The following is a 144,179-nucleotide window of genomic DNA, read 5'->3' as shown; positions in this document are numbered from 1 at the left end:
TTAGATCTTTCAGTGCTCTGTCAAATTCTTCACGCAGTATCATATCTGCCATTTCATCTTAATCTACGTCCTCTTCCAAAGCCATAATATTACCCTGAAGTACGTCGCCCTTGTATAGATCCTCTATCCTTTCTGCTTTCCCTTTTTTGCTTAGAAACGGTTTTCCACATGAGCTCTTGATATTCATGCACGTAGTTCTCTTTCCTCCAAAGGTCCTTTTAATTTATCTGTAGGCTATATCTCTCTTACCCCTAGTGATATATGCCTCTACATCCTTACATTTTTCTTCTAGCCATCCCTGCTTAGCCATTTTGCACTTCCTGTCGATCTCATTTTTGAGACTTTTGTATTCCTTTGCGCCTACTTCATTTACTGTATTTTTATATTTTCTTTTTTCATCAATTAAATTCAATATAAATTCTGTTACCAAAGGATTTCTACTAGCCCTTTTCTTGGTGCGCTGTTGCCTACACTATTTCATCTCTCAAAGGTACCCATTCTTCTTCTACTGTATTTCTTTCCTCCGTTCTTGTCAATCGTTCCCTAACGCTCTCCCTGAAATTCTCTACACGCTCTGGTTCTTTCAGTTTATCCACGTCCCATCTCCTTAAAATGCCACCTTTTTTCGTTTCTTCAGTTTTAATCTACAGTTCATAACCAATAGATTGTGGTCAGAGTCCACATCTGCCCCTGGATTTGTCTTACAATTTAAAATGTGGTTCCTAAATCTTTGTCCAACCATTATATAATATATCTGAAAACTTCCATTGTATCCAGGCCTCTTCCACGTTTACAACCTTCTTTCATGATTCTTAAACCAAGTGTTAGGTGTGATTAAGTTATGCTGTGTGCAAAATTCTACCAGGCAGCTTCCTCTTTCATTACTTACCCCCATTTCATGTTCACCTACTACTTTTCCTTTTCTTCCTTTTCCTACTATCGAATTCCAGTCCCCCATGACTATTAAATTTTCGTCTCCCTTCACTGTCTGGATAATTTCTAATATCTCACCATACATTTCTTCAATATCTTCCTCATTTGCGGAGCTAGTTGGCATATAAACTTGTACTGCTGTGGTAGGCGTGTATCTTGGCTGCAATAATTAGTTTACTATGCCATTCGTAGTAGCTTACCCACGCTCCTATTTTTTATTCATTATTAAACCTACTCCTGTATTACCCCTATTCAGTTTTGTATAATCCTGTATTCACCTGACCAAAATTCTTGTTCCTCCTGCCACCGAACTTCACTAATTCCCACCATATCTAACCTATCCATTTCCCTTTTTAAATTTTCTCATCTACCTGCCCAATTAAGGGATCTGACATTCTACTCTCCGATCCGTAGAACGCCAGTTTTCTTTCTCCTGATAACGACATCCTCCTGAGTAGTACCCACCTAGAGATCCAAATGGGGGACTGATTTACATCCGGAATATTTTACCCAAGAGGATGACATCATCATTTAATCTTATTGTAAAACTGCATGCCCTCGGGAAGAATTATGGCTGTAGTTTCCCCTTGCTTTCAGCTGTTCGCAGTACCAGCACAGCAAGGCCGTTTTGGTTAATGTTACAAGGCCAGATCAGTCAATCATCCAGACTGTCGCCCCTGCAACTACTGAAAAGGCTGCTGTCCCTCTAGAGGAACCACATGTTAGTCTGGCCTCCCAACCGATACCCCTCCGTTGTGGTTGCACCTACGGTATGGCTATCTGAATCGCTGAGGCACGCAAGCCCTCCCACCAACGGCAAGGCTCATGGTTCATGGGGGGAAAAATTGGTTTCGTATTGAAAAAGTTAAACATAATTTTTAAAAAGGAGTTAATTCTCACTCACTCTGTAGTTTATGCAAGAGATAAGTGGACATTGTTCCTTTTCTGTTGCCGAATAACTGCATTCGACACTGTTCAAAAGACAAGAAGCGAATGAAATTTGATGCTCCTCCTACGACTTCTTGTGATAATTCTGCGCCAACTGGAAAATTATTGCAATGTCCACCGTCAGTGATCCGCTGGCGCCACTAAGAGGCGTTAGCCGGCTGTCACATAAGCCTGGCTGCCGATGTCAAGCCGGCTGTAACACCGAATGGAGCTACTCTAAAGTCTTTACAACGTCATGAGTGTTTGATAGCTGAGGAATGCCTGGAATTAATTTCTAAAAAAGAAAAAATAGGACACAATAAAAATGGATGGACCATTTGATATAAGTTAACAATAAAACAAAGGAAGTATTGTAGGATTAAATTAACCAGAACTGCTATAAAAGACTGTAAAGACGAAACAGTAATCATCTAGATAGACAATACTGTGTAAAGCCAGATTTCAAATTAAAAATATAGAATATTAAGCAAGATCATCTAGAATAAGCTAGACCAGTAGCTGAACAATGATCAGAAATTAATTGAGCTTATAATTTTGCACTGCAATGACCAGTACCTCAACCATTGCTCACAGCAGCACAAAATCAAGTCGTAAGGGACGGCATGTGTAAGGCGTCCACATTTTTCCCACCTTACATGAGCTCCATAATTACAATACAGAATAAAATCCCAAGAAAATAACATTATATTGTTAACAGGAAGCAATTGCAATAATCTCGTGTACCGAATAACAAAACAATATTTAACCCTATAACGAGAGGGGCACGCGTAAATGAGATAAAGTGTATGCAGGTGGCTAATGGCATTCGGAAACCCCAATCAGCGTTAACAAAAGAAGGCCCAGCTGCAGCACAGAAAGAAATAAGGCGAGAACAATATAATACCGTTTAAGTAAACATAGCCAAGACCGTGGGTAAGTGGCTAGACAGCATTGACAAGGCGACCCGGCAAGAAAAATAAAACCTCACCTATAATGAGGAAGCAGTTGGCTGAAGCCGTACTGTGTAACGTAGAGGAGACACGGTGGGGAGAGTCATGTCATATAAAAGCTTTTTTTGAGAACTAAACTAACAGAGCTCTCTCGTCTTGCAGTGGACCACACCTGTGTGTGGAAAAGTAGCGCCGGCCGGTGTGACCGAGCGGTCCTAGGAGCTACAGTCTGGAACCGCGCGACCGCTACAGTCGCAGGTTCTAACCCTGCCTCGGGCATGGATGTGTGTGATGTCCTTAGGTTAGTTAGGTTTAAGTAGTTCTAAGTTCTAGGGGACTGATGACCTCAGAAGTTAAGTCCCATAGTGCTCAGAGCCATATGAACCACTTTTTGGAAAAATAGCGAAGACGTTGAGACCTTTACGTCTGCGAAGTGAGGGCCGTACGCTTCACGTATTGTGGCAACAGATGTAAGGCGGTAGTTCGTATTGCTGTGGGAATTTTTGTGGGCAGAGCATTGTGCACATCGCTCCATCCCTTAGCAAGTGTGCAATAGCCATTATTTTGACTAGGGAAAATTTAACGTTCTACAGAACGCAGTAAAGTTGAGACTGAGTGATTCAGTCAAGGTCAGAGTGGGGAATTAGCGTTGCAGATCCAGCACAGAGACAACGCCGCCGCAGTTCCCACTTGGTAATGTGCCAATGCGCATTAGGCGACACTAAATGTTGAGTCGAGTGTTTGCTCACTCCAACTTGCGTACACTCTGAATAGAGAATTTCAAGAGTTGATCGCTAACATACCCTCCATTGAGTACATGAGAGTTTGATAAGTTTAAATGATAAAATTTCATTCTCCACCAACTTAGTCCATTGAACAGCTATGACAACGCAGATGTAAATTTCACTAATGAAGATTTACTTGTTTTGCTAGTTATAACGTTCACATAATTATATAGAGATAAAGATTTAATAATCACATATTTAATGTCGAAATGTTAATTATTTTGATGAGAATTGAAACTAATTGAACTTGCTTGTTATGTATCACTTGAACCCTGAAAGCAGTGATAAATGTAGACTGAAAAATGGAGAGGCTGTGTTGTCATTTTAGAAAAAATCCCAAAGTTTCATTTATATCAATTTGTGCAGTCTTGTTATGTCACAACAGAATTGTAATTAATTTGCGACGATCCGCACCTATCATTAGCGGTATTACACGTCCAAAATTAATAGCTATGTAGAATGTCTGTTTACCACCCTGGGCTTGAGAAGACAGTAAGATACGGTATCCACTTGCGCGCGATCACAAAATAGCTGTATCCACCAGCACATTACATAAAATGAATACACGTTACAGGTTCGCTCGCTGACACTTATTGATGGCCCAGCACTGAAATCTGCAGACATTTGCGGAAGAGTTGCTCTTCTGCCACGTTAAACGATTCTCTGCAGTCATCGTTAGTCCTGTTCTTGCAGGATCTTTTTTCTGCTGCATCCATGTCGAAGATTTGATATTTTACCAGAGTTCTGACATTCACGGCACACTCATGAAACAGTCGTACTGTAAAATTCCCACTTCATACCTACTTCAGAGATGCTGTGTCGCATCACTCGTGCATCGACTATAACACCACATTCAGACTCACTTAAATCTTGATAACCTACCATTGTAGCAGCAGTAACCGATCTAACAACTGCGCCACACGCTTGTCTTCTATAGGCGTTCCTGACTGCAGCGCCCTATTCTGCCTATTTACATATCTCTGGCTGGCTCTGAGCACTATGGGACTTAACATCTTAGGTCATCAGTCCCCTAGAACTTAGAACTACTTAAACCTAACTAACCTAAGGACATCACACACACCCATGCCCGAGGCAGGATTCAAACCTGCGACCGTAGCGGTCCCGCGGTTCCGGACTGCAGCGCCAGAACCGCTAGACCACCGCGGTACATATCTCTGTATTTGAATACACATATCTGTACCAGTTTATTTGCCGCTTCATCATATGTTTGTTTGTGAGGCTGTACTCAGCAACTGCCTATTTCTCCAGTTATTGACTTTTAATATCCCGTTAATGTTCTGCACAGAGGTCGGAAATGGAGCGTATGGACTGACCGATGTAATTGCTTCTGCACTCACAAGGATGTTGTAAATCCCAGGGATCCTGAAGCCGACGTCCTTAACAGGGCGTAGCGTCTCCTTTATTTTCTTAAGAGGACGGAAAAAAGATCTTATACCTCGTCTTGCCAGGATTCAGCCTATTTTGCTGAATGTAGCGCCGCAGAAAAGAATGGAATCGGTGGCTCATCACGTGGATGTTCAACATTTTCACATTCCCTTTTGTTGGAGTACGCTGACTTCATGTCACGTGATCCATAGCATTTCTTTAAGGACACGTACTTCAGACGACTAAGTTCGGAATTCAAGTGGGCTTCATCAGAAACAGTTTTTGGTCTGTGTACTAGTATATTTAAAACTGCTCTCTTCTGGACTGGATGCTAAAAACTCTAGGCGCTAAGATATAAATCAGTGTGCGTGGTTTGCAGTATTCTGAGTGGCTGAGACGCCCACCCGTCTTTCGTTGCACCAAAACATCTAAAAATGGCAGCCTTCCCTCTTTCTCCGTGTCGATAGTAAGCTGGATGTTTGGGTGCATACTTTTCATGGAAGTGATCAAGACCTTCTATGTCATGTGGCCAGACCTTATACTTGTCGCCAACATAACGATAAAATGAAGATGGCCGAGAGCACACAAAATTTAATGCCCATTCCTCAAAAAGTTCCATAAAAAGGTGGTTATTGCTGGAGTCAACGGAGAACTCATAATCATTTCGGCCGTCATTTTACTGAAATTTACCGCCATGGGAGACATAAGTAGTCGTCGTAACATGTCGGAAGAACTTTATTGTTCCAGGAAGAGAACGCACTGCCAACGGTATTAATGTATCCTCCACAGGAGTTTTGTAAATAGTGAGACCACATCTAGGGTGACTAAAATATCGTTTGAGGTATTTCTAATCTGTTTACTTTTCGCAATGAACATCTGAGAGCTTTTGATGTGATGTTCACAGTCGTAAACTATCGGAGCCACCAACTTAAATAGAGAGAGAGAGAGAGAGAGAGAGAGAGAGAGAGAGAGAGAGAGAGCGGAGCAACAGTAGCGCTAAAAATAAATTGATTGATGTTAATGAAATACCTTGCTCGTGGGCTTTAGGTAATACGTACAGCCTAGCGGGTATGGGAGGTCGTGCTCTAAGATTTTTGATGAGATCCTCTGGTAGACCGCAATTCTTCAGGAGCTCCACCGTTTTTCTGCTGTATAACAGAGTTGGGTCCTTTTTTAGGCATTTTTGCATGCTGTCTTCCAACAACGATGCTACTTTACTGTCTTCTTCAGTGATATTAAGAAAAAGTGGTATTTTCCTTGTCATCTGGAAGTACCACAAGATCTTTATCTTTCCGCAATGCACAGAGCTCCTGGCGTACTGGCAGTCTGATTATTGGTGGCGACTTTATCTGAGTCCTCCATGCCAAGGAACAAGGACCAACGCCCAAATCTGATGACCTTGGTATCTGGCCTCCACCTTCAAAACACTCGGAAAATTCTGAAAGAAAATACTACACTTGCTGAAAGATGTGATCTTGTTCTTCACTCCTTTCACAATTTATTTCAGGCTTTTAATCTCTCGATGGCATGATCTTATTGCTCTTAATTTGCGACGTTAAAATCATCGTGATCCTTGAGGGTGGATGGGAGCAACACATTTTGCCTTTATTTTTCCTTAAATGCAGCAGTCTCTCTCATGTATCCATAATAGTTTGCTTTTGCCGGCTTGACCGTTTATTTGAAAGCAGGGTGAGTGGTCTGAATGCTTTGTAGAAACAATTACTTATTCTCCCTAGTTGCTGTACCAACAGTCAGAACTTCTCTGTTCACGTATTTTTGGTGTCGCAAAGAGATCTCCCTAACCAAATTTAGCGAATCAGGGGCCTTTCAGCCTCGTTCGAGCCGTCTGCTAAAACAGCAGGAAGTTCCAGCGCCTCTTCTGCCCATCCTCATTGGCCAGCTACCTCTCAAAAAAAAATTCGGTTCTGTGTTGCGGCGTCGTGTTCTAGCGCTCGGTCGGTAAGCACTTGTCTTCCTAGTGGACTCGGAATTCGAGTAAGTCGCGATGTGTTTGAGTTAGGATATTAGTAAACTTGAAAGCATCAGCTCTTTCTTGTTCCCTGGCAAGTTTTTTTGCATAATTCCTGCTTACTGCGTGTGAAATTCACATAGTTTTGAGGCGCTTTGGACTTGTTGGTTTTTGCTCGAACTTGAGACCATGTGGAAAGCGTCTAATCTGTTGTTATAGTGCAGTTCATGATACGTATCTGTGTTCGCGATAGCAGTAGTAATTTTGCTCGCCAATAATCCGAGGATTGTGAGAAGAATTTTTCCAAAAGTTACGTTCCTTTAACATCCTGTAGCGAGTTTTCCAATCCAAGTAGTCTGCTTACTTATTATTTCTAGTTCTTTGCAAGCAGTATGGTAAGTTTCTTTCAGCAACGGTTAAGGTCCCACACATACTCTCCTTTCTCGCCTAATCATTTCACATTAGTCCTTATCAAGACAGATACTGCTGTGGATATGATAGCCAGACAGATCGGCTTAAGAGGTGATATAACGAATTGCAGTAACTGGCTTTTCTTTTCATTTGCACCCAAAAGCATGACTATTTATGTTATAAATTTGATGTTTGCCTCTGAAATTTTCTATTTTAATCATAATACCCCGCCTCCCCTAGCCCCTCCCCACGAGACAGTTAACGTACGAGAATTTGCAAAAACTAGTTCTTAATTTCATATTACTTGTAAAGAACACAGTTAAAACTGAACTGTGTTGTCGTACGGTCGGTCGGGCCTTGGGTTACAGCTGCGTATTCTCTGATGAACTACACACGTCAAAAAACGTTTTGTAATACCCTGGTTCCCAGAACTCCTGAAGATAGACGTTGACTGTGGATATTGTATCACAGACACAGTCCCTTTGACTGTTCAGAGATGTCACTAAACCCGCCCAAAGATGTAAACAACCATTCATGAGCAGCGCCTATTAGACCGAGGGGGTCGGACAGCCGATCAATTGTAGTAATTCTACCAGGAAGGAGGGACATGGCTCGTGTTGTCTATAGTTCAACCTTGCCTAGACCGTCAATACCGCGATTCGATCGCGTCCGCATTGTTACTTTGTGTCAGGAAGGGCTCTCAACGAGGGAAATGTCCAGGCATCACGGAGTGAACCAAAGCGATGTTGTTCGGACATCGAGGAGATACAGAGAAAGAGGAACTGTCGATGACATGCCTCGCTCAGGCTGCCCAAGGGCTCCTGCTGCGGTGGATGACCGCTACCTATGGATTATGGCTCGGAGGAATCCTGACAGCAACGCCACCATGTTGAATAATGCTTTTCGTGCAGCCACAGGACGTCGTGTTATGACTAAAACTGTGCATGATGCGCAATTTCATTCCCGACGTCCATGGCGAGGTCCATCTTTGCAACCACAACACCATGCATAGATGGGCCCAACAACATGCCGAATGGACCGCTCAGGATTGCCATCACGTTCTCTTCACCGACAAGTGTCGCACATGCCTTCAATTAGAAAATCGTCAGAGATGTGTTTGGAGGCAACCCGGTCAGGCTGACGCCTTAGACACACTGTCCAGCGAGTGCAGCAAGGTAGAGGTTCCCTGCTGTTTTGGGGTGGCATTATGTGGAGCCGACGTACGCCGTTGGTGTTGATGGAAGGCGCCGTAACGGCTGTACGATACGTGAATGCCATCATCCGACCGATAGTGCAACCATATCGGCAGCATATTGGCGAGTCATTCGTCTTCATGGACGACAATTCGCGCCCCCATCGTGCACATCTTATGAATGACTTCCTTCAGGATAACGACGTCGCTCGACGAGAGTGGCCAGCATGTTTTCCAGACTTGAACCCTATCGAACATGTCTGGGATGGATTGGAAATGGCTGTTTATGGACGATATGACCCACCAACCACTTTGAGGGATCTAAGCCGAATCGCCGTTGAGGAGTGGGACAATCTGGACCAATAGTGCTTTGATGGACTTGTGGATAGTATGCCACGACGGATACAGGCATGCATCAATGCAAGAGGACGTGTTACTGCGTATTAGAGAGGTACTGGTGTGTACAGCAATCTGGAACACCACCTCTGAAGGTCTCGCTGTATGGTGGTACAACATGCAATGTGTGGTTTTCTTCAGCAATAAAAAGGGCGCAAATGATGTTTCTGTTGATCTCTATTCCAATTTTCTGTACAGTTCTGGAACTCACGGAACCGAGGTAACGCAAAACTTGTTTTGATGTGTATAGATTCATGACAGGGTTTTATTTCTTCTCCGATCTGACACGATCGTTGCACAAGCAACAGACACTTAAAAATGAACTATTTGTCATTCTTACTCACAGAAAAATTATGTGTCTCGTTAGTTTACACAACAAAATCCTCTTGATGTGGTGAAAGTGAGTTCGTTTTTAGGGGAAGTATTCTGAGAGATACTAATTAGGCAGGTATTGTATCCCACACTTAAAAATTCATAGACCTTCTTGATTGATCAACTTCACCTAATGAAAGTAAACTGTTCTAGAAACCTATAATGCTACTCCTCGCTACCAGGCATCTCGTTTAATATTCCTCCCACTGCACTACCAGTCGTTTGATCGAATATATGCATACGATACTATTAGAATTTCTATAATAAACTGGGACACTGTTCCGGTGGCTCTCTTCGATCATTGCGAATATTGAAGGTAAAATCTTCTGAGTTATTAGGCCGCGTCATGTTTCTTCTAAAATGTTCGACGTTTCGACCCCTCTGCTGGCATCTTCCTCTGGATCTTTCGGTGTCCACTACTGCTAGAACACTGTCAGATACGAGTGTCGCGTCCACTTATAAAGGGGGAATTTGCTGGCGTTCGTGCTGGAGAAGTGATAGTATTGGTTAAAATACATGTGGCTACCATTGGTGGGCCGTAGTCATAGGCTAATACAGAAGAAGGAGCGTCGATAGCTCATCTCCTGTGGATACCATTGGCGGTCATCGTCATTAGGTAGAAAGGCACTGTTCCAAACTTATGCTGGAGAAGGGTTATTGGTTGAAATGCCTGCCACCGCTATTGGTTGGTCGTCATCAGTGGCTAGATTCGGAACGGACAGAGCAAGAGAGGGGGAATGTTTACCCAAAATATTATTGTCCGCCGAGGTGACTTGCAGCGCGTTGTTAATGCCGTTCACACACTTCCTTGATGGCGGGGAGCCACGAAGCCGGAAGCCTATAGCCGTCCTCTCTATTGAAATTAGATGCATTCTTAGAAATTTCAACCGCTTCTCGGACCTTTCTTCTATAAATGTTTGTTTCTTTAGCCAGTGCACGTACGTTATTAAAATCGATGTCAGAGCCACAGTTCTCGTGATGTTTCGCTACTGCCGATTTTGCACTTTGATTTAGCCGCATGTGCCGTCCGTGTTCCTTAATGCGTTCTTTAAGAGTTCTTCCCGTTTCGCCTATATACACTTTGCCACAGCCACATGACACTTGATAGACGCCTGCATTGTGGAGGTAATCAGGTGCATCCGTTTTCCGTCAGAAAAGTCTTTTATTTTGTTTTGGCTAAAGAAAGATGTCTGAATACCATTTTTCTCTAAAATTCTGCTTATGCGGTCATTGACCCCAGAAACGAACGGTAACCTGACGTAGTGAGAAGGCGGTTCCTCTCATTCTTATTAGCGGTATAAATATTCCGCCTAAAAGCCCTGTCGATTGAATAGTCTTCTTGCTGGCTCCGCTACGTGGACGATACATTTGTCATATGGCCACACGGCGAAGAAGAACTTCATGCATTCCACAATTTCTTAAATGGAATTCACCCCAAAATCAAAATTCACCTTGGAGGGTGAGAGTGAGGTCGGTCTCCCGTTCCTAGATGTGTTGGTATACATAAGATCTGATAACACTCTAGGTCACAGAGTGTACAGAAAGCTGACTAACACAAACAGGTATTCAGATGCCACTTCGCACCACCACCCAGCCCAGAAGCAGGCAGTACTCAACACTCTGTCTTCACGTGCCTTCCGTATCAGCGATGACGACAACCTAGAATCGGAGTTGAATTTTTTAAAGAGGACATTGAAGGCAGATAGGTATGATAGGTATTCAATCGACAGGGCTTTTAGGCGGAATATTTATACCGCTAATAAGAATGACGAGGAACCGCCTTCTCTCTATGTCAGGTTACCGTTCGTTTCTGGGGTCACTGACCGCATAAGCAGAATTTTAAAGAAAAATGGTATTCAGACATCTTTCTTTAGCCAAAACAAAATAAAAGACTTTTCTGACGGAAAACGGATGCACCTGATTACCTCCACAATGCAGGCGTCTATCAAGTGTCATGTGGCTGTGGCAAAGTGTATATAGGCGAAACGGGAAGAACTCTTAAAGAACGCATTAAGGAACACGGACGGCACATGCGGCTAAATCAAAGTGCAAAATCGGCAGTAGCGAAACATCACGAGAACTGTGGCTCTGACATCGATTTTAATAACGTACGTGCACTGGCTAAAGAAACAAACATTTATAGAAGAAAGGTCCGAGAAGCGGTTGAAATTTCTAAGAATGCATCTAATTTCAATAGAGAGGACGGCTATAGGCTTCCGGCTTCGTGGCTCCCCGCCATCAAGGAAGTGTGTGAACGGCATTAACAACGCGCTGCAAGTCACCTCGGCGGACAATAATATTTTGGGTAAACATTCCCCCTCTCTTGCTCTGTCCGTTCCGAATCTAGCCACTGATGACGACCAACCAATAGCGGTGGCAGGCATTTCAACCAATAACCCTTCTCCAGCATAAGTTTGGAACAGTGCCTTTCTACCTAATGACGATGACCGCCAATGGTATCCACAGGAGATGAGCTATCGACGCTCCTTCTTCTGTATTAGCCTATGACTACGGCCCACCAATGGTAGCCACATGTATTTTAACCAATACTATCACTTCTCCAGCACGAACGCCAGCAAATTCTCCCTTTATAAGTGGACGCGACACTCGTATCTGACAGTGTTCTAGCAGTAGTGGACACCAAAAGATCCTGAGGAAAATCCCAACAGAGGGGTCGAAACGTCGAACATTTTAGAAGAAACATGACGCGGCCTAATAACTTAGAAGATTTTAACTTCAGTGACAACGGCCACGAAAGCCTGCAGACTTACATATTGCGCATTTTCTTGCTCTGTCAGCCTACAACCGCAACAAGCTAAGCGCTGAAGAGGATACTGGAATTTGAACTCTTCTCTTTTACAGAACTGTTATCTCGCTGAAGTAATATGTCGACAAGAGATGCAAATACTTACTCACGAGCGACGATGCACCAACGTTCTGCAATTGGGGATTCATTATGCTCAACCGAGACTGAAAATGATTGTCTGCAAACATTTTAAAGACGTACGTTTATGGCAGCACCGTACGATAGAGTTTTATTACAATTGCCTCAGAGATATCTATCAAAGGAATACCGTTCACGACAATGCCACACTCACCAAAATAGAACGCTTAAAGTAAAATACCCGAGATTCAGGGGAAGCAACTGGACGCCTTCGTAGCGCAATCGGAACCGAGCATGCGACCGTTTTTCATCTTCTACGTCTTGCTCGCTGTAGCAAATCAATGTTGTTCACGGAGTTTCCTGTTGCAATAGGCAGACCAGTCTAGTCACAGCAAGCTGTTACAGACATGTTCATGACGTCATCAGCGAACGTTATAAGCTACGCGCACCGACAGCTTCAAAATTGTACAAGCTTTCTAAAGAACCAGCATACCAAGTACAGTGGAAACAAAGGAATTCTCTCGAAACACCGTTGAATGGAGGACAATTCAAAACTGCAGCTTTCATGGACGCGAAAGGGAAATCTCCAGGCCCTCGATGTTTTGTCAAACTTATTGACACATTCTGAAAGAAACTTTGCAGGGGATATCCAAAGAAGTATGGACCAAAGCTACAGTGCTACCTGAATTCAAAGAGGGACTCATGGTCCCTGTCATGAAGAAAGGGGGCGGCTAACAGCTTCAAAACTGCGACACATCACATTCCTTAAAGCCGACCTCGAGACAGTAACGAGAGCGCTTAGGATCCGCAAGGAGCCTCTGCCACAGAAAGTGCTGCGGATCTATCAACACCGTGCCGGACCCCGTCGCAGCGTGCTATCTGCCGTGTCTAACCTCGGAGACCTTATCTGAACTTGTTTTCATCGATTTTTTAAAGGCCTTCGATATGACAGATCACGAATACCTGCTAGAAAAGCCATGCCAGATGGCCTTTGGGGAACGATTATCAACATCTTACACAAACCTACATCGGGAGGACTACCCAGGATACAGTGGAATCTCGCATAGCGAGCATAATTCTTTCCAAAATCTTAATAGTAGTGCGAAACAATCGTTAAGCGAAACAATTTATCCCAAACAAATCAATGTAAAATATCGTAATGCGTTCCATTCAGAAGAAGTACTAAAAGTTTTGTCTTATTCACCCCATTCACTCAAAGAAAATTACACATAGAGTATTATGTACGTTAGTTATTATTCACAATGCATAACTAATTGTTTTCTGTCGACTCTCCAATACTTGGCGAAAATGCGACACAGCATTACCGTCACACAGATTTGCAGCGTGCGTTGCCATTGCTTTATTGGGGCGATGATTTTCAATGTACGATGCAACCGATTCCCATGCTTTCAGCATTTCTCGTATTGCGCCAGAAGATTGCTGCTTTGCTGTTACTGTCTCATCCTCCTGCTTTGGATAACTCCTCTCCACAACTTCCTGCTAGGAAACACACAGCAACTCTATAAGCTCTTCGGTGGTCATTTCTTGGCTGTGATCTTCCACAATCTCATCGATATCATTGTTATCCCCTTCTAGTCTCGTGTCCTTGGCCAAAGGCACAATCTGGTTGACTACAGGCTCAAAAAGTATTGACTCAAATGCCTCAGAGCCAGATTTGACAACGCACTCTGGTCAAAGTTTTTTCCAAGTAGAAGTGAGTGTTCGCTTGGTAACCCCTTCCCACACCTTTTCGATCATACTGACGCAGGCAACGATGTTGAAGTAATATTTCCAAAACTCTCTGAGAGTGCGATTAGTAGGTTCAGTCAACTCAAAGCAATGCTCAACGAGTGTTTTAGTGTAGAGCTTCTTTAAGTTAGAAATAAAATGCTGGTCCATATTCTGGAGTAACGGAGTGGTGTTGGGAGGCAGAAATTGCATCTTGATGAATTGAAATTTTTCAAGGAGGTAGTCTTGTAGGCCTGGAGAATGGACAGAGACATTGTCCATAACAAGCAAGACGTGGAGTGGTAGAGATTCATCTCAAGCAAATATTTTTTCACCAAAGGACCAAACGATTCATTGATCTAATGACAAAAGAGATCACGTGTCACCCAAGCCTTGTTGTTGGACCTCCACATCACATTTAACCTGCTCTTCTGGATTTTACACTTCTTGAAGGCTAGTGGAGTTTCTGAATGGTAAAGAAGCAGCGGTTTAATTTTCAAATCGCCACTTGCATTGGCACAGAATAGCAGTGCGAGACAGTCTTTCTTTGGTTTGTGGCTGGGCGATGCATTCTCCCCTGCTGTTATAAATGCGTGCTTTGGTATCTTTTTCCAGAATAGACCCGTGTCGTCACAATTAAAAACCTATTGCGGCAGATAACTATCAGAGTCAAAGAGCATCTTGACGTGGCTGATCAAGTTCTCTTCTGCCTTTGTGTTGGAGCTGGCTACTTTGTCGTGCCTGCAACGCTGTAGATACCAGTTCTCCCCTTAAACTTCTCGAACCACCCACGGCTTCCCTCAAACACTTCTTCGGGCGCTTATGGTCCTGGCGTCTTCTTAACGAGGTTGGAGGAAATCATCGTCGCCTTCTCACAAATGATGTTCTCATTAATAGTGCCGCCTTACAATTGCTTTTCATTTCACCATATAAGAAGCAAGCTTTCGACGTTGTCCGGACTAGGAAACCGTTGTTTAGATACTTTTGTCACTCCCTTTAAAGCATCTGTCTTCATAATCTTGTCCTTGTTTTAGAGGATAGTGCAAATAGTTGATGTAGACATCTTGTGTGTGCTTGCTATATCAGCAACGCTCACACCACGTTGGCGGTTTTCAGTGATTTTATGTTTCATTTCTAAGATCATTTTCTTTTTCTTGTGGTTGTCTTCTTGCGACTTTATCTTTGGTGACGTTTCTACGAAGGTTATTGAAATTTGCACACAAAAAACCACTGTGTGGCCAGCCGGTGTGGCCAAGCGGTTCTAGGCGCTTCAGTCTGGAATCGCGCTGCCACTACGGTCGCAGGTTCGAATCCTGCCTGGGGCATAGATGTGTGTGATGTCCTTAGGTTAGTTAAGTTTCAGTAGTTCTAAGTCCTAGTGGCTGATGACCTCAGATGCTGAGTGCCATAGTGCCCAGAGCCATTTGAACCACTGTGTGAACACAAGTTTAGAAAAGTGTGTTATCACAAGCTGCATTAACATGGTAGCAGAAATATCGCTAAACCCAGACTGCAGTACGGACTAAAGACATTGTTCATTTGCCGCTGCCAACAGTGAAACGTGTTCATATTGTTGAACGTTTCTCCCGCCGCGCGCAAACGGATGATGATGTCACAAAAAATCGTCGTTACTCGTTTTCCGAAACATCGTTCGTTACGCTAGTCATTTTTTTACAATTTGTTTTGCTCCTTTTGCGACTTGCGCGGTTGGCGATGTTCCACTGTAATATTAAATGATCGTCTTACGAAAGAGCTTGCCATTGGCCGATCAGTACTATACGATTGCCTCTAAGCAACTACTGTGGAACTACTCCTGGTTAAAACTGAACAATCGGTGACTGGTGCGTCGATGGCAAGTGTTCGGCTCTGCTGCACTGCATACGCCGATGACCTGTGCGTTTCATTTTCGAGCACACAGGATCTCAGGTAACTGGGGGAGAAAGTAAAGGAATATACTACTACTATTGGTGCTCATATCAATAAGGAAAAAACAACACTGTTCCACACTGGAAGAGACCTAGGAGACACATTTCACATCACTGGTGCCAGACTGGACAGTTCCGTCGCTCTCTTGGCGTGCTATGGAAGGCTAAACCGACGGCATGATTGCTAAGAACCGTGTAGACTTACACTGCTGGATTCGAGCCGCATTGCAAATGCGTAATACTAGAGGTCTGAGCCTTCTACAAATGATTCAATAATACAAATAACTAGTAAGATGCAATACCTGGCTCAAATCGTATCAATATCAGACAGTGAGCATTTAAAAGGTATTCAGCTGGTTCGTTCTCCATGCACACATCTTCAAGATCAGCTTTAAAACTGTCACTTTAGCATCTACACATTATGGTGCCTTCCTAGTGTGCAATGCACAATCACAGAGACAGGGATCCTAGCTTGTCCAACATGTAAGCCAGACTGCACCGATCAACATTGCTGGAATCCCAGGGGCATATAGACGTAGCCCCAATACCTTTTTGGACCTCAGCTATGTGCATACTAACCCAGAGCGGCCGAATCGACTATGCACCAAAAATATTTATGCGCTCTTGGTGGTGACAACTGCATGTAATCCCACTGAGATAAAGGAACCGCACGCTGTGTTCCCTTCACCTAGGACGCAATTTACAAAGACCCTTTTTACTAACGGACATAAGCTTTCTGTGGTATCTTCTCATCAATGACAACAGCTCGTCAATGAGAAATTACAAAAGTTTCACCTCAGTGCGACTGCAGCGTGTGACTTTCTTGTTGAAGAACGAACTCCCTGATTCACAAATACATATGTGATAGTGCGATGGAGATACTGACGTATCTCAGGTGGAAACCAGCACTCCCTGGCAGGACAACCAGCAGTTATATATCCGCTCGAGAACTAATTCGACCAGACAAACTTAGATTTCCACTGGCGAAAAACAACACTGCCATATTGATGACTGGACATACAACAACTCATATATTAGAAAACAGATAAGCCAATATTAATGACTACGTTGCTGCTATCGTAAAAAAAAAAAAAAAATTTGGGAGATCGCGAAGGACCCTAACCACAGGAAGATCTTTCGGAATATGCTAATAGTACTCATATTAAGTTTGCCCAACACACCTGATAATTGTAGACAATGCAGATCGTGAGATGATGTACACCTGTAACTGGTACGTGGCCCCTTTAATATGATCTTGCACAATCCATACCACAACTATTATCAGGACGGGAAACGGGATGGCGAATCATGGTTGGTAGTCGTATTTTGATTACACATACTTAATTTATTAACATAAGTTTCCTGCAGATCATTCCCCACAATCTTCACTACAAGCAGCAATTACATAGTATCAGTTCTTATTGAAACAAAACAAGTATAACCATGAAATGCATGTAAAAAACAGTTCAGAAACAACCAGCAACCACAGTATTGGCGTGGATTTGCCACACTTAACAAAAGCTTACAACTAACAGTACAGTTCCTATCAGCGTGAGCAAGCCACTTAATTGCATTTAAATACTACACAGTCCAAACAACACTTACATCTCACGTGGTTAACCACAATTCGCTAGAACATAGATATGTAACAGAAGCAAGAAATATTGCCAAGAAACAAACCCTGATTACACTTAGTTGCAGGTCTATCTTTATATAACCTCAAAAACATTTGTTAAAACATCAGAAAATCATACATTACAAAACACATTTTACCCGCCTTGGCGGAAGGAAAAGATATATTAATCTTATGTATGAAGTCTTCGCCCAAAGCAGTCCAGCCGTGTGGTAGGGTTACATAAACACAGCAGGGCCTAGGCTGCGGGTGACACCTCACTCCCCGCCAAGGCGTTGGCACTTACAGCAGCTTTTGACAAACACAGGACAATTGCAACTCTCTGAAAGACACACAAAATACAGGGCGGAATCCTTGCATCAGACATACGTGCATTAGTCTACAAAATGTTCCGTTCTCAACAACCACTGCCCTTTAAATTTAAACCATTTAAGGAGAGTTCACCAGTAATAATAATATCACTTAGGTGCAGTTTTTAATCACTTGATACAGTTATAACTAAGACTTCACTGCGAAGTCAACATTTAACCAGCTTACACGGAGCTCATCCACATACACTACTGACCATTAAAATTGCTACACCACGAAGATGACGTGCTACAGACGCGAAATTTAACCGAGAGGAAGAAGATGTCGTGATATGCAAATGATTAGCTTTTCAGAGCATTCACACAAAGTTGGCGCCGGTGGCGACACCTACAACGTGCTGACATGCGGAAAGTTTCCAACAGATTGCTCACACACAAACAACAGTTGACCGACGTTGCCTGGTGACACGTTGTTGTGATGCCTCGTGTAAGGAAGAGAAATGCGTACCACCACGTTTCCGACTTTGATAAAGGTCGGATTGTAAGTTATCGCCATTGCGGTTTATCGTATTACGACATTGCTGCTCGCGTTGGTCGAGATCCAGTGACTATTAGCAGAATATGGAATTGGTAGGTTCAGGAAGGTAATACGGAACGCTGTACTGGATCGCAACGGCCTCGTATCGCTAGCAGTCGAGATGACAGGCATCTTATCTGCATGGCTGTAACGGATCGTGCAGCCTGAGTCAACAGATGGGGACGTTTCCAAGACAACAGTCCGCTGCTCGTGGTCGTGCGGTAGCGTTCTCGCTTCCTGCGCCCGGGTTCCCGGGTTCGATTCCCGGCGGGGTCAGGGATATTCTCTGCCTCGTGATGACTGGGTGTTATGTGCTGTCCTTAGGTTAGTTAAGTTTAAGTAGTTCTAAGTTCTAGGGGACTGATGACCATAGATGTTACGTCCCATAGTACTCAGAGCCATTTTTGCAAGACAACAACCATCTGCACGAAGAGTTCGACGACGTGTGCACCAGCATTGTCTATCAGCTTGGAGACCATGGCTGCGGTTACCACTGACACTGCATCACAGACAGGAGCGCCTGCGATGGTGTACTCAACGACGAACCTGGGTGCACGAATGGCAAAACGTCATTTTTTCGGATAAATCCAGGTTCTGTTTACAGCATCGTGATGGTCGCATCCGTATTTGGCGGCATCGCGGTGAACGCACATTGTAAGCGTGTATTCGTCATCGCCATACTGGCGTATCACACAGCGTGATGGTATGGAGTGCCATTCGTTACACGTCTCGGTCACCTCTTGTTCGCATGGACAGCACTTTGAACAGTGGACGTTACATTTGAGATGTGTTACGACCCGTGGCTCTACCCTTCATTCGATCCCTGCAAAACCCTACATTTCAGCAGGTTAATGCACGACCGCATGTTGCAGGTCCTGTACGGGCCTTTCTGGATACAGAAAATATTCGACTGCTGCCCTGGCCAGCACATTCTCCAGATCTCTCATCAACTGAAATCGTCTGGTCAATGGTGACCGAGCAACTGGCTCGTCACAATACGCCGGTCACTACTCTTGATGAACTGTGGTATCGTGTTGAAGCTGCATGGGCAGCTGTACCTGTACACGCCATCCAAGCTCTGTTTGACTCAATGCCCAGGCATATCAAGGCCGTTATTACGGGCAGAGGTGGTTGTTCTGGATACTGATTTCTCGGGATCTATGCACCCAAATTGTGTGAAAACGTAACGTAACGTGTCAGTTCTAGAATAATATATTTGTCCAATGAATACCCGTTTATCATTTGCATTTCTTCTTGGTGTAGCAATTTTAATGGCCATTAGTATAGTTTTCGATTAACAGCTGCGTAAAATCCACAATCATCTAGCGAGTAAAACGCCTCTCAATGCGTCGCTGAGACACATACACTAACGGCCAACTTACTTGATGTTTGCACACAGCACAACTCAGCGGCTCAAACAGCTTAACCACATTTCTTCAGGGACCTTTCCCATGATAGAAATCACGAATCTTGGATCTCCGAGCTGCCCAAAAACCAATACAATTGCCGAGCAATACAATTGCGCGGTATATCACGCTGATAGGGTACACCCGGTCGCAGTCAATTTTTTTTTTTTTTTTAAAGCTAACGGCCGACTCTTGAAGCCTGCCAACCCGGAAGAAAGCCACACGATGTGCAAAAATCTTATATGCCCCCCAAAATCGATCGCAACGATATAACTAGTGTACCTTGTGCCGGCGCCAGTCCGCCACGGCTCAGTAACAATTAGGAATTTTGATTACGTTAGAGTAATAACTACGAGAGAGTATACAACGATCGTCAGTCAGACAGATATAAACTGACGGAAAAGAATCGCAATACCAAAAAATAATTAACGTAAAGTAATGAAATTTCAAGAATGCTTTTATCTAGGTAACATATGCAAGTGATTAAATATACAAGATCACAGGCTGATGTGAGCACGAGATGAGCCACTGTAAATGTGAAATGCTGGTACATTAATAATCGATGTAATCTCCAGAATGTTGAATGCAAGCATGCAAACTACTTGCACTGTGTTGTACAGGCGCCGCTTATCGGTTTGTGGGATAGAGTTCTATGTCTGTTGCACTTGGTCAGGCAATACAGAGGCGGTTAACGCTGTTTGTGGATGACGCTGGCATTGGTGTCAGATGACGTCCCATACGTTTTCGATTGGAAGCAAATCTGGTGATCGACCAGGCAAAGGCAACATGTCGACATTCTGAAGAGCATGTTGAATTACAACAGCAGTATGTGGGCGAGCATTATCCTGTTGAATAATATCCCACAGAATGCTGTTCATGATTGTTAGCACAACAGGTCCAGTCAGCGGATTGACGTACACATTTGCAGTCAGGATGCGTGGAATAACCATGAGAGTGCTCCTGATGTTGTACAAAGTCGCACCCCAGAACATAGCTCCTGGTGTAGGTCCAGTGTGTGTACCACGCAAACAGGTTAACTGTAGGCCCTCAAATGGCCTTCTCCTAACCAACATACGTCCATCATTGGCACCAAGCCAGAACCAGCTTTCATGAGAAAACACAACAGGCCACCACACTGCCCTCCAATGAGCTCTCGCTTGACACCATTGAAGCCACAGACGGCGGTGGTGTAGGGTCAGTGAAGTGCATGGTACAGGTCGTCTGGCTCGGAGTTGCCTTTGAAGTAACTGACTTGTAGCATCTCATTGTGTCACTGTGGTGCTAACTGCTGCTCAGATTGCTGCCGCAGATTTAGTACGATCGCCAAAGCAACATCTTTATAGACAGGGGGTGCTGGCCTGAGCCCTACGACGAACATGATGGTCTTCCCTTTCTGTACTGTCATGTGGGTGTGTGGAGCCTGGTCTCCTTGCGACTGTACATTCTCGTGACCACCGCTGCCAGCAGTAGAGTGGCAACATATCTGCTAAATCTTTCTAGAATATCGTAGAAGGAACATTCAGCATCTCATAGCCCAATTACACGACCATGTTCAAGCTCAGTGGATGTGTCGATAACGGCATCTTTGTAGCTTTTAAGGCGTTCTTGAGTAACATGAATTCTCGGCATCCAGTCTCAAAGATAACTAACGCTGACCACCGTTCCAGCATGTATTTAAAGCAAGCCTGCTTTGGAAGGAAGGAAGAAAGGAAGGAAGAAAGAAAGATTGGGTTTAATGTCCCATTGACATCGTGTTTGGTTGTGACTTGGCAAAGCCAGGGGTGAATGTGAACGCAAAAATTGTCTGAAGTTCTGAAAAGTCGAGTTATTCTGTGTGTTATGCTGTAAGGCATCCGCATTTTCGGACCTTACATGAGCTTCATAATTACGATACAGAATAAAATCCCCAGAAAATAACTCTATATTGTTAACAGGAGGCAATTGCAATAATCTCATGTACCGAATAACAAAACAATATCTACCCTTATAACGACAGGGACATGCGTAAATTAGATAAAGTGAATGCAGTTTGGAGGCTGACTGTGCACGTGGGTATTGGCATTGGGGATTCTCAATTAGCATTAACAAAAGAAGACCCAGCTGCAGCACAGAATGAAATACGGTGAGAACAACATAATACCTTTTAAGTAAACACAGCCGAGATGGTGGGTAAGTGGCTAGACAGCATTAACAAGGCTAGCGGCGACCCGGCAAGAAAAATAAAAATTCACCTATAACGAGGAAGTGGTTGGCTGAAACCATCCTGTGACTCGTAGAAGACACATGGTGGGGAGAGTCACGTCATATAAAAGCGTTCTTGAGAACTAAACTAACAGAGCTCTCTCATCTCGCAGCGGGCCACACCAATGTGTGGAAAAATAGCGAAGGCATTGAAACCTTTGCGTCTGCAAAGTGAGGGCGGTACGCTTCACGTATCGTGGCGACAGATATAAAGTGGTAGTTCGTATTCCTGCTTGAATTTTTGCGGGCAGAGCATTATGAACGTCGCTCCATACCTTAGCGAGTGTGCAATAGCCATTATTTCGACTAGGGAAAATTTAACATTCTACAGAATGGAGGAAAGTTAAGGCTGAGTGATTCAGTCAAGGCCAGAGTAGGGAATTAGGGTTTCAGATCCAGCATGGAGACAACGCCGCCACAGTCCCAGTTGGTAATGTACCAACGCGCATTAGGCGACATTAAATGTTGAGTCGAGAGTTTGCTCACTCCAATCTGCGTACACTTTGCACATAGAATTTCAAGAGTTGAATACTAACATACCCTCCATTGAGTACATGAGAATTTGATTAGCTTAAAAGATAAAATTTCATTCTCCACCACCTTAGTCCATTGAACAGCTATGACAACGTAGATGTAACTTTCACTAATGAAGATTTAATTGTTTTGCTAGTTATAACATTCCCACATATAGAGATAAAGATTTAAAATCATATATTCAATGTCTAAATGTTAATTATTTTGTTGGGAGTTGAAAGTAATTGAACTTGCTTGTTATGTATCACTTGAACGCTGAAAGCAGTGATAAATTAAATTGTAGAATGAAAAAGGGAGAGGTTGTGTTGTCATTTTAGAAAAAAAACCCAAACTCTAATTTATATCAATTAATGCATTCTTGTTATGCCACAGCAGAATTTATAATTGATTTGAGACGATCTGCACCTAACATTAGCGGTATTACAAGGCCAAAATTAATAGCTATGAAGAAAGTCTGTTTACCATCCTGGGCTTGAGAAGACATTAAGATAAGTTATCCACAGGCACGCAATCACAAAATAGCTTTACCCAACAGCACTTCACACATTACAAATGGCGCTTACCCTGTCAGGATTCTGAATTAACAGCATTTTGATAGTCTGACAGGATAGAAATGTGATAGATTGAGGGTAAACAAAAAGCTGACGCAAATTCGAGAAAAATAATTTTTGTAAAAGTAAAGCTGACTCAACTCTGTAGAAGAGGAAACAGATTGAGTGTAGGGTTGCGTGAATGATATTTTGGGGTAGAGTCAAGTCTTATAATCTGATGTTAATGCGTAGTCAAGTTCGAAAATTTCACGAACGGCAACGCTTGAAGGAACGCTCAAAAATGACAGAAAACAATAGGGCAAGGCAGAGAGAAGTAAGGGCAGATCTTGATAGGATCAGCATGAACAGCTGATCAGCATGAACAACACGAAACAGAGGACGCAGAAATAACGAATGAGACAGAAATTGCAAAACGTGGTGTTCAATCTGGTCAAAAGAATGGACAAGAGAACAGCATTGCAAATGATTCAGATGTAGAATCCGTTGCCAGTGATTTACAGTACGTAGAACAGAACGTGATCATATTAAATCAGACAGGTTGGCAATCACATGAAAGAACGAGTGTTCGTGCTCCTAGACTATGTTCGGAAGAGAAGGAAACGATTCGCGAAAAACGAGATAGGGAACGGTTACATCAGACGTAAACAATTGATAATGGTATAGGTGTAGAAAAAAACGAACATATTAGGAATGTTGCAGCGGTTATCACAACAATCTCAGGAATCAGAAAAGCGTTTTGAACGACAATCTCAGTAATCAGAAAAGCGTTTAGAAGACCGCATAACACAAGGGCAAAAAGAATTAACATTGGGGGTGGGAGAAACTAATAGGGAAATACAAAAAACACCTGATAATATACAAGGACAATTAGATCAAATCCGAAGTGAAGCTCAAGAAGCACAAATTACGCTTCAAACGCTTGTTACATGACACACACAAATGAGGACAGACATTGACAGTGTCCAAGCAGACATGAATACGTTACGCGAAGTTACGGAACAAAGTGTCAAAAAAGTTAAACAACAGATCGAAGTTTTTGCCATTAGAGCGTCGACGAAAGCGAGACATGTAAATTTTGAGACGATGTCTCACATAAGAGCAACCAAAGCTGCATTAAAGAAATTCGATGGTCGTATTTTAAAAATACAAGCGAAAAACGAACATCAATTTCAGCGGCTCAGATCGGAAGTTTTGCGTTCAATAGAAAGTCGAGGAGACGCAGAAAGCATTAGTAAGGAATCGCAAACGACGACAGAATCCACGTTAATGTCGGTAGATAATACTGTGAACACGGCAAAATCAACAGTCGCCAATAACACGACAGAAAGACAGCGCGAAAGTATGTGTGACGCAAGATGGAAAGGCACATGTGAATGTCAGTCCGAAACCGCAAACAGAGAGCAGGAAATTAGTCCAATACAGCATATCCCAGAACAGTACGGTAACAATAGGGAACAGAGTGGATTACGACCACTTGTTCACGAAACAATAACAGGTCAGCTGTGAATACGCGTATGTGGGGTTTTCAGCAAGATTCCACATGTCAAGCACAAAGCGTCACATACGCAGATCAAGCTACAGCGACACATTGCGCAACATTACAACATATAGGACGAAACCGACGGGTTACAATACGGTATCTAACGAGCCAGAGTTGCTTACATGACAAGATACAGAGCCGGTAGCGGGTGTTACGCGCTCATATTGCGCAATGAAACCTGCAAGTGATTCTGCGGCACAAATGTCACAGAATGAGCCAAATTATACGCGTTTGTGTAAATTTGATGAAACCCTAGGACAGAATTCCAGTTTCCAAAACACAGAACGTATATCACAGAGCGAAGCGAGCAATATTGATGGTAACCACTTTCTGACAGAGCGCAAATACCAGCACTATAAGGAGGATGCAAATAGTGTTCATCCTTGCACATTTATTGATAAATTCAAAATGGGTATACCAGCATATTGGCCTTTGAAACATAAATTAGATTTCATTTGTGCACACATGGAAGAAAGTATTGCTGAAACGATGCAGAAGAGGCTAGCAAGGTGGATTTTAATCTTGCAAGAGTATGATTTCTGTGTAAAACATATTCCAGCCACAGCTAACAACTTAGCAGATTTTCTTTCACGATGTCCACATGGTGCAACCCCAGGTTACGTTAAATCAGTAAGTGGCTCGAAACAGCATATCCAAACACTCTGGGATGATGATGGCATTGAAACAGAGGATGACACGCGTAAAGATGAAATACTAAACACCTTTTTCCAAAGTTGTTTCACAGAGGAAGATCGCACTGCAGTTCCTTCTCTAAATCCTCGCACAAACGAAAAAATGGCTGACATCGAAATAAGTGCCCAAGGAATAGAACAGCAACTGAAATCACTCAACAGAGGAAAGTCCACTGGACCTGACGGGATACCAATTCGATTCTACACAGAGTACGCGAAAGAACTTGCGCCCCTACTAACAGCCGTGTACCGCAAGTCTCTAGAGGAACGGAAGGTTACAAATGATTGGAAAAGAGCACAGGTTGGCTGGCTCTGAGCACTATGGGACTTAACATCTGTGGTCATCAGTCCCCTAGAACTTAGAAAACTACTTAAACCTAACTAACCTAAGGACATCACACACATCCATGCCCGAGGCAGGATTCGAACCTGCGACCGTAGTAGTCGCGCGGTTCCGGACTGAGCGCCTGAACCGCTAGACCACCGCGGCCGGCAAGCACAGGTAGTCCCAGTGTTCATGAAGGGTCGTCGAGCAGATGCGCAAAACTATAGACCTATATCTCTGACATCGATCTGTTGTAGAATTTTAGAACATGTTTTTTTTTGCTCGCGTATCACGTCATTTCTGTAAACCTAGAATCTACTCTGTAGGAATCAACATGGATTCCGGAAACAGCGATTGTGTGAGACCCAACTCGCTTTATTTGTTCATGAGACCCAGAAAATATTAGATACAGGCTCCCAGGTACATGCTATTTTCCTTGACTTCCGGAAGGCGTTCGATACAGTTCCGCACTGTCGCCTGATAAACAAAGTAAGAGCCTACGGAATATCAGACCGGCTGTGTGGCTAGATTGAAGAGTTTCTAGCAAACAGAGCACAGCATGTTGTTCTCAATGGAGAGGCGTCTACAGACGTTAAAGTAACCTCTGGCGTGCCACAGGGGAGTGTTATGGGACCATTGCTTTTCACAATATATATAAATGACCTAGTTACATGCGGCTTTTCGCGGATGATGCTGTAGTATACAGAGAAGTTGCAGCATTAGGAAACTGCAACGAAATGCAGGATGATCTACAGCGCATAGGCACTTGGTGCAGGGTGTGGCAACTGACCCTTAACGTAGACAAATGTGATGTATTGCGAATACATACAAAGAAGGATCCTTTATTGTATGGTTATATGATAGCGGAACAAACACTGTAAAATATCTGGGAGTATGCGTGAGGAACGATTTGAAGTGGAATGATCATATAAAATTAATTGTTGGTAAGGCGGGTGCCAGGTTGAGATTCATTGGGAAAATCCTTAGAAAATGTAGCCCATCAACAAAGGAGTTGGCTTACAAAACACTCGTTAGACCTATACTTGAGTATTGCTCATCAGTGTGGAATCCGTACCAGGTCGGGTTGACAGAGGAGATAGAGAAGATCCAAAGAAGAGCGGCTCTGCATCGCGGTGTAGCTTGCTGTCCAGGTTTCGAGAGGGTGCGTTTCTGGATGAGGTATCGAATATATTGCTTCCCCCTTCTTATACCTCTCGAGGAGATCACGAATGTAAAATTAGAGAGATTCGAAAGCACACGGAGGCTTTCTGGCAGTCGTTCTTCCCACGAACCAGACGCAACTGGAACAGAAAAGAGAGGTAATGACAGTGGCACGTAAAGTGCCCTCCGTCACACACCGTTGGGTGGCTTGCGGAGTATAAATGTAGATGTAGATGTAAGTTCGATACAGATCAAGACCAAGTTGTCAAATATTATTTAAGAGGAGTTCCTTTTGAGAATTACATCGCAAGTGCCTTTTCAAACATTGCGAACAAACAGAACAAAGATCCAGCAGTGTTAATGGTCAAACATAAATGGAAAGGTAAGAACTCGGTTGACATTCGTCAGGATTATTTGCTGAAGAATGATGTGCTGTTCGACAGACGAGACCCAAGCACTAGTTTGTGGATGGTATGTGTTCCTGATGAATTAATAAACAAGTATGTATGGTACACTCATTTAAGTAATGGACACTTTGGGCAAAGAAATGTTTTATGAAACTTAAAGAGACTACACATTTCCCCAACATGGAAAGACGAATTCGTCAGATACTTAAAAAATGCATAGATTGCCAACGAGCCAAACATGTTACATTTCAGACTAGACCACCATTATCACGTATAATACCGAAAAAACTAAAACATCTGGCAGCAAGAGATTTGATGGGACCGTTACCACGGACACGGAATGGGAATATTTTTATTTTCGTGGTTGTAAAGTTCACATCAAAGTATGTCACATTGACACCATTAAAACGTGCAATGGGTGTTACAATCAGAAAGCACTTCAACGTGAGTTCCTCAAACAAGTAGGACATGTAGAAAGGTAGATTTCAGATAATGGGCCCCAATATAGATCTAAACCTTGTTGGCAACTTTAAAAAGACATAAAATTAAACCCATCTTCATATCCAGATACAAACCAAGCTCCAATAGTGCAGAATGAACAATGAAAGATATTGGGACATGGTGACGGTTGTTTACGACACACTGCATGGGATACAAATTTACATCAGTTACAAACTATCATTAGTGAAATACCACACAGTACTACTCTCTTACCGCCAGTCACTGTACTCAAGAATAAAAGACCAGTGGATAGGGTAAGAGAAGTGCTACAGTTCCCCCCATCTAGAAGACTATCACACTAGCAGATAATAAAAGTAGCACTTGGAAACATCGAACGAGCAGCGGAAAAACGGAAGCTCAAAGCTGACAGAGGTGCGTCCACACGAGTATTCACGGTGGGACGGTTGGTTCTTGATAGAACTCACTTGTTATCGAATAAAGGGAAACAGGTTTGTCATAAATTTTATCCTGTGTATAAAGGACCTATGGTAATTAATAATGTAGTTCACGCCAATGCAGTGTAATTGGTGAACCCAAGAACGGGAAAGAGTATAGATCTACACCACGTCAGCCACCTTAAAGCTTATAAAGAATAAAATTTATTCCAGTTATCATATGGCAATTAGCATGGAAACTAAAAATAAATGGATCACAGATAATAAAGAAAAACTGTAGATGTGTTTCAGGAAACAGCAGAAATCAAGAGGCAGATAAGAAGAGCTACAAACAAGTAATTATTCAAAATTAAGTACCATAATACTAATCAATTAAATCATTAAAGTAGATTTATATCAATTTGTTCATTCTTGTTATCTTACAGCAGAATTTCTAATTGATTTGAGATGATCCGCACCTAACATTAGCGGTATTACAGGCCAAAATTAATAGCTACGTAGAATGTCTGTTTACCACCCTGGGCTTGAGAAGACAGTAAGATACGGTATCTACCTGCGCGCGATCACAAAATAGCTTTACCCACCAGCGCTTTACACAAAATAACTTCACGTTACAATGCATGGTACGCGATCTGATAGCATGACAGTGAGCTGTCGATTACGAGTACGTTATTGCAAAAGTATCCGTTTCCGTAGCGGGGGTCGCTGATGCACGCCTGTGCGGTGGCACTCGACTCGGAGGTAAGCCTGTTCGAGTTCTGATGATGGGAAACTTTCACTGCCAGTATTTCGTTGCCAAAAGGAGGAGAGGTGGTGGCGTGAAGTTCCCGGTCGTCAGGCTTCGCGCCAATATCCTGATTTAAATTCCAAATCTCTCTGCAGTGTCTCATGAAGGGATGCTATGCGGCAATGTTGATGGTGATGCATCTGTTGGATCCAGAGGTTATGCTCGGCGTCCTCCTTGGTATTAACGATAGGAGCAGGCTATGTGTCAGCACCAGGTTTCATCCTCTCACTTCCCTTTACCCTTAACAACACAAACCCAATACTAAACTGTACAAACACCGATCTCATTCATCTGCACGACGTACGCAGACACCTGACACTTCTTAACAAGTCGAAGAAAATTCCACAAGATTTCGGGATTGCAGCCGGATCTCATCGACTTCTTTCCACGATATTTCGGCTGACAACCTTACAGCCATCTTCAGGCGAGTGTTTGACACTGGAGATTGCTAGTACAAGTCGCTCTATTTATACGTAAAAGTACCGCAGGCGAGCATGCGCAAGTTACCGTAGCATGCGCGCCACCTGTCGATTCCAAGGCCTTCTACAATATTACTGCATCTATGGAGCGCGAACGAATGCGTGAAACAAGTAAAACATGCACGCAGACGTGTCCAAAACAATAAAATGCAAAATTTCAATATTAAAATTAAAATTACTTGTAGCTCGACATGTCAGAAGCCATAAAAAGTTTTCTTTTGGTTGAAATTAAAGAAATCAACGGGTCCCAGGCCTTATTCAATAAAAAGCCGCCATCACGATTAATGAGATTTTCCGCTAAACGTATTTCCACGGATTCCTTCACCACTGAATCCCAGAAGGATCTCGATGGGGCCAAGATTTTCGTGGCCGAATAATCCATAATATGTCCTGTGGAAATACAATGTTCGGCTATGGCCGACTTACTGGGCTGTAAAAGTCGAGTGTGGCGCTCATGTTCGACGCAGCGGTCGTGTACTGTGCGTGTGGTTTGACCAATGTAGGCTTTCCCACACTCGCAAGGTATTTTATAAATTCCAGCCTTCCGTAATCCCAGATCATCCTTGGCTGAGCCCAGAAGAGCACGAGTCTTTGTAGGTGGTCGGAAGATTGCTTTCACACGATGTTTCTTTAAAATTCTGCCTACTTTCGATGAAATGTTCCCGACATATGGGAGAAATGCTCTGGACTTAAACACCTCCTTATCCTCTTGATCTTGTGGGTGGTCACGTTTTTTCCTGCTTAAAGCAGTACTGACCTGATGTGCAGAATATCCGTTATGTTGAAATACCGATTTCAAGTGCTCTAATTCGTCTGCAAGGCTGTCTTTATCAGACACGACATGTGCCCTATGCACCAACGTTCGAAGGACGTCCATAGTTTGTGACGGGTGATGACAGCTTGACGCCTGCAGGTACAGATCCGTATGCGTGGGTTTTCGATAGACAGAATGCCCCAATGACCCGTCCACCCTGCGTTTAACCATGACGTCCAGAAATAGTAGGCAACCATCCTTCTCAACTTCCATCGTAAACTGAATGTTTGTGGGATGGAATTCAGATGTTGCAAAAACCGTGAAAGCTCTTCTTCACCGTGAGGCCACACTACAAAGGTATCGTCCACGTACCACCAGAAGACTGTTGGTTTCAACATCACCGAATCGAGAGCCCTCTCCTCAAAGTCTTCCATATAAAAGTTTGCTACCAGAGGGCACAGAGGACTGCCCATGGCAACACCGTCAAGTTGCTCAAAATATTCATTATTAAATAGAAAGTAAGGCCTGGGACCCGTTGATTACTTTAATTTCAACCAAAAGAAAACTTTTTATGGCTTCTGACATGTCGAGCTACAAGTAATTTTAATTTTAATATTGAAATTTTGCATTTTATTGTTTTGGACACGTCTGCGTGCATGTTTTACTTTTTTCACGCATTCGTTTGCGCTCCATAGATGCAGTAATATTGTAGAGGGCCTTGGAATCGACAGGTGGCGCGCATGCTATGGTAACTTGTGCATGCGCGCCTGCGGCACTTTTACGTATAAATAGAGCGACTTGCACTAGCAATCTCCAGTGTCAAACACTCGCCTGAAGATGGCTGTAAGGTTGTCAGCCGAAATATCGTGAAAGAAGTCGATGAGATCCGGCTGCAGTCTCGAAATCTTGTGGAATATTCGATACGCCGGGAAAATTTCAAGAGTCAAGTCGAAGAAAGTCAACTGCGAACCATCTTCACTAGAAAGTTGTCTAGATCGGTGATGCAAGATTTCTGCATCGGCTCACCTACTCTCAGTCTGTGAGTATTCGACTATTTTGATTGAATGGAAAGAGTATTCGTGCCACCGTTGCTCCAAACGACCACTGTGGCTTTATGCGAGGTGGCTCTTACGCCTTCGTCAGTGTGTTCTCACGCTGAGTTTCTGCCACGCGGAATTATGTGGAAATAAAGTAAGAAACTTTACCTTTTGCCAGAGCGTGACACCAACGATCGAGTTCGTCGCCCGTTGGCGTCGTCCTTTACTGATGCCTGAGTGGTAACCTGTATAGTTTCTTTGAGGCTTTTCCGAGCTTACGTTCCTTACTACACTTTACTTTCATACGTTTAATGACGTGTCCAACAGATAACACTGCTGAAAGAGATCTGTTACCGCAGAAGGGATACCTTTCCAAGACAAACCTGTGGAATGAAAAAGAGGCCAGCAGTATTTATCGCCCCAGGGTGTACTCGTGCTTCCCAGGACGCATTATGGGAGGGAAGCTATGTGGTATGCTTCCCTCCCGCTTTTATTCTTTCTGGGCTCTCTAAAAGGCTTCAGCGCACTAAAATAATTACCTTCGGCCCTTTCTTCAATCGCCTTACTGTGTCATATTGGATAATGAAACTTGGTTAGTTAATACGTGCGTAAACTGTCTCTATTTTACCTTCCAAAATGGGTTTCTGTGCAATGATACTTGCTAAAATTTACAGTAGGATACATACTATACTTATCTGTTTAGATGCATATTGATGTTTGAGCCAGATCGCTGGTCGATCATCAGCGATCGGCTTGTTACCTTTGGCGCGTCCCCGGGCATGTGCATCTTTGCGTTTTCGGCTGGGGGCGCGGGTCGGCGAGAGGCAGTTGGTTTGGGGCGGCCGGTGAGACTGTCGGAGTTGTGGCTCGGGCGTAAGCACATGTGTGACGTCTGTTACACTGGGGCTGTTTGCGAATCGTGAAACTCCTGCGACGGTTACTGGTTGCGTGGAAGGCATTTCGGAAGAACTGTGCCAAGCCTCGCTGTGAGAGGGGATTCCGGAGTTGGTGTTGGCCTAGATGTTTGTACAAATTGAGGTGCCTGTGTGAGAAGCACGGCGTGGGCCTGTTGGTTGCTTCGTCCTTCTGGCAGCCACCGCAAGCGGATGTTGGGCCGGAATGTCTACAGTTTGTGGTGAGCATAGTGTGAACAAGTTCTCGTAGGATGTGCTCCCGGCCTGACTCTTAGCCTGGGTGCCGACCCCTTGTCTGTTCCGCGTGTCCTGTAAGATTTCACAGCAAAACTGTGTTTTTGTGGCATTCTGTGTTTCTGGCTAAGCCTCCGCCTAGAAAAGGGAAAGATCTGGAATTCCTTAATGCTGTAATTTAAACATATAAAAAATTGTTTTATTTTATTTATTCCTGTTTAATGTCAGACTGATTCAAATTTAGTATACCTGGTTATTGGCTTAACTCGCGCTTCACTCACTAAATCAGCTGATATTGAAATTGTTTTTTATTTATTCCTGTTTAATGTCAGACAGATTCAAATTTAGTTTACCTGGTTATTGGCTTAACTCGCGCTTCACGCACTAAATCAGCTGATATTGAAATTGTTTTGTATTGTTTAATGTCAGACAGATTCAAATGTAACTTCATTTATGTATTTGAAATAAATGTGTTGGATTGACCTTAATGAATTATGTACAATCGAAGTAAGGGACCCAGTCCTTCATTAGTGCTTAACAGTGGCGTGTGGTTCAGGTTGTGAGCTCCGTGCTCGAGCCAATGTTACTAAACAGGCACCCACATGTGTGTTTGTCACAATCTGCCACCAGGAACAGGCGCAGAGTGGTTCGACATTCGATAAGGAATAAAATATTACCTCACCTTAAAAGGAGAAAAGACTTAAAAGGGAAAATAGTGGAAAATACTTACAACATATATTACTTAGAATGTTCGATGTAGGAGTTAACGGGAGATTAATAGCTTTGTGCAGAAGAGAAGGAAACGAAAGAGACTATTACAGTAAAAGAAAAAGTATCATCCCTCCAAATATTCCTAACACTGAACGAATAACAAACAGAAAAATTTCTTTGCACATCACCATTAGCTAAGACATCGCGTTCGCCAGTTCTGCTTACAATAATCGTCTGCTGAGTTGAGAGCTCCAAGTGTTAACCGTAGATAAGAAAGACATGGTCACTAAGACGTTTATCTGATGTACGTATATAGGAGTGCGGACTGTTGAACTCCGGATTGTGTGTCGAGAGCCGTGTGGACAAGAGGCCGGAATGCGTCGCTTTCCCCTGCAGATCATCGCCGCCGTAACAGGTGGGTCTACCTTTTCCACGTGCATTTCTTGGGTCTACGTTTTCCACGCGCATTTCTTCCGTGGTGTAACTACAGTCATACTCGACTGCACGATGAATGACAGATGATACGTGCGTGGAAAACATATTGTTTCTTGTTTTGGGTGGTGCATGATTGACTAACATTACTTTTATATCCGATAGCCCATTGTCCAATGATAAAAGGATAATAATGAATGTAGGGCTTATTCAACTTACGTAAGGACTATGTAAAAGCTTTACAACTGTTTTTTATGTCCAAACCGCTGATAGTGAATGAAATGCTTAACGCGTGTTCGATTATTGGGAAGCTTACGTAAGGACTATGTAAAAGCTTTACAACTGTTTTTTATGTCCAAACCGCTGATAGTGAATGAAATGCTTAGCGCGTGTTCGATTATTGGGAAATAAATATGATATCATTCACAAGTTTTATGACCATGACTTCTATTAAACACATCCAAGCTGCTGAGGAACAGTTCCTTAAACAGTAGTAAAAGACACATATTTCAGAATGCACCCATTCTGTTGATTTTGGAACTTTTCTACCATCAACCCTGAAACTAAATATGCTGACCATACGCCAGCATAGAGTATATTTCGAAACTGAGTAGGTAAGAGTGTTGAACCTAGAAACCGTTTTCAGACACAAGTTTAATGTATTTTCTTATTTCATTTTTAAATGAAGGCATTCACTTTTTATGTGCTGCAGTCTTTTTTATGAAACTACAAAAATTACTCCACAAAATCATGGTTTTTACAAATGTAAAAACGTGGTCCAAGGCACATCATGTACTTAGGAACAAATTCTCTTCTGAAATTTAAAAGCGTTGCATTAGAGAAAATCTTGTCAGTGTTGTATTTAGTGCATAAATGGAAACAAGTGTTCGGTACAACACGCGGAAGCACACCATTAATCAAACGCGCCGAGAAAACCAGAGAAATTACACCACTGCATTTTGTCGTCTACCTCTCACATTATTACTCTACTACACGCTGATAATCAGTAAGAGAAATCAAATTAAGTGGAAGTACTATCAAAAAGCAGTTAAAAGTTAAATAAATTTTGGAATTAAAGCTATTGGAAACTAACTCAATTTCAAGATGGCTGTAACGTTAAGACATTACAGAAACTCAGTTAATTTGCAAATATCACACATTTCACGATAAAAGACCTTCAGTTTCAAGGTACGAGATAGTGAACGACAGGAGAAGTATGTCTTAACCTCCAACTCGTTATATAACTAATTTTAAAACCATTCTGAATTTTTCAGAATGAAATTTTCACTCCGAAGCGGAGTGTGCACTGAAATGAAACTTCTTGGCAGATTAAAACTGTGGGCCGCCCCGAGAATCGAACTCAGGACCTTTGCTTTTCGCGGGCAAGTGCTGTACCGTCCTTTTTTTCTGCTGATCTCATTTTGTTCGTTATTGTTCGTTGCATGTGTTCGACGCGGACGTCCCATGACACCTGTTCAAGCTCATCGTTGATCCTTCACTCAGTTTTTTATTACAGACGGCAGCTAAGCCTCTGACCGAACACGCTGAGCTACCGTGCCGGCAACCTATCTGAGCTACCCAACCACTACTCGCGACCCGTCATCACAGCTGTCATTCCGCCAGTACCTCGTCTCTTTCGTTCCAGGAGCGCTAGTTCTCCAAGGTTTGCAGGAGAGCATCTGTGAAGTTGGAAGGCAGGAGCGGAGGTATTGGCGGAATTAATGCTGTGAGGACGGGTCGTGAGTCGTGCTTGGCTAGGTCAGATGTTAGAGCACTTGCTCCCGAGAGGCAAAAATCCCGAGTTCGAGTCTCGGTCTGGCACACAATTTTAATCTGCCAGGAAAAAAAATGGTTCAAATGGCTCTGAGCACTATGGGACTCAACTGCTGAGGTCATTAGTCCCCTAGAACTTAGAGCTAGTTAAACCTAACTAACCTAAGGACATCACAAACATCCATGCCCGAGGCAGGATTCGAACCTGCGACCGTAGCGGTCTTGCGGTTCCAGACTGCAGCGCCTTTAACCGCACGGCCACTTCGGCCGGCCAATCTGCCAGGAAGTTTCATACGGAATTTTACTGACCATAAAATTGTGTAACTGCAGGATCTCTATACACAGGGTGTCTCACCTAACTCTGCCACCTCAAATATCTCTGGAACAACAAAAGATATTAAAAAACGGTTTTCATCAGCATGAACGTACGGCAGGGGCTTAGGAAACCAAATACTATATGAAATTTTAAAACGTAAACAAATGCTATTTTCAACACAAACTTGTGTATTTTTAAATGAACACTCCAATTATTTCGTATGAAATCAGTTGCACGAAAAATCACAAAAATAATGGCGTTGGTTGCATCTCAATGCGTCAATTACATCCCGAGAAATTGCGAAGCGAAGTTGACGCTTGAAATATATGAAGCGCACAGCTAGCGCACGTCCTGAGACTGAAGTGTGCACCTCACGCTGCCTGTCTCAGGAGCTCACACAATGGGAAGGTATGAACAAGCCACAAATATAAACAAGCAACACGTCCAACGCAAAGTTACGTTTTTCAAATTGTAAATGTATGTTTATTCTAGCGAAATGACAAGTAGGGTTACAATTAGAGATAACATACTTGAATTCACTTTGCTAAACACATTTACTAGTGCCCTGTCGTCCACAGAAACTGTATTGTTGTGTATTACATCAATGAAACTGACCAATGAAACTGTGTCACGTCAACGTATGTTCGAAATGCCCTCCGTTTGCATCAGTACACGTTTGCAGGCGGGTAACGAGAGAGTGTTGCACAGATTGTAGAGTTTCTACAGATAATGCCGCACACTCCGCAGTAATACGATGTTGCATATCCTCTACTGTCGTTGGGGGTTCTTGATACACTCTGTCTCTCAGTGCGCCCCAGAGAAAGAAGTCTAATGGCGTCAAGTCGGGGGACTGTGCTGGCCATCGCCCAGTACCTCCCCGCCCCATCCACCTATCTGGAAATGTCGCATCTAGAACGTCTCTGGCAAATTTTGCATTGTGTGCGGGACATCCATCATGTTGCAACTACACTGATAGACGAGTTTCCAATCCTAGATCCTCCATGAGGAGCGCTAGTCTGCGTTGAAGAAATGATGCATATCACTGTCCATTCAACGTTCCACTGTAAAAATAGGGACCTACAATACAGTTAGCAATGATACTGCACCAAACACTGACACTCCACTGTCGTTGATTAGCAGCTTGGTGAATCCAGTGGGGATTTTGCACGGACCAGTAGTGCATGTTCTGCAGATTCACATTACCATGATCTGTAAATGAAGCCTCGTCCGTAAATAACGTGTTGCTTAGGAATACTGGATTACCTTGCAACTGATGAAGTGCAAAACGACAGAATGCAATTGCGGAATTCAAAGTCATTCCCATACAGTTCTTGGTGCAATTAGATATGGAACGGATGAAGCCGATGCCGATGCGAGATTTTGTACGCACTACTGTGGCTTATTCCTACACCTCGTGCGATTTCTCGTACGCCCACCTGAGGATTGTGCGCTACAGCAGCCAGAACAGCTATTTCGTTTCCATTGCCAGTCACTGGCGCTATACGTCGACGTTTTGTGGGAGCCCAGCTTCCTGTTTCCGTGAGTATCTTGCAGGTGTTGCCAGTGGTTCGACGTGACGGACACTGCCGATCTGGTTAGCGTTCAGCATATAGCGTCACAGCTGCGGTTACATTTCAGTGACATTCGCCATAAAGTAATATCTATTTTTTTTACATTACTGAAGACCAACATATCGACTTGATGATGGCAAATGTAACAAGCCACAAGAAAACAGGTTTTAATGTGGCAACGTACGTAAATTACGTTACGGTATGAGAGTTGTTAAGCAGACCAGATTAGGAGACACTTGTACACTGAAGGTAGAGCGTGCAATGGTGACACTGGTATGTTTACGGCAGGATACAGGCGCCAGTGCAGTCAACCCCTGCACTGAGCACAGTACTACATGGGATGCATTAGTCAGAAACTGTGACGCCGTTGCTATCCTTTACAAGCCACATATTTCAGAACTTACGAGGTTTAGAAACGTTAAACCAAGTGTATTGCCACTAATTGTGCCTCTAGTTGTCATTTCGCAAAAATTAACATTATGCGCGGGACATCCATAATTCTGATACAGCATTATTTGACACATTAAAAGAGGTGGACCGGTTCAAGTAAGGTACAGCTCAAGAAGGGGCTAAACTATCCCTCTTTATGAGTGCCATCGATGAAATATGGGCCACTGATGTTTTGTCATACAATACCACACCATACATTAACACTCCACTGACGCAGTACGTCAATCACATCACGATTACCGGCAGCGTGAGGTGCACGCTTGAGCCTCAGGACGTGCGCTAGCTGTGCTCTTCGTTTATTTCAAGCGTCAACTTCGCTTCGCCATTATTTTTGTGACTTTTCATGCTATTGATTGCATACAAAATAATAGGGGTGTCCATTTAAAAATATATATGCTTGTGTTTAAAATAGTATTTGTTTACGTTTCAAAATTTCGCATAGTATTTAGTTTCCTAAGCCTATGTCGTACGTTCATGCTCGTGTAAACCATTTTTGAATGTCTATTGTTGTTCTAGATGTATTTGAGGTGGCAGAGTTAGGTGAGACACCCTGTATAAAAGGCAGTGTTCCGAGTGACTGACTCACTCACTCACTGCCTCATCATCCCAGCCCAAACTGCTAAGGAAAAAACTTGAAATATGGAGATGGTGTTGACATTATACTGTAAGCGCCATTTAAGAAGGAATTTTTCAAAGCTACACCCCAAAGGGGGTGAAATTATAGATGAAAGGTCTTTTGAAAATACACTACTGGCCATTAAAATTGCTACACCAAGAAGAAATGCAGATGATAAACGAGTATTCATTGGACAAATATATTATGCTAGAACTGACATGTGATTACATTTCCACGCAATTTGGGTGCATAGATCCTGAGAAATCAGTACCCAGAACAACCACCTCTGGCCGTAATAACGGCCTTGATACGCCTGGGCATTGAGTCAAACAGAGCTTAGATGGCATGTACAGGTACACTTGCCCATGCAGCTTCAACACGATACCACAGTACATCGAGAGTAGTGACTGGCGTATCGTGACGAGCCAGTTGCTCGGCCACCATTGACCAACCGTTTTCAATTGGTGAGAGATCTGGAGAATGTGCTGGCCAGGGCAGCAGTCGAACATTTTCTGTATCCAGAAAGGCCCGTACAGGATCTGCAACATGCAGTCGTGCATTATCCTGCGGAAGTGTAGGGTTTCGCAGGGATCGAATGAAGGGTAGAGCCATGGGTCGTAACACATCTGAAATGTAACGTCCAAAGTGCCATCAATGCGAACAAGAGGTGACGGAGACGTGTAACCAATGGCACCCCATACCATCACGCCGGGTGATACGCCAGTATGGCGACGACGAATACACGTTTCCAATGTGCGTTCACCGCGATGTCGCCAAACACGGATGCGACCATCATGATGCTGTAAACAGAACCTGGATTCATCCGAAAAAATGACGTTTTGCCATTCGTGCACCCAGGTTCGTCGTTGAGTACACCATCGCAGGCGCTCCTGTCTGTGATGTAGCGTCAAGGGTAACCGCAGCCACGGTCTCCGAGCTGATAGTCCATGCTGCTGCAAACGTCGTCGAACTGTTCGTGCAGATGGTTTTTGTCTTGGAAACGTCCCCATCTGTTGACTCAGGGATGGAGATCCGTTACAGCCATGCGGATAAGATGCGTGTCATCTCGACTGCTAGTGATACGGGGCCGTTGGGATCAAGCACGGCCTTCCGTAGTACCCTCCTGAACCCACCGATTCCATATTCTGCTAACAGTCATTGGATCTCGACCAACGCGAGCAGCAATGTCGCGATACGATAAACCGCAATCGCGATAGGCTAGAATCCGACTTTTATCAAAGTTGGAAACTTGATGGTACGCATTTCTTCTCCTTACACAAGGCATCACAACAATGTTTCACCCGGCAACGCCGGTCAACTGCTCTTTGTGTATGTGAAATCGGTTGGAAACCTTCCTCATGTCAGCACATTGTAGGTGTCTCCACCGGCGCCAACCTTACGTGAATGCTCTGAAAAGCTAATCATTTGCATATCACAGCATCTTCTTCCTGTCGGTTATATTTCGCGTCTGTAGCACGTCATCTTCGTGGTGTAGCAATGTTAATGGCCAGTAGTGAATGTCTGTATTAAGGCGATTTTGAAGTTTCAACTACGAAAACTGGAATTTGGTTCCTCAATCAGAAATAAAAAAAAACAGGTGTTTCAGTGTTTTTGGAAATTCAACCACTAAGTGGGCAAAAAATGAGTGAAAGCTTTTTTGGAAATAAATCATTGTTAAAGACAATGCTATAGGATTTCTGAAGCTATATCTATAAAAACTGGTATTTGACTTCCCAGTTACAAACGAAAATATATGTTTCAGTGTTTTTGGAAATTCAACCCCTAAGGTATTTAAATAATGGATTAAACGTTTCATGAGAAGATTTCATTATGAAAGCGTTTTTATGGCTAAATCCATGAAAATTTGAATTTCGATTCTCAGCTAAGAATAAATCGTTTTACTGTTTTTGAAAAGTTAACTCATATGAGGGTTGATATAGAGGATGCAAGTTTTTATGGAAATAATTCATTATGAAATCATTTTTGAAGCTACATCTACAAAATTTGTATTTGACTTCTCTGTTACAAAGGAGAAAAATACGCATTTCGCTACTTTTGGAAATTCAACCCCTAAGGGAGAGAAACGTTTTATGAAAATATTTCATTGTGAAAGCTAAAATGCTTGAAAATTAGTGTTTGGATTCTCGGTTGGAAATGAAAAATACTTGTTTCATTGGTTTTGGAAATTCAACCCATAAGGCGGTGAAACAGGGCCACTGAATCATCATCCCCACCAGCCGAAACCGCTAAAGATAAAATCTTGAAATTGGGAGAGGGTGTGCAGATTATACTGTGGCGTCATTTAAAAGGAGATTCGTCGAAATCAGACTCCTGAGTGAGTGAAACAGGGGATAAAAAATTGTATGAAAATATTTATTTATAAAAAAAATTATAGCTAAATCTCTGAAAATTGGTATTTCAGTTCTCGGTTAGATATAAAGAAATATGTGTACGGGAATGAAAGTTTCTACTACGCAAATATCTCCACTAGAACGCGAATGGTATAATGAACAAAACTTTGGACTCCACCTACTAGAACTGCTTTTTGGTCAGAAGTACATTCGGAAAAGGCCATGCTTCTATAGTCTTAAAGAGCGTGGAAAATTCAGATGTTGCAATTTGTGAACAACATAAAAAATTCGATTAAAGAAAGGAAAAAATACTGTATAGGCTATACAGTATACAATATTATAAATGGCTTCAGTATATCGTACAGCACTTAAAAATATTGCGCTCGAAATACACTCCTGGAAATTGAAATAAGAACACCGTGAATTCATTGTCCCAGGAAGGGGAAACTTTATTGACACATTCCTGGGGTCAGATACATCACATGATCACACTGACAGAACCACAGGCACATAGACACAGGCAACAGAGCATGCACAATGTCGGCACTAGGTCAGTGTATATCCACCTTTCGCAGCAATGCAGGCTGCTATTCTCCCATGGAGACGATCGTAGAGATGCTGGATGTAGTCCTGTGGAACGGCTTGCCATGCCATTTCCACCTGGCGCCTCAGTTGGACCAGCGTTCGTGCTGGACGTGCAGACCGCGTGAGACGACGTTTCATCCAGTCCCAAACATGCTCAATGGGGGACAGATCCGGAGATCTTGCTGGCCAGGGTAGTTGACTTACACCTTCTAGAGCACGTTGGGTGGCACGAGATACATGCGGACGTGCATTGTCCTGTTGGAACAGCAAGTTCCCTTGCCGGTCTAGGAATGGTAGAACGATGGGTTCGATGACGGTTTGGATGTACCGTGCACTATTCAGTGTCCCCTCGACGATCACCAGTGGTGTACGGCCAGTGTAGGAGATCGCTCCCCACACCATGATGCCAGGTGTTGGCCCTGTGTGCCTCGGTCGTATGCAGTCCTGATTGTGGCGCTCACCTGCACGGCGCCAAACACGCATACGACCATCATTGGCACCAAGGCAGAAGCGACTCTCATCGCTGAAGACGACACGTCTCCATTCGTCCCTCCATTCACGCCTGTCGCGACACCACTGGAGGCGGGCTGCACGATGTTGGGGCGTGAGCGGAAGACGGCCTAACGGTGTGCGGGACCGTAGCCCAGCTCCATGCAGACGGTTGAGAATGGTCCTCGCCGATACCCCAGGAGCAACAGTGTCCCTAATTTGCTGGGAAGTGGCGGTGCGGTCCCCTACGGCACTGCGTAGGATCCTACGGTCTTGGCGTGCATCCGTGCGTCGCTGCGGTCCGGTCCCAGGTCGACGGGGACGTGCACCTTCCGCTGACCACTGGCGACAACATCGATGTACTGTGGAGACCTCACGCCCCACGTGTTGAGCAATTCGGCGGTACGTCCACCCGGCCTCCCGCATGCCCACTATACGTCCTCGCTCAAAGTCCGTCAACTGCACATACGGTTCACGTCCACGCAGTGGCGGCATGCTACCAGTGTTAAAGACTGCGATGGAGCTCCGTATGCCACGGCAAACTGGCTGACACTGACGGCGGCGGTGCACAAATGCTGCGCAGCTAGCGCCATTCGACGGCCAACACCGCGGTTCCTGGTGTGTCCGCTGTGCCGTGCGTGTGATCATTGCTTGTACAGCCCTCTCGCAGTGTCCGGAGCAAGTATGGTGGGTCTGACACACCGGTGTCAATGTGTTCTTTTTTCCATTTCCAGGAGTGTATTTACAAATGCTGCACAAAACACAATCTCATGTCAAGCAGCAACAAAAACTGTAGAAAATGGAGGAAACTGCAAACACTGAACAGAAAACGTCATAGGTTCCTCTGTACACTACCCTCTAGGAACAGCACTCTCCCCTACATGAAACCAAAGTTCATCATCTGCGCAGAGATGTGTCGATAGCTGCCTAAAACGAGAAATTGTCCGGTCGTTGCACCGATGGTGGCTCCTTTTGAGATTCAAGATTTGAGCCATGCAGCTGTAACTGTTTTACCTTTAGATAGTCATTAAGATTATCGCATCTACAATCTTGTCCGAGAGATTAGATCTATGCTCTAAACCGTCGCCTCTTAAGTCGGTAGATATACTTGCTAACTTCCGACTCCTTCAGTCTGTAGCTGACAAAATACTCTAACCGATCATTATCGTAAACCGTTATCAGCTACTGTCCTCCCGATAACACTTCTAACCGCACTCCCGTCAACTGATCAACTTATTGTCAAGAGGAATGGTTATCACAGATTTGCTCCCGACATACAATGTGGTAATACCCAGTTGTGAAATACAAAGGTCACAGTGTTATCGCAGCTGTCATAGTTAACTATACTGAACTCTTTTATCAGGGGACAAATATGAACCTGACAAATACGGCCTGCAGATTTAGTGAGACGGAGAACAGAATACATTTACGTCGAAAAACAAGTAGAACTTTCACTATGAGTTGCCGTCTCTGATTCGTAACTACAGAATCTAAGAATGAAAAAGGAAGAAAAAATGAATTCGAACCTTTTACTGACGGCAAGTACGTACAGTGTTAAAATGTGGATGACTATTTCAACTAGTTACGTATGCTGAAACAAAACTTGTCGGAAGGTATATAAAATATTATTGCAACATGTCAAACATGCTAATATTTATCTTCAACTAAGTTGGGAATCATGATTTCCGACGGCTGCCACACGCAACTGGTGAAGATGGTTCTTTCACCTAACCCCTCCTCCCCCCCCCCCCCCACACACACACGTCAGTTGTTACATCTTGTATACAATCAAGAACCAGCGAAATACACCTGTGTTAAGCGTATTACAACAAAATCGTAGGCTGTTTATAAGGTGCCGGCCGGAGTGGCCGTGCGGTTCTAGGCACTACAGTCTGGGGCCAAGCGACCGCTACGGTCGCAGGTTCGAATCCTGCCTGGGGCATGGATTTTTGTGATGTCCTTAGGTTAGTTAGGTTTAATTATTTCTAAGTTCTAGGCGACTGATGACCTCAGAAGTTAAGTCACATAGTGCTCAGAGCCATTTGAACCATTTGAGATAAGGTATCCAGTTACGAAAGAGAGTGAAAGTTCGTCAATTGCCTTTTTTTCCGGATTTTTGTTCTTATTTCCGATACGTATTTGAGAGTAAAGGCTTCATCATGAGGGTTCGCAAGATTCGCTTGTGGTTTACTGTCATAACCTGGTGAAACGATCGCAACTGCAGGGTGTTACGTTGTTATGCAAAGGAAAGCCTTGAGGAAAATTAGAAAACCCTGATTTGGAGCTTTCGGGAATAAAAATCTAAAAATCTAAAATATAGTCAGTTGAGCGAATTCTTTACATAATATACAGGATGATTCAGTGACAGTTTTACAAACTTTCAGGGATGATGGAGAACGGTAAGTGTATTAGTTTGATGTACGCGACCGTTGTGCGGGAACGATCTAGTCGAACGTTATAAGCGAAAATCGGTCCCATACCTTTGGCAGTGGGAAGATACGCATTTTAGAACCCGTGGTTACTAGAAAATTTTCTCTTATCTTCGTCCATACTGCCTCCTCCAAAAATATGGGAAACAAAGAGCTTGCAGTAGAAGAGGTTCACTGAAGAAGGTATGAGAACGATATTCGTTTATAATTTTCGACTCGGTCGTGTCCAGACCAGGGTCGCTCGCCGCAAATTGATAAATTTACCCTTCTCCATCATCCCTGGAAGTTTGTAAAATCATCATGTACTCACTCTGTTTGTGCCACGGGAAGGCACTGCGCATTTGTCAAAAAGAAAATAAGGGAAGAGGTTTCTGGAACTTGGTTAACATTTCATCAGGAGCTGAAATGTGCTTCGCCGGCCAGAGTGGCCGAGCGGTTCTAGGCGCTACAGTCTGGAACCGCGCGACCACGACGGTCACAGGTTCGAATCCTGCCTCGGGCATGGATGTGTGTGATGTCCTTAGGTTAGTTAGGTTTAAGTAGGTCTAAGTTCTAGGGGACTTATGACCTCAGCAGTTGAGTCCCATAGTGCTCAGAGCCATTTTTTGAAATGTGCTTCCAGTAAGAGTTTGCGTCTGCTGTTTTGTAGCTCTACAGTCTTGACAGGTTTCGCAAATTGATCTAACACAAAAAAGATATTATTCTTTAGAAAGAGATGTTGTGTTTTTTATGCTGAAACGAAATCATTGGACACTGTTGGTTTGATTGTTCAGACACTCCTGATCGCATTTATTAAACAACACGTAGATAATTTTGTTGTTGTTCATTTGAAGTATGACATCAGAAATAGCCTTTCACGGTTTCTTCCATTTCCGCTATTGACCCAACATAGACTTCCTAAGCGGAAGTTAGCGGACGATTGTAAGTCTCGGGAAGTGTAGTGGACATGGGATTTGAACTTTACAGCAATCATCGAGGTGCTGCTGCTTTCTTCACGTTCATATAAAATTCGGTTTTATGCACTTTATCCTGACTGATGACGCCACATTCCACTCACAGCATAGCAAACATAAAATCAACCGTCTCTCGTCGCATTAGCGATATGAACTTGAAAGGGAAAAACAGTATAAATACCAGTTTTATGAAGAGACAAATTCCATTTTCCACCTTGGCTGCATTACAGTCATAAAGATTTATTTCACATGGTCAGCTGATTTCGATGATGTGACACATTCATGTGCTTACTCATAACCTCATAATTTTACACAATCCATGAACGTGTGGGTGTATACAAGACACGTCTGTCATTGATATAAGGGACTGTGGTCCGGGAACGATCAAGTCGAAAGTTATTAGCGAAAATCGTTATCATATTTCTGACAGTGGACTTCTTCCACTACAAGCTCTGTAGTTTCCATATATAAGGAGGAAAATAATGAGTGAGGGATATTATTCTCGTCAAAGTCTACTACGATGGCAGCTATACGTTTAAATGACAGACTTACCTTATATACACTCACACATTCATGGACTATAAAATTTAGAGGTTATGAGTAAAGGCCTGGCCAGACAAAAAAATGGTTCAAATGGCTCTGAGCACTATGGGACTCAACTGCTGAGGTCATTAGTCCCCTAGAACTTAGAACTAGTTAAACCTAACTAACCTAAGGACATCACAAACATCCATGCCCGAGGCAGGATTCGAACCTGCGACCGTAGCGATCTTGCGGTTCCAGACTGCAGCGCCTTTAACCGCACGGCCACTTCGGCCGGCCCTGGCCAGACAGAATGCGGCCTGGCCGTCCGGCCTGTGGCCTTGAACCGCAGACGGCAGGCCGCACTGTTGAATCGCTCATTGTTGTATGGCGGCGGTCACACAGAGTGCGGCTGTGACGCACCGGCAGCCGGCCTGCCGTATCGGCCGCCGCCGGGTTCTCACAGATTACAGATTCGCCGCAAGCCGGAGCGGCTGCTTGCCTCTGTTGGCGCGCTAAACTGCTCTGTGGTCACACTGGAAGCAGCGGCGTGAGGCGGTTTTTGTCTTGCAGCTCGTAGTGCATGCATCATGGACTCAGAAATACTTGTAGAGGTGGTGAGACAATACAAATTTTTGTATGATACACGCGATCCTGATTTGGAGGTAGAATACTTTTGCCCTCGATATACTCTTGATAGAGAGCTGAATTCTCAAAAATAGTGTTGTCACTGTGACGTCCATATTTTCCAATATCAACTACTGTAAACTCGTAGTATGGATCAACCAACGATCGCCAGGAGAACCACCGAAACGAATTGTTTGTAACTGGGATCCACTATCCTTCGGGCATTTTAATCTGATATGCTATCCGTCTATGCTTCCATGGCAGTTCGGAAACACCCAAAGTTCTAGAAATCCTTCTTCAGATTTCTTCCACATCTCTGTTGTAGGAATAGGTAAATACTTGGGTTGTAGAACAGTCCATATTGCCTGGCATAATTGTTTCACAATTTCTTAGACTGTTGAACGTCCTAACCGAAAAGAAAAAGCCATGGTCTGGTGACTGTCGTCTGTAGTCAAGTATCTGGAAAAGATTAAAATAAATTATGCCGATAGAACGAGTAGATAAGTTAACGACCAAAGATATGTTTGTTTAAATTCAGTGACAATGTTATGAATGCAATGAAACAAAACAATCTATTAAGTAGAAAGTTCTCTCTAGCGGAACTAGATGTTACTATCGTTTGCTGATTCGTAAACACTGCAGACAAGTTTATCATTCCACTCGTAACTACGTTGTGGGATAGCACTTTCTTCCGCCGAACCCTTCATACGATATAGCAAAAATGAAATGGAATAAATTATGTGAGTTCTGTTTGAAGCACAAAGAGGCCACAAATGGTAAAACTTACCTCAAACAAATAGCTAGTCAGTGCCTTGTATTAATTGGCCTTCTCCAGTTCGTTGTGCACTCCTCGGTGCTACCTTTTTATCAGGCGATACAGTTCCTCGAAACATTCTCGCGACATATGAAAATATTTGAAGAATCTATCTTCGTCGACTCTAGATCAATACACAGACGATGGTATTCTCCTAAGCTTTCTCTCTTGCTCTTAATGTCGTGCACCCAACATCTCCTCTTCTCGGTGCCATTTCGTATCGCTAGTGCGAGCTACTCATTTCCTCGCACAAAGAAAACGTGTCCCGCGTGAAGCTTCCAAATCGTCTAACGCCAAGACAATCGCGCTACGCATGCAAGCTTAGTAATGGGGTTCGGCCCTTTCTACAGTGTAACAGCTGACGCATCAAGACTCGCTGTGGCCTGCCGTTGCCTGTGTGGCGTCCCTGGCCGCTGACTGGCCCGGCCACCCGCTGCGCCGTCCGTCTCAGCGGCAGGCCGGATTCTGTCTGGCCAGGCCTTAACCGCGTGGAAATGTCACACCATCGAAATCAGCTGATCGTGTTAAACAGATGTCTGTGATCGTTGTACAGTACGGGGTAGCAACAGCAGTCGCATTTACTGGTTCAATTGATACGCAACCGGTTTCGGTGTTACACTACACCATCTTCAAGTCCTCTGCGACCGTGGGCGATCACATTGATGCCGGAAATCATTATTATACGTTCTGTATTGTAGTTTCTGTAGGAGGCACAAACCATCGGCTTCCCTAAATTCAAGCGTCTTATCGCTTGTGACGTGTACAGTGGCAGGCTATAAATTTAACTGAATAACTGACTCTGGATGATCATGTTGATACCGGCGACCGATGTTATATTTTACGTGTTACACTTCAGTAGAAGTTCCAGAATCTTGGCGTCCGCTAAACTGAAGCTTCTTATTGCCTATGGTGTGTACTCACCTCAGCTGATGTATTGCCAACTTGTACGTCACAGACTATAAGAAGCTTCAGTTTGTACATACCGATATTTTGGACATTCTACAGAGAGTATAATAATGATTCTGTGTATCAGTGTGATCACCCACAGCTGTAGAGGGCCTGAGAATAGTGCAATCTGACACCAAACCGGTTGCGAATGAATGAAGTAAGTACGTAACGCTGATGATGTTATCCTTACTACATATAAGATACAACAACAGCGGTTGTTGCAGTATCCACCAGAAGATGGATGTACGCGGAAGGTGGGAAATGGAATTGTTTTTCCAGCCGACATAAAAAAGTTACCATTTTCATGCACTGAACGGCAGTTTGTATCGTTTATACAGGAATTTGCTTTTAGAATCTTGCTGACGTATTTTGAGCTAAATAACTTACAAATTAATATCGTTAGGGACCAATGTAAGACGGCCCTTGACGTAGATTTGAGGTACGTCATAAGTTGTTATCGTAAAGATACTGGTGCTCTAAAAATAAACAAAAGAATTCTCGTTAACTTGTGCCTTAGTTCAAAAGAATAGCGATCCAGCTATTTCACCCTTTTGCGTAGAACAGCTGTTCATTCACAGTTGGCACACGCTGCAGCACGGGTTGTTCATTTGACAAAAAAGCGCTATATTCTGATCTATCTTAGGCCTACAGATTACTGAAGCCCTCTCCGTCTGTCTTCAATAATATTCAACTCTAATTGGCTTTTAAGTAGCTGCCGTTCATTTAATAAGACTGTTAAAACATATAAGTGACTTATTATTATGATGCCGTACAGTTTATGGTTATGGCCGATAGCACTCCGGTCATTTATTAACTAAGAACACAGATTTGGATATCTCTTCCGCCACCATGAGCGTCGTAAGATATTGTCCAGCCAAATAAAATCTTGCCATCCCACAGTGCTGGCTGCACAATACGTATCGTGTCCAACACTAAGATGGCAAATATTAATATACGTTTCAGAACGATTGCGTGACACCGTAGCAGAGCAGTCAGGACGTCAGACTGCCATGCAGGGGGCCCGAGTTCAATTACTGGTGCTGGCAGTGATTTTTCGTTGGAACGGAGTGCGTTCAGCCTCGTCAGTGCAGTTAAGAAGCTGCTTGAAAGAAGAGTGACAGCTCCAAGGTCTGGAAGACTGACAAAGACCGGGAGGTCTACGTGCTCACCCCGTAAATCTCCATACAGCAACAACACGACGCGACAAACCAGAGGATGACGCAGCGGTTGGTCGGCAAGGCTTGATCGTCTGGGTCTGATCGTGGAGCCTCTCTAAACGTAGAAGAATAGCCTGGTCACAACTAAACTTCCGCTACTTGACAGGCCCCCTATTCAAAACAAGTATTCGTATGACAATGAAACTTTGTGGAATGGACATGGCGAAGAGAAATAACGAATAAATCACTGAAAGAAAGACATTTTAATTTCAGCATGAGAGTGTAACACTTGTTAACTGTGTGCCGTGTTTGCGTTCCAGGTTTCAATCGTTTGCTCAATGTGGCGACCATCTGCTTTCACCACAACCTGGAGCCGCACTACAGATTCCATGTTACAACTGCTCTCAGCACTTTTGGATCTGCGGACTATGGAATGTTCAGTTGAAACATAGCTCGAATGATCTTTGAACTTCGCATATTGCGCCCGGCGTTCTCAGCCATGGCAACAGCAACTTCAATTTGTGGCGAAAATGGCTGTCGGCCTCTCCCACAAGCAATTCCCAGATCGCTAGATAATACAAACTTCCGAATCGTGTTCTTCAACCCCGGTACCAAAAGACGGCCTCTCCGCTTACCTAAAATGCTTCGATACTCGCGAAGAGCAGTAACACTATTGCTGTTGTTTCGATAGAACAGTTTTACGAGTGAAGCCCTGCTCACCCTGTCCAAAGCCATGCAAAGCCAACAGTAATGCACAGGGATAGTTGTGTATCATCCTTACGTAGCCATACAAGTACCTGCGCCTAATGGCAAGTCACGACACTGACACTACTAATAACGCAGATCCTGCAGCGCTCAGTCTGAACATCATTCCCATAAATTTGGGTACCAACACTGTAAATAATTCTCCGTCTACACTGGCCCAACTAGCGTAACTTTAATTACACTATTGGCCATTAAAATTGCTACACCACGAAGAAGACGTGCCACAGACGCGAAATTTAGCCGACAGGAAGAAGATGCTGTGATATGCAAATGATTAGCTTTTCAGAGCATTCACACAAGATTGGCGCCGGTGACGACACCTACAACGTGCTGACATGAGGAAAGTTTCCAACCGATTTCTCATACGCAAACAGCAGTTGACCGGCGTTGTATGGTGAAACATTGTTGTGATACCTCGTGTACGGAGGAGAAATGCGTACCATCACGTTTCCGACTTTGATAAAAGTCGGATTGTAGCCTATCGCGATTGCGGTTTATCGTATCGCGACACTGCTGCTCGCGTTGGTCGAGATCCACTGACTGTTACCAGAATATGGTATCGGTGGGTTCAGGAGGGTAATACGGAACGCCGTGCTGGGTCCCAACGGCTTCGTATCACTAGCAGTAGAGATGACAGGAATCTTATCCGCATGGCTGTAACGGCTCGTGCAGCCACGTGTCGATCCCTGAGTCAACAGATGGGGACGTTTGCAAGATCTGCACGAACAGTTCGACGACGTTTTCAGTAGCATGGACTATCAGCTCGGAGACCATGGCTGCGGTTACCCTTGAAGCTGCATCACAGACAGGATGTCTGGTGTACTGAACGACGAACCTGGGTGCACGAATGGCAATACGTCATTTTTTCGGATGAATCCAGGTTCTGTTTATAGCATCATGATGGTCGCATCCGTGTTTGGCGACATCGCGGTGAACGCACATTGGAAGCGTGTAATCGTCATCGCCATACTGGCGTATCGCCCGGCGTGATGGTATAGGGTGCCACTGGTTACACGTCTCTGTCACCTCTTCTTCGCATTGACGGCACTTTGAACAGTGGACGTTACATTTCAGATGTGTTACGACCCATGGCTCTACCCTTCATTCGATCCCTGCGAAACCCTACATTTCAGTAGGATACTGCACAACCGCTGTTACAGGTCCTGTACGGACCTTTTTGGAAACAGAAAATGTTCGACTGCTGCCCTGTCCAGCACATTCTCCATATCTCTCACCAATTGAAAACGTCTGGTCAATGTTGGCCGAGCAACTGGCTCGTCACAATACGCCAGTTACTATTCTTGATGAACTGTGGTGTCGTGTTGAAGCTGCGTGGGCTGCTGTACCTGTACACGCCATCCAAGCTCTGTGTGACTCAATGCCCAGGCGTATCAAGACCGTTATTACGGCGAGAGGTGGTTGTTCTGGGTACTGATTTCTCAGGATCTATGCGTGAAAATGTAATCACATGTCAGTTCTAGTGTAATATATTTGTCCAATGAATACCCGTTTATCATCTGCATTTCTTCTTGGTGTAGCAATTTTAATGGCCAGTAGTGTATGTTACCATCCTGTTGTGCACCGATAGGCTGACACACTCACGGTAGCTCGACACACTATCCATACAGTGTTATCGATACAAGAATAATGATTGATCCTGACAGCAAACCTCGAAACACAAATCCACTTCGAATGCCCATCAAGGTATTAACCCGGGCTTCTGGAAAGCCACCATGCCAACAAAAACGGTTTTCGGTAGGCATTCCCAAATGCAACTATTGAAGCTTGCATTCGGATTCCACGTTTCGCTAGGTAAACATTTTTCCAGCAGTTTAGAATCTGAAAGAAAGATCTCTATATATTAGCTTTAGTTCTACCGTTACTGTTTCTGGTATTGGATGTGCATGTGTATGTTTCTGTCCATTTGATACTTGCAGCATGAACTGTTTCTTTTTGGGCAGAGGCCATGCTGTGGACGCTCATCAGTGGATGTTGTACGAGTCAGAATTACCCAATTGCTTTTCTCGTCTTACTGACGTTTTCGCTCTTTCTCCCGGTTGCCAGAGCAGCCTAATATTCTATGTATAATTTGGTGAATTTGTCTTGTCCACCAATTGATCTGCCATCGGAGAGTTTTTTTCCTGTCACGTCTTTGCAGAGTTTCCTAAGTCTTGCCTCCATTCTCTTCTGCATATGTTTTATACATTCCATTTTTTAAATTTCTGTTTCAACCTATGGTTTAGCAACGACAACACTACTGAAGTCTTCAGAGTCACCATTACGAAGGTAGTAAGTGTACTGCACAGCACATGTAGCAATAGACCTACTAAAAGCAGACTGCCCCCTTGGTTTCCGTGCCATCACTGAAACCTTCAATGTTTTTGTCGCATTTGTGTTCATTTACCTTATTGGCACAACCTTGGTTAACTGTGACAACTCCATTCAGCGATGTATGGCCTCTCTTCTGCTGAGATATGTCCATTGCAGCAACAATATCAGTAGACTGACAAATATCTGCAGTTTCTGTCACACCCCTCTGCGTAGATGATTCAGTGATGTCTGTTAGGGCACTATGAAAACGTTTATAATACATCTCAAATTTGACAATGGCGGTGGGAGATCCATCATGGCACAGAATATCTGCGCTGCGTTTCTTCCCTCCCCAATACACCTCATGGCATAAAAAAGTTGAATATTCACTTCGCTATATTTTGTGCTTGTTATATGAGAATTCACTGTACATTTCGTTACTTTACACATTTGACATTCCACTACTATTCTGCTGGATAGGCCTCTTTTCTTACTTGTGTACTCACTAAATGTAAGGAGTTTATCACTATTAATTTACATTTAGCAAGAGACAAAAGCAATTCTGAACGCTTGCACATACCAATTAAAATGTGACCGTTATTTTCACTATTTACGGCTCCAATATCTTGCTCATTTTTGGTAAGATGTTTCAACTTGCGTTTTGTAGCACTGCATAAGAATTTTTAAGCATAACGTTACTCCGCTGTGGCGTAACAGTTTCTTCGTTTTTACGATTTCCAACAACACGTTTATGTTGATTACCGTAAAACTTACGACTGAAATTAAAATTATGCATTTTTGGCATTTTACGAAGTAAAATGGTTGAAATATGCAGTCACAACAACAAGTTTACAACAGGAATGAACGCAAAAACCGTAAGTGTACTAATTTTATCTACTTGTATCGACATAAAGATCGGTTGCAATAAATTCCTGCTCAAGGTATAGTCAATATGTTCTTCAACGATATTACGAAAACGAGTTGCTACGGAAATAGCGACACCAAAATTAAATAACGAGACTTTATAGGCAAGGTTTTGTGTTGACAGCAGTGTGACAGCTAGGCAATTCACGCGCTGTATCTGATTTAGAGAGGCATTTAAACACGAAAATGAAGAGGTACAATACATAAGGTATATATATTTAGAATCAGAAAGAATCACAGAATTTTGTTAAATAAAAAATTTCCATTTTTTGCGCCTTACAGAGGTACAGGCCCCCTTAAATAATTTGTGCTCTTCATTAATATCTCAGTGAAAGCAATACTTCTGTTCTTTGTAACAGATAACGTTGCATCGCTTTGCCAGTCTGTGCTCGCTGTATAGACAGAAGCTTATTGTAATAAAAGATTTTTGCAGATTTTTTCAGCTTGGGAATCCTTGGTTCTCCAACTACAAACTCAACTATGTTATGACTGTTTAAGTTACCGCGCTGTCCATTAGCATTAGAATTGTGAATGTAGCGATCGTTTTCCTTCGCGCAAATTGTGGCGCTTTAGAGACGTGTCAATGATTTATATATTGAATTCGTATTAAATGAGGAGGCGACTAGTGAAGTAGCTGCCTGAAGAAGGAATGTGTTGGAGAGATTTACTGAAACGTCATGGAAGCCTGCGGGAGAGAAGATAAGCAGCAGTGTACAACGAATGGAGGAGGCATATCCATTACGTAGGGTAATCTGGTAGGACCCAAACAGATATGAAGATAGAATAACAAGCAACAAGTGTTAGGATGCAGACAACACAGTGGAAACTTTGTGAAGACGACTACCTCAATCGTCGAAACGCTATGAAGAAACATCCAGAGAGTCATTCGGTTATGTATTGCGATATGCAGTTATTATCTTTTGCCAAAGTTGTTGAACACGGCCTACACAAAATATTTATGAAAATAGAATTATAAACCCGCAGTGACACTGGAAGTGACGTTCAGAGGCTAAATATGATTGGAAATGTTGTGCCATTTGAAGATTTAAGGCACCCGATTGATGCAGCTAGACACTGAGTATCGCGCGTCTATAGACACGATATCTCAGCATTCTATTACAGACAGGTGTGTACGGAATATGACAGCACGTCTTGAGTTAACCGACTTTAATGCGGGATGATAATCAGTGGGAGACGGATGGGTCGTAGCACATCGGATATTACGTGGGAATTCTGGTTTCTGTTGTTAACAGTATCTAATATGGATCTTCAACACTGCAAGACTATGTTCCTACACGCATAAATCGCCGTACAGGACGACCACACATGGTCGATGGACAGGTGTCACGTCATCTTTGCAGAGCCATACTTGGCAATTGGTGAACATCTGTGAGTCTGGTCGCCGCCGATTTGAATGTGGGGAGACAGCAATTCAATTGTACCAGCACTGTACGGAGACGAATGTACCGCATAGACATCAGCAGGCGACGACCGGTATGACATCTAGTGCATAATGTGTTTCGAGAGGAATAGTAAATACACTGACGAAAAAAACACAACATATAAAACAGTAATTATTGTAGAGTAATGAACTTTTGGGAATACATATTTACATGGTTAACGTTGCAAGATCGCTGGTTAATGTAAGCGCGAGGTAAGCCGTTGAAAATGTGAAATGCCGGTACATTAACACCGGCGTAATCGCCAGAATGCTGAATGCAAGCATGTAAACGTGCATGTATTGTCCTGCACAGGTGTCGGACGTCAGTCTGTGGGCTGGAGTTCCATGCCTCTTGCACTTGGTCGGTCAGTATAGGGACGGTTAAAGATGTTTGTAGATGAAGCTAGACTTGTAGTCCGACGATGTCCCATATGTGATCGATTGGAGACAGATCTGGCGATCGATCAGACGAAGGAAACATGCTGGCACTCTGTAGAGCATGGTGGGTTAGAGCAGTATAGTGTGGGCGAGAGTTATCCTGTTGCAAAACACCCCTCGGAATGCTGTTCATGAATCACCTCGATGGGAACGATCTATTGATACGTAATTAGCATGGTTTCAGAAAACATCGTTCTTGTGCAACGCAGCTAGCTTTTTATTCGCACGAAATAATGGCCGCTATCGACAGGGGATCTCAAGTTGATTCCGTATTTCTAGATTTCCGGAAAGCTTTTGACACCGTTCCTCACAAGCGACTTCTAATCAAGCTGCGGGCCTATGGGGTATCGTCTCAGTTGTGCGACTGGATTCGTGATTTCCTGTCAGGAAGGTCGCAGTTCGTAGTAATAGACGGCAAATCATCGAGTAAAACTGAAGTGATATCAGGTGTTCCCCAGGGAAGCGTCCTGGGACCTCTGCTGTTCCTGATCTATATAAATGACCTGGGTGACAATCTGAGCAGTTCTCTTAGGTTGTTCGCAGATGATGCTGTAATTTACCGTCTAGTAAGGTCATCCGAAGACCAGTATCAGTTGCAAAGCGATTTAGAAAAGATTGCTGTATGGTGTGGCAGGTGGCAGTTGACGCTAAATAACGAAAAGTGTGAGGTGATCCACATGAGTTCCAAAAGAAATCCGTTGGGATTCGATTACTCGATAAATAGTACAATTCTCAAGGCTGTCAATTCAACTAAGTACCTGGGTGTTAAAATTACGAACAACTTCAGTTGGAAAGACTACATAGATAATATTGTGGGGAAGGCGAGCCAAAGGTTGCGTTTCGTTGGCAGGACACTTAGAAGATGCAACAAGTCCACTAAAGAGACAGCTTACACTACACTCGTTCTTCCTCTGTTGGAATATTGCTGCGCGGTGTGGGATCCTTACCAGGTGGGATTGACGGAGGACATCTAAAGGGTGCAAAAAAGGGCAGCTCGTTTTGTATTATCACGTAGTAGGGGAGAGAGTGTGGCAGATATGATACGCGAATTGGGATGGAAGTCATTACAGCAAAGACGTATTTCGTCGCGGCGAGATCTATTTACGAAATTTCAGTCACCAACTTTCTCTTCCAAATGCGAAAATATTTTGTTGAGCCCAACCTACATAGGTAGGAATGATCATTAAAATAAAATAAGAGAAGTCAGGGCTTGAACAGAAAGGTTTAAGTGTTCGTTTTTCCCGCGCGCTGTTCGGGAGTGGAATGGCAGGGAGATAGTATGATTGTGCTTCGACGAACCCTCTGCCAAGCACTTGAATGTGAATTGCAGAGTAGTCATGTAGATGTAGATGTAGATGTAGAATGGCAGCACGACAGGTCAAATCATCAAACTGACGTACACATCTACTGCCAGGGTGTGTTGGATAACCACGACAGTGCACTTACTGTCAAGCGAAATCGCACCCCAGACCGAATCTCCATGTGTAGGTCCAGTGTGTTCAGCACGCAGACTGGTTAGTTGCAGGGCATCAACTCGCCTCCTCCTAATCACCACACGGACATCACTGGAGAACCAGCTTTCATCATATAACTCAACAGATGTCCACCCTGCCATCCAGTGAGATATCCCTTGACACCAATGGTTTGGGATGAGTGGAATGCACGGTACAGGTCGTCTGGCTCGTAGCTGTACTTGAGGTAACCGACTGGTAACTGCTTGTTGTGTCTCTGTGATGCCAACTGCTACTCAGAGCGCTGTTGCAGATGCAGTACGATGCGTCAGAGCCATATGCCGAACAGGTTGGTCCTCTCTCTGTCGTTAGTGCCATGTGGCCGTCCGGACCCGGTCTTCTTGCGACCACTGCCGGCAGTCATGTACAGTGGCTACATTCCTGCCAATCTTTCCGCAACATCGCAGAAGGAACATCCAGCCTCTCGTAGCCCAATTACTCGACCTCGTTCAAACTCAGTGGAGGTGTTGATAATGGCGTCTTTGTCGCCTTAAAAGGCATTCTTGAGTAAATAAACTCACGATGTCCAATTAAAAGGCAGGTAACGCTCAAGACCGTACAGCATATATTTAAAGCAAACCTGCTTGCATCTTTATAGTGGCGTTAGCCTACTATCGGCAGTGTTATGCGACTGGCGCGAAATATGAATAGGCATCATCTTTCAGATGTAGAAACACGCCTATCAACTTGCGTTTATGTCGCATAACTCCGTCTCGGTGTTGTGAATTTTTCCCGTTAGAGTATTTTAGGTGGTTGTAGTATAGAATAACACGAATAACACGTTTCGCATGACATGTGTCCAATTTTTATTGGCTACAGAGATATAACTGTTAGAGTATTCCCCAAACTGAAGGTGTTACAGAGAGGCATTGCCCAAGGCGGGTAACGGTAATGCTGCAGTAATATTGGACAGTACATCACATAAAGCCAAAATGAGCGAGTTGTTGAATGACCCCATATACAAAGAAATGGAAAGTGACCGCACAGCGAAGATAGTGAAAGACAGTGAAGCAGACGTAAGCTCTCATTAGCAGTTCTAGAATCGTGTCGATGCAGCTAGGGGGCTCACGTCGAAAGTTCCAGGGCCACCAAGAACACGAGGAGACTGAATATACGCAAGGACGGCTGTGCTTTGAGAATGATCGTCGATCGGATCAACTGTTACCTGACAGAACATGTAGCACACAAGTTATGTAACCTGGTTGGTCATATGGAGTCTCATATTAAGGATTCCACGCATTGCATCAAGCTCCTATGGGAACAGCAAGTACTAACTTTCTCCTGTAGCGACTGAAATATTCATAGAACATTTCGAACAGTCTGTGCAAAATTCCGAGCCACTGCGCTCATGGCGCTGACTAAGGTACGTGGACTACTCGTTCGTCATATGGTGGTAGCATGGAGGAGCAGAACTATTGGATTTCATGAGCATCTCATCAGGTTTAATAGGAACATATATGTCACTCTAGAAATGGAAAATAACGTTTCGTTTCCTTTTTTGGATGTGAAGGTGTACAGAATATCCAGCGGCAGACTAGGACATAAAGTTTACAGGAAACTGATGCACACCAACAGGTACCTGCAATTTGCTCTCCATCCAATACAATAGAATGCTTTTCTTCGTACGCTGACAGCCTAGCTCACTGATTAGTGACCTTAGCCACATACAACACGAAGTGAACGAGCTCAAGACAACATTCCGTGCGAGTGACCACAGCTACAAAGATATATGCTCTAAGACAACAAAAACGACGCACCACGAAGAAATTATAAGAATGTGACGGAAATCGGTAGATATGATGTACATGTACAGACAGCCAAACTGATTACAGTTTCAGAAAAATTTGATGATTTATTTAAGAGGAATATCTTCACAAACTCAGCAATTAAAAAAAAGCGTTGGTCCAACACTGGCTCTAATGCAAGCAGTTATTCGGCTGGGCATTGATTGATAGAGTTGTTAGGTATCCTCCCGAGGGATACAGTACCAAATTCTGTCCAACTAGCGCGTTAAATCGTCAAAATTCCGAGCCGGTTGAAGGGTCCTGCCCATAATGCTCCAAATGTTTTTAACTGGCGAGAGATCCGACGACCTTGCTGGCCAATGTAAGGTAAGCGGTACAATCTCTCACCGTTGTGCGAAAGGGCAATATCTTGCTGAAATATAAGCGCAGAATGGCTTGCTGTGAAGAGCAATAAAACTGGATGTAGAATATCGTCGACGTACCGCTGTGCTGTACTGGTCCGCGAATAACAACCGAAGGTGTCCTCCTATGAAATGAAATGGCAAACCGAGACCATCACTTGTGGTTTTGCGTCGTATGGCGGGTGACAGTCGGGCTGGTATCCCACTGCTGTCCGCGGCGTCTCCACACATCTTCGCTGGTCATCACAGACTGCAGATTCATTGAGTACGGTAGAACTGTCTCCAGTTACATATTGTATGTTAGGAATTTAGTAAAATCATTCACATTATTACCAAACAGGCATTTTAAACTTCACTGGGAAGCTGAAGTGCATACCTCTGGAATCGCATCTTCTGATGATATTCTTTGTAAGCTCTTGATTTCCGAATAAAAACCTACTTGAAGAGTATCATCACAACACTCATACACTACAGTACTCTAATTAACAATAAATATATAATATTTATGCGCCTAGGAACTTATACAGTTTTCCAGAGAAAGAGTTGGAACTTGTGTTTCTAAATATTTGAGGGATCATTTTATCTCTTTGTAACACCGAAGCTTCTCGCGTGCCAGTTTCAGTATTTTGTGTTTTTCCATCTTTAATGTTTTCATTTCTAGCTCTCGTAAGTGCTAACAAAGAGATTTTGCTGGCTTTTTAAATGAGCAGGTTTTTTAATTGCGTCATATGCTCCGATTCTCTGAGTGCCCTCCGGAGCCTTTGTGTGCTGTACACAGTCCATCCCTTAATACAATGGGTCCAAGAAAGCTTCCACTTGCTCGCTGTTGAGGGAGCCGCCGTGATGTTCATGTGGGTTCCGGGTCACGTCGGTCTGACGAAAACTGAGGCTGCTGACGCTGCTGCCAAGGCTGCAGTCCTCTTATGTCAGTCCGCTAGCTGTTCCGTCCCTTCATATGATCTCCGTCTTGCTGTCTGCCGGCAGGTCACTCTGACATAATCACTGGTCTTCTCTTCACGGGAACACGCTCTGGGGAATTAAACCCCTTTCAGCCGCTTGGATGTCCTCAACTCGCTCTTTTCGCCGCAAGAAGGCCATTTTAGTTTGGTTGCGTATTGGGCATTGTCGTTTTAGCCATCACCATTTGTTAAGTGGTGTTTCCCCGCCACTTTGTGCTCATTGTAGTCAACCTTCTACGGTTCTCCACTTACTGACCGAGTGCTCTCTTTTATAACCACTTACGTTCTCATGTATGTTTGCCGTCTGAGATATCGCTGTTTTAGCGAATGACGCGTGGGCTGTCGACCACGTCTTACTTTTTATCCGTCGTAGCAATATGGCGAAGGCTATTTCTTTGCTTCGGGTGCTCCGCTGTCCCTACAGCGTATTTTGGGGGCATTTATCCACGAGCAAGTCCTTGTTTTTAGCTCGCTTTCCTTCCGTCGGTTGAGCTTAAGGTATAGCCGCTTTTAAGTTCTTTTACTTCTTAATGAACTAAGGTTATGACATGGGCGCTTATGACCTTAGTTGCTATTGCGCCCTAAAACAAAAACAAAAAACAAACACATTTGCGCTCTATAATTTTTTTCTGTTCAGTGTATTTCACTTTGCATTAAAAGATATTCTGATATACTATGTGCACACGTGTGTTATTCGGTCCAGCTGCCATACAGTTTCTATAATTAAACAGGACAGGCTGATAAACGTTTTATACGTCCACGTAAGGTGAACACATCAGCTTGGGGTCACTACCGTCTGAGAAACGATGTTGACTGATATTAGTGTGAGGCTGAGTGAATCCTGTTCTAGACCTCTGTACCTCTGTACTCCAGCTACTTCTAGTCCCGAACCAATCGTACAGGATGACACAGAAGTTGCAAAGTGCCCATTAGTAACTCTAGGGTGGCAGGCACAGACGTGAGTGGTTACGATGTGTTTGGTGCACAATACGACGGTTTTCTCTCGTGGTGGCCAGACGTGATCTACCGGCACCTTGAGGGGTATGCCACCCTCACATTCTCACGCATATCAACATCGGGCCAGTGTCACATCCCAGTGGCCCACAGTACTGGAATTTGCACAACCCGACCAGCGGCAACTGGAGATGGCAGTGAGGCCCCTTTCAAACTACGTCAGGTTCTTACAACGCTGTCTCACGGAGCTGGCATCTCTGTTGCTTCAACATCTAATGCTGTTCACACGCCTTATATGCCATACCAGGCCTGGTAACAACAATAAACGCGAACAAACTAACGCAGTCTGGTGGGCATTCTACCTGTCACAGAGAACTGCAGCTCTAGCCACTGAACTACCTGCCGGTAGTGTGCACGAGTACAGACTTATACTGACATCTGATCGTATCTTCTGGTTGATTCACTTGTAATGTTAGATAGTGGAAGTGATGCTGTTCATATAGTCATGGAAAAAGTGTTTTTGCAGCCACTTTGGCGTACATGACTTCGGGCATGTTCATGGCGTGGAACGCGCCGGTGATGCCGCGGCTGCAGCAGAACACGTCGCACATCGTGCTGACGGCGGACGAGGCGTCGTGGATCAGCTCGGTGGGGTCGCTGGTGGCCGTGGTGCCCAACTTCTTCACCGGCCCGCTCGTGGGGGCCATGGGCAGCCGCAAGCTTCTGTTGGCGTCCGCGGTGCCCTTCTTTGTGGCTTCACTCTGGCAGCGCTTCGCCACATCCTTTGGTGAGCTACTCGCCACCATCGTCATCTCGGGATTCGGCATCGGCATTGTCATTCCGGTGAGTACCTGGCACTGCAGGCTAGTTACCTGGCGCGTAGCGGTTTTCACGGTCACGTTCATATCTACTTTACAGGGTGCAACCAGATTCCCGTTACAGACGTTGAGGTCTTGTACTGGGGACCAAGACAGTTAAGTTTAGCACGGGAACTCATGTCCATAAATGTATAGTTTTCCCGCTTACGCAAAATACCACAACACACGTTCATATCTCCCACATTTAGGTGCCACTGACTAGCTTATTATGTGCGTCAGTCATCGATCCCTGATGTCTCAAGTCCACTACAGATTTTGTTTACATGTCATTCAGTTGAGTTTGTGTTCTGCCCCGCCGGCCGGGGTGGCCGAGCGGTTCTAGACGCTATAGTCTGGAACCGCGCGACCGCTACGGTCGCAGGTTCGAATCCTGCCTCAGGCATGGATGTGTGTGATGTCATTAGGTTAGTTAGGTTTAAGTAGTTCTAAGTTCTAGGGGACTGATGACCTCAGAAGTTAAGTCCCATACTGCTCAGAGCCATTTGAACCATTTGTTCTGCCCCGAGAGGTTTTTACCTGCTGTTTTGCTTGTGGTCTTTGTTGTTCATACTGTACTGCTGTACAGTAGTCATCACTCACTGTAGTGCAAAATACAAGCTGTACGTACACTTCAGTTTTAGTGTGTTACTGTTAACCACGGTGAACTACACGTTTCCGGAACACGCGATCATGATGTTAGTGTACGGCGAAGCAGGGTGCCGTGGGAGGGCTGCTCGATAGTTGTATGCGAAGCGTTTTCTAGATGTTTGTACTCCCTCTTTGCTATGACGTAAAATCGGCCCTCAGAGGTGATTACATTCACCACCATGAGGGCCGACTGTGGCTTTTCACGGCGGCGCCGCACATCCGAGTTGGAAGTGGCTGAACGCCATGCAGGAACCGACGATGAATACCAGAAACATAGCAGATATATTAAATGTGGATCGACGAACTGTCTACAGTGTTCTGCACGAGCAACAGCTACACCCATACCACCCCCTGAATGTATGCACTGCAGCCACAGAATTTTGAGTCCACTTCTATGGGTGGCTCTTGCACCACTCTGTGGACGAGCCCGATTTCTTGTGACGGATCCTGTCCACGAATGAAGCCAAGTTCACCATAGAAAGTATTCTTAGTTCTCACAACAGTGATGTGTTGGTATGCTGTGGATCCACAGGTGTTTCAGGAGCGATACAGTCTGAAGATTTGGGCAGGGTTCCTGGATGAACTTGTGATTGGGTTATATCTTCCTCCACTACATCTCACGAGTGCCACGTACTTGCGATCCCTTGGCGGCATATTAGATGATCTCTTTGAAGATGTGCTAATGCACGAGCGATAAAATATGTGGCGTCAGCATGACGGCGCACCACGTCATTTTTCACGTGTGATATGAGATCATCTGGCCCAATGATTTGATCACCAGTGGATAGATTGTGGTGGCCCTATTCTTGTCCTACACATTCTCGCGAACTGAACCCTCTAGATTTCAAATCCTCGATTTACGAGACCCCCGTGCTATCCGAGGAAGTGCTACTGGCGCGGGTTTTGACTGCGGCGGATGCTAGAGGTTTAGAGATTAGTGATCGTGTATACCAGAACATGGTACGGAGGTACCGTATCTGTGTTGGTGTCGGTGGTCGTTACATAGAGCCTACTTGTAAATGGACCTACACGACAAGCAGCAATAGTCAAACAGTCACAGAGCAACGTGCGTTGAGCTATTTTGCGAGTAGCAGAAAAACGGTACGTTTAAGGACGAGAGCTTGTGCTAAACTTACCAGTATGCGTCTTTGTCCCCACTACAAGACTTCAACATCTGTAAAGAGAATTTAGTTACACCCTACATATTTTTTCTTTGTTCACGAAATTCAAACCTCCAGAAGATTCTCACATCGACAAATGTCGTGTGTTTATTTGTACTTACCTTCTGGTCGTTGATTTCTCCGAGATTGCAGCTCCATGGCTTGATATAATGTAGCATGTTTGTATATTACCATTAATTATCAGTACCATAATATTCAATAAAATCGATTAATCGGAATCACAGTCCGCCTCCGTAGCGTAGCGGTAGCGTTACTGCCTATCATGCAAGGGGGCCCGGCTTCGATTCCCGGCAAGGGACTGGGAGTGGTGTGTCCTTCATCATCACTGACACGGAAGTCGCCGAAGTGGCGTCAACTAAAAAGACTTGCAGTACGGCGGCAGAATCCCAAAGGGGATATCCCGGCCAATAAATGCCATACGATTATTTCATTCATTTTTTTTATCGGAATCACACTGTTAGTAACACTCTGCAGGACTGTGCTCAGCTGCCATCTTCAACTGAGATGGCTTCTTCTATTGTGGTGACATGTGACGTCATTCCTAAGACGATCAGGTCCTGTGGAAAAATGACAAATTGTGTTATGTCTTAAGACAGTTTTCAATAATGCTGAAAGCCCATTTTCAGTACGATTCAGTGGACCAAAGTAGTACTCGGGGAACATTACAGATTACCTGTTATGTTTGACTGAACTGAGTCAACATGGGTGAAGAAAGACTAAAGACATGCAGGACGAAAATCTCTCAAAATAGTAAAAAGTAAAAACAGAACGTGTTTCATGTGTACATCAAAAGACTGAATTTTGGTCATACAGGTAGATTAAAAATTTGGGTTTCTTCCCAGGGCAAAATATTCGTATCTCGTTAGTTATCGATGCATTTGTATCGCATTACAAAAAGAAACTGTACTTGAGAACTAACGTTTCGGCCACAGTTACAGTGGCCTTCTGCCTCTGCATCAGTTGATTTGAGTGGCCATCTTCTGCGTATACAGCAGGCCAAGGCCACAACCGCGGCCGAAAAGTTGGTTTTTTCAGTGCAGTTTTTCTACATTATGGCGCGGTACCGTATTCAGAAAACTTTTATGTCAAGTAACTCTGGCCGCGGAAGCCTACGCAATTGTACAGGGGGAACAAAAATTCGCGCACTCGGACTTCGCAGCGAGATTTCTCACATACTAGCAATGTAAAAATGTCTCTCACAAAATTGCGTCTTGCGCATATTTCCAGCAGTAAATGGACGTTAAAGATTGGCAATCTGGCAACACTGTAATCACATGTACCGTAGCAATCCCTGTCAGCAAATAGCAGTAGTGCTGTGCAGTTAGTGCAGTGGATAGTGTTTTGTTTTAGCATGCAGCAGGTGGAGTGTTCGACTCTGGGTCGAGGCGTATTTGTTTTTATTTGCTAAATGTAGTCTGCATGGTACGGAATCTGCCGTCTTAATCGTCATACATCGATTACAGTGGGTCTTCTACAAAACATTTGCACCTACGAACTACGAACACAGAAATAGAAGGACAGTCGTTTTCAATGGTCAGCTTTAAAAGAAGCCTTTTGCACATCGTGGACACGAACTGTTTCGCACCACTGCATATAGTAGATTCCAAACCTGTTCTGTGTATATTTTCCTCAATGGTCACATCGATTAGTACCAACTGTTATTCTTGTCAATTTAAGGTACATTATATTTCATTAGGGACTTACGCATTCGTAAGCATGTCGTACTTTCTTTTTGTGCTATTCGAAACAGTGTGGCAGACGAATGTCGTACACAAACGACAAATATGTGGATATGCTTCAGGTCCTTGGTGCATCTGATAACCGAGTTCGTGAACGTGCTGCTAGATATCCTGGTCGACGTTATCCAGATAAAAATGAGTTTCCTCGTCTGCAGCTTCACCTTCGGGAGACAGGTTCTCTCCTCCCACCATCACGTGACAAAGGTCGTCCACCAGACTTGCCGCACTCGAGCTACTGAGGGAGCCATTGCGGAGGTCATACACCAAGAACGCCGGTGAAGTACACGTAGCTTAGCAATGCAGCTGCGTGTCTCGCAACGTACGGTCGTTCACGTGGTGCACGAGCATGAGCTGCACCCCTATCATTATTCCTTAACACAACACCTACATCCTGCAGGCTGCCGTCTGCGGATGCAATTCTGTGAATTGTTCTAACAACAACAGGAAGCCAACGACAACTTCATAAACACTGGAATATGGTCGGATGAAGCAGCGTGTTCAAATTGCGCAATGTCCACCATTGGCGTGACGCTAACCCGCACGTCACACGCGACTGTGGATATCAAGTTCGCTATGACACCAATGTCTGGCCCGGAGAGTTGGGAGACTGGAGTTTGGGTACCTACTTATTAACCGACCGGTTGACTGCACGAAATACCATGCATTCGTCTCGAACTATATGACTGACGCGCTGGAAGATGTCCCAACTCATATTCGGCAGTGGTTATGGTTCCATCACGATGGTGCTCCTCCACACTTTGGAATTAATGTGCGACGGTGTTTAGACAGAACATATCCAGGACAATGGCACTGGCGAAGAGGTCCAGTTGTATGGCCTCCGCGTACACCTGACCTAAATACACTGGCTTTAATCCTGTGGGGGCACTTGAAGGAGCATGTGTGTTCTACTACGCCGATACATGTGGAAGAATTGATAGCGCGTGTTCATGCTGCTGTTGTATTTGTGGATGCTGCCACATTGCCAAGAGTCCAGAGCTGTTCGATCCAGTGGGTCGTGCAATGTCTAGAAGTGCTGGTGGGTCGCATTGAACATCTGCTCTGAGGACAACGTATTCGTTTGTGTATATCATGCAGTCATTACTATGGAAATTATTATTGGCACTGGTTGCTAACGTGTTACTTCTGAATGGACATACTGCATATAGTATAAATAACTAGCAGATGTTGAGTTATTTGACTATGCAATCATCTTTATCATCTCGAAATTGATATTGTTTTTGTAGTTATTCTGTCCCATAGCGGGTCATTTGCTTCAACTGTCTATTTCCCACTTGTCTGACCACGATTTTGTTATGTTCACCGTTAAAAAACACTTCTATGTAAATGACGGAGACGTGTGGCTTAAAAAGAGTGTATACAACAGTATTATATTGCAGAATGAAACTGACAAATAAAAACAAATACTCCTCGACCCAAAACCGAACCCTCAACCTCCTGCATGCTAACCCAAAACGCTATCCAATGCACCATCTGCACAGCGCAGCTCTTTCTTTCTGACAGAGATAGTTATCGTACGTGGGATTACAGTGTTGCCAGATTGCCAGTCTTTAAGGTCCATTTGCTGCCGGAAATACGCACAGGACGAAATTTTGTGGAGATATTTTTGTGTGGTATCGTGCTGCGAAGTCCGAGTGCGCGAATTTTTTTCACCCTGTGTAAGTAGTATTAATTACAGCCTGGTCTTTTGGATGTAACATATTACATGTATCGAGGTATTTCCATCTTGTACATGACTTTGATACATCAAAATATTTTTTTTAAAAATTAATATGTAGTTAAAAGAAAGTTGGAGACTTATTAAGTATTTGTATAATACACACTAAGACAAAAAATAATGCCGCACCACGAAGGGATTATCCGAATGGGACGGAAATCAGTTTTATGTGATGAAAACTTACAGAAAAACAAATGATTACAATTTCAGAAAAATTGGATGATTTATTCAAAAAAAAGAGCTTCACAAATGGAGCAAGTTAATAATGCGTTGGTCCATCTCTGGCCCTTTCGAAGCAATTATTCGGCTTGGCAATGGTTGGTAGAGTTGGTTGATGTCATATTGAGAAATATAGTACCAAATTCTGTTCAATTGGCGAATCACATCGTCAAAATCATGAGATGGTTGGAAGGCCCTGCTCATAATGCTCCACACTCGATTGGGGGGAGATTCTACGACCACCCTGACAAAGGTAGGATTTGGAAAACACGTAGACAACCAATAGAAAATCTCGCCGTATTCGTGCAGGCGTTATCTAGCGGAAATGTAAGCCCAGGATGGCTTGCCATGAATAGTAACAAACGGGGCGCAGAATATCGTCGACGTACCGCTGTACTGTAAGGATGCTACAGATGATAACCAAAGCGGTCATGTTGAGAAACAACATGGCACTCCAAACCATCAATCTTTGTTGTGGGGCAACATAGTCAGGTTGGTATCCCACCACTGTCTAGAGAGTCTCCAGACACGTCTTGGATGCTCATCGGGGCTCAGTTCGAAGCGGGTCGCATCACTGAAGACTATTCTACTCCTGTCAATGAGAATCCAGGTCGAAGAAACGAGTGGAGCAGAAATTATGGGACATACCCTTCTCTTCCAAACCATAACTTCTAACAGGTATACCAGAAATATACTACATCCTTACTCAAAGAATTAACACTAATGAAAATATCTTCCGTTACTTCATGCTGAAAACTAAGGGAGCAGGGCCCATCAATGTGTCTGTAACTGTATTACTAGGTGATTTGAATATGCGATATTTTTTACAGTTGTACGTAATAGGAACATTCCATAGCACGCAGAAGAAGTTTCTTCACGAACTGTTTTTATTTACGTATCTTTTACTCGGAATAGTTCTAAAGCCCCGCACTGTTAAAAGTTCATGCAGTTACCCAGACGGGTTACCATTTTGGAGCCACAGTTTCGCTACTACAGACGGAAAAGTGGTACCGTACCGAGACGATAAGCTTAATGTGACTAATTCAGTCTTTTAAAGCGATTTAGAGATTACTTGACGACTTAACCTTGCGCATCGGGGTATGTACTATTTTGCATTTTACATAAAAGGAACTTCGTTATCGTCTAAAGGCTTCAACACTCAAACTATTGATCTCTACTGTTGTTTCCTTCGTAAGTAACATTGAATACCTGTGATATTCAAAACTTGCCGTCGATTAAGAGTTTTAGAGGCACTTAATTGCCTTTCCCTCAGATAGGAGTCTGTGGAAAGCTACTGTCTTTCCATCTCTCTGTTAGTACAACAGCTGAGATATGGCAGATACAATTATTTAACCGCAACTCACAATGTCACCAGGTTTACATTTCTTTCGGGTGTTTAATGTAAACGATATTTGTACAGGAAATGTTTGCAGCTTGTTCAGTTGCTGCGAGAAGAAAGTCACATGCGGAATCGATATAGCTTGAAATTAAACCGTCTGCATTCAAGAACGCAATTCTGCTACACAATGAGTTATGCTATTCGCATCGCCTGGTAGCAGAAGTTGTATTCGAATCGCTTTATTACAACCGATGCGCGAGGTGCATACGTGCTTAGACTACCGCCTCAGCTGCAGGACGAATACATTTCAACGCCAAAAATCCAACTGGTCAGTACCGTGAGATATCAGTTTAGCTTCTAATTGCGTTATCGAAGGCACTAACCACGAAAAAACTGGAACATTTAAATATTATGATGCGTATGTAAGTCGTCACTTGCGACGCTATGATGTTACAGCACACAGTGGTCACTATTGTACTTGGGCGTGCGGATTCCGTGGCCGACGGAAACTAGCAGACCGTTATTTACTTTTTACTGCTCAAACACAATCGACCCCCCACTTACGCTATCAGGTCATGAGTATCCAGACACCCTTATGTAATACGGAACATCACTAGATGTTAAGAGAGGAAAAACTACCATTATGAAATGAGGCAGGGAGTATTTTGTTGTATTCGTAAGTGTAGGAGCAGTAAGAGTGGAATGAGTCGATCAGATGAGCTTAGTGACTTCGAACATGGATTAGTCACTGGATTTCATCTGTTTAATGAATCCATCACCGATATTTCGACCCTTCTAAAATTGTGTAAGTCAACTGTTGGTGATGTGATTGCAAAATGGGAACACGAAGGGACTACCAAAGCTAATTAAAGGCTAAGCAGACCTCACTTACTGATGGACAGGCACGGTCGAAGATTGCCAGGATGGGCATTAAAAATCACATGAAAAACAGAAAGTCACCAGGAGGAGGATTAATTTTTATAGAACTGGTTAAAGCAACACCGTCAAAACTCTTTGAGATATTGGCAGTGATTTTTGACAAATTCCTTAGAGGTGACGAAGCCACAAAAGTGTGGAAAAGGGTAACAATTACTTCAATATTTAAGAAGGGCTACAGGAGAAATTGAGCAAACTATCGTGATATTAGTGTGATGCCACCCATGGCGAGAGTCTATGGCCGTATCCTAAAAAAGAGGATAGAAGAGGAAATAACTGAATCTGAAGAACAAAATGGATTCAGATCTGGTCGCTCCTGTTCTGATGGAGTATTTACCCTCACAAACCTAGTGGAGAAAAGGACAGCAAGGGGTCTGATGACCCTTGTCTTTGTAGAACTCCAGAAAGCTTATGACACAGTTCCACAGAACAAGCTATGGGCAAATCTAATTGATAATGGCGTGTCACCGAGCTATGTGCAAGCTGTCAGACTCCTCTATCAAGGTTGTACAGCAATGGTAAAAGTGAGAAATCAACTATCTCAAGAGTCTGAGGTGACAAAGGGACTACGCCAGGGATGCACACTCGCCCCTACAGTCTTTAAGACCTACCCAGACGAGGTACTAAAATCCTGGAAAAGGAAATGCGGAGGAATGGGTATCCCCATAGACGATGAGATTTTGTTCACTTTATTTTTTGCTGACGACCAAGTGTTAGAAGCTGGAGATGAGGAAGATGCAAATTACACGCTCCGCAAATTAAAAGAAGAATATGAAAAATGGGGTCTTGTCATATACGTATCTAAAACAGAATATCTGAAAGTGGGAGAGAATGCTGTTAACGACTTACAACTCGGTACTTACACTGCTAAGGGTGTCATAATTTTAAGTACCTGGGAGTGACACTGTCGTCCAATGGTAGAAGTATGGATGATATAAACAATAAAATTGGCCAGGCAACCGAGCCATAAAACAGCTAAATGGTATTCTCTGGAACAAAAACATAACGCACAGAACAAAACATACCATCTACCACACAACTATTGAAAGTATGACAACATATGGTGCAGAGTTGTAGGAACTAACTCAGAAGCAGAAGGATCGCCTGCTGGCTGTCGAGATGGATTTCTGGAGTCGGAGTTGTGTATATTCCAGGGTTGATCATATTAGAAATGACAGGATCAGAGAGGTTATGAATGTCGAAAGCACAATCTTAGACTACATAGGTAGGAAGCGACTACTCTGGTATGCTCACTTAGCGTATGCTAGACACAAGATGGCCAAAACGTGTATGGCAATGGACTTCACACAAAGAAGAAAACGCGGTAGACCTGCGAGATGCTGGAAAGACGACGTCAATAAAGCAATAGTGGCGAGAGATCTTAATGAAGGAGACTGGAATGACTGTGGACGGTGGAGATTGGGATGCGAAAGGCCGCGGCAGCCGTAGAAACCTCGCTCATACATACAAATCAGAAGACTGACTTCTCGTGAGTTCCAAAGTACTATCAGCGGTCCAGCTAGCACGACGACTGTGCGTAGAGAGTTAAAAAACAATGGGGCTCAATAATCGAGCAGCTCCTCCGGAGCTACACATTTCTGTAATCAGTACTAAGTGAAGCTGTAGGTGGTGTAAAGCGCGACGTCATTGGACAGTGGATGACTAGAAACGAATAATTTGGAATGATGAATCATGCTGCACTTTGTGGCAGTCCAAGAAATGTTGTGTGTATGTGAATTTCTAAGGGACCAAACTGCTTAGGTCATCGGTCCCTAGACTTACACTACTTAAACTAACTGATGCTAAGAACAACACGCACACCCATGCGCGAGGGAGGCCTCGAACCTCCGGCGGGAGGGGGCGCGCAGTCAGTGACATGGCGTGTGACAGTCCGCTGGAAGGGTTTGTATTTGGCGAATGCTTGGAGAACGTTACCTGTGAAAATGTGTGCTGCCAGCAATAAACTACGGAAGAAGTGTTTTTACTGTATTGTGGATGTATTTCGTCGTTGGGTGTGGTCAACGTGCTGCGCTTAAGAAAACGTTAAATGCGGAGTGTTAAGGACGCTTTTGGTAGCAGTGTGTACTTCGTACAGTAGAGGAACAGTTCGGAGACGATGGTTCATTGTATCAGAATGACAATGTATCCTCTCATAAAGCAGCGTCTGGAGGCAATGGTTTGTGGACAGTAACGTAGCTCAAATAGACTGGCGTTCCAGAGTCTTGATCTCAACCTAATGGAGCGTCTCTGTGATGAGTTAGAACGTCGATTTCGGTCCAGACCCCAGCGTTCGCCATCACTGCCTTTTCTGGTTTCGACTGTTGCGGAATAATGGGCTGACATTCCACCAGAGATTCTCAGATACCTCACTGAAAGTGTCCACAACATAGTTCAAGCCACCATAAAGGCGAAGGGTGGACGCAACTCGTATTAATGTCTACTAATGAAGTCTGGATATTTTTGATCACAATCTGTATACCAGGGGTGTCCAACCAGCGACCCGCGGGCCACATGCACCCCAAAGCAAGTATCAATGCCGCCCAAGAAGTGAGCGTCCGTCCGATGGTCCTTAAATATTAGAATACTCGTCTTCTTCGCATGTGGTGCAGGTAATGTAAAAGACTGGACGCCACTGGTACATATCGTCAACGCTGTACCCTACTGTGCAGCGGATTCATCCGCTATATTGCATATAGCTTGAGAAACGATCTCAGCAGGTACTAATAACACGCCATGGTGCTGCAAGATTTTAAACCCGAAATAAACGAAGATAGATCAAGAGCACGTTATTGGTTTTTACTAAAGGCTATCGAAAAGTCTACAAAATATTTTCTTAGTTAACTTTGTTGTAGAAGTGTTCCTGTGTTAATCTACTACAATATAATTTACCTTATAGTATCTAGGCAACGAATTGTTAATTAAATGGGAAAAGCAACGCAAATGGACCTCTTATCCATGTTGTGAAATATCAATGACAGACCGATGTTGTTCTGAAAGCCTGCATCTGCTGGCCACCTACAGGCCACGTGAGCGGTCTCGTCTGCTGTGCAAATTGCACAACGAATGTTGTTGCCACTCAGTTAGGGACTCATACCTCCTTCCACGTGACTCCTGTTTTTAATGCAAATTATAATATCTGAGACTTGGAATAAAATTAATCGCTTCAAGTCACTTGTCGTGCTTGGATGGCTCATTTAGTAGAGCATTTGCCGCGAAAAGCAAAGGTCCCAAGATTGTCTACCTCCAGCACGTAGTTTTAATGCACCAGGGATTTTGAGATCATCGCACACTCCATTGCAGATTGAAAATTCATTCTGGAAACAAATCTCACGAACTGTGGCTAGGCCATATCTAGTAAGATATGCAGGAAAACTGCTGTAGTGTTTGGAAGACACAAGTACAGCTCTGAGTGCGGGTCGTGAGTCATGCTTGGACAGCTCGCTTGGTAAAGCAGTTGCCCGCATGAAGCACAGGTCCCAAGTACGAGTCACTCTCCGGTACACAGTTTTGATCTTCCAGAAAGTTTATTTGAAGTTGGCTTGTCGGGAGACCCACTCTGTTTGAATTTAGGGAACAATTTCTTAAAATAAATAGTACATACCAGCTCCATGCTCTAGCACTGACGGCGCAGTCAGTGCTGATTGACTGCTGTGTCTTCTTTTGCCTTTGGCGTCATTCGAGTGTGATATGAAGAGGGATGTGATCGGTACATCTCTCTCCCAGCCAGTGTCAGCTTCACAGAACTTGGTGCCGCTGCTTCTCATTCAAGCAGCTTCTCAGTTGGCATCATCACGGTGAGTGGACACAGTTCCAATCCACTCACCGAGAAAATTTCTCAGTTAGTGTTGGGAACTGAATCCAGTCCTCCACGTGCCGGCCGACTCACGGATCACTCAGCTACTGAGGTGAACAATAAATAGGAAACAAATAACCTAAATACATGATTGTTGCTTCTCGACTCAGTTTTTTGTGGCTCTAATGTTTTTAGGCATTCAAGGCTGGGCACACCTTTGGCTCCCATCAATAGTGGTCAATGGTTGTGCCTGACACCAGCGTATGGATGGTCTCCCACCGGCAGCATTCCACTAGACCACGTACAAAGAGCTACTCTGGCTCTTCGAATCCTTTGTTGCTTGTTCATGCATCACACTACATTCCACTTTTCCTCCAGCCTTGACGTCATTTTTGAACGTAACCGCAATAACTAACATTTAACTTGTGTCTAGTTAGGTAAGCCGCTCCATCGGACACTACGGTTTTTCTGAAAGATTTTGCGACTCTTGACATTTCGCTTCCAGGAGGATAGATAGTACGTGACTCCAGTATCGTCAATGGAGGACCAGCTTCCCCTCGCGCTACCAGCAGGTTGATGTTGTTCACTTTGTTGCGACTCCACCAGTAAACAATACCGGGAGCTGTCAAGTACCAGTGAGTCAAGTTTGGCGTGATAGACCCACACAGGTAACAACGCTCTCCTTCGCCCAGAACTATCAGAAGCCAGATAAGTTATTTTAATCACACTGTATTGCAAACAGATGAAACAGAAAACTTTAAAACTCTGTGTGCTGCTTGTTGGCAGGTGAGCCCGCAGTATCTGGTGGAGATTGCAGAGGATCGCATACGTGGGCTCATGGTCTCCAGTTGTGTGGTCATGATGGGTATCGGCAGCATCCTGATGAGCAGCGTGGCACCCTACGTGGACTTCTTCACGCTGTGCGAAATCATGCTCGCATTCCCCGTGCTGTTCGTGGTGACCTTCTGGTGGATGCCCGAGAGCCCGTACTACCTGGTGTCGAAAGGCCGCACGGAGGAGGCGACGGAGGCGCTGATGCGGCTGCGCGGGAAGGACCATGCCAAGGATGTGGATGGCGAGCTGCAGCAGATCCTGCGCTCTGCAGAGCAGCGCGACCAAAAGGGCGGCAGCGGCATCGCAGAGGCGTTCCAGGAGCTGCGGAAAACCTCTGCGGCGAGGAGGGCGCTGCTGGTGCGTCTGTACTGCTCCGTCTTTCCGCACCAGTTTGGTTACACAGTTAACTCACATTAATTTAAACGTACTTGATTCACGAGAATACTAAAGAGAACAAAAGAAATAATGCAAGCAACTAAGTTGGAATCATCTCATACAGGGTGTCCCAGAAATGTTCCAACAAACTTCGAGGAGTTGAAGAGAAACAAATCGAGCAAAGGAACCCACGTCCAGAAACGCCATCCAATGACACTTCAGAGTGTCGAAGTTATAGGCGCCGGTACCTTGCCACTAGGTTATCCCCTCGTCAGCAAACGTGACATGGTGCACTGGCGGACCATAGGTGGAATGTCTCGCAGTAATGGTTATTAATCGGCGATCGTGACTAATTGCCACGATAGACAGTGGAGAAGATGGAGCTAGCTGCTGTGTAGAAACGCCTTGTCTCCTATGACTGCTGTGGTACCATTGCACCATCGATACGACACAGGGGGCCGTCGTCACTGGAGACTCCAAAGTTGGCAGCGCGGTTGCATTGGGCTTCCACCAGTGGTGGTTACTGCAGCGGGCGCCGGCCAACCCCGAATGACGCCAGGGCTACGCCCCCCATGCGTCCAGGGCGTAAGACTCAACCGCATGTAGAGGCACCCTCTGCAGCGGCATTTACTAACTAGTTGGTCTTCTGGGCCCAGCCAGCATAGTCCATGACTACACCAGGGGAACCACTTAGCAGTACATTGACGTAGATCGCCATTAAGTGTTTATCTCGGCCGTGCGGTTAAAGGCGCTGCAGTCTGGAACCGCAAGACCACTACGGTCGCAGGTTCGAATCCTGCCTCGGGCATGGATGTTTGTGATGTCCTTAGGTTAGTTAGGTTTAACTAGTTCTAAGTTCTAGGGGACTAATGACCTCAGCAGTTGAGTCCCATAGTGCTCAGAGCCATTTGTTTATCTCACCTCAGAGAAGTCAGCTTACGGCTGGAACAGTTAGCTTTGTGGAACTTTGACTACAGTCAGGCGCAATTGAACTGTTTGCACAGAAACATACAATTGTGCATGTTCACACCATCAGTATGCCAAGGACTTCAGTGTATATGCTGGGTATTCACAATATAGTTATTTTAAGGTGATGTATGTTTATTCATTCCACGTTTGATTTATGCTTCAGCTCCTATGCACATTCCTGAACAGAACTGTATTTTGTACACACATCGACCACTCGGACACATATCGTTTGGCGCCTACACAATGTGTCATAACAACTGTGATGCTATCTTGCTTCAGGGAAGGCCGTTTTGGACATGGGTTTCCATCTGCAGTTTATTTTTCACCTGGAACTCTCTAAAATCTCCAATGTTTATACAGGAGAAAAATAAACTGCAGATGGAAACCCTTGTCTGAAACCTTCATCCACCAAGGCAACAGAGAATCGCATTAATAGGAGATGCGGTCTGTCTATGAAGCAGCTAGCTCCATCTTCTCCGTTGGCGATTGTGACCATCAGTCGTGATCACTGAATAACAAACAGCCTTGCGAGATGTTTCGCCTGCAGTCCGTCAGTGGACAAAGCCATGTCTGCTGCTGAAGGGGTAGCCTAGTGGTAGGCGCTGGCACCTATAACTTGGCGCTCTGTGGCGTCGTTGGATGACGCTTCTGAACACTGGTTCTCACCCTCGGTTTGTTCCTCAAGACATACTCTACAACCCCTCGAAGTCTGTCGCGACATTTCTGGGACACACAGTATAAATGTCAATCAAATGTCAGTCAAATGACAGATGGAAAAAAGTAAGTAAATTGTTTATTATTTCAAAAGTAATGGCAGTAAGTGTTAAATATGTATATCCCACTGTGGGGCAAGATGGTCAGTTCCTTCATGGAAAAAGTCTATGATCGTCTGCAGAACTATGATTATACTAGGTCTGCACCTCTTACTCCAAAACAAATCGACAGCCACGAATGTCTTTCTTCAGGGCTCCACAAATACGGAAATCACATGGTGAGCATGTGTAAGGGCTTCATAGGGAAACTTCTGCGACGTAGTGGAAACAGGCACGCCAGCACTGGGATAGTCATGAAGACCTTTTCCTTTGAATGCAGCTGCCCGCTGCTTATTGGCTTTCTGGGCAAGACGCCACAATTAACGCACAGTGGTACGTGTACACTTTGCAAAAACTGAAGCACGCCAACGAATCAAAACGCCCAGGAATGTTGACGGAAGGCATCATTCTGTTGCAGGATAATGCACGTCCGTATGTTGTCAAGGCTGTTTCGATTACGCTGCAGATGTTTCACTGCGAAGCCCTTACAGATCTCTCGCCATGCGGTTTCCTTATTTTTGGAGTTTTGAAGGAAGACATTCGTGGACGTAGATTTCCTTCGGACGAAAAGGTGCGCACCTGGGTAGAACTATGATTCTGTGGGCAACAGTAAGCATTTTCCCATGAAGCCATTGATCGCCTTTTCTCACAGTGGGGTAAATTTAGTAATAGTTATGGAGACTACTTTTAAAATAATAAACAATTTACTTATTGTTTTCTGCTGCCCCTATTCATTTGACTTTACACAAAATATTACGCTGAAAGAGAACCAAAGACTGCATTTTATTTACAGAACAGAAGGTGCAACACATTTACTAAAGAGACTGCATACACCACGCTTCTCTGTCTTGTTCTGGATTATTGCTGCGCAATTTTGGCTGTTACTAGACAGGGTAACTGGAGGACCTAAAAACTTTGAAGAAAGGTAGCTGGTTTTGTACTAACTCAAAATAGGGGAGAAATTGAAGAAAAGTAGCTGGTTTTGTACTAACGCAAAATAGGGGAGAAAGAGTCACGGATATGATAATTATTTTGACTGATCATCATTATAACAAACGCATTTTTCGTTTTGGTAAGGTCTTTTCAGGAAATTTCAACGAACAAATTTCTCCTCCATATTATTAATTCCCACCTACAGAGGGAAAATGACCATTGTGATCAAATAAGAGAAACAAGAGCTTCCACGGAAAGATATAGATTTTCATATTTCCCATGTGCTATTTGATAGTGGAATGGTCGAGAAATAGACTGAAAGTACTTCCTTACATCCTCTGTCAAAACTTATGTGCGAATTGTGGGGCAGTCATGCAGTTATTTAGATGGAGCTAGCAAGAAATGCTTTGAAAAATAACGACGGCTCTTATCTGATATCGTTAAACATGTTTATTTGCACCAAGACTGTAACACAATTGCCTAACTGGAGAAAATTTTGTAGATAGGTACCAATCCGCATTATACCTCAGTTCGCAAATAAAGTAAAACACAAATGAAAAATTCCTAAACGAATTCAGTTCAGTATTGACTGAATAATATGTCTGTTTGGATGGCCATCATTTGCAGAGTTTTTACATAAACATTATTATTTGCGTCCTTTATCTTAAGTGCACTGCGACAGCTTAGTTTCGCTCCCGCTACATCCATTTTTTCGGCTGTTTGGAACCCTGATTTTCTTTTGCTGAATATTGTTTTACAGCACTTCGCTTTACTTTCGTAAAATTTTGCGTAAGTTACCTTCTAACAAATTTTACTGTGACAAGAGCTGTTTTGCATTCAGTGTATTCATTTGTTTCTTGTTCGTGTTAGTAGTACCTCCTGTTCTTCTTTCTTCGATGAATAACAAGGTTACACATCCAAATTTCGTATTGTTTCATTTCATGGACACATCAACAACAGTTTTACTTACACACACACACACACACACACACACACACACACACACACACACACACTGCATTTTGAAGAGAAACTCTGAAAGTTTTTTTTTTTTTTTTTTTTTTCGAACATTCCATATGCGAACCATGAGTGACCCGGCAGACGTCAATACGGTAATCCAATTCTTGCCATACCCGTACCAGCATGGCGTCGACTGTGGCAGTCGCTTCCCGCACAACAAACCCGTCGTAATGAATTTGTTGTGCCAGTGGTAAGTGGCCTTCCGTGTTGATGGCTTCTTACCGTACTTGGTTTTAAGCATCCGTTGAACAGCTGTAGCACATTTGTTTTTGTCGAACTCCAACACACAGAAATCTGCTCCGCACCTGAACTCGCCATGTTTGTGACTAGCGCTGTCTATCGTCAAATTACCAAACCAAGCGGTGGTGGTATACATGAAAAAAAGTTTTGAGGTTTTCTCTTCACAATGAAATATGTATGATATCTGTAAAATGTTTGGTTGTTGTACAATAAAAGTGTTCCCGGACTTTATAAATATACTATATATCCATGTAGCCAGTTTTGTTATGGTAGGGGGCTAGGATATGGGAATAGTAAGGCGTTGAGCGTAAAGAAAATAATTTTTTAAAAATAATTATTTGTTTACCGCAGAGATCTATCTTACAAGTATCAAAACGAGTAAAATTCGCCCTCCACAGTGGGAAAACTTTTGATCACAAGAATCAATAAACAGAAAACAAATATTTAGATTCTGATAAATGTACAAGAAATTAACAAAGATTTTATCAACACATCCTGTAATAAACAGAAATAGATAACTAACACTTTAGGTGCTATACACGTTTGGGGAGCAGTTAGTGAAACCACAAATGAAACATAATTTTTAAAGGCAACAAATGGTCCCCGTCTGTGAACCATACCTAACAGTACGTTAAAAAATCTATCAAAGCAAATCAATGAAACCACTAATGAGAAAATTTGAAACAACAGCAAATCTTACACGTCTGTAAAGTAATCAGTGAAATCATTAATCCAAAGATTTTAAAAGGGAAACTTTTATACACGTCTCTGAAGCAGACAAGGTTGAAAATGCACCAATAGTGCAAATTACAATTAAGTAAAATTCTGACTTGCTGTAAGTAGGCTAATTTAACAGACTTGCAGATTGTGGAATGCGTTACTGCCTGCTTTCGTGCGTATAGCATAGAACCAGTATGTGTTCTGAAGACATATACTCAAAACGCAAATCAGATAGCAAATGAAAGACCTCACAAGTCTCCCCCAAAATGTTACAGAAATAGAACACGGGCGTTAAACTTGAGTGTAAGTTTTTAGCTTCAGCAATACAAAATGTTTAAATTTACAAGTGCACTCACAAGTAGTGCCATGCGAGAATTACAGTCAAATGAGTGTTAAGGTTGAATGACGTTCAGGATGCCAATCCTCTTTTGATGCATCGGCCAAACTGCGGCCAGCAGGCTGATCGGCCAAGAACAACAAAAGAACACTTAATGGCGACAGAACAGAAGTTAGTTTCGCGAACCGTCGCTACCACATTAATGTCTACCAGATATGTAGCTCACCGTGGTTCCTGCACTAGGCCGAAGTCAATTATGAACGACGTAGGTTGCCACGTCCACCAACCAAGGCAGCAGGGAACTCGTCAAGACGAACTGCAGACTGTGGCCTCGTCACATCGTAGACAGAGTAAGGTCCCAATTCTTCAGTATGCGAAGGTACGGTCTGCGATGTAAGTACACGTCATCGCAAATCACGATTCCAAGTACGGCTCCGTCCAACGGCCAAAGTTCCCGCCGACCTCCTGAGCAGACCCACTAGCTTCGAGCTGTGAGCGGGTTTAAATTGTCGTCGCCTTGTTGCAAACGCGCCACCACAGGGGACAACCGAGAAGCCGTAACTTAGCAACGCAGCCAAAGAGGTTAAACGAGCACCAGAATCGATACCAGGGCGCGCGGAAGTTTCACTTTGTCTAACGACAAAATTGTCTGTTTTCCATATGTGATTGAGGAAGCGGAGGGGGGGGGGAGAGGGTTGAATCCGTTGTGGCACACCATCAATGAAATCGCTGGTGGAGATTGTCCATTTTCTCAATGTCGATTCTGCGTAAGTACGTGGTTGTTGTCGATGTTCAAAAACAGCTCATTTCAGTTGACTCCACACATTACCGATTGGATTCATGTCCAGCGAACAGGCAGGCCATTCCACTTTGATGACCATAGCGCACTGAAGGAATGTGTTTACAAGAATGGCAAGATGAGGACACGAGTTGTTACCCATCAAGATTTTCCGCCACAATGTTGGCGTTACGGTCCCACTATTTGTTGCAGAGTCTCGTCCTCCTACCGTAGAGCAGTAAGATGGCCATCAACAACGAGGAGAGGTGTACGGTGGCCCCATCTAATGACACCCAGAACATCACTCCACGATTATTTTGTTGCACATATGGGACACAGATTTAGAGGCGTCTGATATTACCGGATGCTCCCAAAAACGTTGCCTACGATTATCAGGGTACAAAAAAATCCGAGTTTCGCCTGAAAACTGCACTCAGCGCCAATTCTGGGACGTACTTTCTGCTTGATTTCTCACCCTCCATGATGTTGTGGAGTACAACGTGTAGCCCGCCACGGTAGTTGGCAATGGGGGTTCGTATCATGCAGTCGTCTCTTAAGAGTTCTCTGTGGAACATGATGTCATGTAGGCTCTCTGAAAGCCGATTTCAGTTCTACAGCAATCAGCACAGGGCTCCTTTGACTCCAAAGTCGTACGTGTCGATTATACTGTGCACCTGTCGAAAGTGGACAGCTTGTGCGGTCTAAGTCCTCAACATTACTTTTCAATTGCAACCGATTTCCTGTCCGCATCACATCACTTTGTCTCCTGCGCACACATCGAGCAACTTCCCTGGTTGAACACTTTCTGCCTCTAACTTGATGATGTGGATCCGATCACCAACAGCGATTGTTCTTCGTGGTTTGGTGCGTATTCATTCTACTCTTCCATGCTGTTGTTGTTGTTGTGGTCTTCAGTCTTGAGACTGGTTTGATGCAGCTCTCCATGCTACTCTATCCTGTGCAAGCTTCTTCATCTCCCAGTACCTACTGCAACCTACATCCTTCTGAATCTGCTTAGTGTATTCATCTCTTGGTCTCCCTCTACGATTTTTACCCTCCACGCTGCCCTCCAATGCTAAATTTGTGATCCCTTGATGCCTCAAAACATGTCCTACCAACTGATCCCTTCTTCTAGTCAAGTTGTGCCACAAACTTCCCTTCTTCCCAATCCTATTCAATACCTCCTCATTAGTTACGTGATCTACCCACCTTATCTTCAGCATTCTTCTGTAGCACCACATTTCGAAAGCTTCTATTCTCTTCTTGTCCAAACTAGTTATCGTCCATGTTTCACTTCCATACATGGCTACACTCCATACAAATACTTTCAGAAACGCATTCCTGACACTTAAATCTATACTCGATGTTAACAAATTTCTCTTCTTCAGAAACGATTTCCTTGCCATTGCCAGTCTACATTTTATATCCTCTCTACTTCGACCATCATCAGTTATTTTACTCTCTAAATAGCAAAACTCCTTTACTACTTTAAGTGTCTCATTTCCTAATCTAATCCCCTCAGCATCACCCAATTTAATTTGACTACATTCCATTATCCTCGTTTTGCTTTTGTTGATGTTCATCTTATATCCTCCTTTCAAGACACTGTCCATTCCGTTCAGCTGCTCTTCCAAGTCCTTTTCTGTCTCTGACAGAATTACAATGTCATCGGCGAACCTCAAAGTTTTTACTTCTTCTCCATGAATTTTAATACCTACTCCGAATTTTTCTTTTGTTTCCTTTACTGCTTGCTCAATATACAGATTGAATAACATCGGGGAGAGACTACAACCCTGTCTCACTCCTTTCCCAACCACTGCTTCCGTTTCATGCCCCTCGACTCTTATAACTGCCATCTGGTTTCTGTACAAATTGTAAATAGCCTTTCGCTCCCTGTATTTTACCCCTGTCAACTTCACAATTTGAAAGAGAGTATTCCAGTTAACATTGTCAAAAGCTTTCTCTAAGTCTACAAATGCTAGAAACGTAGGTTTGCCTTTCCTTAATCTTTCTTCTAAGATAAGTCGTAGGGTTAGTATTGCCTCACGTGTTCCAACATTTCTATGGAATCCAAACTGATCTTCCCCGAGGTCCGCTTCAACCAGTTTTTCCATTCGTCTGTAAAGAATTCGCGTTAGTATTTTGCAGCTGTGACTTATTAAACTGATAGTTCGGTAATTTTCACATCTGTCAACACCTGCTTTCTTTGGGATTGGAATTATTATATTCTTCTTGAAGTCTGTGGGTATTTCGCCTGTCTCATACATCTTGCTCACCAGATGGTAGAGTTTTGTCATGACTGGCTCTCCCAAGGCCATCAGTAGTTCTAATGGAATGTTGTCTACTCCCGGGGCCTTGTTTCGACTCAGGTCTTTCAGTGCTCTGTCAAACTCTTCACGCAGTATCTTATCTCCCATTTCATCTTCATCTACATCCTCTTCCATTTCCATATTATTGTCTTCAAGTACATCGCCCTTGTATAAACCCTCGATATACTCCTTCCACCTTTCTGCCTTCCCTTCTTTGCTTAGAACTGGGTTGCCATCTGAGCTCTTGATATTCATACAAGTGGTTCTCTTCTCTCCAAAGGTCTCTTTAATTTTCCTGTAGGCAATATCTATCTTACCCCTAGTGAGACAAGCCTCTACATCCTTACATTTGTCCTCTAGCCATCCCTGCTTAGCAATTTTGCACTTCCTGTCGATCTCATTTTTGAGACGTTTGTATTCCTTTTTGCCTGCTTCATTTACTGCATTTTTATATTTTCTCCTTTCATCAATTAAGTTCAATATTTCTTCTGTTACCCAAGGATTTCTATTAGCTCTCGTCTTTTTACCTACTTGATCCTCTGCTGCCTTCACTACTTCATCCCTCAGAGCTACCCATTCTTCTTCTACTGTATTTCTTTCCCCCATTCCTGTCAATTGTTCCCTTATGCTCTCCCTGAAACTCTCTACAACCTCTGGTTCTTTCAGTTTATCCAGGTCCCATCTCCTTAAATTCCCACCTTTTTGCAGTTTCTTCAGTTTCAATCTGCAGTTCATAACCAATAGATTGTGGTCAGAATCCACATCTGCCCCTGGAAATGTCTTACAATTTAAAACCTGGTTCCTAAATCTCTGTCTTACCATTATATAATCTATCTGATACCTTTTAGTATCTCCAGGATTCTTCCAGGTATACAACCTTCTTTTATGATTCTTGAACCAAGTATTAGCTATGATTAAGTTATGCTCTGCGCAAAATTCTACCAGGCGGCTTCCTCTTTGATTTCTTCCCCCCCAATTCATATTCACCTACTATGTTTCCTTCTCTCCCTTTTCCTACTGACGAATTCCAGTCACCCATGACTATTAAATTTTCGTCTCCCTTCACTACCTGTATAATTTCTTTTATCTCGTCATACATTTCATCTATTTCCTCATCATCTGCAGAGCTAGTTGGCATATAAACTTGTACTACTGTAGTAGGCATGGGCTTTGTGTCTATCTTGGCCACAATAATGCGTTCACTATGCTGTTTGTAGTAGCTAACCCGCACTCCTATTTTTTTATTCATTATTAAACCTACTCCTGCATTACCCCTATTTGATTTTGTATTTATAACCCTGTAATCACCTGACCAAAAGTCTTGTTCCTCCTGCCACCGAACTTCACTAATTCCCACTATATCTAACTTTAACCTATCCATTTCCATTTTTAAATTTTCTAACCTACCTGCCCGATTAAGGGATCTGACATTCCGATCCGTAGAATGCCAGTTTGTTTTCTCCTGATAACGACGTCCTCTTGAGTAGTCCCCGCCCGGAGATCCGAATGGGGGACTATTTTACCTCCGGAATATTTTACCCAAGAGGACGCCATCATCATTTAATCATACAGTAAAGCTGCATGTCCTCGGGAAAAATTACGGCTGTAGTTTCCCCTTGCTTTCAGCCGTTCGCAGTATCAGCACAGCAAGGCCGTTTTGGTTAATGTTACAAGGCCAGATCAGTCAATGATCCAGACTGTTGCCCCTGCAACTACTGAAAAGGCTGCTGCCCCTCTTCAGGAACCACATGTTTGTCTGGCCTCTCAACAGATACCCCTCCGTTGTGGTTGCACCTACGGTACGGCCATCTGTATCGCTGAGGCACGCAAGCCTCCCCACCAACGGCAAGGTCCATGGTTCATGGGGGGGGTACCCTTCCATACGCGTCTGTAATGCGTCCCTAAAGGTGCTTTACTTGCAGCTGAAATGCTGCAATCCTTTCGAGTACTGCATTCTACCACTAGGTAGCGCTCACAGTAACCGTGTGTATGTTTACAAACAACGTCATATATGAACTTCCGACTGGTACAGGAAGAGTCACAATAGTAACACAACTGTACAACATGTTGGGGTGTTGTAAAACTATTGTTGACGTGTGTACCTGCGTTCTAGGGTGGAATAAAGCCGATCTTTTTTCTAGCCCCTTTTAACGCAAGCTGTCAAATGTGAGGAAAGAAATCAAGCCATTTGGAGTTTTACAGCAGGAAAAAAGCATGCAAAAACTGTCTAAGTATCCTTAATTAGGGCATAGATAGTCTGTTGCGTCTATTTTAACTTTCGCATAGGACTGCAACGATTTTATTTCCAAAAGAACCATCAGACTCTACAAAAGCATATCTTTTACTTGTACGAACGTACAACCTTGAAGTACTTTTAACGATTACGTACTGCTTCAAAGTTTTCACTTGTCTTTCACAAATCTTGAGTGTGCTGTTTATTTCATAACCTACAAATGTGTACACGGCATCAAAGCCGTCGCATACTTTTGCAACCATGTCTGTGGTTATTCCATTCAGTGCTGTTGCTACGTGGCCTCGCACTTCACGCGAGGTGTTGTAAGAGGAGGTACTTAGATGGAATCTTTAACAAAACCTAACAGAAATAATCGAATACTGTGAGATTAAACGACCTTGAAGGCGATGCGATGCGATATCCACATGGCCGATCCATCATTCTGATAGCCGGTTGTTACGAAATGCTCTTACATGCAGCTGCCACAGTGGTGGTGCTCCGACTCATTTAAAAATGAAATTTTCGTCGTGTCCTCGCAACTGTGGAGAAAACTAGAACATATGTAGGTACGCGATTCACCATGAGGGAGCGTGTGAACTAGCTGCTCAAGGGATAGACCGTGCCGGCAACCACATCAGGCGACAACTTTACAATTTTTACTATCGTCGCGGAAGCAGAAATTCACTTTAAGTTTCTGTCGTCATCGATACAGAAGATCTTCTGAAATCGGATGAATATTTTTTAAACGTCCCGCATGTTGGTATTTTAGGAACCACACTGCACGATTAATTACAGTTATTTGGCAGTAGGTGTAGTTCTACAGAATGTGGTCTAGTTATTATTATAAGTCAGTGGCTCACGCACTAGAATGATGTTTCTCGTATTTAAAGGGGTTTTAAGGAATTAAGATGCTCGAACTATTACATTGCAGCACGACGTTTGTGATATTCGCAGGGCCAATGTCAAAGTGACTCAAAACACAGAGACGGCAGCACCTTTCCCGACGTCTATCTATACTGCTAAGGAACATATAGTAGAAAGTCGCGTGTGCGAGTTGTTGGCGATTGTGCGAAATGTTTTTGGTGTACGTTTGAACTGAAGCATTATTTTCATTCGTATAACACAATCGGGAGTAAATTTGAAACGAGTTCAGTAAAGTAATGTAAACTTCGTGCACAGCGTTAGCGCCTGTGGACCAATTCTAGCTGACTGTGTGACTACAGGGTCTACTAGAAGCACATCTTGTCTAATACTGACGGTGACGAAGCTGTTACTGAAATGGAACTCAGTCATATAAAGTAGCTCTAACTGAAATAGTAATAAACACTATTTATCTACGTCTACATCTACGTACATACTCCGCATGCCACACTGCGGTGCTTGGTGAAGGGTGCCTTGTACCGCTACTTGTCATTTCCGTTCCTGTTCCACTCGGAAATACAACGAGACAAGAACGACTATGTGTATGCCTCCGTACGAGCCCCACCTTCTCTTAACGTATGTTCGTGGTCCTTACGCGACATGCACGTTGGCGGACTGTAGACTCGCTCTGTGGTCAGCCTCAAACGCCGTTTCTCTAAATATTCTGAACACCGTTCCTCGAGAAGGACGTCGCCTTCCTCCAGCGATTTCCATTTGAGTTCCTGAAACATTCCAATAATACTTGCGTGCTGATCGAATTTACCGGTAACAAACGCACCAACCCGCCTCTGAACTGCTTCGATCTCTTCTTGTAATCCGACCGAGTGCGGATCCGAAACACTCGAAACGTACTCGAGAACAAGAATCGATCGCACTAGGGATCCATATGTGGTCTCCTTTAAAGACTTTCCTAAAATTCTGGCAATAAACCGAAGTCCAAAATTCTAGCTCACTGTGACAAGTAGCACACCACAAATGCTGTATTCGAATATTGTCTTTCCTACTTATCTACATTAACTTACGTTTTCTGCATTTAAAGCCAGGCGTCCTTCTTCACATCTACTAGATTTTTTGTAAGTCACTTTGTATCTTCGTACAGTCACTCAACGATGACAGCTTCCCGTACACCACAGTATCAACAAACAACCGCAGATTGCTGCTCACCCTGCCCTTCGGATCACTTACCGTATATAGAGAACAATAGCGGTCCTATCACACTTTCGTGGGGTACTCCTGTCGATAACCTTGTCTCTAACGGACACTCGCCATCGAGGACGACGTACTGGGCTCAATTACTTAAGAAGTCTTCGAGCCACTCACATATCTGGGTCCCTGTTCCGTATACTCGTAATTTCGTTAACAGTCTGCAGTGGGGCTCCGTGTCAAACGGTTTACGGAAATCTAGGAATATGGAATCTGCCTGTTGCCCTTCATCTGTTGTTCGTAGGATATCCTGGGAGAAAAGGCAAGCTGAGTATACTGTGTATTATATAGTAAACGACGTGTAATCAGTGAATCAGTAAGTCAAAGTTATAATTCTGGTAAAAATATGTAAGTTAGGTGGTGTTTTCTACTAGAAGAATGAAGGAAGACTACGGGTATTGTAATTTATCAAGGAACAAGAGCGGCAAGATGTTTATAGCACTGATACAGTAGATGATAAATATAATGCTTTTCTCAAGACTTTTCTCGTGCTCTTTGAAACTTGCTTTCCGTTAGAACGATAAAAATGGGGTACTAGCACAAACAGGCAGCCTGGGTGGCTGACTAGAGGGATAAGAATATCTTGTAGAACAAAGTGACAATTATATATGCAGCATCCCATTACAAGCAGTATTGTAAGGTGCTTAAAAATGTTATTAGAAAGGCAAAAAGTACGAGTATGTGGTATGCAGATAGAATAGCTAAGTCTCAGGATAAAATTAAAACCATATGGTCAGTCGTAAAGGAAGTGGCTGGTCTGTAGAGATAGGTCGAGGATATAGAATCAGTGCGTAGTGTGAATGTCCATGTTACTGATAAGTCGCATATATGTACAGTATTTAATAATCACTTTCTGAATATAGCAGGTGAACTACACTCCTGGAAATTGAAATAAGAACACCGAGAATTCATTGTCCCAGGAAGGGGAAACTTTATTGACACATTCCTGGGGTCAGATACATCACATGATCACACTGACAGAACCACAGGCACATAGACACAGGCAACAGAGCATGCACAATGTCGGCACTAGTACAGTGTATATCCACCTTTCGCAGCAATGCAGGCTGCTATTCTCCCATGGAGACGATCGTAGAGATGCTGGATGTAGTCCTGTGGAACGGCTTGCCATGCCATTTCCACCTGGCGCCTCAGTTGGACCAGCGTTCGTGCTGGACGTGCAGACCGCGTGAGATGACGCTTCATCCAGTCCCAAACATGCTCAATGGGGGACAGATCCGGAGATCTTGCTGGCCAGGGTAGTTGACTTACACCTTCTAGAGCACGTTGGGTGGCACGGGATACATGCGGACGTGCATTGTCCTGTTGGAACAGCAAGTTCCCTTGCCGGTCTAGGAATGGTAGAACGATGGGTTCGATGACGGTTTGGATGTACCGTGCACTATTCAGTGTCCCCTCGACGATCACCAGTGGTGTACGGCCAGTGTAGGAGATCGCTCCCCACACCATGATGCCGGGTGTTGGCCCTGTGTGCCTCGGTCGTATGCAGTCCTGATTGTGGCGCTCACCTGCACGGCGCCAAACACGCATACGACCATCATTGGCACCAAGGCAGAAGCGACTCTCATCGCTGAAGACGACACGTCTCCATTCGTCCCTCTATTCACGCCTGTCGCAACACCACTGGAGGCGGGCTGCACGATGTTGGGGCGTGAGCGGAAGACGGCCTAACGGTGTGCAGGACCGTAGCCCAGCTTCATGGAGACGGTTGCGAATGGTCCTCGCCGATACCCCAGGAGCAACAGTGTCCCTAATTTGCTGGGAAGTGGCGGTGCGGTCCCCTACGGCACTGCGTAGGATCCTACGGTCTTAGCGTGCATCCGTGCGTCGCTGCGGTCCGGTCCCAGGTCGACGGGCACGTGCACCTTCCGCCGACCACTGGCGACAACATCGATGTACTGTGGAGACCTCACGCCCCACGTGTTGAGCAATTCGGCGGTACGTCCACCCGGCCTCCCGCATGCCCACTATACGCCCTCGCTCAAAGTCCGTCAACTGCACATACGGTTCACGACCACGCTGTCGCGGCATGCTACCAGTGTTAAAGACTGCGATGGAGCTCCGTATGCCACGGCAAACTGGCTGACACTGACGGCGGCGGTGCACAAGTGCTGCGCAGCTAGCGCCATTCGACGGCCAACACCGCGGTTCCTGGTGTGTCCGCTGTGCCGTGCGTGTGATCATTGCTTGTACAGCCCTCTCGCAGTGTCCGGAGCAAGTATGGTGGGTCTGACACACCGGTGTCAATGTGTTATTTTTTCCATTTCCAGGAGTGTAAATAGAAACCTAGTCCCAACAGGGAATCATTTAGCGCTCTTAGAAAAAAGTGTTCCGAGACTGTTACCTGAAATACTCCTCCATGATACTGACAAGAGGGAGATGGAGTTAATAATTAAATCACTAAAGACCAAGAACTATCATGGATATGACGGGGTATCTAGCTGAATACTGAAGTATTGCTCTATGTATGTTAGCCCAGTACTTAGCCATATCTGTAACTTTTCCTTTAGGAGTGGTCGGTTTCCTGACCGACTAAAGTACTTGGTAGTGAAGCCACTTTATAAAAAGGGAGACAGGGATAATGTTGACAATTTTAGACCTATTTCTATGCCATCGGTGTTTGCTAAAGTTATCGAGAAGGTTATATATACAAGGTTACTGGAGCATTTAAATTCACGTAATTTGCTGCCAAATGTACAGTTTCGTTTCAGAAATGGTTTAACAACTGAAAATGCTATATTCTCTTTTCTCTGTGAGGTTTTGGACGGATTAAATAACAGGTTGCGAACGCTAGGTGTTTTCTTTGATTTAACGAAGGCTTTTGACTGTGTTGACCACAAAATATTACTGCAGAAGTTGGACCATTATGGAGTAAGGGGAGTAGCTTACAATTGGTTCGCCTCTTACTTTAAGAACAGAAAGCAGAAGGTAATTCTCCGCAATATTGAGAGTGGTTGTAATGTTCAGTCCCAATGGGGCACTGTTCAGTGGGGCGTTCCCCAAGGGTCGGTGCTGGGGCCACTGCTGTTCCTTTTTTATATGAATGATATGCCTTCTAGTATTACAGGTGATTCAAAAATATTTCTGTTTGCTGATGACACCAGCTTGATTGTGAAGGATCTTGTGTGTAATATTGAAACAGTATCAAATGATGTAGTTCATGAAATAAGTTCGTGGCTTCTGGAAAATAATTTGATGCTAAATCACAGTAAGACTCAGTTTTTACAGTTTCTAACTCACAATTCAACAAGAACCTGTATTTTGATCAGACAGAATGGGCATATTATGAGCGAGACGGATCAGTTCAAGTTCCTAGGCGTTCGGATAGATAGTAAGCTGTTGTGGAAAGCCCATGTCCAGGATCTTGTTCAGAAACTAAATGCTGCTTTATTTACCATTAGAACAGTATCTGAAATAAGTGACACTTCAACACGAAAAGTAGTCTACTTCGCATATTTTCATTCGCTTATGTCGTATGGTATTATTTTTTGGGGTAATTCTTCTGATTCAAAGAGGGTATTTTTGGCTCAAAAACAGGCTGTTCGAGCTATATGTGGTGTAAGTTCGAGAACCTCCTGTCGACCCCTGTTCAACAGTCTGGGAATTCTGACATTGCCCTCACAGTATATATTTTCTTTAATGTCGTTTGTTGTTAGCAATATTAGCCTATTCCCAAGAGTTAGCAGCTTTCACTCAGTTAATACTAGGCAGAAATCAAATCTGCATGTGGAATGCACTTCCTTGACTCTAGTGCAGAAAGGAGTGCAGTTTCTGCTGCATCCATTTTCAATAAGCTACCACAAGAACTCAAAAATCTTAGCAGTAGCCCAAACTCTTTTAAGTCTAAACTGAAGAGTTTCCTCATGGCTCACTCCTTCTATTCTGTCGAGGAACTCCTGGAAGAGCTAAAAATTAAGCAAATTCCAGTGTTACATTGTTGATTTTCTTTATTTAAACTTACGATTTGTCGCCTGAATATGTTTTTTATATTTCATTTTATGTGTTTCTACTATCGTGTTATAATTTCATGTATTGACTCGTTCCATGACCATGCAGACTTCTCCTTAATTTGGTCCCACGGAACAATAAATAAGTAAATAAATAAATTAGTAAATAAATATGCTTGTAGATCCAGGACTTCAGGTTTTGAGCAACATTTGCTCACACACAGACTCACTTTCTTATGTTATTATTAAGGGACAAATTCTTTTTAGTCCCTTGTTTATAGATACGCATGAATGATGTATACTAGTCATGGTACCAGAGGAGCCATAATGATTTCGTAGATATTAGTAGTTGTTGCTCTGTTTCTAACGCTTCAATGTTGCTTACATGTGAGATTTTGGACCTAGCGTGGAACATGGTTGTTTTGAATTTACTAATACGAGCATGTTTATGTGTTATGAAGAGGCGAGGGCCAGTGGGACAGACATTCGTCGTATCTACAGATAACGATTTCATAACCTGGAGGCACTGATACCGTAGTACCTGCGATACACTTTACTGACATCTTCCAAGTGTCAAGAAGTCTTTATCCTGAACAACCTGATTGTGAGACGCTTGATGGTGGATCATCGGATACTGAGGACGGCGCACTGTGTCACGAGTTATCTGCACACATCACGTAAGCGTTCGGAGGGTGTTGCCGTCGTTCAACTTAAAGCGTGTAGCACCTACAGAAGGTACGGGCACTAGAACCACCGGATTTTGCACCTAGTATGGATTTCGTGAGCGATTTCATTGTGAAAATGTTAATAACAGAGCTTCCCTCTCCCTCGTCTCCCGCCTTTTGCCACTAACACACGCTGTTCCTAAAACACAATTGCCGATTTTGGGGAAAATAACGTATGAATTCCGGCTGCTCTGGGCAGATGATGATACATGTAAGGCGTGGCACAATAGACCTTACTGTGACGGTAGATGGGAGTGGTGGTGTTGTGGCTTTGAGCGGTGTGTGCAAGATTAAAAAAAAAAAAAAATATTAAATAAAAAAGACAACAATTTTTTCTTATTATCTCTAAAACATTTATTCAAAACAAAAACCAATCAAAAGAGCAAACCGCAGTTAGTGTTACAAGCTTGTTACTAAAATGTATAACAACCTCAGTGTACAATGTTGAGAAATAACACAAAACAAAACCACTTGTACGGGTGGCTAAAGAATTTACAAACATTTTAAATTCTCACAGTAGTCAAGATTAAAAGAAATAATCTTGAAATGGAAGGTTCACACATGTACACTCACTTTTAAAATAACATCAAAACATTAGCTTATAATTTCTATTCAGGCTGACAGTTACACAAAACGAACTTCAAAATGTAGCCACCTGTGATGTGAGATAACACTTTAGTTTGAATAGAACCCACAAAATATAGAACAGTCAAACAAGGGGCTGAAGAAAGTGAGCTGTAATCAATCGGTCTTGGAAAACCCCACAGCAACGGCCATTCAATAGGCCACGTGAGTTGAGAGAGAATCTCTGTCAGTTAGTAATGAATGAAGCTTTTGTAGAAAACACCATCACCTTTCCTACTTAACAAAAGCGGAATCTGTCAGACATCTGTAACCCAGTGCATCCTGGTACGCAACAGGTTTCCAGTGAGCTAAAACATATAACACAAACCACGGCTCGTAAAAAAAAAGGAGGGGGGGGGGGGGGAGCAAGCCACGGAACATCATGTCAGCACCTGCTGCCGACGGCAACAGTTCTGCGGCAAAGCTTGCAGGCCACACAGGTGCCGCTGTGCAGGTATTTAAATGGGTTCGTGGTCGTGGTGGAATTAAACCGTCACACTTTGGCTGATTTCCTTATGGCATCATCCTGTGTCAGACGACTACTGTTACTTATCGCAGTCGATTTTCGATACAGATTTGGTGTCAGGTCATAAGACTATGTAGTTTTAAAATCGATTATGCATGAACAGTTAAACACACTGACGAGCAAAAACCATTATGACAACCTGGTTAATTGCATATTGGTTCACCTATCGACCGCCTCACAGCAGATATTTTGCATGTCATGGACTCGACAAATCCTCGGTAGGTTTCTGAAGGTGATGCCGTCGCAAAGGTGATGGAGCTCCCGTAAATTGAGGGCCAGTGGTTTGTGGGTGCTGGAGCCTGATAGCGTCCCAGGTGAAAGTGATGACCAAGACATCAACGTGAATTCGCAACTGTGCTCCTGAAACCACTGTGTCGAGATTCTGGCCTTGCGATACAGACAGGTATCCAGATGGAAGATGCCATCGCTATCAGACATCAAGCAAGTCGGAATACAGTTGATCTGCAATAGTAGTAACTATTCCTCAGATGCCTGCACCAACACTGTACTCTGTCTTCAGATCTGTCACAGATCGCCACTGGTCCTGCTTTACAGAGTGGACAATCCTCCGATCTCCGAATTCCGTGATAGGTGCACGTCGAACGCCTTGTCGCCTATTTGTGATTTCAGTGGACTTCAACCCCTTCCCCTCAGAGCATCGAGTGACATTATACTGAGTGCACTATCCGAAAATTACCTCGAGCAATTAAACAGAGAACCGACTCGTGGAGATAACATCTTGGACCTACCGATAACAAACAGACCCGAACTTTTCGTCTCTGTATGTACAGAACAGGGAATCAGTGATCATAAGCCCGTTGCAGCATCCCTGAATATGGAAGTTAATAGGAATATAAAAAAAGGGAGGAAGGTTTATCTGTTTAGCAAGAGTAATAGAAGGCAGATTTCAGACTACCTAACAGATCAAAACGAAAATTTCTGTTCCGACACTGACAATGTTGAGTGTTTATGGAAAAAGTTCAAGGCAATCGTAAAATGCGTTTTAGACAGGTACGTGCCGAGTAAAACTGTGAGGGACGGGAAAAACCCACCGTGGTACAACAACAAAGTTAGGAAACTACTGCGAAAGCAAAGAGAGCTCCACTCCAAGTTTAAACGCAGCCAAAACCTCTCAGACAAACAGAAGCTAAACGATGTCAAAGTTAGCGTAAGGAGGGCTATGCGTGAAGCGTTCATTGAATTTGAAAGTAAAATTCTATGTACCGACTTGACAGAAAATCCTAGGAAGTTCTGGTCTTACGTTAAATCAGTAAGTGGCTCGAAACAGCATATCCAGACACTACGGGATGATGATGGCATTGAAACAGAGGATGACACATGTAAAGCTGAAATACTAAACACCTTTTTCCAAAGCTGTTTCACAGAGGAAGACCGCACTGCAGTTCCTTCTCTAAATCCTCGCAGAAACGAAAAAATGGCTGACATCGAAATAAGTGTCCAAGGAATAGAAAAGCAACTGGAATCACTCAATAGAGGAAAGTCCACTGGACCTGACGGGATACCAATTCGATTCTACACAGAGTACGCGAAAGAACTTGCCCCCCTTCTAACAGCCGTGTACCGCAAGTCTCTTGAGGAACGGAGGGTTCCAAATGATTGGAAAAGAGCACAGATAGTCCCAGTCTTCAAGAAGGGTCGTCGAGCAGATGCGCAAAACTATAGACCTATATCTCTTACGTCGATCTCTTGTAGAATTTTAGAACATGTTTTTTGCTCGCGTATCATGTCATTTCTGGAAACCCAGAATCTACTATGAAGGAATCAACATGGATTCCGGAAACAGCGATCGTGTGAGACCCAACTCGCCTTATTTGTTCATGAGACCCAGAAAATATTAGATACAGGCTCCCAGGTAGATGCTATTTTTCTTGACTTCCGGAAGGCGTTCGATACAATTCCGCACTGTCGCCTGATAAACAAAGTAAGAGCCTACGGAATATCAGACCAGCTGTGTGGCTGGATTGAAGAGTTTTTAGCAAACAGAACACAGCATGTTGTTATCAATGGAGAGACGTCTACAGACGTTAAAGTAACCTCTGGCGTGCCACAGGGGAGTGTTATGGGACCATTGCTTTTCACAATATATATAAATGACTTAGTAGATAGTGTCGGAAGTTCCATGCGGCTTTTCGCGGATGATGCTGTAGTATACAGAGAAGTTGCAGCATTAGAAAATTGTAGCGAAATGCAGGAAGATCTGCAGCGGATAGGCACTTGGTGCAGGGAGTGGCAACTGACCCTTAACATAGACAAGTGTAATGTATTGCGAATACATAGAAAGAAGGATCCTTTATTGTATGATTATATGATAGCGGAACAAACACTGGTAGCAGTTACTTCTGTAAAATATCTGGGAGTATGCGTGCGGAACGATTTGAAGTGGAATGATCATATAAAATTAATTGTTGGTAAGGCGGGTACCAGGTTGAGATTCATTGGGAGAGTGCTTAGAAAATGTAGTCCATCAACAAAGGAGGTGGCTTACAAAACACTCGTTCGACCTATACTTGAGTATTGCTCATCAGTGTGGGATCCGTACCAGATCGGTCTGACGGAGGAGATAGAGAAGATACACAGAAGAGCGGCGCGTTTCGTCACAGGGTTATTTGGTAACCGTGATAGCGTTACGGAGATGTTTAATAAACTCAAGTGGCAGACTCTGCAAGAGAGGCGCTCTGCATCGCGCTGTAGCTTGCTCGCCAGGTTTCGAGAGGGTGCGTTTCTGGATGAGGTATCGAATATATTGCTTCCCCCTACTTATACCTCCCGAGGAGATCACGAATGTAAAATTAGAGAGATTAGAGCGCGCACGGAGGCTTTCAGACAGTCGTTCTTCCCGCGAACCATACGCGACTGGAACAGGAAAGGGAGGTAATGACAGTGGCACGTAAAGTGCCCTCCGCCAGACACCGTTGGGTGGCTTGCGGAGTATCAATGTAGATGTGGATGTAGATGTAGAAGACAGCAGTCTGACCCAATACACAAAAGTCGTTGACAAGAGAGTTAAAATTAGCTATGTATTTTCCACACATGTTTGGCGTTCTCTCCAATGGAATACAGTGCTTCTTTCTGTTAAATGACCCTTGGACTGAAACTTCCTGGCAGATTAAAACTGTGTGCCGGATCGAGACTCGAACTCGGGACCTTTGCCTTTCGCAGGCAAGTGCTCTACCATCTGAGCTACCCAAGCACGACTCACGTCCCGTCCTCACAGCTTCACTTCTGCCAGTACCTCGTCTCCTACCTTCCAAACTTTACAGAAGCTCTCCTGCGAACCTCGCAGAACTAGCACTCCTGAAAGAAAGGATATTGCGGAGACATGGCTTAGCCACAGTCTGGGGGATGTTTCCAGAACAAGGTCCCGAGTTCGAGTCTCGGCCCGGCACACTGTTTTAATCTGCCAGGAAGTTTCATATCAGCGAACACTACGCCGCAGAGTGAAAATCTCATTCTGGACCCTTGGGCTGTTACTTGTGGAGGATGAAAAAGACATCACAACAATAGATTGCTTCAATTAATTTCTTTATTCCGGCCCTCAGCCGTAGTACACCAGAAACAGCTTGGTGGTGGTGTCCAGTTGCCTGTGAAACAATAGACATCCAGCGTTGCTGTCAGTGCAGAAAGCGGGCCGAGTGTGACGTCACTCGAATGGCGCTGTCAGTGACGTCACCAGTTGCGAGCGAGGTGACAGCACAGCAGCGCAGCTGACGATGGCTGTGAACACCCTTCAGCGGCTCGGGGCAAGCTGCCCTGTCTTGCTGTCGAACAGTAACCCCATACTGCATACCAGGATATCGCTCCAGATGTCACAGGCTCATGGTGTAGGCTGTGACACTGAGACAAGAATCATTTAGCACACGAATGGCTGAGTACTTATACGCTCCAGACTATGTTCGTTTGAGTTTTAAGGCTTGTACTCTTAACGCTTCCATGGTGCCAAATGAGAAAAGGCTTCCACCCTTCCGTTAGCGCATTGTAGCATCAGCTGTTGCTATACCGCGCCCAGCTGGCTCCGCTTCGCAACGCCAGACGGCCACGTTTTGCTCTGCTACGCCTAACACTCTCGTCCACCTGCAGCTGACTCATTTGCAACTCACTTCCACTTAGGCGTATTTTTTTGACCGCATACGGTCGATAAGCTACACTTCCAATTCGCACTGCAGTAAGATATGTGGAAGAGAACGCTGATATGAAGACAGCATGTGATGATGATCAGCTTTCTTTTCTTAGCTCAGAACTTGCTGATAACGTGGAGAATGGAGAAGTCAATGGACCAAATTTTTATAGATAACAACTTACGAGATCAATGAGAGTCATACTTAAAATTCACAGTTAGAAAAGATCTAGAAAGCTTTCCAACGAATGAAGAACTCTGTGCTTCATATCATTACAAGGTGATCGTGCAACCGACGCCCTTGAGTTTGATGGTCCTCGATGGATGTGGGCACAATCGCTTTTGTTGAAGTATATGGAAACATGTCACTACTGGGCACTACAGAAATAGGCATGTTGTAACAGTGATAAGGTCCAGGCTATTCGGCCGATTTTGTAAAGGAATATGTGTGCCAGTACTTCACTCTACAGGATAATCAGTTGTGCAATGGATCTCATCTCAGGACCTGTTTGTATACGCAGATGGAGCATAGGCTGTGAGCGATAACACTGATATTCATTCTTCAGCCAGCGATATTTAACAATAAAAACGTTATATAACATCATTCTACCGGTGTGTATTTTAAAATCTTACTTTATTCAGCACTGCTAGTTTCCGTCATGGACCGTTTTGAACTATGTCTGTAAAAGACGTGGATACATCGTCTTCATCTCGTCATACAAAAATAGTGTGTCATTCGTTATTGTGAATAGTACGGTCAGCAAAATGCATCATATCTTGATATGTAGCTGCAGTATATAGCTATACACAGATGTACATGGTATTGACCAATGTGTGATGAGGCGAGGACGATGTATCTACATCTGTTAGACGAATATGGGGCTTGGCCGAAGCTGGTAGCACTCAATAAAGTACGTTTTTAAAACACAGCCAGTGGAGTGGTTACTGAAATTGTTGCAGCCTTCCTAAGACCACGATTCTGATGAATAAAATTAAATTACAAACTTGTTAAATTACGTGTTTTTCCCCAAGTTAAAATATCGATAACTTTCTTCGTCTTAAAAGGTAGCAGTCTATTTAGTTCGTCGATATGCTTACGACAACATTCTTACCAATATGTACGAAAACGCTGCACATGAAAACGGAATTTTCTGTGTTGAATTTGTGCACCCAACTGAAGACTCCTCTTAGTGTCACTATTCTACAGTATATATTCAAAGTGAGAATATTACGCACTTCTTCTTGCTTAGACAAATGGAACAAATCAGTTGGTTCTTTTTGTGTTTTATGTGGCATACTGTGGTCTGGATGGGACTTATGGAGGCGTCATTAATTCATTGGCGGTTCTTCGGAAAACAAAGGAAAAGTTTTTTACCATATTTGCGCCATCACCAGCAGACCAAAATCCAGGCGAGAATCCCAAATTGCTACGCACAACAAATGCTTGAAATTTTTGCGACATATTTCTAAGATCACGATCTCGAACGAACTTGAAAATTTTTTTGATATGTTTATCTATTGTCGAGATAGAGAGGTTCAAAATTAGACTACTTGCGTAAGTAAAATACGCATGTAAAGATTAGTAAATGGATCGACTGGTGATGACGGTTATATCCATGATATCCCATTATTTAAATTGAAGGGTATATCTGCGATGAATGAATGAATGAATGAATGATGCATTTGAGCAAATTTTGCGAGTACGCTTCTCCAAAATTGTATTAACTGTAGACTTAAAAAGTTGCTGAAAACTTGATTTTTTTTGGTATCTCACCACAGCAGCTGGTTCCAAGAAGGCTATGTACAGCAAGTGGCTGAGTCTGACATCCTGATCTCGAGCAACCTTGAAAATTTTCTTGACATCTTCACCGTTTCTCAGATGCGATATATTCCTAGCATCCAGATCTCGAGCAGCCTTGAAAATTTTCTTGACATCTTCACCGTTTCTCAGATGCGATATATTCCTAACATCCTGATCTCGAACAACCTTGAAAATTTTCTTGACATCTTCACCGTTTCTCAGATGTGGTATATTCCTAACATCCTGATCTCGAGCAGCCTTGAAAATTTTCTTGATATCTTCACCGTTACTGAGATGCGGAGGGTCAAAGGTGCCCTACATGTACATGTAAAATATGCACGTCAAATCCGATGTGAGGTGAAGATGTAACTTATAAAGTGGTGTAGTACGGAGAAATATGCTGTAGTGTCTCCCTTATCGACAGGAGTGTTCTGGGAACCCCATGTTGTAAAACTGAAGCGCATTTAAAATTTTTGTGCATGTAAAATCCGGTCAGAAGTTGGTTTCGCGTTTTTTTCGCGTAAGTAAGTTACTAAAATTTGAATGGCCCATAAAGCTCTTTTAAAATGATTGATATGCCCTGCTGTGGCAGGAAAAGAAAGGGAAAGAGAGGAAAATGCTCCTATCAGAGCACAGAAAGTTGAATATGCTACTGTTTAAAAGAGTCTGATTCCAAATTTTTGGAAAAATGTCGAAAGATGCTGAGGAAGGTGCACTGATGCAGCTTATGGCTCACTTTACAGTCAGTATTTTAAGCAGGTGCATATTCGCCTTTTTAGTGTCCCGATAGGACCATTTACCCGCTGGTGATTACTGAACAAAAGTGACGTATTCTATTTGAGTTTGGAATTGTTTTTGATGATGGTAGTGCACGTTTCGGTACTGTCAGTTTGTAGGGGTGGATGGAAATTGGAAAACAGAAATTTTGGATAAATGGTAAGTTCCTTTGGGACCAAACTGCTGAGGTCATCGATCGCTAGGCATACACATTACTTAATCTAACTTAAATTAACTTACGCTAGGGACAATACACACACCCATGCCCGAGGGGGGACTGGAACCTCCCAAGGGGGGAAGCCGCGCGAACCGTGGCTAGACGCTCAAGACCGCGCGGCTACCCCGCGCAGCTGAAAATTGGAATCTGTTGGTTTTGAGAAATAAGTGGTCAATAGGTGATAAGGGATTTTGTGGGAGAGTGTTTTAGAAATGATGTGGGATGGAAACAACGAGAAATAGGATGCTGAAGCAGACACTTGGCAAGCGAAGGGTGAGAGTGGAAAGAAGACGAGCTCTGAATGGTGTGTTCTGTTAAATTTCTAAGGATGGGTAGATGTACGGGTGGATTTCGAGGTTAGATTAGGTGTGTGTGTGTGTTTGTGTGTTTGTGTGTGTGTGTGTGTGTGTGTGTGTGTGTGTGTGTGAGTGTGTGTGTGGGTGGGTGGACGACTGGGTGTGGTGGAGGAGGGGAGGAGTCGATTAAACTCCACCACCCTAGACAAAAAAGAGGTGTAATGAAAACTTTGGTAGACAGGGCGTACAAAATTTGTGAACCTGTTTATTTAAAAGATGAGACTGAACATCTACAGTCAACTTTCGTGAAGAATGGCTGTTCTAGCAAGGATATAGATCGAGCACTTCGCTCTAGGCAGAGAATCAGGAGTAACGACGAACAACAGTCGTCCAAGGGCAAAGTTTTTCTTCCGTTCATTAGTAAGGTCATAGATCACATTGGGAAAGTTTTAGGCAAGTATGGGATGGAAACTATTTTCAGACCCACTAGGAAAATAAAAGAATTTTTAAGGTCGGCAAAAGATGCACGACACCCTTCGGCTACACGGGGAGGTATATATAATTCCTTGTAGTTGTGTACAGGTTTACATCGGTACCACAAAGAGAAGTGTGAACACCCGTCTTGTCGAACATAAGAGGAATTGCCACCTGGGTCACACGCATAAATCGGCCGTAGCGGAACATGTTTACCAGGAAGGTGATCATGAAATAAAATTCAGTGAGACAAGCGTCATATCAAAAACCTCGCATTATTATGCACGCTTGTATAGAGAGGCTATCGAGATTGATGAACATCGTAATAATTTTAACAGGAAAGACGAAGGTATTAAACTGGATAAAATTTGGATGTCAGCGTTGCACCGCAAGCGTGACGATCGATTACTTTCAATCGAGAATGCTGGCATCACCAGAGACAATCTCATAGCCGACGCCACGGGATCGACAGTGGCGCCCTCTGTACTGCCGATATAATCAGCGCTTCCTCGAGTTCTCTTCGCAGTTCGCCGCTGTACCTCCGAGGATGTCTCCCGCAGCCCGAGACGAAACGTCAGGAGAGAGTTTTATATTTCGACCACGGCCTATCAGCCCGGAAGTTTTAAGTGAAGACAATACCGGCCGTGAAAGCTTACGTTGTATGGAGTCGATTAAAGTTTCGTTGAGGATAGAGATCGAAGGTGCAAGGTCGGAGGGATTTTCTGGCATAATCGCCGAAAAGCACGGGAGATGATTAGCAGCTATGAAACTATTGGATGATCAGTTTGTTTAATTCTGGATCGTTGCTATTGGCTTTCTCGTTTTAAATGTGTTATAACATATTCACAGTCAGTTCCATAAGAAAGTGTAACGCTTTATCTCTATGAAATAAAAGACACTATTATAAATGTACGTTTACATGAAAATACGAGTTGTTCCTAATTGTACAGCTTCCTAATACTTAATCCAATCGCCGCTATTATCGATTATAGCTTGGCACGGTAGCCCTCTCTCCGGTGCATCATTCACGTTTCCAACTTCAAAATATCGTCTGACCGATTCGCAACGAAGTCTTTGCCTTTCTAAGAATTTTAGCAGCAGCTCCATATGAAAGCTTTGGTCTCTGTGGATGATTTACATGGAACACTGCCTCGTGACGCTTCGTATATTTTGCACTCATTTTAAACAAAACAAAATATCCAACTCTCACACTGTTTATCTATACATTGCGCAAAAGCGCATTGAGTACAGATTCGATACCACTATCAGAGATGTCGCTGCGGACGTTACGTTTAAAATTATGGCGTACACTTTCTTGTGGAACTGACTGTACTTTGTTTCTTTTATTCCATCTTGTGTAAATGAATTGTAACTGTGGCTGGTCGAAGACTTGAAGGAAAGAAATACCAACAGCCGTAATTTTATTTTAGAATTTCATTTAGCTTCGAGTTTCGGTGCCTCATTGGCATCATCTTCAGATCCGTAACACGAAACTAGGTACGTTATCTAGTTGCTTGTGCTGTTATAGGGACCACTAATCCAACTAGTTTCTCTAGACTTCTGAAAACTTCTCGGTCGACGTGGACTCTTCACACCTCTAACAGCAATTACGGCTGTTAGTATCTATTTTCTTCACGTATGTACTTTTTTGTTATCAGGGTATGGGGTAATAAAGTTAAATGAGTATCTCCTCGTGGACCACAGGTGGCGCTCATTTTCGCGGGGCTGAACATCCTCTGTGGCAGCGCTGCGATGAGCGTGAACGCGACGCAGATCTTCCTGTGGAGCGGCAGCTCCATGGACTCGGACATATCCACCATCATCATCAGCTGCATCCAGGTGGTGTCGTCGATGGCAGCGTCGCTGCTGGTCGACCGCGTGGGAAGGCGGCCGCTGCTGCTCATGTCCTTCGTAGGGGCGTCCGTCTTCGTGATCGCCGAGGGCGTCTATTTCTACCTCAGGGAGCAGTCTACGACTGACGTCACAGACGCTCTGGGCTGGCTCCCTCTTACCTGCCTCGTCTGCTTCTTCGTGAGTATCAGTGTCCTCCACATGAGTCCTGCATACTGTAGTGGCCCAGGATCTCCTCAAATAGCGCACAAAATCCTTATGGCGATGAATATCTTTCCAACTCATTTATTTATTAAAACTCTCTGAACTGTCTGCAGCAAAATGTAGGAAATTAGAGGGGCGTTCAGTAAGTAATGCAACACATTTTTTTCTCGGCCAACTTCAGCTGAAAAAATGCGGAAATTTTTGTGGAATATTCGTGCTTCAACCCCTTTAGTTTCATGAAGTTCCGATGGGAGCGACGCATTACCAAGCCTTCAAAATGGCGTCTGTGACGGGGGTGCGTTCCAAGCAGAAAGCTGTCATTAAATTTCTTTTGGTGCAAAACCAGAGCATCACAGATATTCATAGGCGCTTACAGAATGTCTACAGAGACCTGGAAGTGAACAAAAGCACGGTGAGTCGTTGGGCGAGGCGTCTGTCATCATCGCAACAAGGTCGCAAAAACCTCTCCGATACTCGGCGTGCTGGCCACTTACACAAAGCTATGACTCCTGCAATGTTGGAACGTGCGGACGGTCCCATTCGAAGTGATCGACGGATCACAGTCAAACACCTCGCTGCTCAACTGGACATCTCTGTTGGTAGTGCTGATACACTTGTCCTCCAGCTGGGTTCCCCGCCGCCTGACGGAAGTCCGTAAAAAGGAACGAAGGTTCATCTGTGCGGAATTGGTTGCGTATTACGAGGCTGATTGTGAGAATTTTTTATCGCACGTCGTAAAAGGAGCTGAAACATGGGTTGATCACCTCGAATCGGAAACAAAACGACGATCCATGGAGTGGCACGACAACACCTCTCCTTCGCAGAAAACGTTCGAAGCCACAACCTCAGCTGGTAAAGTCGTAGCGACGGTCTTGTGGGACTCCGAATAGGTTATTCTGTTTGATGTCCTCCATTATCGTGCAACGATGAACTCTGAAGTGTATCGTGCTACTCTCAGGACATTGAAGAAACGACTTCAGCGAGTTCGTCGCCACAAAAATGCAAATGAACTTCTACAACGCAAGGCGCCACACAGGTCTGCGTACCCTAGGGAGTTGATCTCACAAAACTTCATTGGACGGTTTTTCGTTGGACAAGACGTCTGTCATCATCGCAACAAGGTCGCGCAAACCTGTCTGCTCTCTCGCGTGACGGCCATCCGCACACAGCTGTGACTGCGCCATGTTGGAACGTGCGGACACTCATTTGAGATTATCGACGGATCAGAATCAAACACCTCGCTCCTCAACTGGACGTCTCTGTAAAAAATTTGTAGTGCTGACACATTCGTGCACCGCTTGGGGTAATGAAAGGTGTATGCCCGCTGGGTCCTCGCCACCAATCAGAAGACCTTAAAGAGCAACGAAGGACCACCTTTGAGGAATTTCTTGCGCGTTACGAGGCAATTTTTTGTCGAACATCGTCACTGGCCGCGAAACATGGGTTCATCACTTCGTACCGGAAACAAAACAGCAATGTATCGAGTGGCGCCACGCCACCTCTCGTCCCAAACGGTGGACGAATATGTCAGCACTACAATCTTTTTACAGAGATGTCCAGTTGAGGGAACAGTTCAGAACCGCAACCTTAGCCGTTAAAGTCAGGGCGACGGTCCTCTGGGGCTCTGAAGAGGCTCTTCTGTTTGATGTCCTCCCTCAGGGTGCAACGATCACATAGAACATCCTCTTCTTCACCATACAGTGCGAGGCCACAAACGAGGGCTGCAACATTTGCAATTATATGACACTTCGGGTTCACTGTTATTTATCATCCTTCATAAATTCATGATTTGGTCGCATCGGATTGTCAGCTGTTTCCAAAACTCACAGAACGCGTTCGAGGACTTCACTTTGATCGTGATGAAGCGGTGTAAGAAGAGGAGAGGTAGTGTCTCCATCAAAAAAGTCAAACGTTCTACAGTGACGGTATCAACAAATTGGTCTCTCGTTGCGAGACATGTGCTCGTCACCATGGTGACCATGTTGAGAAATAAATACGTGAACATGAAGAGTAAAGTCGCAGAATGTAATAAGGTTTTTTTTTCATTCAAAGAGCTTTAAGAGTTTTCACGCGAAAAGTTTTCAGGCGTTAATTTTCAGCACGCCATCCTCCCTAGAAGGAAATACTGTGGGAGTAAGAACGAGCAGCCTCCTATTGGGACAGGGATGGTAAAGTGGAGAGAGAAGGGGTTGGAGAGACTGACAGGGGGAAGTAGGAGAGAGGGGCAAGAAGGAATGGCTGGAAAAAGGGGCGAGCAGGAGTTGGACAGTGATATGGGGAGTAGGAGATCGACAGATAGAGGGAGGAGGAGCAGGTAGACAGAGAATGAAAAGAGGAAGGAGATGGACATAGAGAGGCTGTCTTCATCTGAATGGAAATTAATTACATGTGGTGTTCCTGAAGGTTCCATCTTGGGTGCAATGCTTTTTCTTGTATACATTAATGACCTCCCATCTGTTATGTTGCCAGATGCTAAGTTTGTTTTGTTTGATGATACAAACATTGCAATAAGTAGCAAGCCAAGTACAGGTTTAGGATAGCTGCCAACCAGATTTTCACTGACATTAATAAGTGGTTTAAAGCTAATTCACTGTCATTAAACTTTGAGAAGACCCACTATATGCAGCTCAGAACCTGTAAGAGATTTGCTTCCAGCATGTGTATAACATATGAAGACAAGCAGATCGAAGAGGTTGACAGTGTTAAATTTCTGGGATTACAACTTGATAATAAATTCAGTAGAGAAGGGCATACCAGAGAATTGCTTAAGCGCCTAAACAAGCCTGTATTTGCAGTGAGAATGATGTCAGATGTAGGAGATATAAATACAAAAAAAAACTTGCATACTTTGCTTACCTTTATTCTATTATATCATATGGGATCATATTCTGGGGCAACTCATCGAACTGAGCAAGAGCTTTTTGGTTCAAAAGTGTGTGATAAGAATCATTTGTGGTATAAATTCAAGAACATTATGTAGAAACATGTTCAAGGAGCTTCGTATTTTAACCACTGCTTCTCAGTTTATTTATTCCTTAATGAAATTTGTTACAAGTAATACATCTCTATTTCCCACCAATAGCTCAATCCATAGTATCAATGCTAGGAATAAGAACAATCTACATAAGGACCTAAAATCGCTTACCTTGGTCCAAAAAGGGGTTCAATATTCAGGAACACACATTTTCAATAAATTGCCAGCAACCATTTTGCTGGGCAACTCCTTTTATTCTATGGATGAATATCTTAACAGACACTGTTAAGCAGCTTGAGTAAAAATGTCTGTTAGATTTCAGTTTTGACAGCTCTCGGTCACAGCAGTCAAGATTAGGTATATGTGTTTGATAGATTTATTAATAGTGCATTACAATGGTTTATTCTGACAGCGTGTTAATTTTGTAAATATTAGCTGTTCTAGTTTACTGCATTGTATTCAGCTATTTTGACAATCTCCTGACAAATGATTGGGGTACTAAGTATTACATTCAAATGTTTTATGTTACACTCTCTGACATGTTCCACACCCATCAGAATCATGTAATTTTTTGAGTCTATGGAACGAAAACTGAATTTTAATCTAATATAATCCAAGGAAGAGGAGATGGACAGATAGAAGGATGAGGAACAGATAGACATAGAATGGAAGGAGGAAAAAGATGGGCACAGAGAGGAGGAGGAGGAGGAGGAGGAGGAGGAGGAGGGGCAGGAGGAGATCGACAAAGATAGAGGACATGGCCTTAGAAGGGGCGAGGAGGAGATAGAGAGGGCATAGGAGATTGACTTAGATGGGGTTGGAGGAGATGGACAGAGGGGGAGGAGAAGATGGACAGAGGGACAAGGAGCACATGGGCAGAGAGGGCAGAGGAGAAGATGGATAGAGAGGGGGAGGAGGAGATGGATACAGAGTTGAAATAGGAGATGGACAGAGGAAATGGACTAACAGAAGAATGGAATAAATACATGTCTGGACAATGCCTGGCACTTTTAGCTAGTATAATAAAACAAGAGCAGCAATTGAAAAAAAACGGTCATCATGAGGCTTAATTACCTAGAGAAGAATTAAAGTAAGACTGGCTGCTCCCAGTCTCTGGACAGTGACACTGTACATCTAATAATGTGTTATCATGATGGTTTGCCTTACCACAGGTCTACCATTCAAATTTTGAAAGTAAATCCCTTTACCATTATCACAGTTTTTGTCAGTTTTCTCAAAATAGCAACTTTTAGGTCCAGTTGGAAACCAGTCTGTAATTCAATTATTTCCTAACACATCAGTCCATTCACCCAGCATAAACCTCTTTCCACAGCATTTTTACCATCATCAATATATACCATGCTATCCTTATCAAACTATAAAATAGATTCTCCTAGCTTACCTAACATATCATATAACCTAAGTGTTGCATTTGATGTAGTGAATACAGCAATAATCATATTTGCAGCAGTGTTATTTTCTACATGACAATCCTTGAAATTCTACTTAATCTGCACCTTATTTTTATTAATAAAATTTATAATTATATTATCTCATTAATAATCCAATAATATCTCATAAAATTGTAATAGGTCAGTAACACACTCAGTTTTACTCATATTTTGACGTTGTCCTAATTTTTCCATAATGAATTCAGACATATGTTAGCAACATCAGATTTTCCTGGATTTTCATGTATTCTGTTAGGATATAATTCAATATCCAGTTTTTCTTTCACTGTTTTACATTTAAAAATCATGAGGCCTGGGTTCTAATTTTACTTCCATAAAGTCTTTTAAATAATTGTTAAACAACACATTGCTTTTATTTTTTAAATCTCACACTTCATAGCATCCAAAATTTTGTATCCTTTTTCCACAGCTTTCTTGCCTCATCAGTTGTTGAAGCTGCAATAAAACTTGTTTTGTTATCATTGTGATTACATTTATTTACTTTTTCTTCTGTACATTTGATACATAAAGGAAACAACAGTTTTTCATTTTTATTGATCTATATGTGTACTGCCAAAACTGCATATCCAGTCTGCTAGGTGTTGATACTTTGCATTTCATAAATCCGTCCATTTTTTAGAATAACATCTTGGTCTACATATTTTTATTGAATGTCATTCAGGATAATAATCATAGTGTTGTAGAGTCTGATAGTGGTAACACCATTTCCTTTAGCTCTTAAGTTTATCATATTAGTATGATAACCATAAAAAGCATCTCATAGATTCAAAGACTCCACAATGTCTGCTAACTATTTTAATTTCTTAAGTCCTTCATACTATGCTGAATAAATACAATTACATTCCCACATCGCCACTAAACTATATCCAGAATTTTGTATCTCACTACTTGGCGCCAAAGTCTTTTGATTTAGGTCATCCATAATCCCTTGACTGTTCATTCTTGGTGTTAATCATTTCGTTTTTAAAATATTTTCACAACCATGCAAAAACAGCCATGATATTGATAAATGGTACTGTTTTCTTTATCAAAATCATCTACTTTTGCTCCAACTATACTTAACTTCGCCACCATTAAGAGCATGTTGAATATTATTATTGTTTAAACTATTTAACAAAGCTATATGTTATTTACTATGATTTTCTTTTTGTTCTTCACCCAATACAGCAATTCTTTCAGCAGGCAAATATTTAGATCTGTGTAGAGCCATGTAAATCCCAGCAAATGTCAAATAACAGAAAGGATCAATATTGGCTATATATAGAAACTGTTTTCTTATTTCTAAACAACTGCATTAATTAATTTCTTTCCTCATATTGAATACACAATTTTCATTAACCTTCTGACTGTGCAGTCTGAGATATATTTCTCTGTCTTTTGGTTTCAGAGTGCCAACTCAGTATTCGATGTCAGGAACTGGTCCTATGTAATTTGTATTTTCTTGCACATTGAAAAAATGTGGAAAGTAATCTTTCTCTAATTTCTTGAAAAAGATAAGTTTGGGTAGCTGCTAAGAGGGTCTGCCATCTATAATTGTTAAAACTAACTGCTTTATCTCTAATTACATCCTGTGTAGAAAGTAGATGGTTTTATTGTATTTTCAATGCAATACTTGAAAATGAATTATGAATCATAACCTTTAAGATAATGAGCTATGAATGTGTAATTCCTGTTTTCTTCAGATCTCATCCACATACAGAATTCATTATTTGGTTAAATTGCAAAGAGTATCACCATTAAAATTGTGGGATAGTATGAGATTTGGAAGATTTATACCAATCTCTTGTTAGCTTCATAATCAAACCAAATGTACCTCTCAGTATAGGTACAAGAAATTCTCATTGGTATTCCTTTTTTACAAAGTTGCACCTGTTTCCCTGTAACTATTTTATAGCTTTCTCAGCACTGAAAAACGTAATATTTCTTATATTCTCCATTAATATAAGAACTGTCTTTACTACTGTTTTGGTAACCTTTGTCTACAACTTTCTTCACCAAATTTTCTTTCACATATATCACCTTTTTGCATTCCATATTCCACCTTCCATGCATCTTGATGCCTTATCCATTCTGTCCCAACTGAATTTCAATTAGTTCCCGCTCCCCAACGATGAAATCTGCTCCAAGCAATATCCCATCTTCCACCCTAGTCTCTACCTCACCCCGTCTCTCCATTTTCCTCTCTCCCTCTTTGCCTCACTGTTCTGCAGGATCTCACAGTCATAAACATCGTTCCACATGTGACGAACCTCGCCTGTTTTATCTCTTCGTTGATTTGTCCTCGGTGTCGACATAGTGGCTGCTACACTGGCTTTAAAAATGGGTTGTGGAAGTACACCAACTGTCTACTGCAAATGGTGTAGCAGACAGATGCACAGTTGCGTTTCACAGTCTTTTGCTTTCACTTTTCACAACCCACCAATATTACACAGTTATATGGACAGTGCACTATTGTTTAACTTTCGATAAGCCTCATTAATAGATTTCAGGCGAACATCCACATACGGCTACAATAGTTTACCATAGCACATCTACAAGCAGTAAAAACCTAACCACTAAGTTCACATTTCTTGAAGAATAGCAAGGTACATTTTACAAATTGGCCTAATTTTTTAACACTTATTCCGCAGTTAAGTTGAAGCATTGTTGTTGTTCTAACCAACACAGGGTTCTCGTCTGAAACCCAGCCATAGACTGACTGTCTCGTGACCAAGAATTGGGCCCTTATATATTCTCACAATAATAGGTGCTGAAACTACACATTGTTCGAAGTTTGATTTACAGAAATTACAATTAAAACTACTCTCATTAAATTAACTGAATACATCGAAAAGTTGGTTCTTTTTAACAGTTTCTTCTACTGCAAGGGTTAAGCCAAATTATTTGTTTAAATCATTAAATTAACAAATATTGTTACGCGAACAATACTTTTGACAAAACTTTAAATTACTTTGGAATTAACCAAGGGCTGACTTTGCTAACATGTTCTCAAAGAGAGCCAAGTAGACACTTTAAGGTTACTTGTAGTTGTCCCTCCAAATGTTTATAATTAGTACAGAATTTAAATTTGTTTATACATCAACAATAGAATTTAATTCACGAAAAAATTACTGATTTCAACCTATAGTGAAAGTATTAACTAGGAATAGTCGAAATAAGTTAGAAAATCAAAGGCATACCTAAAACTAAGCACAAAATTAGATCTGGTATTATATTCTTTAAAACTGAGGGCGAACCTTTCTCTTTTATGAAAATGCAGATTATATTCACATATGTTAATGGTAATCTGTTAAAACAGAGAAAAAACGAATTTAAGGAGGCAGATGGCAAAACAAAAGGGGAAGAAAAATTTTCCCAGCTTGCTTCGTCGCACGATCCATCATGATCATGATCATTTCCATTCACCTTCAGCATTACCATTACATCATATCACCATTATCATTATCAACAGCTATTTAATTCTGACGTAAAACCTTGTAAAAAGATTTAAAATCATAAATGTACTCCACCATTTCGTTTTTCTAAAAAAATCGTTATCATTTGTTTTTCTCATCTTTTAAATTTGTTTAACATTTTGCTAAAGAGCGATTTTTTACGCTGCCAAATACCCTTTAGAGGGGAGTTGAAATAGCAACAACATAAAATGTCAAAGGTCAAGATTCTCTACGGTCAATATGTTGTCCTTCAAGAAATATTACTCGACACTACACGGGCAGTACATTATTTGCTCTGTGTATTAGAGATTATAAGGATTTACCAAGTGGTCTGCAAGTGAACATTTCGATCTCTGTTCACATCTCAGATTCACCTGTAAAAACTTTACCAGTTTTTAATCAGCTTGAAACCAAGATAGTAAAATTCGTATTAAAGAGGAAAGAATGTTAATTAAGAATTAATTACCTAATAAACAAGAGAAATCACGTTAAACTGACTGTAACTGTGTTTGAGAGAATAAATAACAACGGCAAGAGCCATCGTGGAGACAATACCGGCAGATGTCACTAGATCGCGGAACCAACAATAGGTCGAGAGTTAGACTGTATTGTGATTGCGATGTTTTATTTATTTCTTAGTTACTAATTTTACATATGACCTGCATCCTAGAAGATACTACAGTCCACGATTCAAAGTTATTTTAGTTATTTATATCCATAGTGCATACATTACCGGAAAACACATCGTGGACATATGACGTACAGAAGCCACTAAATCGCGGGACTGTCGAGAGCTGAAGCAAAGCCCGATATTTTCCAGAGCTGTGACGTAAAATGTTCTAGCAGGTCAAGTCGTACCGAAGCACAGCTCTTGTTTTGAAACGATGTCATTCAGAATAAAATTCAAGAACTTTTAACAGCTGTGTCCTCCCTCGTCATCAAGAGCTAGAATCTATCGACTGTCGAGATTAGGCGTATTGGTTAGTTAAAACTAGGATACCTCCACAGGACAACCTTTGGAAGTTTATGAAGAGATTTCGCTGTTTCTTGGTCTAGTTAATTGATGGAGATGGGGAAACAGAATTAGTTTTTAAATAAAATCCGTTAGATTTTCTCTGGATTATATGATATGTACAGTCGTGGACAAAACGAGCAAGACCCCTCGCCTTTTCGTTATGCTGATCCGCACAGCTTTAAAGTCTGCTACACAGCATAATATGCAAGGCGACCAAGTGCTACCAACATACTATGCACAGGCGTGAAATTGAAAAACTCTCCGAAATTTGTCAGACTGTTTACAGTCATGTGTAAGAGTATATTAATGCTGATAAGTGTGTTAACCACAACACCTAAATATAAGATATAAATGAAGGAAGAAACGCTAATTAGTATGAACTGTACTAATAAAAGTGAATTTCAGCTTATCGAGATAACATAACTGTTTTAGTAAGACAAAGTACCCCAGATCGTTACGAATTAGCATAATACAGGGTGATTCAAAAAGAATACCACAACTTTAAAAATGTGTATTTAATGAAAGAAACATAATATAACCTTCTGTTATACATAATTACAAAGAGTATTTAAAAAGTTTTTTTTTCACTCAAAACCAAGTTCAGAGATGTTCAATATGGCCCCCTCCAGACACTCGAGCAATATCAACCCGATACTCCAACTCGATCCACACTCTCTGTAGCATATCAGGCGTAACAGTTTGGATAGCTGCTGTTATTTCTCGTTTCAAATCATCAATGGTGGCTGGGAGAGGTGGCCGAAACACCATATCCTTAACATACCCCCATAAGAAAAAATCGCAGGGGGTAAGATCAGGGCTTCTTGGAGGCCAGTGATGAAGTGCTCTGTCACGGGCTGCCTGGCGGCCGATCCATCGCCTCGGGTAGTTGACGTTCAGGTAGTTACGGACAGATAAGTGCCAATGTGGTGGCGCTCGTAGGACTCTCCATACAGTTGATTGTGGAATTTGCAGCTCTCTGCTAGCTCTGCGAGTCGCTTTTCCTGGGCTGCGAACAAATGCTTGCTGGATGCGTGCTACATTTTCATCACTCGTTCTCGGCCGTCCAGAACTTTTCCCTTTGCATAAACACCCATTCTCTGTAAACTGTTTATACCAACGTTTAACACACCACCTATCAGGAGGTTTAACACCATACTTCGTTCGAAATGCACGCTGAACAACTGTCGTCGATTCACTTCTGCCGTACTCAATAACACAAAAAGCTTTCTGTTGAGCGGTCGCCATCTTAGCATCAACTGACGCTGACGCCTAGTCAACAGCGCCTCAAGCGAACAAATGTACAACTAAATGAAACTTTATAGGTCCCTTAATTCGCCGACAGATAGTGCTTAGCTCTGCCTTTTGTCGTTGCAGAGTTTTAAATTCCTAAAGTTGTGGTATTCTTTTTGAATCACCCTGTATTATGCGCATTTGGCTGCGAAATGGTCTGTGTCAACGTCCATACCAGTCATACTGGATTACCGTTGCTAACCTACCACAAAAGCGTGCAAATTTAGCAGTGCGTGAAGATTCATAACGAAATTCAGTTAAAAATCATTCAGTGTCACACTTAAGTCAATTCAATTATTGACAGAAGCGGAAAAAGTAGGCAGTAACAAGTAAGAAATTCTACAACGGTTTCATATCGACATCCACAGGGCACCGGTACAGAATAAAGGTAGCAATAAAACGTATTGGGGGCGCGAGAATTTCTTAATATTCCTTTACTGATAGTCTACCTGCCTCCATCGAGATTAGAACCGAAAACAAGCCAGACCTCCCTTACAGTAGCAAACACCTTTCACTACGCTAGCAGACAACCCAGGCAAGCAGCCCTCTATTATTACTCCAGACATGAGTAAGACGGCAATTTCGCAATGAAAATAGTAAAATGATCTGCAGTTTCCGTTGCACAGAGCTTTCTGGACTAAAAAACATGAATTGTCTACCTTTATGTCACCGCTTATGTGACAATCATTCGGAATGTTTATCGAAATAACAAAAAAACTGTTATTAGCGAGTAGATTTAGTAGGATAATTCTGCACCATCCTGGGAAATAAACGGCGACGTAGCTGCCAAAACGTATTCTACAATGTTTCGATTCTCCATTTGACGTGCCCCAGCCAGAAAACGTTCATTAGCCGAAGTGTTCCTTAAGATAGCTAGCAATGGGAATGCTCGCACATCTAAAACATGATGGCTTTAATAGTGGGATCTGAATTACCACGTGTATAGGCAAATGGATTTTATTTACATTCCTGTAAACGTAATTTGGATGGACAGCGTAGCTACGATTAATATGCTGATGTATCGACTGCAACTGGAATATTTCGAATAAAGAGTAGGGGAAATTATTATGCGGCCCTCATCTTCAGTAACTGTGGTAGCTATTTTCGTTGTTAGGATTTCGTCACGTAAATCGGTAAAAATGGAACCCTACTAGTTTCACTTTCTTGATCGTCTATCTGTCTACCCAACCCCTAAAACCCATTTACCTCGAGTACGGGTATACGGTCCCTTGGTGGTGTAAAAAAGTGAGCTATGTTAACGAAATCTAAAGATACGGACGTTTATGTAAAGAAAATTTGTGCGAAAGGTCAAAAAATGGCTGTAAGAACTATGCCAGCAAACTGCTTAGGTCATCTGTCCCCTAGATCTAGAACTACTTCAACCTACCTAACCTAACACACATCCATGCCCGGGGAAGCATTCAAACTACGGCGAAAGGAGCCGCGCGGTCCGCTATATGACGCCATTGGTCGCGCGGCTAACCCGCGCCGGCAAGCTGTTAATATCATCTGGTGTTACTAAAAAGTTATTCACTTCTGGTGAATGATTTTCTGCGCAGTTCATTTAAGTAAGAACAACTAAAATATATTTGATGTTACGGAAGAGGAAGAACGCCTAATTCATTTCCCCTTGTCTTTATTCATGATGTTAGATTCGCAATCTGAGCATATGTGCTATCCATAACCATACTTTAGATCCAAGTCAGTCACAGATATGTGAATACAACACATTGGCTTATACTTGAGGTATTTCGTTTCCGACGAGGTGGTGGCAGAGGATGATGTGGCGCCTTCGAAGCGCAAGTTTCTCCAGTGCTAGCTATCTCAGCACATTAGCTGAGCGAACTTGCATACTATGTTGGTAGCACTTCGTCGCCTTGCCTGTTATGCTGTGTAGCAGACTTTGAAGCTGTGCGGATCAGCATAACGAAAAGGCGAGGGGTCTCGCTCGTTTTGTCCACGACTGTACATGGTAGCCCTAAGAGTTGTGTAATGAAACTCTGTTCTGAAAGCTTGTTGTTTTTCCAAGTTTGTGTCGGTGGCCATTCATCACACGCCATACAAGTTGGCCAGAAGCATGGCGTTAGTGCGTCAGTCTTGAAGAGCGGGTACAACTGGTAAAACAGGCCACAGCCCTTATTGGCAGCGCTAATTATGTCCGACCTCCAAGAGTAACTCGTGTCTATGATAAGACCAAGGTATTTGACTATGTCACAGCAAGTCAAGTCAGTGCCAACCACTGCCGAGGCTGTGTCTCTTTCTTTATTGTTATCTCAATTGCTCACGAAGGGGCCGCGTGGCAACGGATAAAATCACTTTTCATACAAAAGCTACATAGATTTAAAAAATGTTTTATAATACATGAAAACGGATGACGATAAATGATGTTTGTTTAAAACATGTTGGTGGACAATATTTATGATTTTTAAAACATTTTAAATGTTTTCATGTTACAGTTAAAATATAGTCTCCAATGATAATGTGAATGATAATCTGCTATGGTGATGTTGTTGGCAAATGAAAACGAAAATGGTCAGGATGAAGGTGGAATGATGAGTGACTATGGAACATTGAGGAACCGCAGATAACGACTAAAGGTCAGTGAGGTGTAGGAAGAAGTGGGAAGGGGGGGGGGGGGGAAGGGGACGGAAATGGGGGAAGGATGGTTAGCGTTGTGACTACGGATCTCAGGACGGGTTTCATTCTTGGGGAGTGGGAGTTGATTGAAATATCAGCGAGAGAAGGCTAATAATGCATGAAGGTTTATGGAATATGGGATATGGTTGTAGTGGCGTTACATAGGCTGGATTTTAGTGAGCGGGATTTTGGTTGCCAGAACTGTCTTTTGCTATTAATGTGTTGAATACGATGGTGCTCTAGGAAGAGAAGAAGATGTGGGAAGAGGCTGATTTGGTATAGGATACTAGCTGGGGAAAGACGTTGTGTCTGGAAGGCGAGGTAGAGTGCTTGTCTTTTCAGGATTTCGAGGGACTTTCAGAATTTGGGGAAGGCAGACATCTATGCGACGTTGGTGTCAATGAGGATTTATTATTTATTGATTTATTTATTTATTGCTTATTTAGCCTGACCAGATTATGACCTAATTCCCATCTGACTAAGAACAACACGTACCAAAGATTTCACAAATAAGCTCACAGTAATAATAGACATAATAATGTTAACAATTACAATACTAATAATAGTAATAGTTTACGCTAATAATAATAATAATAATAATGATCATAATAATAATTGGGAATGACATAAGGATTTGTATAAATTATTTTAGTACTTTTTGGGTTTGAGGACCGCCAGTTACGCGTTGTCGTCATCCGTTTTCAGTACCCAAACATGTTCCGGCACCACTGTGTCATCATAGGTGGGTTTTCGTTTTTATTTAGTCTTTACATTTGGTGAGCATGAATTTTCTGGACCACTTTTGTTTTAATTATTACAGGTAGCTTGTCATATTTTCGTATGGCAAGCACTTCCATTCTCCGCATCATGCTGAGATGTTGTGATGCATACGTAGCTATAACAAGTATTTTCCACAAGTAATGTAGTAAAACTTTTTTCACTACATCAGAACACAATCACACAGTGCCGAAACATGTTTGGGTACTGAGAAAAACGGTGTTTTGCGTAATTGGCGGTCCTCAAACCCAAACATTTTAACTGCAAACACGAGCAATTCAAGGATCTGCAAATCAAAAGATGGATATTTTAGTACTTTTAGGTATGTGATTAGAGTTAGCAGGACAGAAAAGAATATTGATGAAGAAGAAGATGACAGTGACAGTAGAAGGTAGAAAACAATAAAATACAAATAGAGAACTCTGCTGACAAGAGTGTGTGTGTGGGGGGGGGGGGGGGGGGGGAGGGGGGGGGGTTTACGAGACTAAGCATGGAACTGAGTATAGAATGTGGGCCATTAGCTGTGTTTTGAAGCTCGTAAGGGATTTGGTATCTCTGATATTCTGTGGAAGATTTAGTCGGGTTCGTGATATGGAGAATGATTTAGAGAATATGGAAGTGTTATGTGTTGGTACAGAGAGCATTTTACTGTGTTGAGAGCGGGTGTTTCTCCTATGCTGTTCAGATAGTAGTGTAAAAGATGACGGTAAATAAAAGGGAGAGCAGTTATTGAGAAGACGATCGAGCAAGCATTGGGTATGATAGTCTCTACGCTTCTAGGCACGAACCATGATAATTGTTTGCTGGCAGGAGTGATATGGTCGAAAAAGGGAATGCCACAAATGCATCGTGCACAAGCATTCATAGGCAGTTAGAACCTACACCAGCTTTCGTGTGAAACTCCTTGGAGAATAGCATCACCATAGTCGAGTATAGGGAGTACAAAACAAAAAAAAAAGAAAAAAGAAAAAGGTTCAAATGGCTCTGAGCACTATGGGACTTAACATCTGAGGTCATCAGTTCCCTAGAACTTAGAACTACTTTAACCTAACTAACCTAAGAACATCACACACATCCATGCCCGAGGCAGGATTCGAACCTGCGACCATAGCGGTAGCGCGGTTCTAGACTGAAAGCGACCGGCGTAGGGAGTAAATGTGACTCTACAAGCCCGAAAGAAAACACTTTTTTATGTTTTTGTAGTGAGTGAAGTGATGCTGACACCTTCTTACAGACTGCAACTGTCTGTTCAGTCCAGTCTACATGATTATACGGAATTATTCCCAAAGAAAGAATGCAGAAGAAAGAAAGGTTATTTCTGTGCCGTTTAGGATTAGTGGTGGAAGACATTCTCTGTATTGAGGGATAACGAGTCTTTTGTGGGCAACTAAAGTTGCTTTGTTTTAGATGGGTTAAGTTTCAAACATAATTTCTACAGTCAGTCTGACAAAGCAAACAAGTCAGTATTTACATACTGGATGGGTGCGCACTAGTTTGTTGGGTTTGCACTTAGATGTAGCTGGAGATCGTCAGCGTATATTTAAAGTGGGAGAGAACAGCGAGACGTCATTAACATATAATGAGAACAGTTGCGGTCCCAATATTGATCCTTGAGGGATTTGTGGTACTAAACTCCTCCATTGTGACCTTTTTGTTCCAATCATTGCACGTTGCTGGCGCAATGTAAGGTATGAGTGGAACCATTCTACAGCACTAGAAGAAAAGTTTAGGCTTTTTAGTTTAGCAAGTAAAATGTCAAACGTGAAATCTGAGATCACATAATAGTCACCTGGTGTTTGTCCATGGCTTAAATCATCAGTCACTTTTATAAGTACAGTCTCTACTCGTGTTGCGATTGACCTCCACATGCGACCTGTTAGTAGTTTTACTCGGTTTCCGGCTTTGCTGGTTGTTGAGGAGGTGTGAATTCCATGTTAGTTTTGTGTCGAAGCACAGTCCTAAGTACTTTTCAGCGTTAGTAGGAAGTGTGGGTTGGTTGTGGATACCGAGGCTGTCACACTGTTCCGCGTATATAGGTGCAGGAGCAGCATATGTAAGCTTCCAGAGGAAGGCTGCAGTGACACATGGTGGGAAGGCTAGTTGTGCAGCTCTTGACAGCTGTGGTCCGCAGAGCGACTGAGTGACGGCAGGTGGCGTGAGGGGCTGGCGCTACGTTTGGAACTGCCGTTCCTGCCTCTCTTCTTTGCTTCCGCTCGTTGTCCAGTGCCTTGCTGTGTACCCCTAATCTTTTTGTTTTGTTCTAAATGGCGCGGCTTGAAATCTGAGCAGATGATATGCGCGAACAACATGTCACTAATGAAAATTTAAGTGTATTTTAATAAATCCCTTGTACTGTTAGCAGGGTACTATTATGGAGTGGGGTGAATGAGGGTACAGCGGCACACGTATTACAAAGATGTTCAGTAAGTACCGCAAAACATTTTTTTTTCTGAAAGAGGGTTGGTTTCATTCAGGATTCCAATATAGCATATTAATCCCCATCTTTTAAATACAAAACCTTATTTTTCAACAGAAACTCCTTTCAATGCGACGGCGTTACACCAGCTAACTGGGAAGGCGTGTATGGCTGCATGGTTCCATTCTACTCGTCGACGACTATGCCAATGTTTTGCCGCATCGTCGCGCGGGGTTAGCCGAGCTGTCTAGGGCGCTGCAGTCATGGACTGTGCGGCTGGTCCCGGCGGAAGTTAGAGTCCTCCTTCCTCCATTTAGGTTAAGTACTGCGTAAGCTTAGGGACGGATGACCTTATCAGTTCAGTACTATAAGATTTCACACACATTTGAACATTTTTTTTTTTTTGCCGCATCAATAACCTCCTAACCTCCCCATCATCAATGCACTGCTTTCCAAAGAACGTTATCCTTCACCGACCAGACAATGGAAGTTGGAAGGTGCGAGATCCAGGCTATGGGGTGGACATGGAAGGACAATCCAATGAAATTTTATGAGTTCCTCTCGGGTGTACAGACTTGGGGGAGGCCTTGTGTTATCATGGAGAAGGAGAAGTTCATTTGCATTTTTGTGGCGACGAACGTGCTGAAGTCGTTTCTTCAATTTCCTGAGGGTAGCACGACACACTTCTGAGTTGATCATTGTGCCATGAGGGAGGACGTCTTCTGCTAGGCGCACACCTTTGAGTACAGCAACTGGTGGACAAGTACGTCAGCACTACTAACAAATACGTTCAGTTGAGCAGCGAGGTGTTTGATTGTAATCCGTCTGCCACCTCGAATGAGAGCGAACTCACGTTCCAGTATTGCACGAATCACAGCTGTTTAAGGCCGGCCGGCACGCGGGAGATGGGAAAGTTTTCCACGACCTCGTTGCGATGATAACAGACGTCACGCTTAACGACTCACCGTGCTTTTTTTCACAGCCGGGTCTCCGTAGACTCACTGCAAGGCCTATGAATATCTGCTGTGCTCTGGTTTTCCGCCAGAAGAAACTCAGTGATAGCTCTCTGATTGGAATGTATCTCCGTTACAGACACTATTTTGAAGGCTATGTATAGCATCGCCACCTATCGGAAATTCATGAAACTATAGGGGCTAAAGCGGAAATATTGTGGAATATTCCCGTTTCAGCCCCCACAACAAATTCCGCATTTTTCAACCAAAACTGGTCTAGGAAAAAGTGTTCTATTTATTATTGAACGCCCCTCGTAGAATAAACCTGAATATGTTAGCTGTCTAAAACCTCAACGTCTGTTGTGTTACGTAGGTCACCTACAACCTGGGCGCCAACGCGCTCACTTGGACCGTGGTGAACGAGTTGGTGCCTTCCTCTATTCGTGGTCTCGCCAACTCGGCGGTGGCCGTCTGGACGGCACTGCTCACCTTCGCCTGCATCAAACTCTTCCAGGTGGTCTCTTCTACCCTCGGAACATACGTTCCGTTCTGGTTCTTCGGAGTGTGCGCCATTGGGGACTTCGTCTTCACTTTCTTCTTAATTCCCGAGACGAAAGGCCGCACGCTGGAAGAAATCAACGCCGAGATGAGGAGCAAAGCTATGGGGAACGTAACGACTGATGGGGAGAAGCCTGACCCCTGATGTGTGTCCTGTAGGCAGTGTGTTACGAAATCGCGTTCGTCGATTTTCTGCAGGACCCAGTCCACCCCGTTAGGAGGCAGCTGACTCTCTTGTCGAAGTGGATTAAGCACGCTTCTTTTAAGAGGAAAGGGACTAATGCTAATGACTAGATATACTGTTTCCGACGAGGATGCAGTAATGTCTTTCCTGACTACCTCGAACAGTGCTTGCGTTGTGGAGTTCATTAGGCATCAAGCTCGAAATGAGTTAGTCAGTTCGACGTAGCAGTTCAACTCTACAGCACAACAAGCTACTGACAACATGTACTCATATCTACACGATCTGATTAATGATACAAATGTGAAATGTGAAGAATACATCAAATTGCATACTGTTTAAAACAGGAATCATTCGTCTCTGTGTGACAGCAAACAAATGTGTATTCGTTTTATAAACTTGTTCGCTTTAATTTCAAGTAATCTAATGTCTCTCTCTGTATTGTTTTGTTCGTAGATCTGTAAACTGTTGTTATAAATAAAACATGTGCTTCACGAAGTGAAAAATTTATGCTTTCGAAACAGAGTGTGAAATAACGTTGGATGTAATGAATGTGACGTTATAGGGAAAGAAAAGAATGTTTAACTATTGGTATTCTTGTAAGTGTTCACACAGAAAGAGAACGCCGCCAATTTGTCTGTAGTGGTGCAGATGGTGGTGTTTATTCACTAAAATATATTGCAGAACAGTGACTAAACGTCTGGGAGACATGAAATATCCGAAAACTGAGACATGATAGTGAAGAATGCCTTCGGCCAAACCAGCACTTCACCTATGACGAGAGAGGAATGTTAGAAAATAGTATGACTGGCTGCAGAACTGTGTTCGGAATAACTGTCGTGGGATCGCTATTAAATCTACATACTGAACAGAACTAAGATTATTTATCGTACGATTATGCTTTCACTTCAAAGTTAGAATATATTCTGTAATCCAGTAACTTTAGTAAAAACTAAATATTTTCTAACAATCATGTTAGAACGGATCAACGGATGACATATTTAAGCTGTTCGTCAATTCTTAAAAAAAAACTGAATTCATTGACTTGTTCACCAAAATACTAATAGAGGAAAGTGGGGCAAAGTTTAAATAGCGATATACTGAATTAAACGTCACAAATTACAGTTATATTTTAACTGACATTTCATCTGAATTTTGCCTGTCCGAAAGTCATAGAAACAATTTAAACTGTAATTCGCACTTAATAATAAAAGTAATGCGAATGCGCAGTCTTACCCGAGCGTGGGGTAAGAGTGCGTTTGTAGTGAGGTAAATTTGCGCATTATTATCAAACGAGAAAAACATGTGTGTCATTTAGTTCTTCATCTTTTATTTAATTTACAGCGTACATAGACGTAATATATCTTGTTTCTCAGCATATAACAGTTACTGTTGATACAATATTTGACCTAATGAACAAATCTGGGCCTGTCATCAAAAACATGCAAAAATATTCCTGTAGGACGAAAATATTTTTAACAGAGATTACAAATGAAGCGTCCAGAACATTCATAACAAGAGCAGGATTCATACCATCACTCCTCGCACTTGAGACATTGAATCCAGTCTTCTGTTGGTGGATTGTTGTGTTTTTCAGTACAGCCTGGATAGTGAAAAGTTTGTGAATTTTCCCTAGACGTATTTAAGTTTCGCTTTGCTTTCTTTTTGTTTGCTTGATCAGAATCAAACAGTTTCCTTTTTGGTTTCTTTATTTCTTGTTCTGTTGATTGGGATTCCAGTTGCTTCTTGAATGGAATCCTAGATACTATTTCTGACTTCTTTCCTTTCTTCTGTCGTTTTTCGCAATCTTTTCTTCTTGGCAAAGGAATTATTTTGGGGAAACGTAGGTACTTGGTCCTGGTAGTGGTGTCTCTGAACTTTGGCTCTGGAGAGATCCAGTTTCAACTGTGGGGGCATCATTAAATTTGTCACATTGGTCTGTAACAGTCGAAGGCAGGAAATCTTCCTCGGTGAATATGTGATGATCGACTGGATAAATGCCACATATCTTGAACGCCTTTGTTGCCTTCGTCATTGTCGCCGTCCTTTGATAAGCGTTTCCAAATAATTCAGCGATACATTCTTGCGTAATTAGATATCCAGGGTGGTTAATGAGCCACTGGTAGCATTCCTGTGAATAAAAGTCTTACAGTGGCTTGAAAAAGCAGAGATCCATTGGCTGCATTTTGTGGCTACAATTAACAAGACTGGATTATCTTCTGTTGGCTGTGTATGTTTTTCAAAATGTTGTAGCCGTGTGAGATACAAATCCGAGTTGATGTATCCAGTGTCCGAACACATCATTAGTGACTAAGGAGGGGCACCGTTCTTCAAACTCTCCTTCATCCTTTTCCGAGGGAATATTATTCCTGGAGGAATGTAACTCCCCCCAGATCCCATACAACATACAACCGTTATCAGCTGACCTCTTTCTGTAGACGCTATTTTGCCTATGTGCTTCTTGCACGCGTTGCAATCACTTTCGGAACTTTGTTAGGAACAGTTGTAATTCCTGACTTATCCATGTTATATCTGCGATGAGGTTAAAAATTTATATCTCTCCATCAGCGATGAAAGATTATCAAAGAAGATGCTCGTTGCTGTTTATTGAACCCTTCACATGTCAAAGACTAGTTTTCTGTGGGATCCGAAGGCTTAAGATTCCGTCTCTGCAGGAAATCATAAGCCCAGTCCTTTCCAGCCATCTTAGTGTTTTTGTCAAATTTTGTTTTTATGTTATTCCTCACAGAGTACTGATGAACTAATCTTCTGAAATCTTTCAGAGTCATACCATAATAACATTTGTCCAAAGATCTGCAGTGTTCGGCGAGTTCCAGTTCCTGATCATCATTAAAAGTTCTTCCGAATCTTCTCAGTTTGTTTACCCCAAAACCCTGAAAAAAGTGGGGGTGGGACTATTAATTTTAGCTTATCCCAACGTAGGCAAAAGTTTCCAAAATAAAAAGTATAGAGATAAAAGTATACCTGCAAGGGCCTCGTACCTCTTTAAGGCGATTTCTGAGGACAGTTTCACTTATTCCAAGCTCCCTCGCTATTTGTCGTTTAGACTTGCCATTTTTCAAGCCCTCTTTTGCAGCTTCTAGTATTTCTGGAGTGCACGGTTTCCGTTCGGTTTTCCTTTTGTAGACGCTAAAATATAAAAAAGATTCTTAGAGGACTACTGTCGATGTATAATATCCACCTCAACGTTCATAAATATTTCTAGGTCTATGAAAAAGCTGATAATTATAACGTATGGGGTAAGATTACGCACTCCGCGGTTTTGCCCCACCTGCAGCGCGTGAACTTGCCCCGCACTACGACACTGCAGCTTTTGACTGCACATGGAAACGCTTAGTAGGAATATAGATGTGTTAATACACAACAAGACTGACAATACATCGTAGTACACAATGGAATAAAGTTAAAATTGATAATCCCATTATTGCCTGAGTTAAAGCTTATTTCCAGAACATGAAATGTTATATGAAAATAATGTAAAACAATTCTTACCGCATTGCACAGCCGTTAACACCAGGATAACAATCAAACTGCGGCAACAAAGGGTCAACCACGGAGGCTATTTCGTGCCCTGCAGAGTAGCCAACTGCTGCATTACTAAAACAGAGATACAAGCCGCGCAATCTTACCCCACTCTACTCTATGGTTGTATCTAGCACTATCTGATGAAATATCATCAGTTTTTTGTTTTATTTTGTAATCACACTAATTAATAAAGAAGTCTTATTTCAGTTACAAGAACGATATATACAGTTCTGGAAGATAAACACCCCCCCCTACAGCCATGTATAATTTCGGTTTTAGTTTTCATGTAATTCTGATTTTTGTAAATGCTTACGGAGCCATGTGTTAAAAATACGTATGTAGTAAAATGACACTCGAAGCAATGCTTCGAAATACAAAAAAAGTCAGTATACAAAGAAAGCAGAGAAAAGAGTAACGTAAGAGTGAAGAAAAGCAAAGAATCATAGCAAAAACTATTTCCTTCCCCATTTCCTGCGACTCTTGACCTCTGGAATATCGCTTCGTAAGGAACAACTGTAGTCGGACAACACAGAAGCACCCCATTTGCATTGGCAACGTTTTTCCATTTGTGGAATGTCTGGTTGGATCTGTTCTTCTCTGGTAAGAAATCCAAACGATCATTCAAGAGATGTAGTTCAGGCGGTATGTTACTTCCCATAAAGTAATATGGCTTCAGCAGTTCTTGTTCAGTATAGCTATGGTTTTTAATTTATGAATCTAGACAGTCAAAACAACGAAAATAATGCTAATGTTGAATACGTATGTCTAATTAACCTCCTGCGGCAATTCAAGTAATATTGTAAGCAATAGAGGCCCACACTGTGAGGCACATGGAGGTTTGGATCGATCTGGGGAGCGTGGACGAGTTTACAATAGATTGAAATGATAAAATTAAGTCGTGACGGCACGAAAACCGGTGCAATAATTTTGATGCGTCACAGTTCCTTCTGTCGGCTTAGATATTTCAATGCTCTGTCAAATTCTGCTAGCATTACTGCGTTACTGACTTCAAATTCATCCAGTTGCTTCCTTTTTCATGCTTAATTCTTTAGGAAACAGTAATATCACCACAAAACTCAAAAATGAGTGTCGATTTTGTTTCCTCTGTAACGTGGGAACAATTCGTTTACGCAGGTATACTGCTATGAAAAACCTTATCCTCCAAACAACCTCTATAGGTATGAAATATATATTATGGAACCAGTTGCACGTCAGCAACGTTTAATGTTCAGTGTAGCATGTACTTCAATGGTTAATCATTGCCAAGAGGTGCAGGCAGATATCCAATACCAAAGTTTGGGCTTATGACAAAAGCTTACCTAGGATCAGAGAAAGCGAGAGAGCCGTGTTTGCACCCTCATCTGACGAACGCAACTGGACACTTTTACTTTTCTAAGTCGGACTTACATGTCTAAAATCACTGTGAATAACGCTCTTCGGTACATATGACGGCGTAGTGCTGTAAGCATTCCTTCCAGACACTTGTGCCTGTGGACTTGGTCAGAGTGACGACGTATTTACAGTGGCCTGCTATGTCATGCAGGAGCAAGCGAGTGTTCCAGATGACAAACACAGATAACTACGACCGAACCTGATACACATTTATCAGGCTTTCGTATATAAGTACGTTGATTACTGATACACGGATTGAGAGGCGATTCCCGAGTGCTCCAGGGTAGAAAGGAAGGCTGAGAATACACACTCCGTCGAAGACGCATAACAGAGGACGACATGCGTCGCTTTCCGCTGCAGCTCGTTGCCGCCCTAACAGGTGAGTTTGTGTGCATCCCTAACTGTGATACAGGTACAGACAGACTTAGGGGGACCGCACCCTGCCTATCTAACCCATGTTAATTTAGGCAAGTATTTGATCCATTTCTGAAAAAAAACTGTTTGATGCCGGATCTTAATATTTTTACTGTATGTTACATGATGCTAATAGAGTCAAGTATACTAAAATCTACTTTATCCATTTTATAGTTTTTAAGAAATATTTTTTTAAATTTATTAACAAAAAATATTAAGTTTTTTCTGCAGAAAATATTTTTTTGTGAACTTCCTAATGGAGGAATACCAGAGGTGACTTTTAATGTTATCCAGAGCCTCTGAAAATTTTATTCATTTATCTATGATAGTTTCTGACATAATGGGGCATATATACTGAAAATTTTAGTTTGCGGGAAATTGACTTTAAAGAAAAAACTTTTGAAATTTGTTAGTCACAGTTAATTAAAACTGTCCTGCTGCGTATGATTACCCTTCTTTGGCCTCTAGCAGGTCTTACAGCTTCTTTTTCACCTTCCTGGATGTTTGTCTTGCTTTCTTGGCCATATTAGATGCAGACCTGTCTGCATCGGCTATCCTCATTTTATCGCAATGTTGAAGCCCACTGATCATATTTTCACCAGGCTTAATTCCCAGCTTTTTCAGTACCCAACACTTTCCAATATTACCACAATTGAATGTAATAACAGCATCATGTTCCAAATTAGGCTGCTGAAACATTCATTTGGGTTCTGTGTCTGCCCATGCAGACAGTTCCTTAGGTCAGGATGAGCCAAGTCTCTGAAAATAGGTTTAATTTCTGTAATAACAGCAGCAGGAAGAGAATGCTAGTGAGAATTAGATTCTCCAGTTGCCTAAGCCCTATTGTATTTGCACCACGAATTTTCTTCTGATGGACACAATCCATGACATGGCTCACCATCAGTAGAGGACTTATGGAAAAATATGGCCCAAGCATCTCTCTTCATTGCCTCCAGATTTTCTTTATTTCTCCTAACTGCCTGCCCATAGTATACCTGCAAGTTTTCTATTTCAGTTTTAGTTACCTGACCCTGTCCGGTCAACGATTTTCCATCTTCTAATTTTTTTCGTCTCATATCAACAGTTTTCTCAGCCATGTTCCCAAACGTTTTTGAACATGGCCTACACATTCTATTTTGCTAATAATGGCATCTCCATATGGCTTAGAGTTCACCACATCGTTGTATGCCTTACTGTCACCATCGCCCAAATATCTGGTGTACCGTACACCTCTTGTTTCTACAGAGGGATGAAATATTTGTTGTTCTCCATGAACTTCCATACCACCACTTGTTATTCTGAAATTAGCTACACAGTTGTGTTCTTTATGTTCATTGACTAAGCGCCGGCCTTAATATCGTGTCGGACCTCCTGTTACTCGGCGTAGTGCAGCAACTCGACGTGGAATGGAATCAATAAGTCGTTGGAAGTCACCTGCAGAAATATTGAGCCATGCTGCCTCTATAATAGTCCACAACTGCGAAAGTGTTGCAGGTGCAAGATATTGTGCACTAACTGACTTCTTGGTTATGTTCCACATGTGTTCGAGGGATTCACGTCAGGCGATCTGGGTGCCAATTGGTTAGCTCGAATCGTTCGGAATGTTTCTCAAACGAATCGCGAAAAATTGTAGCCTGCTGACATGACGTATTGTCGCCGGTCGGTGTGGCCGAGCGGTTCTAGGCGCTTCAGTCTGGAACCGCGCGACCGCTACGGTCGCAGGTTCGAATCCTGCATCGGGCATGGATGTGTGTGATGTCCTTAGGTTAGTTAGGTTTAAGTATTTCTGAGTTCTAGGGGACTGATGACCTCAGATGTTAAGTCCCATAGTGCTCAGAACCATTTGAACCATTTGACGCATTGTCATCCATAAAAATTCTATCATTGTTGAGGAACATGAATTCCACGAATGGCCGAAAACGGTCTTCAAGTAGCTGATCACAACCACTTGAAGTCAATGATCTGTCCATTCCATGTATACACAGCCCACACCGTTAAGAAGAAAAACTATGTTGCACAGTGCCTTGTTGACGGCTTAGGTACATTGCTTCGTAGGGTCTGCGCCATACTCGAATCGTAGTGTCAGCTCTTACCAACTGAAATCGGGACTCATCTGACCAGGCCACGGTTTTACAGTCGTCTAGGGTCCAATCGATGTCGAAACGAGCCCAGGAGAGGCACTGCAGACGATCTTGTGCTGTTAGCGATGGCAGTCGCATCGGTCGTCTGCGGCCATAGCTCGTTAACGCCAGGTTTCGCCGCCACTGTCCCAAAGGATAGGTGCGTCTTACTCCCTACACTGATTTCTGCGGGTATTTCACGAAGTGGTGCTTCTCTTTTAGCACTGACAATTCTACGCAAACGCCGCTGTTCTTGGTCATTTAGTGACGGTCCTCGGCCACTGCGTTGTCCGTGCTGAGAAGTAATGCCTGAAATTTGGTATTCTCTGAATACTGAATTTTCTAACGATTTCCGAAATGAAATGTCCCATGCATCTAGCAACAATTGCCATTCCGCGTCCAAAGTCTGTTAGTTCCCGTCTCTGAGTTCAACGTCTGTTAATTCCTGTCGTGTGGCCATAACCACATCGGAAACCTTTTCACATGAATGACCTGAGTACAAATGACAGCAAAGCTAATGCACTGCCCTTTTGTATCTTGTGTACGCGATACTACTGCCATTGTTTATGTGTATATCACGATCCCATGACGTCTGTTGCCTCATTGTATGTTCAATGTAATGCTCAGCGACAGCTGATGTGCTTGGTTGTTTTGGTTGGGTGTGCTGTTGAAATTTCTTGCACCTTTCCTCGACTGTTCTCTTTCTCGAACATTCATGATTTTGACTGTAATGTCCTCAAAGTTTACCTATCCTTCGGATTACAATTCGTAGGTGTAATTTTTCGACGAGGCTCTCCTTGTCGGAAAGTGTTGCACCTCGATGGTCCAGAGTCTTTAGCACCGAATTTCTTTATGAAGGATGGTGGTGGATCGAAGCGTTGAGACAGATGTCTGCTTCCATCCAGGTTTCTCTTGACTAACACATTAGCTTCTTCATAATTTTTCTGTCGGACAGAAAGTAAGTTGACGCAGTAATGAACCTAAAACGTTCAGTGAAACTATGGGCAAAGTTTTCGGGATTTAGTTCGGACGAATTATGATGTGGGTTACTTGTAAAGAGAGAGTGTACATAGGAAGTGATCATAATATCCCTTTCCCCGAAACGCAGCTGTTGTTGTGTACAAAGCGAGCAAAATTGCAAATGTGGTATTCACGCTTCCCCATATATTAGCTGAGGATGTGTTTCAGGTATTCTGCCAGGTGGTATATGGGTACATGCATATTACTTACTCTTAGGATTAGAGGAATATCTTCCTTGTGTACCTTCGCAGGGCCATATAGTCGCGGGGGCACAGCTGCTCGTGTTCTGAGACCCTTAATGACGTTAGATTACAAGTCTGACTCAAAGAGAAGAGTCATCATATTCCTCTAGATTTCATTCGTGGGATCGACAGCTACCTGTCTATTGGCAACATCATTTAAAAGAAAAAAATTCTTGTGTTGTAGTCCACAAGCGATAGTTGGACAGTAACGTTAACCTTGACAGGTGGCAGAATTACAGTTTCCTTGCTCTTCCGTAGTCTTCTCAGCACTACACGTTTTTTCTTTGTGGAGATGTTGAATTGCAGCTCTGCCACTTTGGTAAGTGCTCCGTAGGTTCCATGGTTAACCTCTACTGATGCTTTCGTCGGGAGCGATGCTGCAGCATTCTCCACGGAGTCTGTGTAATCTGCTAGCGGTAGCGCCTTTGGCGTGGGCACGAAATTTATCCCTTTAGCAAGGATATTCCCAGTATCATCGTGTTCATGTTCACCAGTGAGAATAATTATTGTATAGCTCACCGGATAATGTCTTGCCTTTTCGTTCAAGAGATCAAATTTTTATATCTGGAGTGCTGACGATTTCAGCTGCACTTATTATGCTTGTGAACATATTGTTAACCCACTCCGAAGAATCTGCAGAGGATGTAGCTGACATGTAAAAATGTGACTGAAGACTCTCTTTTGAACTGGCGTCTAGGATTCGTCGGGTGTTACGAATTCTCTTTCGTACTAGCGCCAGGTCTGCACGCTGTATTGTCCTATTGGCCGCTGGTGTGTTAACGTGATGTTCGATTTTGGTGAACGTAGGTGTAACTTGTTGATTTCGACACCTTTTTAGGAAGATCAGCGTACTGAGAAATCGAACTTTCTCCTGACGGAGCTTGTCCACCTTGTGGAACATCTCCTTCCTGCAGAGTAACGCTTGGTGATCTCTCACGTTTTCTTGGCGTGATTAACGCCGCACTTCCGTTTATTTAGTCGACATCTCGTTTCCATATTTAGCACAATATTTCGACGACCGACCAAGTAGTCTTCTTCAAGTCCTGCGAAATGTACAGCCTCACGGGAATCGGAGTTTCATTTTTTTTTCACATCACGCATTGCCACTATTGGAAAACGACATAAGACGACGACAGAGACAGAGCGATACGTCACTGTAACTCACTGTATTATTGTTTCTATTGGGTCTCGTCATAGTGGTGCCGGATTTGAGAGGTTTTGATTAAAATGAAAAGGCAGCATGCCTCTCAAGTCGCCCTCAATTTTATTCGTGAGACACTAACATTTTGTTTGCAGACAGGGCCCATAAGAAGAATATCTGGTAAGTCAGCCCTCTCACATGTGTATAGACCTACATATAAAGCGATTTCTGTGAGTGAAGATTTGTGTGCAATGCAGACCACCTATTTAACTCACTCATAAAGATCTTCTCAATAAAGAAATTACCCTGTACTATCGAAAGGAGTGCTCATATAATGATCATAAAACCCTACAGCATCTTGCTCAGCTGTTGCCCTAATCTATCGCTGTTTATTGATAAGCTGTATACCATGAGCAAAGAGATAGAATAATAAATGAAAGGATAATACTCTACGACTCGGAGCGTGGAATGTTGGACATCTGAACGTGGTGGGGGAAACTAGAAAATCTAAAAACGAAACTAAAATCCTCCCGAACACGCTATGAAGGCCCAACGGTACCGACCGGCCACCATCTCATTCTCAGCCCATAGGCGTCACTGGGTGCGTATATGGACGGGAATGTGGTCAGCACACCGCTCTCCCGGCCGTATGTCAGTTTCCGAGATCGGAACCACTACGTCTCAATCAAGTAGCTCCTCAGTTTGCCTCACAAGGACTGAGTGAACCCCGCTTGCCAACAGCGCTCGGCAGATCGGATGGTCACTCATCCAAGTGTGAGCCCATCACTACAGCGCTTAACTTCGGTGATCTGACGGAAACCGGTGTTACCACCACGGCAAAGCGTTGGCAAACTAGAAAATCTGAAAACAGAAAAGTAAAGGTTCAGTCTGCCTATAGTGGGATCAATGAAGTGAAATGGAAAGGCCAGCCGTTGTGGACGAGCGGTTCTAGGCGCTTCAGTCCGGAACCACGCGACCGCTACGGTAGCAGGTTCGAATCCTGCCTCAGTCATGGATGTGTGTAATGTCCTTAGGTTAGTTAGGTTTAAGTAGTTCTAAGTTCTAGGGGACTGATGACCTCCGATGTTAAGTCCTATAGTGCTCAGAGCCATTTGAACCATTTGAAATGGAAAGAAGATAAGGATATACGGTCAGACGAATATAGAATCATGTCAACAGTAGCAGAAAATGGTGTAACTGAAATAAGATTCATCAGGAATAGGAAGGTAGAGAGAAGAGTGAATCGTTGTGAATAGCTCAGTGATAAGGGTTGTTCTCGTCAGATTCGACAGCAGGCCAACGCCAACAACGATACTTAAGGTATAGATGCCAGCGTCGCAAGCGGAAGAAGGTGAGACAGAGAAAGTATAAGGGGAATTCAGTACGTAAAGGGAGGTGAAAATCTAATAATTATGGGGAATGTGGTTTTAGGTGAAGGAACAGAAGTAAGAGTGGCAGGAATCAGAGAGGATAAAGACTAATTGGGTTCTGCAATAGATTTCAGCTAGCTGCTCAAGAATTACAAGACGGGGAGGTACACTTGGAAATGGCCTGGAGATACAGGAAGATTCCAGCTGGATTACATCATGGTCAGACTGAATTTCCGAAGTCAGGTACTAGACTATAATGCGTACCCAAGAATAGATATAGATGCAGATCACAATTTAGTAATTATGAAAAGTAGACTGAAGTTAAAAATAAGTGAAGAATCAGTGTAGAAGGAGTGGGATACTTAAGTAGTGAAGAATGATGAGAAGCGTTTGAAACTCGCTGAAGATTTGGATACTGCGATAAGGAATATCATAGTAGGCAGTTCAGTCGAAGAGGAGTGGACATATCTAGAAAGAGCTATCACAGGTATTAGACAGACGGACATCGATACCAGGAGGGTAACTGCAACGAAATCTTGGTTAACAGACGAAACACTTCAGTATGTAGACGAAAGAAAGAAATATAAAATGTTCAGGAAAAGACAAGAATACAGAAATATACATCACTTAGTAATGAAATAAATGGGAAGAGCAGGAAAGCCATACGAAAGGCCTGCAAGAAAACTGAAATGAAACGGAAAAAAGAAATGGTAGTCGGACAGACTGACTCAAGATATAAAAAAGTCAAAAAAATCTTTGGTGAAATTAAAAGCCAGGACGGTAACATTAAGAGCGTAATGGGAATTCCTCCGTTAAACGCAGAGGACGTAGTGGATAGCTGGACAGAGTAGAGAGAAGGACTCTCTGAGGGAGGAGGGCGGGAAGTAGTCGACGTGCTAGAAGAAGAAATTAGAGTTGAGATGGAATAGTTAGGAGATCAAGTACTAGAGTCAGAATTTAAAAGCGGTTTGGTAGACTGGAAATTAAATAAGATAGAATGGATAGATCGATGGGGGCAATGGCAACCAAACGACTATTGAAGTTACTGTGAGACTGACGACGTATCATCAGATTTTCGGGAAAATACCATCCACCTAGTTTCGAAGAGAGCAGGAGTAGATAACGGCGAGGACTATCGCACAACTATTGCAAAAGAAGCTTAACAGATCATGCATGCAGGCTATTGACAAGAATAATATGCAGTAGAATGAGAGCATTGAGGAACTATTAGATGAGGATGAGTTTGGCTTTTGGAAATATAAAGGCATCAGAGAGGCAATCCTGACGTTGTGCTTGATAACGGCAGCTAGACTGAAGAACAGTCGGGACACGTTCATATGATCTGTCGATATGGAAAAATCGTTAGATAATGTAAAATGGCGGAGGTTTTAGAAATACTGAGAACAATAATAGGAGTAGACGAGTAATACACAATACGTACAGAAACCAAGAGGGAACAATAAGACTGTAAGGCCAAGAACGTACTGCCCGGATTCAAAAGAGTGGTAAGACAGGAGGGCAGTTATTCGATCCTATTGCTTAATCTGTCCATCGAAAAAGCAATGACGGAAATAAAAGAAAGTTTCAAAAGTGGAATAAAGTTTATGATGAAAGGATATCAATGAGATTTGCTTATGACAATGTTGTCATCTTTGTATTTGAAAAAAGTATTAGAAGGTCTGTTGAAAGGAATGAGCAGTTTAATGAGTACGGAATATGTATTGAGAAAACAGAAGAAATTAAAAAGCAGTTAGAAACAGCATAAATGAAAACAGCGAGACACTTAACGTCATAGTTGGTAATCAAAAAGTAGACGGAGTCAATGAATTTTATTGCCTTGAAAGCAAAATAACGCATGACGAACGAATCAAAGAGGAAATAAAAAGTAGACTAGCACAGGAAAAGAGGCCATTCCTGGCCAAGAGGAGTCTGCTAGTATCAAACATAGGCGTTAATTAGAGGAAGAAATTTCTGAGAACTTAGTTTGGAGCACAGTCTTGCATGGTAGTGAATAATGGACTGGAGGAAAACGGGCATAGAAGACAATCGAAGCATCGGAGATGTGGTGCTACGGAAGAATGTTGAAACTTAGGTAGACTTATAAGGTAACGAATGAGGAGATTCTCCTCAGAATTGGCGAAGAAAGAAAAATATGGGACACACGGCCAAGAAAAAGGGACAGGTTGATAGAAGACGTGTTAAGACACCAAAGACTTCAGGGAATAGCTTCCATGGTACTGTACGGAGTTGCAGAGGCTAAACACTGTGGAGGAAGACAGAGATCGGAATACATCCAACAAATAACTGAGAATATAGTGTGCAAGTACTATTCTGAGGTGAAGAGACTGTCGCAGGAGGCCGGCCGGTGTGGCCGTGCGGTTAAAGGCGCTTCAGTCTGGAACCGCGTGACCGCTACGGTCGCAGGTTCGAATCCCGCCTCGGGCATGGATGTGTGTAATGCCCTTAGGTTAGTTAGGTTTAATTAGTTCTAGGCGACTGATGACCTCAGAAGTTAAGTCGCATAGTGCTCAGAGCCATTTGAACTGTCGCAGGAGAGGAGCTCGTGGTGGGGAGGGGGGGCTAGGGAGAGGGGGGGACCTTCAAACCAATCAGAAGACTGATGACTCAAAATAAAACAAAAAATAAAAAGTAAAATTAGAATGAGGTACAGTATAGGAAAACAAGCTTGGGAATGAATACATCAGTCGTCCAAAGCTGCCTAAAGTGATTGTCAATACATCCAGACACTGCCACTTTTCTTTTATTCAGCTGTTAGGTGTAAAAATCCATTAGCTGTTTTCGTCTGTAACTATCGACTATAAAGAAGATGGTCGCTGCAGCCGTTCTTCTGCCCAATCTCTGGCGAGCAGCATTTCGCCAATGACATCTGCAGATATCTGTAGCCCTATCTGCGATTCACAATGTACACTCCTGGAAATGGAAAAAAGAACACATTGACACCGGTGTGTCAGACCCACCATACTTGCTCCGGACACTGCGAGAGGGCTGTACAAGCAATGATCACACGCACGGCACAGCGGACACACCAGGAACCGCGGTGTTGGCCGTCGAATGGCGCTAGCTGCGCAGCATTTGTGCACCGCCGCCGTCAGTGTCAGCCAGTTTGCCGTGGCATACGGAGCTCCATCGCAGTCTTTAACACTGGTAGCATGCCGCGACAGCGTGGACGTGAACCGTATGTGCAGTTGACGGACTTTGAGCGAGGGCGTATAGTGGGCATACGGGAGGCCGGTTGGACGTACCGCCGAATTACTCAACACGTGGGGCGTGAGGTCTCCACAGTACATCGATGTTGTCGCCAGTGGTTGGCGGAAGGTGCACGTGCCCGTCGACCTGGGACCGGACCGCAGCGACGCACGGATGCACGCCAAGACTGTAGGATCCTACGCAGTGCCGTAGGGGACCGCACCGCCACTTCCCAGCAAATTAGGGACACTGTTGCTCCTGGGGTATCGGCGAGGACCATTCGCAACCGTCTCCATGAAGCTGGGCTACGGTCCGGCACACCGTTAGGCCGTCTTCCGCTCACGCCCCAAGATCGTGCAGCCCGCCTCCAGTGGTGTCGCGACAGGCGTGAATGGAGGGACGAATGGAGACGTGTCGTCTTCAGCGATGAGAGTCGCTTCTGCCTTGGTGCCAATGATGGTCGTATGCGTGTTTGGCGCCGTGCAGGTGAGCGCCACAATCAGGACTGCATACGACCGAGGCACACAGGGCCAACACCCGGCATCATGGTGCTGGGAGCGATCTCCTACACTGGCCGTACACCACTGGTGATCGTCGAGGGGACACTGAATAGTGCGCGGTACATCCAAACCGTCATCGAACCCATCGTTCTACCATTCCTAGACCGGCAAGGGAACTCGCAGTTCCTACAGGACAATGCACGTCCGCATGTATCCCGTGCCACCCAACGTGCTCTAGAAGGTGTAAGTCAACTACCCTGGCCAGCAAGATCTCCGGATCTGTCCCCCATTGAGCATGTTTGGGACTGAATGAAGCGTCGTCTCACGCGGTCTGCACGTCCAGCACGAACGCTGGTCCAACTGAGGCGCCAGGTGGAAATGGCATGGCAAGCCGTTCCACAGGACTACATCCAGCATCTATACGATCGTCTCCATGGGAGAATAGCAGCCTGCATTGCTGCGAAAGGTGGATATACACTGTACTAGTGCTGACATTGTGCATGCTCTGTTGCCTGTGTCTATGTGCCTGTGGTTCTGTCAGTGTGATCATGTGATGTATCTGACCCCAGGAATGTGTCAATAAAGTTTCCCCTTCCTGGGACAATGAATTCACGGTGTTCTTATTTCAATTTCCAGAAGTGTAAATCGAATGGCTGATGCAGCAGATCATTATCAGCCATCAGCTATCAGTTCTCAAGGTATTACTTCGTAATTTACTTACGCCATCGGAAACAGTTGTAGGGAATAATGATTACCATGCATTGTTTTAGAGATTAATGTTCTCGAAATTAATGTGATTGATAATCTGAAAGTACGCATGCCCTGAAAAGACACCATTACACTGGCAGATAATTTGGTATCATTTCACATCGGTCAAAGGAATCAATTACACGACGTTTGAATGTAAGTGAAGTTTGAAACTGATACGGTGACGCCATCCAAGCGTTTGACGACGTGTGAATTATGTAAAGAAACATCTTCCAGAAAGTAGTATAAAGTATGTTTTCATAAGTATATACGTATAAGTCGTCTATGTTATCTATGTACACTGAAGCACCAAAGAAACGGGTATAGGCATGCGCATTCAACTACAGAGATATGTAAACAGGCAGAATACGGCGCTGCGGCCGGCAACACCTACATAAGATAACAGTTGTTAGATCGGTTACTGGTACTACAATGTCACTTTATCAAGATTTAAGTGAGTTTGAACTTGGTGTTATAGTCGGCGCACGAGTGATGGGACACAGCGTCTCCGAGGTAGCGATGAAGCAGGGATTTTCCCGTACGACCATTTCACGAGTGCACCGTGAATATCAGGAATCCATTAAAACATCAAATATCCGGCATCGCTGCCGACGGAAAAAGATCCTGCGAGAACGGGACCAACGACGGTCGAAGAGACTCATTCAACGTGACAGAAGTGCAACCATTCCGCAAATTGCTGCAAATTTCATTGCTGGACTATAACCAAGTATCAGCGTAAGAACCATTCAATGAAAAATCATCGATATGCGGCTTCGGAGCCAAAGGCCCAGTCCTGTACCCTTGATGACTGCACGGCATAAAGCTTTACACCTCGCCTGGGCCCTCAACACCGACATTGGACTGTTGATGACTGGAAATATGTTGCCTGGTCGGACGAGTGTCGTTTCAAATTGTATAGATCGAATGGACGTGTACGGGTATGGAGACAGCCTCATGATGTCATGGACCCTGAATGTCAGCAGGGGACTCTTCAAGCTGGTGGAGGCTCTGTAATGGTGTGGGGCGTACGCAGCTGGAGTGATATGGGATCCGTGATACGTCTATATACGATTCTGACAGGTGACAGTTACGTAAGCATCCTGTCTTTATCACCTGCATCCATTCATGTCCATTGTACATTCCAACGGACTTGAGCAATTCCAGAGGACAATGCGACACCCCACACGTCCAGAACTGCTACAGAGTGGCTCCAGGAACACTGTTATGAGTTTAAACACTTCCGCTGGCCGCCAAACCAAAGACGTGAACATTACTGAGCTTAAATGCGATGCCTCGCAACGTGCTGTTCAGAAGAGATCGCCACCCCCTCGTACTCTTATGGATTTATGGAGAGACCTGCAGGATTCATAGCGTCAGTTCCCTCCAGCTCTACTTCAGACATTGTTCCTGCCAAGTTGTGTTTCGGGGGCCCTACACGATATTAGGCAGGTGTACCAGTTTCTTTGGCTCTTCAGTGTACTTTGATAAATTGAAGCCGGCCGTTGAGGCCGAGCGGTTCTAGGCGCTTTAGTCCAGAACCGCGCTGCTCCTACGGTCGCAGGTTCGAATCCTACCTCGGGCATGAACGTTTGTTCTGTCTTTACGTTAGTTAGGTTTAAGTAGTTCTAAGTCTAGGGAACTGATGACCTCAGATGTTAAGTTCCATAGTGCTCAGAACCATTTGAACCATTTTTTTTTTGATAAATTGAAATTGAAACGTATCAGATATTTTGACGTTGGCAACCTTCAAATATTTTCTCTAGCAAACGTATTTCTAACATTTAAATGAGTGCGCAACGAAAGTGAAGCGTTACAGCATGTAATTTTAGATTTTTGGCTCTTTTAATCATTGTAAATGAAGCAATTAGACGATTGTTCATGAAAGAATGAGAACGGAAACAAATTCCAAGTGTCAATTTACAGAGGAAATGCGTTCAGTTATTCAGAAACTGTGTTTAAATACCCCACTTCATGGTTAATGGGGTCTGTGCTTGTACTCTGAAATGGAAGCTTGTGACAGAAAATGGCAGAAATTTGCTGCTCTTTCATACTTTTCTTGTTTTCTCCTACGCGCAGTGCTCCTAAAATCTTTCATATTATTAACAGAAACAGGTTAAAAATTTTGTACCTGCATTTTCGCCGTAAAATGTTTAGCAGAGCAATTTATTTTCAAGATTGTGGTTATGTGACCACGTTTAGAATTTTTTTGGAAATTTGTGGTAAGGTCCTATGGGACCAAACTGATGAGGTCATCTGTCCCTAGGTTTACACTCTACTTAATCTAACTTTAACTAACTTACGCTATGGACAACACACACCACGCCCGAGGGAGGACTCGAACCTCTTACCAGTGGAGCCACACGGATCGTGACAATGCGCCTCAGACCGTGCTGCTACCCCAAGCGGCTTGTTTAGAATTTAGATCACTAATCCATCGAATTGTTTTACCATTGATTTGCCCCCGCGTATTCCTTCTATCAACGGTGAAGAGGGCTGTCAAGCCCTAGGATAAGATAAGCCTGGCTCTAAAAGCTAGACTACCTATTTTAATCCCAAACAGTTCGTAAGATAATTTCAGTTGTTTCTTATTAATAAGTAGTTGCAGACAGTTTTTTGCAATATCAGCCTTAAACTTGCTTAAACTACAAGAAGTCAGAAAATAGCCTTTTGAATTTTTCATTTTTCAGTCATCAGTTTTCTAACTCGTTCGATGCGGCCCGCCACGAATTCCTCTACTGTGACAAATTCTTCATCCCAGAGTAGCACTCGCAACCTACGTCTTCAGTTATTTAGGATCTATTCCAATCTCTATCTTCTACAGTTTTCGCCCTATGCAGCTGCCTCTACTACCATGGAAGTTATTCCCCAATGTCTTAACAGATGTCCTACTGTGTTGTCTCTTCACCTTGTCAGTGTTTTCCTCATCCTTTCCTCTCAGATTCTGCGCAGAGCCTCCTCATTCCTTACTTTAATAGTCCACCTAATTTTCGACATTCGTCTTGTAAGAGGTATGCGCTGTATGCGCTGCCTGCAATAGGCAAGGCATAGCAGAGTCTCTGACCAGAGAGCGGTATGTAGTTAGTTGTTGCTTGTCGCTAGTCGGCAGTAGTCTTGAGTAGTCGACAGTAGTCTGCGTGAGTCGGCAGTAGTCGACAGTAGTCTGCGTGAGTCGGCAGTAGTATGCAGTAGTCTGCGTGAGTCTGCGGTAGTCGGTAGTAGTCGGCGCGTGTCTGCGCTTGTCTGCAGTCTGCCCTGGTCGGGACTCTGGAGGATGAGTATTATTGTAGAAGGTAAAGAAGCAGCCTTGCGCATATCTAGTAATGTATGTTAACTGTCATCCAATTTCTTTTAAAAAATGCCCCAATAATAATTTTTATAATATAAAGTAATTTTTTTTAAAAAAAGCATTCATTTCAATTTAAAGAATATATCCAATGCACGATCATTCCTTTCACGAATCACAAAAAATATAGGCCAGCATTGCACGGAGCTGTGCGTAAATTTTTTTAGGTAAGAGCAGATATATTCGCAGTTTTTATTGAGGTAGGAATTTTTTTGTTTTTTTATTCGGAGTACAGGGCCGTGGCGCAGCGCTGCTGTAGTCATAAAATTTACCAGGTTACTGAATTTTTTTATTATTTTGGTGTTTAGGAATTTTTCTGTTTCGAACTTAACATTAAATGAGAAAACAATTTTGAGGGTACATCAAATGTGAATGCATTTCTGCACAGAGATTATGAATGGGAACCAATTTTGTTCAGAGGTTACAATATTTAAAATTCATTTAATTCTTATTTCTGTGAGGAGGTTACACTCGGTTCATTTTTATAATATTTTTGTGGGGAGGTTACAGTCTGTAGTACCACACGTCAGATTCTTCCATTCTCTTATGTTCCAGTTTTCCCACAGTCCATGTTTCACTACGATACAATGCTGAGCTCCAAACTACATTCCCAGAAATTTCTTCCTCAAATTAAGGCATATGTTTGATACCAGTACACTTCTCTTGGCCAGAAATTCCATTTTTGCCAGTGCTAGTCTGATTTTGAGTTCTCCTTGCTCCGTCCGTCATTGGTTATTTTGCTGCCTAGGTAGCAGAATTCCTTAACTTTATCTGCTTCGTGACCATCAATCCCGATGTTAAGTTTCTCGCTACTTCTGATTACTTTCGTCTTCCTTCGATTTACTCAATCTATATTCTGTACTTTTTAGACTGTTCATTCCGTCCAGCAAATCATGTAATTCTTCTTCACTTTCATCGAGGACTGCAATGTCATCAACGAATCGTATCATTGTTATCCTTTCACCTTGAATTTTAATCCCACTCCTCAAAGTACCTTTTATGTCCATCATCTTCGATGTACAGATTGAACAGTAGGGACGAAAGACTACATCCCCGTCTTACACACTTTTTAATCGCAGCACTTTGGTTTTGGTCGTCCACTCTTATTATTCCCTCTTGGCTCTTGTACATATTGTTTACTTTACTTTTCTGTGTCCGGAAACCAGGTCACAATCTTTCGGCCCAGTATAGGGCCACGTCCAAGGCTTCTTTAGTGTCCAGTCATAAATCGTCGGGGTTGCACCTATCAGGACAGTTTGAGGAGGCGAGCAGATGCTTCACATCCTGCACAGCGCCACAGTCACCCTTATGATCCGTGGTTCCAATACCCCATCTAATCATATTTGTCTTCACTGGGGCCACCCCTGTCCTTATTCGGTTCAGTGTCCTCCATGTCTTCCAGTTTGTGCTGAATCCTCTGGGCACTTCCTGTGCTGGTATAATCAGCTCATGGTTCTTCTATTATCGTGGCTAAGAACCTTTTACATAATTTGAATCGCCCGGGTTTACACTCACTGCCAAAAAGGGGATGCCGATCTTCAGTAGTTTGTCTGAGACTCTCTGTGAACTCATGTGATGTTCCCCGAGAGTTGGGATTCGCAAAGCTAGCAGCTCTATATAGTATTGGTAGCGAAGTAGGTTTTATGCATCCCGTTGTTAATCGACATGTTTTACTAAGACTTATGTCCACCTTCTTTGCATAGGTTGATCTGGACCGTACTGGGCAGGCATATGTTACCTAGTTTCCGCTGAATATTATTTCTGGCAGTTACCTTTTGTCGCGTCTTTTCACAATGGTAACTCTATGTCAGATATCTTTTTACCATCACGACCAGGTAAGATGGTTTGTCGGTAGGCTTCAGTGTGCTATTATTCCAAGAAACGTTACGATTACGGTTCGCTTGCCAGGATCCAAGGTAGAAGGCACTGACATGTGTTTTGGACGGGTCTGGCTTAAGGAAGTTGTTTCTCTAAAAACTTAGTCCACTTTCTGTTCGACACCCTCACTACATATACAGGATGGTCCATTGATCGTGACTGGGCCAAATATCTCACGAAATAAGCGTCAAACGAAAAAACTACAAAGAACGAAACTTGTCTAGTTTGAAGCAGCAAACCAGATGGCGCTATGTTTGGCCCGCTAGATGGCGCTGCCATAGGTCAAACGGATATCAACTGCCTTTGTTTAAATAGGAACCCCCAATTTTATTACATATTCGTGTAGTACGTAAAGAAATGTGAATGATTTAGTTGGACCACTTTTTTCGCTTTGTGATAAATGGCGCTGTAATAGTCACATACATACGGCTTACAATTTTAGACGAACAGATGGTAACGCGCAGGTTTTTTAAATTAAAATACAGAACGTAGGTACGTTTGAACATTTTATTTAGCTTGTTCCAATGTGATACATGTACTTTCGTGAACTTATCATTTCGGAGAACGCATGCTGTTACAGCGTGATTACCTGTAAATGCCACATTGATTCAATAAATGCTCGAAATGATGTCCATCAACCCACTGCATTTCGCAATACGTGAACGACATTCCTCTAAACACCGAGTAGTTTGCCTTCCGTAATGTTCGCACATGCATTAACAATGCAGGCGTTGTCGGTGGATCACGACAGCAAATATCCATCAACTTTCCCAGCAGAAAGAAATCCGGGGACGTCATATCCGGCTTCAACCGCACCCGAGCAATGTGATGGACATCCACCATGCTGGAAGCACATCGCCATTCTTTCATGCAGTGAAACGTCTTGTAGTAACATCGGTAGAACATTACGTAGGAAATCAGCATATATTGCACCATTTAGATTGCCATCGATAAAATGGGGGCCAATTATCCTTCCTCCCATAATGCCACACCATACATTAACCCACCTAGGACGCCGATGTTCCACTTGTTGCAGCCATCGAGGATTTTCCGTTGCCCAATAGTGCATATTATGCCGGTTTACGATACCGCTGTTGGTGAATGACGCTTCGTCGCTAAATAGAACGCGTGCAAAAAATCTGTCATCGTCCCGTAATTTCTCTTGTGCCCAGTGGCAGAACTGTACACGACGTTCAAATTCGTCGCCATGCAATTCCTGATGCATAGAAATATGGTAAGGGTGCAATAGATTTTGATGTAGCATTCTCAACACCGACGTTTTTGAGATTCCCGATTCTCGCGCAATTTGTCTGCTACTGATGTGCGGATTAGCCGCGACAGCAGCTAAAACACCTAGTTGGGCATCATCATTTGTTGCAGGTCGTGGATGACATTTCACATGTGGCTAAACACTTCCTGTTTCATTAAATAACGTAACTATCCGGCGAACGGTCCGGACACTTGGATGATGTCGTCCAGGATACCGAGCAGCATAGATAGCACACGCCCGTTGGGCATTTTCATCACAATAGCCATACATCAACACGATATCGACCTTTACCGTAATTGGTAAACGGTCCATTTTAACGCGGGTAATGTATCACGAAGCAAATACCGTCCGAACTGGCGGAATGTTAGGTGATACCACGTACTTAAACGTTTGTATTACAGCGCCATCTATCACAAAGAGAAAAAAGTGGTCCAACTAAATCATTCATATTTCTTTACGTACTAAACGAATATGTAATAAAAATGGGGCTTCCTATTTAAATAAACGCAGTTGATATCCGTTTGACCTATGGCAGCGCCATCTAGCGGGCCAAACATAGCGCGATCTGGTTTCCCCCTTCAAGCTAGACTAGTTTCGTTCTTTGTAGTTTTTTCGTTTGACGCTTATTTCTTGAGATATTTGGCCCGGTCACTATCAATGGACCACCATGTATTTACATATTGTGTGTTACCCATCTCTCCCTATAGCTTAGCGCTATTTTACTCAACATATGGAACAACTTAACCATTTTACACTGCCGAAAGCTTTCTCCAGGTCGACAAATCCTATGAACGTTAACGTCAGAATTCCCTCTCTGGCGCCTTTACCCTTGCTAAAGCCAAACGGATCGTAATCTAACACATCCTACATTTTCTTCTCCATTCTTCTGTATGTTATTCTCGTCAGCCACTTGGATGCGTGAGCTGTTAAGCTGATTGTGCGATAATCTCGCTATCGGAATCCTGGGATCCCCTATCTCTTCTAAATCGACTCCTGTTTCTTCTTCTGTCACATCAGACTAATCTTCCCCATCATGTATTCTTTCCACTTATCCGCTCTCTCCTCTACATTTAATAATGGAAATTCCCGTTGCACTCTTAATGTTACCACTCTTGCCTTTTAAATTCACCGAAGGCTGTTTTCACTTTCCCATTGCTGAGTCAGTCCTTCTTTTTAGATTTCTTCAAATTTTTCACGTAGCGATTTCGTCTTAGCTTCCCTGCACTTCCGATTTATTTCATTCTTAAGCGTCTTGTATTTCTGTATTCCTGAATTTTTACGAACAATTTTATACTTCCTTCCTTCATCGATCAATTGAAGTATTTCTTCTGTTACCCATGGTTTCTTCGCAGATACCTTCTTTGTACCTATATTTTTCTTTCCATCTTCTGTGACTGTCCTTTTTAGAGATGTACATTCGTCTTCAACTGAATTACCTACTGAGCTATTCCTTATTGCTGTATTTATAGCCATAGAAAATTTCAAGCGTATCTCGTTATTCCATAGTACTTCCATATTAATTCTTCATGATTAGTCTCTTAAACTTCGGCCTAATCTTCATCACAACAGAATTGTGATCTGAATCTATATACGTTCCTGGATACTCCTTAACATCCAATATCTGATTTCGAAATCTCTGTCTGACCATGATGCAATCTAACTGAAATCCTCCCGTATCACACGACCTTTTCCAAGTACACCTCCTCCTCCTGTGATTCTTGAACAGTGTATTCGCTATTACTAGCTGAAATTTATTGCAGAACTCAATTAGTCTTTCTCCTCTTTCATTCCATTTCCAACGTTCATATTCTCCTGTAACCTTTTCTTTTACTTCTTCCCCTACAACCGCATTCCAGCCCTCCATGACTATTAGATTTTCAACTCCCTTTACGTACTGTATTAGCCTTTCAACATACTCGTGTAGTTTCTCTATCTCTTCAGCTTGCGACGTCGGCATGTACACCTGAACTATAGTCGTCGGTTTTGGTTTGCTGCCGATTCTGATGAGAACAACACTATTATTGAAC

At 43.1% G+C, this 144,179-nt stretch overlaps 1 protein-coding gene across 1 annotated transcript; it reads left to right on the top strand.

Moving 5' to 3' along the window:
• Positions 1-61,066: 61,066 nt before the first annotated feature.
• Positions 61,067-119,926, top strand: LOC124795843 (facilitated trehalose transporter Tret1-like). The gene is made up of 4 exons (XM_047259925.1): positions 61,067-61,369; positions 73,760-74,164; positions 101,905-102,231; positions 119,597-119,926. The coding sequence occupies exons 1-4, from the start codon at positions 61,067-61,069 to the stop codon at positions 119,924-119,926; spliced, it is 1,365 nt and encodes a 454-aa protein (XP_047115881.1).
• Positions 119,927-144,179: the final 24,253 nt, after the last annotated feature.

This window comes from Schistocerca piceifrons, chromosome 4, assembly GCF_021461385.2.
Source record: "Schistocerca piceifrons isolate TAMUIC-IGC-003096 chromosome 4, iqSchPice1.1, whole genome shotgun sequence".
In the NCBI taxonomy this organism is placed as follows: domain Eukaryota; kingdom Metazoa; phylum Arthropoda; class Insecta; order Orthoptera; family Acrididae; genus Schistocerca; species Schistocerca piceifrons.
Note: the sequence above shows the minus strand (reverse complement) of the source record. Positions and strands in the feature narration are given on the sequence as shown.

What these genes read in the sequence shown, in the direction of transcription:
- LOC124795843 (XM_047259925.1), top strand. Translation starts at nt 61,067, where the DNA reads ATGACTTCGGGCATGTTCATGGCGTGGAACGCGCCGGTGATGCCGCGG. An exon ending in GCATCGGCATTGTCATTCCG is followed by an intron (nt 61,370 to 73,759) that starts GTGAGTACCTGG and finishes GCTTGTTGGCAG; the next exon opens with GTGAGCCCGCAGTATCTGGT. An exon ending in CGGCGAGGAGGGCGCTGCTG is followed by an intron (nt 74,165 to 101,904) that starts GTGCGTCTGTAC and finishes CGTGGACCACAG; the next exon opens with GTGGCGCTCATTTTCGCGGG.